General features: G+C 40.0%; 20 protein-coding genes and 5 pseudogenes across 25 annotated transcripts; 14 read left to right on the top strand and 11 right to left on the bottom strand.

The window, feature by feature from the left end:
• Nucleotides 1-3259: 3259 nt before the first annotated feature.
• Nucleotides 3260-11004, bottom strand: LOC141822988 (glucomannan 4-beta-mannosyltransferase 1-like). Its single transcript, XM_074710274.1, has 10 exons — nt 10832-11004; nt 10413-10744; nt 10207-10305; nt 7323-7575; nt 5902-6012; nt 5019-5155; nt 4343-4456; nt 4067-4266; nt 3711-3905; nt 3260-3628 (listed from the first exon to the last, which is right to left on the bottom strand). Exons 1-10 carry the CDS (start codon nt 10917-10919, stop codon nt 3466-3468), a joined length of 1692 nt encoding a protein of 563 aa, XP_074566375.1. The 5' UTR covers nt 10920-11004; the 3' UTR covers nt 3260-3465.
• Nucleotides 11005-11742: 738 nt separating this feature from the next.
• Nucleotides 11743-17373, bottom strand: LOC141825082 (uncharacterized). Its single transcript, XM_074712470.1, has 6 exons — nt 15813-17373; nt 15052-15485; nt 14748-14909; nt 14126-14201; nt 12321-12479; nt 11743-12027 (listed from the first exon to the last, which is right to left on the bottom strand). The coding sequence occupies exons 1-6, from the start codon at nt 17256-17258 to the stop codon at nt 11929-11931; spliced, it is 2376 nt and encodes a 791-aa protein (XP_074568571.1). The 5' UTR covers nt 17259-17373; the 3' UTR covers nt 11743-11928.
• A 2714-nt stretch (nt 17374-20087) lies between these two features.
• LOC141822979 (transcription factor MYB123-like) lies at nt 20088-20906 on the top strand. Its single transcript, XM_074710267.1, has 3 exons — nt 20088-20214; nt 20286-20415; nt 20525-20906. The coding sequence occupies exons 1-3, from the start codon at nt 20088-20090 to the stop codon at nt 20904-20906; spliced, it is 639 nt and encodes a 212-aa protein (XP_074566368.1).
• A 104-nt stretch (nt 20907-21010) lies between these two features.
• On the bottom strand, nt 21011-23123 carry LOC141825611 (serine/threonine-protein kinase STY17-like). The gene is made up of 5 exons (XM_074712992.1): nt 22920-23123; nt 22571-22837; nt 21650-22169; nt 21416-21558; nt 21011-21326 (listed from the first exon to the last, which is right to left on the bottom strand). The coding sequence occupies exons 1-5, from the start codon at nt 23121-23123 to the stop codon at nt 21144-21146; spliced, it is 1317 nt and encodes a 438-aa protein (XP_074569093.1). The 3' UTR covers nt 21011-21143.
• Nucleotides 23124-24989: 1866 nt separating this feature from the next.
• On the top strand, nt 24990-26543 carry LOC141824445 (AAA-ATPase At5g57480-like). Its single transcript, XM_074711739.1, has one exon. The coding sequence runs from the start codon at nt 24990-24992 to the stop codon at nt 26541-26543; it is 1554 nt and encodes a 517-aa protein (XP_074567840.1).
• A 1587-nt stretch (nt 26544-28130) lies between these two features.
• Nucleotides 28131-33221, top strand: LOC141824462 (protein PHOTOSYSTEM I ASSEMBLY 2, chloroplastic). Its single transcript, XM_074711756.1, has 5 exons — nt 28131-28350; nt 28782-28870; nt 29979-30150; nt 30844-30936; nt 32753-33221. The coding sequence occupies exons 1-5, from the start codon at nt 28233-28235 to the stop codon at nt 32881-32883; spliced, it is 603 nt and encodes a 200-aa protein (XP_074567857.1). The 5' UTR covers nt 28131-28232; the 3' UTR covers nt 32884-33221.
• A 27-nt stretch (nt 33222-33248) lies between these two features.
• Nucleotides 33249-36390, bottom strand: LOC141824460 (metal tolerance protein 4-like). Its single transcript, XM_074711755.1, has 7 exons — nt 36149-36390; nt 35458-35639; nt 35161-35359; nt 34190-34368; nt 33972-34122; nt 33719-33852; nt 33249-33615 (listed from the first exon to the last, which is right to left on the bottom strand). Exons 1-7 carry the CDS (start codon nt 36330-36332, stop codon nt 33436-33438), a joined length of 1209 nt encoding a protein of 402 aa, XP_074567856.1. The 5' UTR covers nt 36333-36390; the 3' UTR covers nt 33249-33435.
• A 1846-nt stretch (nt 36391-38236) lies between these two features.
• LOC141824629 (uncharacterized) lies at nt 38237-44316 on the bottom strand. 2 transcript variants are annotated; one of them, XM_074711950.1, is made up of 2 exons: nt 43194-44316; nt 38237-38657 (listed from the first exon to the last, which is right to left on the bottom strand). In XM_074711950.1, the coding sequence occupies exon 1, from the start codon at nt 44274-44276 to the stop codon at nt 43233-43235; it is 1044 nt and encodes a 347-aa protein (XP_074568051.1). In that variant the 5' UTR covers nt 44277-44316; the 3' UTR covers nt 38237-38657; nt 43194-43232. The 2 variants fall into 2 exon arrangements, with proteins under 2 accessions (XP_074568051.1, XP_074568050.1); XM_074711949.1 differs by having other exon boundaries at nt 38237-38704.
• A 1985-nt stretch (nt 44317-46301) lies between these two features.
• On the top strand, nt 46302-47654 carry LOC141825198 (vacuolar iron transporter 1-like). The gene is made up of 4 exons (XM_074712584.1): nt 46302-46637; nt 46750-46835; nt 46916-47030; nt 47125-47654. Exons 1-4 carry the CDS (start codon nt 46369-46371, stop codon nt 47423-47425), a joined length of 771 nt encoding a protein of 256 aa, XP_074568685.1. The 5' UTR covers nt 46302-46368; the 3' UTR covers nt 47426-47654.
• A 1143-nt stretch (nt 47655-48797) lies between these two features.
• Nucleotides 48798-52464, top strand: LOC141824489 (E3 ubiquitin protein ligase RIE1-like). 2 transcript variants are annotated; one of them, XM_074711790.1, is made up of 5 exons: nt 48798-49245; nt 50066-50185; nt 51431-51563; nt 51670-51828; nt 52172-52464. In XM_074711790.1, the coding sequence occupies exons 1-5, from the start codon at nt 48800-48802 to the stop codon at nt 52319-52321; spliced, it is 1008 nt and encodes a 335-aa protein (XP_074567891.1). In that variant the 5' UTR covers nt 48798-48799; the 3' UTR covers nt 52322-52464. The 2 variants fall into 2 exon arrangements, with proteins under 2 accessions (XP_074567891.1, XP_074567893.1); XM_074711792.1 differs by lacking the exon at nt 50066-50185.
• A 1355-nt stretch (nt 52465-53819) lies between these two features.
• Nucleotides 53820-55804, bottom strand: LOC141824382 (putative peroxygenase 4). Of its 2 annotated transcripts, none has more exons than XM_074711658.1 (6): nt 55695-55804; nt 55470-55574; nt 55320-55405; nt 54541-54635; nt 54300-54425; nt 53820-54206 (listed from the first exon to the last, which is right to left on the bottom strand). In XM_074711658.1, the coding sequence occupies exons 1-6, from the start codon at nt 55717-55719 to the stop codon at nt 54056-54058; spliced, it is 588 nt and encodes a 195-aa protein (XP_074567759.1). In that variant the 5' UTR covers nt 55720-55804; the 3' UTR covers nt 53820-54055. The 2 variants fall into 2 exon arrangements, with proteins under 2 accessions (XP_074567759.1, XP_074567757.1); XM_074711656.1 differs by having other exon boundaries at nt 55653-55804.
• A 3953-nt stretch (nt 55805-59757) lies between these two features.
• LOC141825370 (uncharacterized protein At3g17950-like) lies at nt 59758-60692 on the top strand. The gene is made up of 2 exons (XM_074712754.1): nt 59758-59838; nt 59923-60692. Exons 1-2 carry the CDS (start codon nt 59764-59766, stop codon nt 60403-60405), a joined length of 558 nt encoding a protein of 185 aa, XP_074568855.1. The 5' UTR covers nt 59758-59763; the 3' UTR covers nt 60406-60692.
• Nucleotides 60693-62280: 1588 nt separating this feature from the next.
• On the top strand, nt 62281-64012 carry LOC141823514 (GDSL esterase/lipase At5g37690-like). Its single transcript, XM_074710806.1, has 6 exons — nt 62281-62533; nt 62618-62745; nt 62840-62966; nt 63055-63167; nt 63297-63546; nt 63626-64012. The coding sequence occupies exons 1-6, from the start codon at nt 62293-62295 to the stop codon at nt 63853-63855; spliced, it is 1089 nt and encodes a 362-aa protein (XP_074566907.1). The 5' UTR covers nt 62281-62292; the 3' UTR covers nt 63856-64012.
• Nucleotides 64001-64781, bottom strand: LOC141823515 (HMG-Y-related protein A-like). The gene is made up of 2 exons (XM_074710807.1): nt 64675-64781; nt 64001-64601 (listed from the first exon to the last, which is right to left on the bottom strand). The coding sequence occupies exons 1-2, from the start codon at nt 64714-64716 to the stop codon at nt 64122-64124; spliced, it is 522 nt and encodes a 173-aa protein (XP_074566908.1). The 5' UTR covers nt 64717-64781; the 3' UTR covers nt 64001-64121.
• Nucleotides 64782-65260: 479 nt separating this feature from the next.
• Nucleotides 65261-65893, bottom strand: LOC141822980 (putative 2' cyclic ADP-D-ribose synthase BdTIR). The gene has a single exon (XM_074710268.1). The coding sequence runs from the start codon at nt 65891-65893 to the stop codon at nt 65261-65263; it is 633 nt and encodes a 210-aa protein (XP_074566369.1).
• Nucleotides 65894-68308: 2415 nt separating this feature from the next.
• LOC141823513 (putative protein phosphatase 2C 64) lies at nt 68309-71385 on the top strand. Its single transcript, XM_074710804.1, has 5 exons — nt 68309-68662; nt 68781-69125; nt 69221-69341; nt 69422-69645; nt 70776-71385. The coding sequence occupies exons 1-5, from the start codon at nt 68372-68374 to the stop codon at nt 71214-71216; spliced, it is 1422 nt and encodes a 473-aa protein (XP_074566905.1). The 5' UTR covers nt 68309-68371; the 3' UTR covers nt 71217-71385.
• A 2350-nt stretch (nt 71386-73735) lies between these two features.
• On the top strand, nt 73736-81375 carry LOC141823420 (protein STRUBBELIG-RECEPTOR FAMILY 3-like). 3 transcript variants are annotated; one of them, XM_074710699.1, is made up of 17 exons: nt 73736-73939; nt 74657-74788; nt 75051-75180; nt 75254-75325; nt 75475-75540; nt 75633-75704; nt 75789-75860; nt 75949-76020; nt 76102-76167; nt 77397-77462; nt 77667-78061; nt 78150-78499; nt 78937-79205; nt 79292-79430; nt 80084-80223; nt 80294-80450; nt 80891-81375. In XM_074710699.1, exons 2-17 carry the CDS (start codon nt 74677-74679, stop codon nt 80975-80977), a joined length of 2265 nt encoding a protein of 754 aa, XP_074566800.1. In that variant the 5' UTR covers nt 73736-73939; nt 74657-74676; the 3' UTR covers nt 80978-81375. The 3 variants fall into 3 exon arrangements, with proteins under 3 accessions (XP_074566800.1, XP_074566803.1, XP_074566801.1); XM_074710700.1 differs by lacking the exon at nt 73736-73939 and adding an exon at nt 74026-74045; XM_074710702.1 differs by lacking the exon at nt 75254-75325.
• A 330-nt stretch (nt 81376-81705) lies between these two features.
• On the top strand, nt 81706-82185 carry LOC141825758 (uncharacterized; annotated as a pseudogene).
• A 3302-nt stretch (nt 82186-85487) lies between these two features.
• Nucleotides 85488-86937, top strand: LOC141825629 (F-box protein At1g61340-like). The gene is made up of 4 exons (XM_074713014.1): nt 85488-85634; nt 85988-86279; nt 86361-86435; nt 86526-86937. Exons 2-4 carry the CDS (start codon nt 86007-86009, stop codon nt 86706-86708), a joined length of 531 nt encoding a protein of 176 aa, XP_074569115.1. The 5' UTR covers nt 85488-85634; nt 85988-86006; the 3' UTR covers nt 86709-86937.
• Nucleotides 86938-88689: 1752 nt separating this feature from the next.
• LOC141824061 (sugar transport protein MST6-like) lies at nt 88690-91016 on the top strand. The gene is made up of 4 exons (XM_074711293.1): nt 88690-88866; nt 88949-89271; nt 89670-90299; nt 90391-91016. Exons 1-4 carry the CDS (start codon nt 88734-88736, stop codon nt 90859-90861), a joined length of 1557 nt encoding a protein of 518 aa, XP_074567394.1. The 5' UTR covers nt 88690-88733; the 3' UTR covers nt 90862-91016.
• Nucleotides 91017-94117: 3101 nt separating this feature from the next.
• On the top strand, nt 94118-96958 carry LOC141824636 (receptor-like protein EIX2). The gene has a single exon (XM_074711959.1). The coding sequence runs from the start codon at nt 94227-94229 to the stop codon at nt 96888-96890; it is 2664 nt and encodes an 887-aa protein (XP_074568060.1). The 5' UTR covers nt 94118-94226; the 3' UTR covers nt 96891-96958.
• An 811-nt stretch (nt 96959-97769) lies between these two features.
• Nucleotides 97770-98674, top strand: LOC141825726 (uncharacterized; annotated as a pseudogene).
• A 1418-nt stretch (nt 98675-100092) lies between these two features.
• On the bottom strand, nt 100093-100994 carry LOC141822656 (uncharacterized; annotated as a pseudogene).
• An 862-nt stretch (nt 100995-101856) lies between these two features.
• On the bottom strand, nt 101857-104649 carry LOC141825099 (receptor-like protein EIX2; annotated as a pseudogene).
• Nucleotides 104650-107537: 2888 nt separating this feature from the next.
• Nucleotides 107538-109869, bottom strand: LOC141824201 (sugar transport protein MST6-like; annotated as a pseudogene).
• Between the last annotated feature and the right edge of the window lie 10065 nt (nt 109870-119934).

A 119934-nucleotide genomic window follows, 5' to 3' on the forward strand; every position in this document is an offset into this window, starting at 1 on the left:
GTTGAGAAAGGGGCAAATCCTTGGTGAAAAGAAAAGTGAGAGAGGAACCAGGGGAAGTAGTGCCAGCCTACGTAAAGAAGTGCTGAATCTGACAAGAAGAGAAAACAGGTTACATTTGAAGAATTTATATTTCAACCTTCAATGGATCTAGTTAAAATTGAACTTTGAAAAATAGCTGAATTGAGCGTAACAAGAAAAGCATAATAGAACAATTGAAGCTCAACTGATCTAGACTAAGATTTGGCTCATTTGCAAAGTGAAACAAAGCATAAAAACCATTCTTCTTCTTCAACAACTTGACAAGTCAAAATTGACATGGTCTAAGAAATCCACCTTTAAATAAAAAATCTAATTCGTCTGCAAAAGTCAAGGCCTCTGTTATATAAACAGAAATTCACAGATAAGACTAGGATATCATCAGCTTCATGTGTAGTTGGCCGAGACAATAACAAATTATATATGTGCTCTAAGTCTTGCCTATATCTGTCTATGGCTCTTTGTCTGTGTTTTAAAAACAGACAAGCTACAGTTGAATCCAACCACTAAACTATTTGTTTGAGCCCTAGAAAACCAACTTGAGTTGCTCAGGTACTTCCAAGCTGAGGTGATTGAACATGAACAAAATGTGCCATCAAAATTCACTCTTGATCAACGAAGAATGAAAAATATTTATTAAACTCAAGATAATCAATACAAGGGCTCCTACCCCTTTTAAGGACTAACTCTTTGTAAACCAACAACATAGCTTATCCCCAATAAATCTATATTTCTTTGGTAATTGTTTTCAGGCATTAGTGATTGCATCATGAAGTATGATATCATTAGGCAGGCTCTTCAAAAGGTGAAAAACTGGGATCTTCATATATGATTTATTTCTCTTCTTTTTTGGTCATCCCTTCCAATAAGTTAGAAAACACTTTTGTTGATCAAGAGGAAACTAATCTTTGTACCTTCCCTGTGACAAAGGTAACATGCAAAGACAATGATTTGAATATTTCTGAATAATTTAACAACTCTCTAATATGAAAATTGAACTATAGAAGATTTGAGTAAAGGATAGTCAGGCTCTTTAGAGGGTCAAGTAAAAAAAATTAATAAGGGATTCACTAGAAGACCTCAGTGAAAGAGAGGATTCTCTACAAGGTTCAAACACACTAGAAGACTCTTTCAAAGGTCGCCAGAGAAGACTCAAGAAAAAAAATCATCATGGGACTCTTTAGGTGTTACTATTATAGGGCCATCAGTTGTGGGGGATAGAGTTGACTCATTGAGACAAAAGCTTTGATGGTGTGCTAAGTGTTGTTTGATGAAGGTTGGTTTTTAATGTACTCCTTTCTCAACTAAGAGTTGAAGTTCAATTAACACTCTTTTGGTTTCAAGGGGGAACAAATTAACAAAAGTTACTCTACGATTACAACATCAAGGGACTGTGTCATTGGAGGATTCTTTTATGGCCATTAAAGACTTTTATATGGTCAAAACAACAAGGGAGTCTTTTTTCAGTCAAATCATTCAGGAGCCTTCTAGAATTTTGGTGCCATCTATGAGTGTCTTTAGATTCGTCATTAAAGGAATTTTCTATAGTCAGGCTAGAGGAATTTTCTAACATCGAGTCTTGTAGCACAATTATAGGTTCATGAATTTTAGATAAGGTGAGAAATTTTGGTGTTGTTACCTTTTGATAATATACTTCTCTTTGAGGCCGTGTAATTTTGGTCAACGAAGTTCTAGATGTAGAATACTAGTCATCCTGTAAACTTTTTTACACTCAAGATTATATTCAATCCTGTTGAGTGTTGGCTTTAAATAGACATCCTCTACTGAAACAAATAAAAAAACTTGCATTTTGTTTTAATTTTTGATTGTCTATTAGCGAATCAAAGGGTCAACCTAGGTTCTTTGCTAATGTCACAATGCATGTGTAAATTTTCAAATTGTGATCTACACATAAGTATGATTGTTTTAAGCTTATAAATTTATTATAGAGTTAGATTGACAAAGTAAATTTATTAAACTCAAGATAATAGATATTAGTCTCTTTTATATTAATGAGATATATTCTTTATAAACTAATGATCTAATTTATCCCTAATAAATTTATCATTAACTTGTCTAAAGAATAAAAAAATGTAAAATAACTAATACAATTAAATACAAATTATAAATATTCTAAAATCAATTTTTAAAAAAAAAAAACTCTAAAATATTCTCAAATCTCAGACTGCGCATTCCATAAAAAAGACTATTTTGCAGTAGGATCCACATCTTCTCCCTCAATAGTACCGATGGCACTCCCACCCAACAAATTCTTCTAGCCTGGTCCATTCACAGTCCACGGTATTCTTAAGATCAAGTCAAGATCTCAGCCCCCGCACCGAGCATTCGTTACTCAGGAAACTTAAAGCCATACATCAATTTCTTTATAGATAATCCTTTATTCTTTCGAATTTATGGACCAAAAATCTAGATAACGATCCACGACACTAGCGCCCCATGACTCTACGAAAACTTTGACCAAATGCCTAGAACAAAGATAGTATCGACAGTACTATTACAGATCCAGAAACCAAATTAAACAGATCCCAGACTTAAACAGATGAACCGCAGTTGCCTTGCGTCAAGTCCGGTCATGACAAGCCTAATCTTGAGGTTAAATGTCGATCTATTGGCAAACAAATATTCGCAAAATTATTAAATAATGGATTTTCAATGTAAATTTCATTATTATATATTCTCCTATTTTGTGTCCTTTTTTAATACAAAATTACTTTACATGCTATATGACGCATCCTGTTTACCTATCTATAGGCGTGGAATTTGATCTAGATGCACTTAACTGAATTGATAAGTGATAGATTGTCACAATATTAGACTGACCCGATCAATCAGATTCAGATCAAAATATTTGCATGAATTGTTGAAGACTAAGACCAACCAATTTTAAGCACATAAAAAGGACAAACATCTGCCCGCTAAGGAAAAGAAATCAACAGCAACTAACAAATAATAATGATAAAGAAGCTCAATTCAGATCGGGCAGATTTCATGGATGATTCAGCTGTAGGGAGAGAAAACATAATGAAGCACAGAATGCCTACCAAGACAAATTGTTAAAAATGCTTCGATACAGCAAAAGGAACATTAGCAAGTAATGTTCTGCCAACGCAATCAGTTATTTCAAGCAAACGGCTGAAGTTTGATGTGTCTAAACAATTTCTGCTGCTTAATCCCGACAACAGAAACTTATGACTCTCTGGAACCAGAGCAATTCAATTGTTGAACAAAATTGAAACAGTGAGGCTTCCAAAAACTTTGCCTCTCGTACAAAGTCATTATGTAGCGGTAGGCACTCTCCTGAGCTTCTACCATAAACAATGTTAATCATGACTAGATAAATGGTTTACAGTCTGCAATAATAGTTCCTCAGAAAGTTTTGTCAAGGAATACAAAACTGCATCAGCATGGCTACGGGTTTGTGATAAAGGTTCCAACATAGCCACAGCCAACAACTACGAATGCAACAGCTTGAACATAGATATAAACATAGTAGTAGTCTTGACCATAGGCAAGATTGTAGCAGGCACAAAGAAAGAGGAATGCAGCAAATCCAAGTTCTGGTAAGTTTAATCTGGGTGGGTGAAAAGTGAACAGGAAGACTGTAAATGATAGTGTCCGGGAAGTAAATGAATGATAAATTTCATATTGGTTACCTGTCCCTTAGACTGGTTGATGCCTGTTCTAGTAATGGGATTCTAGTTTTATCCTGGAGTGTATCTCCCAGCTTATCCGTGACTATCCATTCATCAAAAGTACCAGCCTCCAATAGACCAATTATAGTTGCTTTCATCCGGTGCATGGCCATGACATTCTCAAACAAGATCCAAAATGGCATAAGATGTAGAGAACTGCCACAGAAATAAGAGAATTGCAAAATATCTCCGAAAAATTGTAACAGGAACAAAAATAGACAAGGAGTGAATCTTAAGTAACGTTCAAGAGAATCTATATTTTGGATATTATTATTAGACTGAAGGCTAGGTTATAAGAAAATCAAAATGTGACCAACCTAGGATTTCTTGTGGCGTTCAAAATGGTAATTGTAGAAGGAATATACATGACTCCCCATGCTGGAATGGCGACTTCAGGAATCAAAACGGATGTTGGGATCACAACACAATATAGAAAGAATGTGACAAAGTGGGCTACAATCTTTCTTACAAAGAAAAAACTGTAGGTTAGATGGAATTTCTTCCATATTGATACTTCCTGTGTGACATGAAAGAAACAGTGCTTAGAGCAAAGAAAGAAGCTGCTGAAAGTCCTGTTTCAACACAAGGCAAACCTTGGCCTTTAATATCTCAATGCCCATTTTCCGGAATAAGTGTGCAGCTCCACAAGTCCAACGATGTTGCTGGCGCCGGTATGCCTTGAAAGTACTGGGCAATTCACTTTTAACCTAGATTGTACCGCCAATAAGTTTTAGCATAATAATCAGAATTTTATAAGGTGAAAGGACGCTTGAGAGTATTCACAACAAATTGTTTAGAATAGTATCGATAGGTATACAAAACAAAGTTTTTTACAGATCACAGTTGTCTGATCATAGATGAATTTGTGGAGCATTACGAACTAGTGCAAAGTACATTAAACCAAGTATCAATTATTCCATTGTAAAACAAAAACAAGCTGTATCCCAGATAGCTTTTTGGGTTGGCTACCTGGAGCTTATCCTGCTAAACTGCCAGACGAGATCTATAAGGAGGGTACTTCATTGCTGATAAAACTCAAATCATTTAACAGTCAACTATAATGAATGAGTACTTCAAAGTCACCGTTTATTTTTCATATTTCAAACTTTGACTTAATTCAAATTGTAAAAAATCAAAATTATCAGTCTTCTTGTATGCAGCATTTAAATAGCATGGAACCTACAACTTATTACACCATTGCATGATTGGGAAATTTTATCTCATTTGTATGCTGAACGATGCAAATTTTAAACGACTTAAAACATCTACCTTTACATCACCCACATATAACAGTTTCCAGCCTCCGAGAGTTGCTCGTACAGCCAAGTCCATATCCTCAACAGTGGTTCTATCTTTCCAGCCTCCAACTTCATAAATTGCGGATGTACGCCACACACCAGCAGTCCCTGTAAACACATTTAGTGAAAATGAGCAAAGTCACTGAAAAAACTGAAAATGAATCAAGGTGAGCTAATGGTGCTTTTCTTATAGAAAGGTCAACAGTAGCCACCTACTAAAAGTCTGGAACTATTTATTAAAAATCAACATGAACTGAAAATGAATCAAGTGAACTACTACTAGAAGTCTGGAACTATTGATTAAACATGAATGCAAACTGAAAATGAATCAAGCGAACTACAATTAAAAGTCTGGAACTATTTATTAAAAATCAAGGCGAGCTATAAATGCTTTTCTTTTACAAAGGTTAACAGTAATAACTGTCTGGAACTATTTAAAAGTCTTTTAGAAAGTCTGGATTCCTTTCTCTTCTTGATCCACACCTCCCAGTAAACAAAGCTTAAATGTCTGGAACTATTTATTAAAAATCAATCACTCCCCACGATTGCTAATAAATTGTAGATCAAACTTAGTTTTCAAATAGACAGAAAAACAGTCCTGAAATGGTTAACCTGCCATGTCACAAATCCAGATACCCGAATGTTTTTTTCCAAGTCCAAGAAACATGTGGACAATTGTATTAGGCCTCATGGACAGCAAAAAATAGTCAAGACTGTAGTAAACCTGATGTTATTGTAAGAGTAGATTGTCACTCGTAATGACATGGTCTTAAAAGAGTCCAATTGCAGGATAATATGCAATATAACCATGATGCTTCTTTTGTATATGCAATGAGGAACTGACTGGGAATTACCATTGAAGCCAAAAAATGCAAAGGTGGATGAACCTGCTTCTTGCTCCACTTTAAAGTGGTAATCCAATGTCATCTTTTGTATCCTTGTCATGAGGCAATCACTGAAATTCACTGCAAAATCGTCCATGAAATGCCACATCAGCATCTTCCTGTCATTAAGGAAGAGAACACATCAGAAAAAAAGACTTGTTTTCTAACAGCAATCTAGCTCTTGTATGTAAAGCACATAGACAATTTAGTTATATGCCCTATCTGTTCTTGGACTTAGGACTAAACATGGATGACAATTCCCTTCTACAAGTTGCTCCCTGCAAATAGACATCGGTGCAGAAAGAATGCAGGGTAGTCAATCATATAGCATTTAATCCTGACTAGGATCAGGCATTAAATAGTAGTAGGCTAAGTATGACTGATTGCAGTCATATAGCTAGGAAAATATTTTTTGCAAGTTTTAAGGCATTTTAAAATAATCCGTGCAAAAGCATATGGTAGAACTTAAGCCGAGTTCACCAAAACAATCAACTTTTTGTGCAATTTGCATACAGTAGACTTACAAAATAAGTAGATATAGACTTACAAACTAAGTAAATAACTTATAGCGTAGATACCATCTCTTGTGGAGTTATAGATAACTCCATAGACACTAGTGGAACGATGTTCTTTTATATTAGCTTAAACCAACTGTAAGTAGATCTGTTAAAGCATCTAGAGGTGCTCCAAAGAATTACAGCAGGGAGATAGCTGGGACAAAACTAATATAAAGGGATCTCTTTCAAAACCATTGGATTCGAATAAATTTGGAGTAATTAATCTAAATCATTGATCAATTAGTAATTGAGATCAAATCTATTCAGATCTAATGACTGTAAAAGAGGCCTTCACACAAAACATTGTGAAAGCTCCCTTCTTCGGTCTGGGACTTGCAAGTTCTACTACTAGTTATCATTGATTTTAATATGTATAGCTACATAGACTGCTAGAAAGTTTCTGTGATTTCATAAAAAAAGTTGCTGATACATGTTTCGATTTCCTGAACATTTCAGTGATGAATTATTGTGCTAAATGATTCAGTGTTGATTGTCAATTACATATGATTTGTAAGAAATGGAGATATGCTTATTAATGACTAGTAGACACTTAAAAAGTTAAATTCCAGCATCAGGTTCCTTGACTTGATAAGAATTCAGTAATAATATTTTCATATCAATCCAGACCAACATCCGATAATTCTGATTTATTATTAGTATTACATACAAAAGAAGCTAAATAGAAAACCTAGAAATGATTAATATAGAGAGGCATTTGACTATACCTTACCTTGATTATTAAGGCATTACAGCTGATTTATTGTATATGCAAAAACAAACCATAATTACTTGCAGTCGAAAACAAACTAAGCTGGAAATAAATCACAGACTTACCAAATTGCCATCGTGCTTGAACAAGTGCGATCCTTGGATTATGAACAAGAAAAGGAATGGTCTTTTTGAGAAAATTAGCTTCTGGTTGGAAATCAGAATCAAAAATGGCAACGAATTCACATTCTTTGGCATAGCTATGTTCCATTCCCAGTTTCAATGCACCAGCTTTGTACCCTTTCCTGTTATTCCTAACTTCATAATGTATATTAATGCCTTTGCTTGCCCAATGCCTGCATTCAATTTCCACCATGCCCTGAAATGAAAATCTATCTAGAATAAATGCAATAGCTTTAGTCAAAACAAATGGCAGCATGGCAAGATGAGTAGTCTGTCATTAATAATGTTAAGCCTTGATAAGGAAAAGAGACTAGTGGCAGACCTTTTAGCCATACCCAAGATCTCACTATTGCAATAAAATACAACATTTCATATGTTAGAATATCATAAAAATACTAGATGGGTGTAGCAGTACCAACCAATGCTAAAACATGTAACTGACATATATCAATATATTTAGTGGTCCATTTTGTTAGGCTGCATTTGGTACTATAGAATAGAATGGACAAAATCTGAGTGACAATAGAATTCCGAATAAGGGAATAGTTCATTTCAATTCATTTTTTGGTTATAATAACATTTGATATGATGGAAGTCCAAAGTGGCAGCCTTAGATGTGGAATGACGCGCAGCTATTAGGCAAGATTAAGGAGGATTAGACAAAACCTAAAGGATAGCTAGTTGGTGGCCTTGACCTCTACTTGATCTCAGAGCTTGACCTTGGCGTCTACTGGATCTCATACACCGACCTCACCTTGGTCTCGAGTCCCGACCTCAACCTCTACTTGGTCTCAAATCCTGACTTCAGTGTCTACTGGATCTCATACACTGATCTCACCCTGACCTTTACTTGGTCTCGGAGCCAGACTTCGGCATTTACTGGATCTCATATGCCGACCTCATCCCAATCTTGGGTCCCGACCTCAACCCTTACTTGATCTCGAAGCCCGACCTCAATGTCTATTGGATTTCATACGTCGACCTCATCTCAACCTCGAGTCCTAACCTCGAGCTTCACTTGGTCTCGGAGCTCAACCTCAACGTCTACTGGATCTCATATGCCGACCTCATCCCGATCTTAAGTCCCGACCTCGACTTCTACTTGGTCTTGGAGTCTGACCTTAGCGTTTACTGGATCTCATACGTCAACCTCATTCCGATCTCGAGTCCCTAACTCGACCTTTATTTGGTCTCGAATCCCAACCTCGGTATTTATTGGATCTCATGTACCGACTTCACCCTGATCTCGGATCCCAATCTCGACCTTATGGCCCCGACCTCGATCACTACTCGACCTCACCTCGGTCTCATGCGCCAACCTCATCTCGGTGTCAGATCTTTCATCGGTGGCCGGTAAAACCGATTCATCTTTAAGATCAGAAACCCTAAAATTGTTTCCCCCGAAGAACAAGGAAACTATCTCAAAAGACATGAACAATTAGAACGCGTATATCGAAACAGAAGCACGCATATCATAATATTTCTTAAACGAATGTTGATGTTTCGGAGAACAACTCTATAAAAGGTTGCCCATACCCATGGGCATAGGTATGCACACACAGAACTCTAATTTCTCCAAGTTCTTAATCTCCTTCCTCTCACAAAACTCTAACTTGAGCGTCGGAATGACTTGCCAAGATTCACACTCAGTGTCATTCTAACTCTCTCTTGAGTGCTTTTCAGACCTTTTCATCTTTTTCGGCAACTACCTCCCATGAGCGTGCACATCAGCTCGTTCGTTGACTAGTGGTTTGATCATCCACGGTATTTGGCCGGAACAACGTTAGTTAAATAATTTACTCTATTTAACTCTATCAAATTCTTTCAACCAATATGGCATGCCTAATACGTAGTCTGTTTACTCTGTCCAATTACTGATCCAATCATACTAGCCTACCTAGTACACTCAGTCTAACTAGTGCGTCCTGCCAGACCTCTCCATAGAGCAATCTGCTTGGCCCATTAAGACAGGCGAATTGGGGCACACTATCCAAGTAGCCCATCTTGTATCTGATCCACCTGGCCCAATTTGTTCGCTCAACCTGGCCAGCTCATCTACTTGTTGAACAGACTTGGACAACCTTACATGACCAAGTTAGTAGTCTCCAAAAGTGTATAATTTTACAGCAAGAAAAATTTGATACAGCAATTAGTTGAATTCATTAAAAGCCAAGATCCCAACGAAAATGCTATCTTCTCTGATTATACATAGGCCTAGGCAAGTATCCCAATAAAAATTCAGTATATACTAATATGTCCTAGGTAGATAGACAGGAAGATAATATTATTTCCAGCACACATTTCAAACAGCTGCAATATACTCAAATGAACCAAGTATGTAATTACATTATAGTCCTATGTCACGTTGCTCTCCTTGTGGCCACGCTATCGTCTCCACATAATTCACAATATATATGATATATTAAAACAACAGAGCAAAATCAAAGTGCCCAGTTTATTCTATAATAATTAATTCAATAAACAATATGTGATCAAAGAATGCACTGAGTAATGTGGTAATTTGCCCTAAAAGACGAGAGAATGTATGAGGAAACAACAAAAGATGACCTGTCGACAATTTAACAAACAAAGTATTTTGGACCTCTAAGAAAAAGACAAGTTGCATTTAGCGTACGACCTCTAAAGTCTAAATTTTATGCCGGCTTTGTGTCCCTAGAGAACAGTAGTACAGTAACGTCTACAGCAAACATATATTCCAAGGCAAAGTTTCAGAATCAACGCGTCATGTTCATCTGCTGCTTGCTTTTTAACCAAACTCAGATTTTATCGGTTGGCACTGATTAAATGCAACAGGAAATAGCGATACCTTGACCGTAGGATCCGTGGAATCATCCAAAATTTGGATTACGATCCGATCGGACGGCCAGGATAGAGTGCAAGCGGCCCCAATGGAAAGCTTGTATACCTGCAACCAATTTCATTGCACCCACCGACCAGTGGCATCGTTTTAGTTAAACAATAAAAGAATTATTTAAAATTAGAGTAAATCAGTACCAATTATCGTTTTATTACCTCTCTCTCGTTGTACATCGGAATCTGAACGAGCACCATCGGAAAAGCCAGATTACCGGACTCCGGATCAGCCCCGGCATTGATCGGCTCCCAGCGGTAGCGCGACTCTGGCCGGCGGCGTAGGATCTTGATCGCGAGGCTGACGACGGCCATGGAGACCACCTCGACCAGCAGCATCACCGACATCACCAAGCAAACGACGATCGCAACACGCAGCACCGGCGCGAGCGCCCACGACCGCACCTCCCGCCAGGCGTCTCCGATCGAGACCGATAGCGCATCGGTCCGGTGCCAAGGGAGGAACTCTATGGCGCGGTGGATCGCGACGCCGTCTGGGGAAGGAAGGAGGGCGCGATGGCCATCAGTTTGGGAGTAGGATTGCAGGAACGCAAGAAGATGGATAACTGTAGTTCACCTACCTGAATATAGTAAGATGGTGGATAAGAGATGGGAGATGAGGCCGACCGAAGTGGGAGGAGCGTCGGGGGTGGAGGCGAAGGGCTCCATTGCTCGCTTTCGCTCCGTGCTTCTCTCAAACCCTAGCTTAAGCTGTAGTCTGTAGAAGACACCACGGGAAAGGAAGAAGCAAACCGTTGCCTTCCTAAGGAAGGGATGGAACACAGAACTGAGAAGAAAGACAAGGCTCTTTGTTCTTTTTGTTCTTTTTCTACCTATCTCGGGAAAAATATAATAAATGGGAAAAAGATAAAGTAAAGTAGACGGTGGACGTTGCGGGAACTCTGTGCAACGGACAACTCAGAGAGATCCGAATAATTTAAAGGAACCCGAAAGTGGGAATCATTTAAATCCGAATCCGTTCTTCCATTTCTGCTGCGGTGGGTAATCGGATCAATGAGCTAAGCGAATCCGTCTAGTTTCAAGTGGTTATTATAATTTGTGGTGTTCTAGAAAAAAAAAATAGTGGCGTGACAATTCATGGGTTATGTCAATTCACAATTTTATTTTATCTGATATTTTTTAAAAAATGGATCTGAATTTGTCTCATGGTAGATTAAGTTAATCTGCAATTTAATAGCATAAGTTAGTTTGATTTAATCTTAAATTGACACATTTTAGCTCAAATGAAATTGAAGATGAAACTAAAAAGGGATCGAAGGACATAAATACGGCAAAGAACAAGTAATCACATGTAAATATGTGCAATAAAACCTAATTTAATATGTTTAACAATAAAATAAAGCCATGGCAAAGAACAAGTAATGACTGCATCTAAATTTAACACCAAGAGCAAATTAACCCTTTAAGAAATGCGTGCAAAGTTGACATCAAATTAGAGGCAGCCAGAAAATAAAGGGGGGAAAAAGATATATATGCACAGAAATTGAATGAATTACTAACGATATTAGGTAATCCACAGGAAGTAGATGTTTAGATTCAACAAAGTATTACTTGATTACAAGTTGACCATCGGTAACAAAAACAAAAGGTTTTCATAGAAGAGGAAAGATGTGCATCATCTTCACAATTGACAAAAGAGAAAAACTTTCATTTCTGATCAAAATAAAGACATATCGATGTCATCCAGCAGCTGCCCTTTAGGTCCAATCAGTTTAAGAGACGAGTTTGAGTGACCATTGAAGAACACTTCAGTGACCTGCAGAGAAATAGTTATTATTACACTAGTTATACTACACTGGTCTAGTACTCCAGCAAAACTTGAAAGCTTTCCTACAATGCAAGTCACCGAAACCCTTTTTTTTTAACACTGAAAATTTGAGAAAATGGGTCTTTCAGAATCAATATTTGGACCATTAATATGGGCAATGGAATTTGTTGAAAGAAGAAATGTATATTCTCTCCATGGAGCAATATAATAAGAGCTAGAGTTTTTATTAAAAGGGAAAAGAAAAAAAAAACTTGTTCAAAGTGAATGAAAACAACACCTACCTGGGTGCATCCAAATAGTTTCAGAAACCTCAATGATGAACAACTATCAACAATCAAACCAAGTGCTTCGTCTGTCATTTCTCGACAAAATGACAAATCTAGACTGTACAAGGTGGAGCAACACCGGTGAGAAATGGCTAGAGCAGTTTGTTCTGCAACCTGCATTAAGATTTGATGTAACCCACTAAAAAAAGTCATATAAAAATAGCGAGAGTGGAAATATCTGAAACATATTCAGTATTACCACATTGTGCTAGAATGAACAAACCTGTGTTACAGACACACAGACTAATAAATGGGCTCTACTTTTTGTGTAAAGAATAATCTAATGGTAGCATGAAAAAATTACAAATCTACTTGGAAAAGAAACAAAACTCCTACATAAACTAAAACAGCAGAAATGCGTCCAAATGTTGAAATGATTGAAGCCTGATTTGTTAGCAATGCAGTTTCAGAGGTCGAGCTCATTGGAGTAGCAAGGAATGCCACACCCTCTCTAGGGATGGGAACAATGCCCCTGAAGGTAGATGATTTCAACTAAAAGACTTACGCACGATTTAGATGCACTGACTTGCCGACCCCATTGGTTGATTTGTTGAACCAATCAGCTGATGATCTGGAACAACGACAGCGGATATGCTGGCAAACAAGCAACTACAAAAGCAAAGATCTTAACAGATCTAGTCCACCTGGTCATCTTAAATCCTAATTTCTAAAGGCACACATGAAGATCTTAGGTTGGAGTAATTATGTCTTGACTTAACACTCTTGCTGACCCACATAAATCTATTTCTTGTTGTGATCTTGCATTTTTCTCTTAGCTTTCTCCTTGCTTGCTGTATTCTCCGATTTCCATTAGTGCATACCAAATAGGGCTTGGTCAACTCAATTGTCAAGAAGTAGGTGGAAACTAATCTGGTAAATTAATCATAGGTCATAGCCAACTAAAACATAGCTAGAACCAATATAAGAATTCAATTCTAGGGAATGTCAAATTGTCAATTAATAATCCTGTTGATTTTTCATTCACAACTGGTAACTTCTGGCTGGCTTAGATGATTTCCTTGAGAATGACTTCATTTTTTTCAGTCAACATGCAAGTTTTACTGGGTTCTGAAATGTTGCGTGTAAAATGATATTGGATGTTTGAAAAATGATAACTCAAATTGTTGTTAACATCTCATTAAATCACGAATGATTCCTCCTCAAGAAAAATCCCTCAGATCACGTGTTAATGGTTTGTGAATCTGTTTTCCTAGAATGCCCCAATGTAATTCATATGGTGCGAAGTAATGACTAAACTGTTAGAATGCATATGATACAAAGCAATAAATGCACCACTATTTCCAAGTATAAGGCATCATTGGCTGTCCTAATATGCTATGTTGGTAATATATTAGTGCTTGTCTCAACTCTCAATAGCCAACAAAATTTGCTCTTGGCAACATAGCAACACAACATACATAAATTAAAAACTGATAACTATAATGGTTACTTCTACATATACAAAAGTCTAGAGAGTGTTTTACAGGATAATCTAACTAATCCACGAAGAACTATCCTATTGTATTTGAAGAACTCAATGTTAAAAACCATGAAAAGTCAACCTAGTCAATGATGCATTACAAAAACCCCTTGAACAAAGCAAGCATGAAGGTCAAATAACAATTAACTAAAGATGGTTCTAGCTTATGATTTTAGTCAACTTGCACAGTAACCATTTAATTGCAGCTATTCCACATATCAACCAATCAGAAAAGATACATTTGAAATAAACTATCCTATGTATAAAGTCAGGTTACTACCTTTGCAACATTATTTAGGGAAAGTTCAACCAATGAACCTCCAGATGCTTCCAAGAATGCTGCAATAGCCTCATCACTGTATGTGACAAAATAAGCTATTATGAAGATGAATGGAAGATAGACAACAGACTTATCAATAGTGTACTAACGAGGAAAAACGTGCCACAGAGACCTATTTATCATTTTGCTGATTAATTGCATTTGTATCAATAAGACTAATCAAACAATCTAGCTCTAGCCTTTTATAGATATCCTTTAATTGTTGAAGCCACAAAATTTTTTCCACAAAACTCGATTTCTTTATAAGAGGATTATATGTTGAATCACTAACAAGATACACTATACATGCAAGTTTTCAACTTAAATCACTATATATTTTATGCAATAGATTGAGACTTGGATTTGTTCCGTCATTCTCTCTTTCTATTCTTTTAGGTTTTTAGGTTCCTTCTAGTCCTTTGCGTGAAGGCACAGAGTCAACTCATAAAACCACCAACATAAACATGTCGATCTTATTTTGACCTATTTCTCCTGACAGGGGACATTTAGCTAGCATCCTTTAGAGAATCATGCAAATGACCGATTGAATCAAATAAAATTTGCAAGAGATAAAAAAGGAAACCTGAATGCATTACGCCGAAGCTTAAGTTTTTGAAGTGATCTACAACCATTGGCAAGATATCCTATAGAAGAATCATTCAATCTTTTCAAATTCTGAAGATCAATAGCAAATAGTCTAGAACAATGTGCACCAATAGTTCTAATGGAAGCAGTAGACAGTTTCCTGTATCAAGTGAAAACACAAGAATCATAAGTGTTATACAACACAATAAAGAGGTTAGGCAGTATAATCAGGTAGTGTTTCACAAGTAGACAGTAGTGAGAAATGACTAGATTTTAATCTGAAATTAAATGAAGATACTCACTCGCATCCAGCCAAGACTAATTCCCTCATGTGTGAACCACAAATAGGAATAAGCTGGTGTACAAACTTATCACAAACAGAATGAAGTCCACCTACTGACAGAACTTCTAAATGATTTACTTTCTTGAGTGCAGGTAGAATAGCCATAGCATCAACATTTTGGCAACCATCTAAATATAGTTCCTTCAAAACAGGGCCCAACTTGTAGGCTAAATTTATGATTCCCATTGAGGTAAGAAGGGGGCACTCTGACAAATTTATAGAACTTAAGGAAGGTGCTGAAGCAACAACTGCATTTAAGCCATCATCTGAAAGCCGATAAGCACCCTTGAGATTTAGTCTAGTTAATGAAGGCAAACCATTAGGGTAATGGGCCAAGGTAGAATGCAATACATAGTCAGGCAAACATCTTCCACACTTGTCTAGTTGCAACACCTGGACACCATAAATAAAAACACATCAAAAGGAAGAAAAAAAAAGGGATTAGAGATAGCAAATACCATTGTAGAAATATCCCCAAGGGGCCAACATGAAAAACGTGAGTAAACCAATTTCCCTCTCTTAACTATGTAGTAAACTTGACATAACATATGAAGGGATTCACAGGATAATATGCAAGGCCTTCCATGATCAACCAGATAAAACCATATAACTGCTAATGCAATAAGAAAGAAACCTATCATAATGATTATTCAAAAAAATAATCATTCGCAAATAACTATAATAACCAGAAATGAGTCACCAGGTAAACAAATCCAGTACCTTTAAGCATTTCACATCAAATTGAGAAAAAATATTCTCAAACTGGACTTCTGTTAGCCATGAACAGTCACTAAGGCATATCTCCATGGGAGTAGCATTCACAAGACGACTAAGAAGATGCGGATTCATTTTCCTAGAATGGCACAACTTTAATATTAACCGGTGTTTTAGCAAATCAGGAATGCCATCAAGTGACTCAATTTCTTCAGCATTTTCTAAGAGAATGTTAACACACAAGTCTCGCAGGGTTGGAGGTACCCTTGCCATGGGCTTGCGGTTTTTTGTGGGTACCCATGAAATCCTTGAATTGGCATTCTGACCTTTCTTAAAATAATTATTTGATTCTCGGGTTCTTAGCTTTTGATTTCTGTCTTCAATGATCTTCAGGGCAGTAGAAAATGGCCCTGGCCAATCCTCATTGTTAGCATCTGGAGGTAAGTCTTCAGGATCCTCTTGTCCTTCCTCTTGCTTATCATCTTCTTCCTGTTTCTTATCATCTTCTGGTTTAAAGATGGCAAATTTGGGAGCCAACTCTATAGCTCTTGATCTGACAACTTCTTTTCTATATTCATTTTGGTTTTTCGATTTTCTAGTACTTGTGTTGGCATGTCCCGAGTGTCTAGCAATATCCATTGCAACAGCTGCATCAGCATCCATGTCAACCTCAGACGCACCAACTGACAGTAAGTCTTCTTCCTGGACCAACTTTCCCTTCCCCCTATTTTCATGCTCTGCATTTTCCATTGTTTGATTCACTTTCCCAGCTTGCTGTTCCGCTGGAACAGCTTCTATCAATATTCCCTTCCCTTTTAATTGAGGGGAGAACCTTTCTTCCTCAATGTTCTTCTCCAAATTCTCTGCAGCCAAGTTGACATCAATTCCATTTGAAAAGCCTTCATGAACACGCTGAGGATCTGATGTCAACATCTCGGTTTGAGCTTCATTTGTATCTCCCGACATTTGATCAAATCCTACCCGAGTAAGTTTAGACCCAGACCTGAGGCACATGTAATTTCCCCCAACAGAACCATCAAAATATTTTCTCTTATTGTTAGGTAAAGAAGGAGACCCCTCAGGAACCTCCAACGCCTTAATCTCTTCCGCGTCTGCCTTGCAAACGGTCGCCGGAGCCTCTACTTCAACCGTCGTTTTTGAGACGCTAGAAAGGGAGTTCTTCCTGCCACCAAGATTGGTCACAGCAGGTGCGTCGGTCACGAGGGAAGCATTGGACATCGATGCGAGGCGGAGGCTCCGCCTTAGGGGAGGCGTCGCTCCAGAGTGATCCATCTCAGTGCTCGATTGATGGACCAAGGAGGACGTTGCAGGAGAGGGCATGGAAGAGTGGATTGTCTCATCGGCGGAAGTTTCTTGGAAAGACGGCGGAGTGGTTTCTAGGGTTTCGGAAGGAGAACCCAAAGAAGCGGCAAGAGACCTTAGGATCGGCATCGGCACAGGAGATGCGACTGCCCGAGTGCGGAGGGAAGAAAAGAGAACTAAAACGGTAGCAGGCGGAGAGGCCAAGCTACGGTGGACGGCGGCGGGATGGTTCCCGAGTCACGACCTCTCGAGGTTGGTTCCCGCGCAAACTATAAGGGAAAAAGAATACGACCAAGGCACGTTGTCTCGCCGACATGATAAAGGGAGAACAAAAGGGTTGACAATGGAGTGGTCTTCTAATTTGTCCGTCAATAATAAAAGTTTATATGAAAAAATAAAAACAATTATATATTTTAAAATAATTTTATAAAGTGTAAACTTAATTAAATTCTCTAAATAATAAAATTATAGGATGTAATAGATATTAATATTTAAAGATGATTAATATCAATATATTATACACTGTACACTCCGTGAGTATTAATATAAAATATTTTTTAAATTTTATTTCTTTCCGTCTAAATACTAAATATTAAATTTGAAATTCTAAATCTATATGACAGCTTCTTATTCTTATGTGTGTGCCAAATGCCAATATCACTAATATCTCTTTGTGGTTTAATCATCATAACTATATTCTGTGTAGGAATTAAATTCTGATTGTTTGGGAATGCAATCAAACCCATGCATCAAATCTTTTCACCGCACTTCAATTAGTATAATAATTTTAAAGTTGATTTATGATTTAATATAAAAGTATTTTGTATTTGATTGTATTTAAAGTAGGATAAAAATCAAAAGGAAAAAATAAATAAATAAGGATGTCTTTTGTTAAAAAAATCAAATGGATGCCCCTATTAAATTTTTTATCTTGCAAATATCTTTACTTTTAATGCCACTAGAGCAATTAGTCATAGTTATTATAACGTATAAAAATTATTCAATAATTACTATAATATATAAAAGTTACTCGATAACTATTATAACATGTAATACTTAATATAATACTCTTGTAGTATTGTAGTATAGTACCTTCTAAACATTGCACTAGTTACTAGGTAACTACTACAATTATTTTAAGTGATTTTAACTAATTTAAACTAAATTTGATAAAATTTAAATAATTATGACTAAATTGGTAAAGAGTATTTTAATATAACGGTATTCAGAATTTATAATTTAGGATTTAAGAGTTTAAGATATATAGAATTTAGTTATAACTGTTTTAAAATAATTTTGACTAATTTAAAGTGATTTTGATAAAATTTAAATAATTTTAACAAAGTTAGTAATGAATATTTTGATATAATATTGATTTGTGTTTAGTAATTTTGATTAAAGTGAAATAGTTAATTTTTTATATTGTAGTAACTACCAAATAACTTCTACGTATTGTCATAACTACCAATAGTTACTATCCAATTGTAGCTAAACATTAACTCTTAAAATCTTAAATTCTAAAATATTATTATATCAAAATACCCTTTATCAATCTTGTTCAAAATTATTTAATATTCATCAAAATCGCTTTAAAACAATTATAGCAATTACAAAATACCTTTTACAAATTGTAACAACTAGTGGAAGCGGCTACAATAGCATTAGAAATAAGAAATAATATTATAATAGTTATTGGTAGTTGTTATAATAATATTGAATAAGGAATGTTCTGGCAAGAAAATTTTTCATGAAATATCCTTTTGATTTTTTTTTAAAGAGTAGTTATTGCACCGATAGCTACTATAATAATATTAGATAGAAGTATTTTGAGAATAAAACATCTGATAGTATGTTTTATTTTTGTCCTTTAAAGTATAAGTTGGGTTGAACTAACATATTGATTCAGGTAGGCTGGTGGAGCCAAATGAGCTAAACAAGTCACGCGAACCAAAAATGTGCAATGAGTCGTGTATGCAGGCCTAGCAAATTGATTAGATCAATTGTGTCTATTAATAGATCAATCATGTTCAACAAACCAAGCAAACTAGTTGGGATAGCCATGCTCAGCAAACTAAGCACATGGATCTAGGAAAGGATTAGTTAAGTTTGTCGGACAAGCTATCAGGTTGGACAAGCTAATTAAATCACTTTAAAACTGATTAAATACGCTGAACATATTAAATAGTTCATATAGATAAAAAAAATAGAATAGATGAATCAAATAGTAAAACAATTTATGTTTATCGAAAAAAATAGATGAATCATTCTTTTTTATAACACTCATTCAAGCACAACCCTTCTATTATTCCATTTTCATTTGGCAGTACGGACAGGAATTTACCTCTGGTTCTCAAATCTGAATCTGCCGATCCTGTTGGCTGCGAATAATTCCTTTGAGCATTTCGGGCTTCATGACGACAGTTCCTACTCCCAACACACCACCTCAGACCTTGTTGTGGAAGTCCATGTTGGCTTTCCTTCTGGTTGTGGAAAAGTTCATGATTCTTACTTCACACAGCTCTGCATTTCTTCCAGAATCAATCAGTTCACTTAACTTCCTACTTTTGTTAAATATACAACCTAAATAAAGGATTGATTGCCGTTTCAAACCTCAACTCCCCCCCAAGAGAAAATTTCCAGCTTCGCCAGTTTTCCTACAAACTGGTTAAACTCTTTCCCTAAAACTGTTGCTTGATAAGTTTAATCCTTGTCATCAAGATTCACAAATGTAACTAAACCTGGAATTAGCAGTATAATTTGCACACGAACTGCATGTGTTTAAAGGTAGTAGAATGAGTCAGGATTGAGTTGATGGGCGTGGACGCAATCTACTCAGTTTACCTTTCATGCAAGTAAACCAAATGGACTCCATCTTTCATCCTTCTAGATACCTGTCCTACTTATATAACTAGAACAAGAGGAAGAGAAGCCTCGCAGGATGAATGAATTGCTGATAGAATGGATCGAAGGCATAGCATCCGAGTCTGGCACAGAGGAACCTGGACAAGAGAGGAAGACCAAATTCTGATATCCTGCATCGAAGCTCATGGAGCCAAAAAATGGTCAAGCATTGCAAGAAAAGCTGGTAAGGAAACAAACTATATTGCAGCAGAATTGTTCATTACAAGGGTAAACGATATTGACTTATCGGATTAGGCCTCAAACGCAGTGGAAAGAGTTGTCGCCTTCGTTGGCTTAACTACCTTCGGCCTGATATCAAGAGAGGCAACATAACTGAAGAAGAGGAAGATCTCATCATCAGGCTTCATAAGCTTCTAGGAAATAGGTACTTCTACAGTCCTACTTCTTCTCAGCTTGCCTCATGTGAGGAATATGAATATATAGATTGACAACATTTAAGCTCTTAGGATGAGTAACCTCTCATATTTATATAGGTGGTCTCTAATAGCTGGACGCTTACCAGGACGTACTGACAACGAGATTAAGAATTACTGGAATAAAATTGTCAAAAAGAAGATGCAGAAATCGACAGGCTTAGCTCATAGCCACAGCCACAATACACAAGCATGCACAGAAAATATAGCCATGTTGGATGAGATCAAGGAAGCAGACTCTTGCAACTTTGATCCAGATGCATTCATGGAGACTGAGATGGAAGAAAATTTCAACTGGAGTAACTCATTGACAGATGTTGACAACAATTTAGTTATAGAGGCGGCTACAGGGAATTGGATGGTGAGAGAGTTGAGCCTTCCATTTATCTGCTCCTTTGATGATCTTTTGGGCTCCGAGGATGCTTTGTTTTACTACAACTAGATAGATTATTTTAAAGAATACTTCTACTGTTGTTGTACACTTATATAATCTCCCAGATCTTAGCCAACTTCAAAATACTTCGCTCATGAGTCATAAGCGTATTCTCTTCATTATAAAATTTAGAAATTCATGAGGACAATACAACAATCTTAAATGAAACAAAAATTTCAGGTGTAAATGAAGAACAGTGATATGCATGCAAGTTTTAACTGAAATTTTAGGCCATATTACGTAACACTAGCAACTATACTTTAACTCATCTACTACCTTTCCAAGAGCCAAAGTGATAGCTGCGAAGTCAGGTCTACTTTCAGAATCTTGATGCCAAGAACAGGATATAAGTTCTCTGAGCTCCTTGCATTGCCTCTCATACTCTTTCATATTTGGCCTAAGCCTTCCTTCACTCACCTCCAGTGCAATCTGCCATGAGAAGCACACAAACTTAGCTCATCAAATTCTATTACGATTCTTGCATTTTTAATACCAGAGAAGGGATCATAAGAGTGTACCTTGCCGGGACCAAAATTGGTCTCAATATATGGATGTTCACCGGTTACAAGCTCATTTAGAATGATGGCAAAGCTATAAACATCACATTTCTCTGTGTATGGTTCACAACGGATCACCTCAGGCGCCATGTACACGTAAGTTCCTGGCCAGCGCAATCCAACCATAACGCACAAGATTACTGACTTCTCCTTTTTGTTATTCTTAATTAACATAGTGAATCATCGGATTCTTACCCATTTCTCCGGTGAGCGCTACCTCTCCCTCGTCCAGCACGCGAGCATGCCCGAAGTCTGCCACCCGCACACGCATCGCGTCGTCCAACAGGACGTTGCTCGGCTTCAGGTCCCGGTGGAGGATCCTGGGTTTTTGCAGGTGAAGGTACTGCATCGCCAAAGCGATCTCCAGCCCCTTCTGTACCCTTTCCTTCAGAGGCGGAAGCGGCATCGACCTCGTCTTCTCCCGCCCTTTGTGCCCGTGGAGCCACTCCGCGAGCGTCTTTCCACTCAGGAGCTCCGTGACCACCCACCCCTGTCTCGGAGTGCGGAAGCAACCGCCCATCAGGCGGAGAACGTGTGGGTGGCGCTGGCGCGAGAGGATGTCGAGCTCCTGGACGAACCAGGCCAGGCCTCCGCATCCCTCTCCGGACTGGAGTACGGAAGGGTGGATCCACTTGACGGCGACGGGCAGGCCTCGCCATGTCGCTCTGTAGATGTTGGCGGTGGTTCCGCTGCCGATTTGCTCGTGGACATCGATCTGAAAGGGTAGGGATCCGGTTAAATTTCATTTTGGCCCCTACATGGATTTTACGTCGCTACTGAAATTCATTCCGCCCCGGATTTTACAAAATATTTCACTTTACTCCCAGATTTAGGATATCACCTGATATTTTCAAATATCCAAACCAATACATGAATTTATATATGTGTTTTCTAAATTATTTAAATATTTTTTTAGTTATTAAACATAATCAAATATTTAAATTCTACTTAACAGGCCTAGTGGTATCCCTAGTGTCATTTACGTGATGAAGTTCTTTGGAGGGGAACAATGACATAGTTTACAAAACTAACAGAGGGTGAAATTTAATTTTTCTCTTCTCTTCCTTTCTCTCATTTCTAACAATTGCAGGGACGTAGAATTCAGAAACACTGTACCTCATCCGGCTCTATGTACCAACTGTTGAGCTTCGCTTGATCAACTATACCGGTCAAATTTGGATGATCAATTTCCTGCAAACTGGAATCCTGCTCCATTTTTGCAGAAACATAGATCTCTGTGTTGCTGGATAAGAGGTGCAAGAATCCATTCTCCTTGGCGATCTCCAGACAGTACCTCAGATACTCCTGCGTCCTCTCGAGACGGGCCTTATAGGTCGCCTTCAGCTCTCTTTGTCGACTAACTTCCTCTTGGAGTTCTGCAACCTTTTCAGAACATTCACCAAGCTCAACAATTATCATTTGCAGTATCAAATAATTACACAAAACGATGCAATTCTAGTGATACCTGCTTCTCGAGTCTTGATTTGCTAGAGTGCTGAGTCATTGGGAACAGAGAGAAGATTGCAGCGAGGCCCCTAGAACAGGGGCGAAGCTGCTTCTGCTGCTGCTCGTTTGGGGAATCTGGTGAACACTCGATCGGAGACAGTATGCGACTTGGTGACAGTAATTTTCGTTGCCACAGCTGCTGTTCAGTTTGCTGCAAGCTCATGTTTTGTTCGACTCCAAGATGAATTTGGAAGACGAAGAAAACATGAAACTCGTGTGTTACTTATGGTGCTCTGATCTCAGCATCGATTGGAAGGAGACGAACAAGTTTAACGATGTATCCAAGGAGATGTTGTCGTGTTCCAGATTTTCAGATTAGGCATTGACGCATTGTGAATGGACGGCAGCTGTTATCTTTATACGAGTACTACTATGTGTATTTTACAAGAACATAAAGGCACATTGTATTTATCGATCAAGCAAAAGCTCGCTGGACACCCGTTTGAGCTCGTGCATTGGCATCTAGCTTTGAAAAGTGTTCTTTTAAGTGAAGCTTTAGGTGGTTTTAGTAAAGATATAGACAACCCGACGTGTCTTGCACAGATTCTTAAAATACTCAGCTTTCTCTCTCACTTTGTGCAATCTTCTCTGCTATTTGCATGCATTTGCTAAGTCTCTAACCTGTCTAAAACTCAACTTTTACAAGCTTTCCTAACTATAATAATCTGAGCTGATAATTTTTCCAACTTTAACTTCATGTGGACAAACTGATACTAACATCATCATGAACGCAGAACGCATCGTCTTTTAATAGGTTATGGTTGATTCTTGAGCCACTACACATCATTTATTATATTTTTCTTAAGCTTTAGCATCTACTCAATGCCATCAAATACCTTTAGCAGCATACTAATATGCAGAAATGTGAAGAGATCGTGGCTGTGAAACGGATAAAAAAAAAAGTCGTAGGAATCAAAATTAAAGGAGTTCTGCAGTATCACAATGAAAGAAGCGCAGGAACTTTAATCAGATGCCATCTCCAAGGTAAAACAGATGAACTCGATGCAGTTATGTTTGCAAGTCGCTTGGATGTTCGTTGCTTTTGGTGGATATTAGTTATCACTTTCATCGCTGAATTGATTGATGTTGGATATCCGATCCATGTCATGAAACACTTCAGTTAGCATCCATATCTGCATGTAATCAATCCTTGTAATCAATATTGAGAACAATTGTACATGATATAAGGACACTCCTTGGTGCTTAGTTATCATATAATAGACTTATAATTAGGATCTTATAACTTGATAACGACTGACTGTATATGTGTGAAAACTTCAAGAAAAGAAAGAAATTATACTAAGAGAGCTTTAGTACGAATTCAAAATTCAAGTCCTACTCTTAACTAGCTTTCTAAAGGAGAACGAACTAGGCAAAATCTTCTTTTAACAATCTCTCTTTATCGGCAACTTCGCAGGTCACACGAGAAATCTGGATTCTCAACGATGGAATATTGACATTCCTCTATTTCTTTTCTCTATGGAGCTTATCACTTTCTTGGATTCCTATTCCCATGAACTGACTACTGACCTGTGAACAATTTCCTTTATCCCGCTTTTCCAATCCATCCAAAATATTGTATTTTTCAACGACAAAGCTTAAAGGCATGCTAAGACGACGCTTGCAGAATCAATGTTAACTTCGACAAATATTTTGGTTATACAAATCATCAGCGAAGGATTCCTAACTCAAGAGTCAAACACGAACAAATATAGAAGTAATTCATAGTTCATAGCCACCCTCTCCATCCTCGAGGTGCCAAGTAAAGCAAAAAAAGCAGAGCTCTTGCCTGCTCTGTCCCCTGCCAATGCATCTTTCGCTTTAAATCTTCTTTTGCTTTTCCCCTTCGTTTCGTCTTCTTTTTCCCGGTGACTATACATCGACTTAATTCTCCACATTCCTCTTTCCTTGCCCTTCGTGGTTTATATAGGTCATACTCGTGCTGCTCTCTCTCAGTGCTTTGCTCTTGTTCTTGACCTGCCGCAGGAAGAAGCAGAAGAGCAGAAGCAGTGGCACGTAGTGAAAGATCATGGAGCTTCTATCGCAGATGTGGTCGCTCTTAGGGCTGCTCACCATCCTCCAAAACATCCTTCCTTCTCAGCTTCTGGCCCTTCTCCACTCGACGTGGCAGTCACTTCAAGACTCCCTCACCCCTTACTCCTACTTCGACGTGCCTGAGTTCCTCGGCTCCTCCGCCGTCGAACCGAACGACCTCTACCGCCACGTCCACCTCTACCTCCATCAGTCGCTTATTAGCTCTGCAGCTGCCTCTTCCGCCCCGCCTCGCCTCACCCTCTCGCTCCCCTGCGGCTCTCTCGCCGCCCCTTCGCTGTCGATATCCCCCAACCATTCCCTCGAAGATTCCTTCGCTGGCCAACGCCTCCTCTGGACCCACCACGCCGACACGCTCCAGGACTCGCTCGAGGAGCGTCGGACCTACTCTCTCCGCCTCCCCAAGCGCGCTTCCGCCGCCCTCCTCGGCCCTTACCTTGCCCACCTCTCCGGCGCGGCCGACCACCTCGAGCGCTCCTCGCGCCCCCGTCGCCTCTTCACCAACTCGCCTCGCGGAGTGACACCCTCCTGGTTCTCCGTGCCATTCCGCCACCCAGCCACATTCGCCACGCTGGCGCTCGAGCCCGCGCTGAAGGTGAGCATCCTCGCGGACCTGGATGCCTTCGCGGCTGGCCGAGAGTTCTACTGCCGTACGGGCCGCGCGTGGAAGCGCGGGTACCTGCTCCATGGCCCGCCGGGTTCCGGAAAGTCCTCGCTCATTGCTGCAATGGCCAACCACCTGCACTACGACGTCTACGATCTGGAGTTGACCCGAGTTGCCAACAACTCGGACCTACGTTCGTTGCTCATCCAGACGAACAACCGCTCCGTAATTGTAATCGAGGACATAGACTGCTCTCTCGATCTCACCGGCGATCGGCGTGGTACGGCGAAGTCCACAGCAGCGAGGATGAGGACGGTGAGGCGTCGACGGCAGCCTTCGCTCGACAACGAGGGAACCGACTCCGAGGACGACGACGTCGGAGGCAGAGGCAACGACGGGCGTGTGACGCTGTCGGGGCTGCTGAACTTTATCGACGGGCTGTGGTCATGCTGCGGCGAGGAGAGGGTGATAGTGTTCACGACGAACTACGTGGACGCGTTCGACCCGGCGCTGCTGCGGCCGGGCCGGATGGACGTGCACGTGAGGCTGGGGGCCTGCGGGGCGCACGCAATGCGGGAACTGGTGGAGAGATACGTGGGGATGAGGGACCACGAGACGGTGACCGTGGCGGAGGGTCTCATTCGGGCGGGAGCGGAGATGACGCCTGCGGAGGTGGCGGAGGTGCTGTTGAGGCACAGGGAAGAGCCAGAGGAGGCGGTGAGGAGCTTGGTAGCTGAGCTGAGGGCGAGAGTCGCGGGTGGAGCAGGCAGCGAAGAGGAAGAGGAGGAGTCCGGGGCGTGGAGTTGGGAGGAGTCGCCGGAAAAGGCGGGGGGAAAGAGGAGGAGGGCCGGTTGGGAGAAAAAGGTGAGGTTTTTGAGGCGGCTGAGGAGCTTGACCAAGTCTGATTCAGAAAGCAGGGGTGTTTAGTACTACAGGGGCTACGCGATTTATTCTTATTTCCCCTTTTATTTTCGTTTTTTGGGTTTTTTATTTTCGTCGTTGCTTGATTTATAGTTTCGAAGGCGTTTCTTTAAGAACAGGGAACTTCTGTACTGTGTTGTAAGATTTGTAATCTTCAGACTACGGTTGGCGTATATAATCCTTATGGTATTAATTTCCTCTTTTGTAAGGAGGCTGAAAACTGGCCTAATTAGTATTTATTTTTATTTATTTATTTTCAAATTTAACACTATATTTGGATAAATTGAAGAATATATGATATATAATTTATTTTGATTAAATACTATAGATGATTAAGTTATCAATCAACAAATGATCACAAATCATTGACGAGGTGGATGAAAGAGTTTGAAAAATACTTCAACATTGGGTTAGAATGACATCGGAGAGAGATTCCGACAAATCACTCCGATGCTCAAGTTATGATTTACTCCCGTATCAAAGCTTAAAGCAGGAAGAAAGAGAAATCAAAAAAAGCTCAATGGAGTCGAAGTCGTCCTCTTGCATTTACCATCTCTAGGGTTTATATAACGGTCAAAAAAGCATTTCCATATCAAATACTATATTCTTCTCCATCATCCTCGTATGAGCGGGTGAAAGTATCAAATCCAATAGCCATTAGAAGCGGTTATGCTATCCTCTGTATTTGCGCGCCCCTCATGTGTTCTTAGTAGTCCCCATAGAGTGTAGATTTGATGATGTCAACGACTAAGAGCAAGACAGCGAGAATGTTGAGATTGAAACAGAGAGGATGCCTACAACTGAGGCTGAAACAGTGAAGAAGTTAGTGGTTTGCGGTTGAAACACTGATAATGTCAAGAGTCAAGATGGAGGCATGATGTTTATGATTGAGACTGAGATAGTAAAGATGTTGACGACTGAGGCTGAAACAGTCATTATGCTAGGAGTCGAGACTAAGGCATGATGTCAACGATTAACATCGAAACAGTGAGGAAGTCGCACGACTGACACTGAAACAATAATGATGTGGAAGTCAAGGCATGATATTGATGATTTATACTGAGACAATGAGATTGTCAACAATTAAGGCTGAAACAATGATGATGTCAAGAGTTGAAGTTGAGTTGAAGCTGAGGTATGATGTCAATGACTGAGATCGAGACAGTGAAGATGTCAACGACTGATGCTAACACATAGAGGATGCCGACGACTAAAATTGAGACAATGTGGATATTCACGATTGAGGTGTAGACTTAGTAACTATCTTGCCTCCGGAAAAATTCTATTCCTAGGGGATGAGTGCGTTAAGTAGGTTGACGATTGAGGCCTAAATTTAGTAACTATCTTATTTCCGGATAAATTCTATTCCTAGATGAGTGCGCTAAGTTTGGTCAAATCTGAATCTCATATGGATTGGGTTCGATTCTCTTTGGGTCATATTTGATCTATCTTGATTGACAGATCAACTGACCACATGGGCTGCGGGGGGAACAGGATTCCGCCCCCATCACAACTAATAAGGTAATTTGGTCCGACAAGCTCAAATGGACAAAATTTATGCGGATACTCGCATAGACTCTGCTGTGGGCCTTTCCTCGAAGATAACCCGGTCCCGTTTCGGCGAGTGGCCTTGCTGCTCCGCGATAAACTGGTCGAGAAGGCGAAGGCAAGAGGAGAGGAAGGAGGAGAACGGAGATGACGACTGGTTGTAGCGTCTTCCTCTTCTCCACTATCTCCCCCTCTTTAATGACGAGTAGGAACCGAAGCAGAAGAAGAGGCGGAAGCGCAAGCAGAGACTCCGCTAGTTTTGGCGGTGAGTTCTAACTGAATTGACAGAGGAGACGGTTCCTATTCCGCGTATTCTCTGTGTATCGATATTTTTTTTTATGCAGTAAAATGGTATCTTTGCTAGAATATTGAGTCGCGAGACCTAATGTGTCGGCCTTAGACATTTTGTTTCCTCTTATGAAGATTTCTGCGCTCTTCTATTATCGTTTTTTGTTTGTATTCAGAAGTATGAAGTGATTATGAACTTTCTAATCTGTTGTCAAGGAGCGTTTAGTGGTTTTATCTCTTAGTTAAAACTTCGGTGGTTCCTGAATGGCTGAAACTGTGATTGTTTAATGTAATAAACGAATTGGGTTTTGAAACGAGACTGCTTTATTTATTGCTTTATAATTCTTAGTAGATATATCTTATTCGCCTTATGCTTTTGGATTCCCAAGCTAATTAATTCAGTGACAGCTAAAATTTATGTCAGCTCCAATCTGGAGGAGCAGGAAGAACCAAAGCATCATGACAGTGAACCTTCATCAAGCCCTATTGACCTAAAGGTTACATCTTCTTGTAGATCTTTGAATGTCTTTTTTTTAGCTTGAAGGTTACAAACATTGTGCTTTTGTTTGGTTTACTTACACAATGGCACTGACAACCCACACATTTTCTATTTCTGTACTAACAATAGACCCTGGATTCTAATATACATTGCTGTCTTCTCGTCTTGTGTAAGTTTGGAAGAAAGAAAAGAAACATTAGATTCTATGTTGAATTAAACTTTGTCAACTTGCGTAATAAGGTGAATGGTTTGCCGCATAAGTTGAGATCTGTGCATCTCAGAAAGGATCTCTGGCAATGCTAAATAGGAAATAGTTCTCAGTCAATGTAGATATGGTGCAGGTTTAGATCGCAACTAATTCTCTTCCCATTGGAAGCACCTCATTAACCAGAAGCAGAACTTGCTAGCTTCCAGAAGGTCACAAGCCAATAGATGGTATCTGCTTGTTGCACAGGCAGTCTTTTCCCTGCTGATTGTCACTCCTACCTAATATCTGCACTTGGTCAGGCAACATATAGATGACTGATTGCCTAATGTGTCAATCTAGACTACAATGGTTAAGACGAAAGCAGACATGGCGTTGCACATCTCAAATACCATGACAAAGTTATAGTCTAATTAAACAAACATCAGAGTTGGTCTTCATATTTGAATGGCATGCCATGGAAGGATTGATCTTTTATCATTTGAATGATAATCATTGTTCCAGCCATATTAAAATTATTATGTTCTGTTTAGTTGAGGGGAGGGGAGTCTCAGAGAAAGTTTATGTGAGTAGAGAAAAGAAAAGAAAAACTATGCTAGTTAGTCCCCACTCATTATTTTGACCCATCTTATTTACTTGGATGGAATCAAAGGGAACGATGTAAACATTGGATCTCATTTTCCTTCTCAAATTTGTTTCCTTCTCGTTTCCGTCCAAGTAAACACAACATATATGATTAGATGTGAAAAGTATGCATAAATGGTAGGTTGCATTATGCCTTGTGATTTAGTTGATTTCTCTGAAAGATCTTATAATTTAAGAATAAAGATCTTATAATTTAAGAATATCTTTGTTTGTTTACATTGTAATGTCCTTGTTAAAGTTCTACTTTCTCATGCAGGAGACTGGTTCACTTCATTCAAGACGAAAATGTGTTGCATGTTTATGTGCAACTCTAGCAGCAGTAAATGTTGCTGGTTCATTGCATGCATCTGATGGATTTGCATTAGAATCAACGGATAGTAAATTAAAATCTGTGTGTCGAAATTGTAGCGGAAGTGGTGTTGTATTATGTAAGATATCTTTCTTCTTATGTTATATTAAGTGGTTCAAATGGTGTTGAGCTAGCTTTATGATTGATTTTAAAGTCTTGCGAACAAGTTACAAGAGATACTAAATATAGAATTCTCTATGTTGATGATGTTCTAATAATGAAATTGTTGCAAAAGATAGAAGAAACTCAGCAATTAGGTATTCTTACCCTGTCAAATTAGAAACATCAGCATGCAGATTTTCATCTGGTCCTATGAAAGGATGACTATGAAATAAATGGTTTATTTCTTCCATCATTATTCCCATGAAACTAAGTTGGATTTTAGGTCAGAGCTACCCGGCCGAAGATTGTGCAGCTAGAGTTATGCTATGAACTACAGATGTCTTCTGATTTACCATGAAAGTTATAGTGAACCATCAGTCATGCAAAACTGTATATTTTTCCTGTACAAAAACTGGAAAAGAAAGATATATATATATAACAAAAACCTTCCATGGATTATATCTGACAGAATGTGGTACTGAAAATGGTAGACTAATTTTTAGGTTTCTCATAAAGAGAAAATGACATGATATATATGAATTAATCACAATTGGCATTATCAAATTCAAAATCATATGGTAAATGATACCGATGGTCATTTTATTGGCAGAAATATTTTGAAATTACTGTTCTAGATCATTCTGATGCTATCTTTTTTACTTTGACTTAGGTGACATGTGTGGTGGCACGGGAAAATGGAAAGCACTCAATAGAAAGCGGGCAAAAGATGTGTACGAGTTTACAGAGTGCCCTAATTGTTATGGTAGGGATTTTTCTATTTTGTCAAAGAGACTTGGTACAGAGTTGCGAGTGCATTACCCCATGCATGAACAGTCACATGATGATATTTAAGTGTACATGATCACATAATGACATTTAGGTGTGCAGAATCATATATTGACATTAAGTGTGTTTTAGTTCTTCCAGAATGCCCCTATACACTGCCTGCCAAGTTCATTATAAAATTCAATGATCCATCTCTCCTCACTCATTAAGAATCATAAAAAAACTGTTTCACGAATGAAAAACGTTGATCACAGCAATTTGATTAGAAGCTGCTTGTATTTCTAAAACTGGTGTTTTTATGCCTGTGATTATTGTTTGTATATGATAGAAATCTTTACCATTCTAGATATTGAGAAAGTATAGCCTTTTCCATGATAGTTTAACATAAGTAATCCATGCTAATCTAACATTTATTGCTTGCTAAATTGCTTGGCCTTTCCAAGGAAACAAGATAAGCTGAACCGTAACCCATCCAACACAATCCAGAAACATCATTTGCATGTGCTGCTACTATATTCAATTGGAACTTCAAATTAACCTGTAAGCATTACAATTTTATGTTGCCAGATTAGTATTCCAGCTACAGATAGTTTTGGCTTTAGAAAGCGCTACACAATTTATAGGCTTGAAGAAACATGTATTAGGTTAATAGGGTTATTGGTATAGTGAGTCTAATTCCATATTGTATTTTAGGTTTAGAATTTTATCACGAGTCTTATATATACATCTCCCTTACAGTGCAATAAAATATTTTTCTTTCCAAACAAACTTAGCATGGTTTCGTTAGAGACGGACCCTTTGTTGCTAGGTCCAACAAAGTGAAATGTGCCATCTATCTTTCCTCTTATCTATAGTCCTTTTCTTTTCCTTTAGTCTATCGTGTGCTATTGTATACACCACTTTAGGAAGAAACTCTTTTGAGATAAAGAAAAGTTTGGAGTTTCTTAAGATTACTCTTCATTCTCATTTCACATGATCCTTCCGTCTTTATTCCCTCTTTCTTGATGTGCTACTTCCAAGACATTATTGACTGTGTGCTGACATGAGATTGAATAGATCCTTGGCTGCATGCTTCATTCAATAAGTAGTATGTGTCTCAATGCATTATTGTCTTGTCTAATTTTTGTCTAGGTTATAATAGCTTCACTAGTTTATCCAAGAAACTGAATATAGATACTATTTATGCTCCAACTTGAGGGGTGAGTGTGAGGTACTAGGTTAATAAGTAAACACATAACATGATTAGTGTACAAGTGATGGGTTGTTTGTTTTCGAAGATATAAATCAGAACAATTACACAAAAATTGTCATGTTGTCAGGTTCACATTAGTCGAGTTGAAGTGTTGTATGCTTGTTTATTTTCTTGATTTGTTGACTGCTTAATCCTTTTGCTGCATGCCTGATGGTGTTCAATATGGCTGAGATTTTACTGGGGTTTTTTTTATCTTGTCATGTTTGCACTCTGTCAGCAATTTTTTTCCTCCCGAATAACTCTCTTTCATGTTTTCTTGTGTGCTTTGGTTTCTCCTTGAATTGCTTATTTAGATTTGACCATGCTAGTGTTCAGAATTTTCAAATTCTATCCAGAGTAATTCTGCGCACATATTGTCAGCAATTTCCCCCCTCCTTTTGTTGTTTTGCACTACTAAGTTTCAGCATTCCACAAGACCTGAAAATCTGTTGTTCACTGAGAAATGTTGTTTTCCATTTTCTTGAACCTTCATTTAGTTTGCAAACGGACATTGGCATGACCTTTTGGATAAATTGGCTGTTGTTGTTGTATGATGGTGTAGGTCGTGGAAAACTGGTGTGCCCTATTTGTCTCGGCACAGGTTTACCCAACAACAAGGGGCTTCTTCGAAGACCTGAAGCGCGAAAATTGTTGGAAAAGATGTACAATGGCAGGCTGTTGCCGACCTCCTAAGTAGTCTCGCGAGTATGTTTAAATTTGCAGCTACTCACCTTCTACAGTCAGACAAAATGCTGATAACTTGATGCTCGCTATGGTCTACATGTAAGTACACTCAGAGAAGTCATTATGTCGAACTTTGATGGAGCTTAGGAGCATATGTGACGAAAGTTGCCTACTTCAACCATCATGGTAAAGAGAGTAAAAGAGCACACAGGACACGTTGAGAGAGGGGATGCAGATTCCTTTCGTATTGTTGCTTCTATCTGTTATGGTGCTTATGTTAATTTAGAAAATTTTCCATTAATTGTATATACCATACTTCGATAACATGTTGCAAGAAGCTTTTCTTATACTGGTGAGGATATTTGAGATCTTGATTTCCTTTGCCTCTCAGATGAATTATTATAATCGATGACATCAAATCCCGAACGCAATGCATAACGTTCACAAGGAAAAAAAACTGAGAAAAACAGAGCTCACGCTCATGTCCATCCATTCGCATGCTTCTTTATCTAGACTAAAAGGTACAATAATAGTGTAATCGCTCACCATCAGTGAGGGCGTCTAATGCTCGCCTTCCGGAAGACTTGTGCGAACGCTGTGTTCAGGCTTATGAGTGCTTTCGAAATCAGCATGCACGAAGGCTCGCTCAACCTCTGGGACTTTCTCAATCTTCTCCTGCAATGATTCTGCTACAGCGTGCACCTCGCTTAGAGGCAGTTCTCCAGGTAGCTCAATGTCAACCTTCATCAATGCCACCGAGAAGAAATTAATGACTATTAAGAATGCTTTGTATTGATTGCTACAACTCCTCATAAAGAGCTAGAGTAAAAATAGAGAGACCAACCTCCACAAAGTAGAGAGAACCAAAGGTATACGCACGAACTGTATCGACATGCTTAATACGACGATCATGCCTCGTCACGAGATATGTCAATTTCTGTAACATTTCAGGCGAAGCCGACTGACCAACTAATGAAGCTGTAATGAAGGTTAAAGTCAAATCAGCATTTGCAAAAATATAGGTTTATTATATGTTTCTCAATACATAGATCACAGATTCTCATTGTACTAATGAAAATAAGGGTTAGTGATAGAACCTGCATTCTCCCACACAGTGGCTGACCAGTTAATCACTGTATAAACAGCCAGTATAATGGCACCAACTGGATCGATCCACCAGTACAATTTATCACCAAGAACAGCAGCAACAAGACCCACGACATTGGTCACAACATCAAAGTAATGGTCCTGAACATCATGGGCATAGAAGAAGTTAATACTTGACAATTAATCGATAGGTACTGTTAGAACTCACCTTAGCATAGGCTCTGACAATCTCATTGCGAGAGCTCCTGCAGTAAAACCAAAGGACGAGTTTAACTGCAGTGGCACTCAACATGATCGAGTACAACCAGATAAGTTGCCCTGAGGACATTTTCTCTGGAGGGTGATCGGCTATCAGCTGTTCAAGTGCCTGAATTAATACTTGAAAGCCTGAAAGAAAAAGAAGGCCACAATCAATACAAGTGTTTGTTTTTATCATGAATGGATTATTGCATAATCATACAAAAATCTTCAATTATTTATCGAGGAAACCACTGTCAGTCGCTGTTAACTCGTTGAAGTGACAAGTCCACAAAAATACAGATGGTTTCTGTTCGAATTCATCTCTTGAGTATTCGGAGAATGGAGACTAAGGACTGGACAGATGAATTGTCTTCTAACTATTTTAGCAAAAGAACCTATATAAGTGAAACAAGGCTAAAACTATTTGATTCACATTTTTGCTATTTTACCCCCAAAGTTGGAACTAGTTTGCAACATGATGATAGCTAGAATGTGGAAAAGAAAATATCCACATTACTGTTGCAATCTTAGAACAGGGAACCATTCCACCAATGGCAATGAAGGACAAACCAAAGCAATGGCGATCCACAAACAAGCAAAGGCTAACACCACACTGCTTCCTTATGGTTTCTTCTCTATTACGCACGCAGCTGTAAGTGTATCTATATATGTAATTCATACCATTAGTACTACAAGAAAACTAATTTGCATACAGTATGCACAACAGTTATCAAACTCCAGATAATTGTCTGATTTTGATCTGTAAGAATTTAGGTTTACTCCAAGACTTGATATTCAAAAATTGACAGTAACAAGTGAACTCAGGAACAAAACCTATGAATGTAAAAAGAATAGCAAAGTGGCTCTAATATAAAGAAGTTTAAAGTTCATAATTTATAATCAAAGATACATAAGATAGAGATGAGGGATGAGGCATACCTAAAGTAGCCATGATAGCAGCAAATACAATGATACCCACAGGCTGTACTCTCAACTTGCCAATGGGATACTTATAGATGTTAACATTCTTCATAGACAAATGGGTGAACCAAAGAATGCCACCTGCCATGAAATCCAGCAACGAGTCAAGTGTAGATGCAGCAATTGCCATGGATCCAGTTCTTACTGTAGCATATATCTGTCATGAATTTAGGGATCAGTACAGGAGTTTTTTTACATGTCCACAGAATTTATTCAGGTTCTGGTGATTGGGAGATGCCTCAGCAACTAGACTACCTTGAACACCAAGAGAATAATATTTGCAAAATTGGATATCTTCATCGCAAACTCATTCTTTGCCTCGTGTTCCCTCTCCAAGTCATCTTGGCAGTCAACAGTTCCAAACGCAGAAGCCAAAGAGTCAACTTCTTCAAAAGATCTCAAAGTGGCGAATTGCCTTTCGTAGTACTCTCTCTCCCCTAAACAAAAGAGGATAAAGGAAATGCTTTAGTATAAGGAAGAAGCTGATAACCTTCCTGAAATTCCTAAGCATACAAAGAGGGGAAAAAAGAAGAACAACTTCCTAAAATTCCTAATGCTGACAAAGAGAAAGAACGATTATACAATTCCTAAAAATAAGTTCAGTAGATGCTCCTTGAACGTGTTCAGCAGATATTCTAAGCTTTATTAGTAGGAAGCAGATCTTAAATTCAAAGGGAACAGCAGCAAATCATGCTAAGGCATACAAATTACAACCATTATAAATCATCCATGACACCAACTGACGGATCATCAAGACATTTGAGAAAAAATAGATTATACACAAAAGAAATAAGAACAAAGCTACATGCCAAGATGGACAATGAACTTCAAAAGGAACAGGGCAGGTCACTGCATCAGATTAATTTGCCATCGAACAGAAATGCAAACGATGAAAATAATAGCAGTCATAGTTGGGGATACGAGCTAGGGCGGATGTTCGACGAACCTCGGCGAAGGCCTTTGACGCGGGAAAGATCGACATCGGCGAGACTCTCGTGATCGATCTGGTCGCGGAGCTTCGCCGGTAGCCGAGCCACAAACTCTGTACGCAGCGAATTCACAGAGTATCTCCTCTGCGGGGGATGCGCCACCACCAGCGGCTCCCTCACTTCCCCAACCTCCCCTTCCATCTCTCTCTCTCTGTCGCCAGAAGAAAACAGAGACTTCACTTGAAGGTTACCCTTCAGAATTAAAATATCAGCAGGAGCCCGAGCCAACTTGATCCTCCATTATACAACAATATTCGAGACTTAGCATCGGAAAATATTTTTTTAAAGAAAAAAAAAGAAAGTTGACTTTTGTGTGCCTTCTGCCGTTGACCAAGGCGTAATCCTCCGATTAATTTGAGCAAACTATCAAGAAAGCTCCTTCAAAATTTTAAAAATAATCAAAAGTGCACTATATTTTCAAATGCATCGGATCGGCGGTTATTTAATTTGGAGGTAAATGAGTCATTTAAGAAATTTTCATTAATATTTGAATATTTAAATTTAATCTTACCTATAGTTAAATAAAAATTACTTTTTTCTACTACCTCCGCATCTATCCAACCGTGTAAATTAATCAAATCGCTCACGAGCTATTCGAATTTCGATTCAAAAAAAATTTATTCGATTAAGTTAACGAACTGAATTCAAATTTGAAAATATTATTAAGTCGAATTCGAACATAACAATATTTATTAATTTAAAAATATGAGAATGTGTTTATTAAATGTCTACAACCTGTTATATATATTTTAGAGATTTTGTTAACATGCTCATTATTTAATTTCATTACGAATCAAATCTCGAGTTTAAAAATTAAAATTAGAATCGAACCTAAACCAAGCTAAACTTAGGAAAAAATCAATCGAACCGAACTCAAACCTCTTATTATTCAACTATATATCCAATTACTTTTATATCATTGACAACATCACTTTTATCGTCCACTAACGGATCCTTGAATCATATATACTTCGATAACGAATCCTTGAATAAAAGGTGAGTTGGATTTTGAACGTGGAAATGGTGGATTTTAATGGACTAAGTAAAAACTTATATAGATAATAAAAAATGAGTTAGGTTAGAGCCGGTCTCTGCTTGGATATTGATGAATGATGCATAATATACATTAAGATAATATCTTCCTGATTAATTATAATTTTTTAATTTATTTATCATAAATGATTGTGTGATTAATCACATGGAATCGCTAGAAGTAAGAATTTTATTTTTTATTGCAATGATGCATAATATACAATGGATAGCTTAAATTTTATATATTTAAAATGATCAAGTAAAAAAAAGTAATTCAGATATCATAAATGAGGTGAACTGCAATTCATGTTTTTTAAAAAAACACTCTTTTAATTTTTATTTTATTTTTTCTTCATTCTCCCTTTCACGTCCAACAGCTCTCCTCTCGTCATCATAAATTGTTGTCATCTCTTGAAAAGCAATTGCCACATGCCCACCTTCACACGGCAGGTTTGGCTACCTTTGCACAACTAATAATGGCGACAAGGGTTTTGATGCTAATATTGTGTTGCGCTGAATTGATTACAATGTAGTAAAATTATAAAAGAACAAAGGGGCAGAAAGTCAACTGCAGTTGATTTACCTCCTCACAAATGCATTACGTCGTGCATTTAGAGGTAAAAGTTAAAATTGCATTTAGAGGTAAATAAAACTTTTGAAGATGAAACGTTATCGGCAATAATATGCCAAATCTCTTATTATATTACAAATATATATTCTCTCCGTTTCTTTTTTTAAATTTTTTCAGTGAACATAAAATCTATTTACCAGAATATGTTTGGTATAAAGTTTCGGAAGAAAATGTGCAAACGTAATATAAATAAGTAGACCTTGTTGATGATAAAAATTGATCATCCTTAATACTTTTTTTTTCTGAAGACAATAAGAGGATGACAAACAATCACAATACACCAAAAATACATTTTAAAGCTAAAAAACACTTGAATTTGAAACTGCATTACAACCACCCAAATACTAGCAACCATTTTATTTTCATATATCTCAGAAACGAATTCAATAAAGAACAATAAAAAAGATTTATTAGGCATATTGCTATATTGACTGTATACAGAACATTCATATATTATTATTGGAGAATTTCATGTATCCATGTGGCTGCTACACCATGAAGGCAAACACGAGATCGCTAATATACATCCAAGTACATATTATCATATATTCAGGGTCAGATCAGAAAATTGATAGCAGTAGAATTTATATAGAGAGAAAGGAGGATGGTTCAAAGAAATAACACAAACAGTTATGATGATAAATTCAAGATAGTTGTTCGCAGTTCTCAAAAGTGGTGAGCTTGAAGTCGCCGTCCTTTCTCTGCTTTGGTTCTTTATCCTCCCTAGACACCTGATAAGGCATCGTTTAATTTATAAAAAGTCGAATCTGACAAGCTCCAGCTCCAACTCCAGCTCCAGTTCACTGATTGACTCGAACCAATACTTCAATCAGTCAAATTGAAGAGTGATCTGGACATCAACCGGGATAAGCCAATTGGTCAAACAGGCCTAGGTTAATAAATCTCATCTATATTTATCACTTTCATTTAATATAAAATTTTACTTAAAATCTACTTATACAAATTCAAAAGCATACATAAACCAATATAAAAAGGAAACTAGTTTACTAGGAAATGAGGAATAAACATTGATGTAAACACTAGAATAACCAACTTGTAATTATTTTTTAAAAGTAGAGTTTTAGGTATTTTATTATTAAGTTATCAATACCCATTTTCTGCCTGATTTTGTGAAAACATGTTAGTTCTTGTGATTTTGTGAAAAGTTGATTGATTAATTGGTTCTTACGATTTTGTCAAAGCTAGTCCATCCGGACCAATTTTTGACCAGTTTACACAACCCTAGACAGAGAAGCATCCGGTTTTGATCTTTCTGGTCCAGCTGGCAATCCCATATGACTTTTAGAACTATGGTCGAGACCTATAATTTACTTGAGCTCCTTTTCATCAATTTTGACTATCAATAATGTTAGGCATGTCTGGAAGAGATTACACAAGATATTACAGTGTGAATGTCCATATAAAAATAAGTTTTTAATGAAAGAATGAATAAGACGTCCAAAATAATACAAGGCGTCAAACAGATTTTCAGAAAAATGAGCAAATTTGTTGGCTAGTAGCAAATGAGCAAAACTAAACCTGATAAAAGGAAATGAAGTCATCTTTTGCATCATCAACTACTGTAGTAATTTTAGAATTCTCTTCAAATAGTGAACAGGTTTTGCAGATATTCAGGGACCAGAAATGGCAGTCATCACTGCGACTCTAGTTTGTTGGAGTATTTGAAAAGGTTTAGCTACTCAGGCATAAGAAGACAAAAAATGAAAAGATCCACCAAAGACAACCAGAATAACTAGGATAGGGATAACAATTAAGGATCTATGCCAGAAACACATCAAAAAGTTTGAAATTCAGAATCCAGAATCCAATAGAAATTAAGAAGAGTCAACTCGAACTCATTGTGCTACTGCAGAAACAAAATCCGAAAGACCTGATAATTGATAATTAAGAACAGCTACTCATTTGAGTTCATTTCTTGCTCCAGCATCATCTTTCCCCACAGAAACTCAAAGGGCAATACCCAGGAGAGAAGGCATGAACAAAATTTCCAATGTTGCAATCGTAATGAGAAATTTCTTAAAAGATGCTTTCCCCTGAAGCAGATGCTTTCTTTTTCTTTGTTTCTAAAGTTTACAAATTCAAAATAAGAAGTGTTCAAATTAACTGATTCAGTTATGATCTTGGCACCACATTTCCAGCTGCCATCAACAGGACTTGAATAGAAGAATGCAGGATCAGACTGATGGCTAACAATCTATACCCATGAAACCTGGACAAAATCATGAACAAGTTGAGCTTACCCTGAACATATACATGGATTTAAGGCTTGTGTGTTATTCAAACATTTCTTCCAATGACACAACAATATCTCCAATGGCTTTATTTGACAGAAGGGAAAGATATCACAATGCACTCCTATTGAGATACAAAATTGTGTGCACAGACATTGACCCAAATTCAGGGAGAGGATAACCAAGATAAGAGCCCAACAGAGAGTACAAAAGTAGCATCAATTCGATGTCACCTCAAAAACCACCTGTCCAACAGAGACCATAGTTTTGACTAGTGAGGATTCACAAGGTCGGAGACGGTCAATTAGTATTGCATTTGCTGATCGATTCAAACATCAAAGTAATCCTTAAGCAACAATAAGCCAACAAGAATCCACCACCAATCCAATTATATAGAACCTCCAATGGCTCATCACCACCAATAACGACCAAAAAATCTAACCCTCAAGCACTGCCAAAGCTATCTTCAAATCAAATTTTCAGTTAGAACTATTGTTATTAAGAGGTACAGCTAGGCATTGTAGCACTAGGCACCACATCTGAAGAGCCTCTAATAGTCAAACGTCAGTGATTATGCCTGGGGACAAGAAAGGTGCTAAGACATACACCTTCCTAAAAGTCTATGGTGCAGAAAAAAGCAAGCCCAATGAACTAAAAGACCCTCGGCGCATGGAGTTTCCTCCATGATCCACTGCAAGAGAAAGGGGAAATTGAAGACCAAAAATACCTGAGGATTCTCAAGTTGGCATTATGAAGGCATATAAACATTTTACATGACTTAGATTTCTGATGGTGTAGAATTTCATGTGATGCTATTCATACTTCTAGAGCTGATATTATATGGTTTTTTGTGGACATTGTTACAGTATCAGAACATTCGATAATGTGCAGCTTTTTCAGATTGGTTTACTTGCTGAAAGATGATTTTTAGTATTATATTTGCGTGTCTTTGTGTGGTATATACCATATACATAAATATAATTAGAAGAAACTTTGTCACATCGTCCTAGAACTCCAATTTCAAAATGTTTGCCTCTCTACATGTCCTTGCTTCTTCTCCTCTGTATATCTAACGTGATTGAAATCTAATTTTAAAATTGATCAGACCATTGCACCTAGATCCTTCTCCTTTAGGATTCCAATACAACCTTAGATTTTTTTTTTTTTTTCTTTGACTAACTAGCTTTCCTGTTCATAATATTTGGATAGATCGTGTTTATATTAAGATAATTTAGTATGATAGTTGAGCAGTAACCATTTAGAACCTATTTCCCAAGCATGGACGTGAGTCTAAACTCTTCTTGGGTAAAATTTTAGTTTCACTCATTTTTTATTTATGACATCCATTCTTGATGATTAGATCACATCAACAAAACAAAGTGTTGGGATGCATTATTGCATGATATAAGATTGAAATAAGTGAATGATTTTGATGATTCAATGAGGAAGGGTGATTCACTATGAGAATAAAGATATATCTTGCAGGTAACAACTAGACAATTTATACAATTGATAAAATGTGATCCCCATATGATGAATGAGAGACATGCCCACTTAGTAGTATGATATGATCCTTCTCAATCGCCTTGTTTGGATTATGACATGTTGCATTTTCTGTATGCTTGATACTATATGGTTTATATGTCCCTAACTCTACAGATGCCACTTGTTAATTAATTCATCAAACAAATCATATACTTTGGTAATACATAATGGTACTACTTTTATCATAAATATGTATCTTTATTTAAATATTACTCCTGGCTAGGCATTGGAGCTCACCTGACAATTTCATATCATACCCAAGTGGTGTAGCTTGTGCTTATCCAGCTTGACCGGCCATTTGGGTAAAGGTGATTGTTGGAAAGACTGAATGACAAGGCAGATACATAAATAACATGTGAACTCATGCAGAACATTTTATTCTGCAGATGGTGCAACCTTGTCAAAATTGAATTCAAATTCTACCATAAGACCATAAAGCAATTAAAACAATCTCCAAAGATCAATTATGGCAATCAGAGTACCTTTTCTAAGCTGGCAACTCAACTCTATACCTTCATCAAAAACATCATAGCTTTAACACTAAGGACCTAGTTACTATGAGGAAAGGAAATATCTAAGGAAAGAAAGAGGATGAGGAAAAAAGAGGCATAGGAAAAGGATTGGGAAACTAGTTTTGGTTTTCTTGGAGGGAAGGGAAAAAGTAGAGTTGTTCATTCAAGTTTTTTTTCCTTGGAGGGTAAGAAAGAGAGAGTGAAAGTCAAATTTTAATTGTTTATTTGTTAAAAAACAGTAAAAACAAATTTAAAAAAAAACAATACACATAGGTTGCAGGTACCAGATATTGTCATCAATACAAAATCACATAAAGAGTTGATCGAGCAACTACCCAACCGTTGACAGTAGTTCAATAATTAGAGCCATGAAACTGAATCACTCGCTAAGCAGTCTAGTATTTAGATTTCCATACGTACGACCTTCACTGTTTGCAAAATTGTCAAATTAACGCATGGATTCATTACCAGTTGGCAAAAAAAACATGACATTAATGAATCCTAGAAGATGTAAAAGTACAACAGCTGGCAATATAATACAACACTAAGCTGCGCATCTAAAGAATCCTAGAAGATGTAAGTTATGTAAAACAATAGCATTGAATGTAGTTAATGAATCCTGAAACACCAGCATTTTTCCTCCCGACTTTAACATCTAGATATTAGCATGAAAGAAAGGATATTTCCAATTTGTTGATTTTATTATGTTGAGAGTACATATCAGCATCACAAACCATTTTCTTGCACACAATATGTTACTCTCTGCTAGCTGTCTTATAAAAGAGTATGAAAAAATAATGATCAGTATTACATATTTGATCGAGGAAAGTCGTAACTCGTAGCAGCATAATTATCATAGCATTTATTTAGTCCTCCCAACATTGATGATCATCTCGAACAAAGATAACAGCATTAATGAAAAAAATTGTAACTCGTAGTAACCATGTTACTTTAGTTAACATCAGTAATTGCAATTCGTTTATTAAGTGAACTATAATCGTGGTAATTTGTATGTAGAGAATCAACATACCTCGAGTCTTTGCACAACAAGAACCATCAGGAATTCGTACTAAAAGCTATCCCTAATCTCGGGGTTCGTGGTATTGTCGCCGCCATCCGCGCTACTTCCCATGGTTGATCCCTGCCGTTCCACTGAGCACTCCGGTGAGAGCGCCTCCCTGCTGTCCGTCAGAGTTTCATCCAAATGCTCCATCTGAAAGAGCGCCGCGTCTATGGTCTCTGATGTAAGGGTCCTAACTGGGAACGATAGACGATGCTGACTCCTCACTTGCCATAGCGCAGCCGTCAGCACCATGTCCTCCTCATCGGCCGTGCTGAGCGCTAGTGACAACGAGTCATCAACTCCCTCACCAACCGCCGAGACACTTGAGGGGAGTACCGGCCCCATGGCGGCGACTGAATATTCATCAGGGGCAGGGAGCGGCGAGCGGCAGACGGGGCAAGAGTTGTGGAGGGATAGCCAAGGGACGATGCAATCGGAGTGGTAGAGGTGGGAGCAGGGGAGGCGACGGGCGGCAGATCGAAGGGCAAACTCATCCTTGCAAACGGCGCAAGAGGGGAGGGAAGCGGCGTCAGCCTCTGAGATGCAGACGGTGGGGAGGGCGTCGATGGATGCAGCGGAGGCAGGAGAGGAGCAGGTGGGGGCGGAGGGCGGGAGGAGAGGGAGAGGGTCATCCCCGCCTCCATCGGCCAGTTGGGCGATGAGGCGGCGGAAGCGCGCGGCACGGGAACGGAGAGGACGGCGAAGGTCATCAGGGTCCGAGGCGGATCCGGTTTCTTCGTCGTCGGAATCGGTGAGGACAAAGTGGAGGGATTGGGGAGGGGGAGCAGGTGCGGAGGAGGAGGAGGAGGAAGGGGAAGAGGAGGAGAGGAGGTGGGTGGGGGCGATTTCCATTTCTTCGAGGGAATCAGAACGGGAGCAATCGGGGCAGATCAGAGGAGAGTGGGAAGGGAGGAGGGTGACGCTCATGTCGCACTGGTGGCACCAGTAAATGATGGGCGGCGGAGTGGTGGCAGTGAAGGCGGAGGAGCAGAGAGGTGCGGCGCCGCCGACGGCGGTCGGATTAGGTGGAGATGCAGCAGCGGAAGACATGTCGGCAGCACCTCTTCCCCTCCGTCTCAATGTTTCTTCATTTCTCTCCCACCTCCTCTTTGTTCTTCTGGTCGTCAACGGTCAATCTTGATGGTGAACCGTAAAAAGGTAGGTCGGTCAGTCGGAGAGAGAAAGATCGGGTGACCCGGCCGGTCCGGTTCAGCCCTTTTTTGAGTGCCGTGACCGGTCTAACTTGGGCTGTTCCTATTGGGCCCGTCTAACTTGGGCTGGGCTCGACGAGATATTGACAACTTTAAACTTCTAATTTCAAAAGCCTTGACAATGTCCATATTGTTTTCATTTCATCTCTAAACAGTATATTCGTCCAAAACATAATTCAAGAGAGATATTAATTCAATATTTTTTGAGTTTAATAAGACCTTTACCACTTATGTCGCTTCTGCAACAGTCGCTATTATCCTTCACCTAATATTGTCTCGTGAAGAAAAGCCTCAAACATATGGAAAATGACAAATTCAGCGTGCTTACCCTATAACTCGGGTTGCCTAGCAAGTTTCATCCACCTTTTCTTTTCAATCATTCCAAGTTTGTGCGATCTCTTGCATCATTTCTTTGTTTTTTCTCTCATGGTTTGTTCCTCACATCCACTCATTAGGTAAGATGCTGTTTTATTATTTGGCGGACATATTTTTTTTCAAACTAAGATCGTGGCGGACACACTCCACCATGTCCCATCTCATTTCCATTTAATATTTATTTTTTGACCTCATCGATCATATTCACTTCTTCCTGTATTATTATTTTAATGCAATTATTTACAAACTCGTCAGGACAATGTTTTTCTCCTTTCTAAAGATCAATCTACAAAGTTAAGATGAAAAGCAGATCTATTCAAAGAGCACTAGGAGCGCGAGAGATATATACAAATAAATGGAGGCGATAATTAAGAACTGACCACATAAGTACAATGTAGCAGTTAGAATTGAAGTAGGTTAGTTACCTTCTCCAATAATTCCTATTATCAACGATGACACTGAATCCCTAAACAACAATTAATTAGAGGCTCGCAAGGAGTGCTGAGTCACACACAATGTTTAATATTCAGTGATGAAGACACAGCCATGACTTTAGGGAGGGAGGAAATAATTAGATGCAGCAAGAGGTGACAGAAAGATGGGTGGCTTGTGGCAGGCGCCTGGCGATGCCCTTTGTTTGGGCATGCATTTAATAACTTGCGTGGGGAAACTGCATTTGGTTCCGTGATCGACACGCGCCTGACAGCGACGACTCTCTCGCGCGTGCAAGCTTGCGAGCGAGAGGGATATATAATACAGCTTCTCCCCCTTCGCCAACTGTTTGAAGTTATTTTATGTTTTTTTACTTTGCTTTGCTTTTAGATATTCGAGAGACTAATTTGATCGACTGTTTTCAGAGACCTTTCGACGTCAAATTTCTCAACGCCCAAGTTAAACGATTCCGATCCATTCTGAAAAATACAATCCATTTCCTGGATCACCGTACGTGATCAACTTTTGTCTGCGTGGATTTTGGCTCCTTTTGTTTGTTTGCCTGTTCGGTCGCGGTGGATGCTCCATGTGCTGCATGCATTGAGGGTGATGGACCGGGGTGCATCTGCGTGTGTCAGCTGTCTCGTGGCGAACACGCGCCTAGTGTTTGTTTTACAGTGGCCGTTTCCCGACACGAGGAGCTCAAGTTGTCTCATGGCATATCCATTCCAAGATTTTTCAGAAGTTTTGAAATAAAAAAATTTGAAACAATTATGGGTGTGAGGATATTTATAATGTTAGAGTTCTAAATAAGTTTTTTTTATGATTCTAATATATCACATCAATTATATAAAAGTTTTTGGATTTTGTGTTATCAAGTAAAGCTCTATCAATGGGAAATGGAAGATGCTCTTTGACCATTTTCTATCTTAGAAAAGGATGATTGGATTTCGATAGTGGCATTTTTGTGATATAAGTGCTATTCTCGTCCCTTTTGATAACTCCCACCTATAAGTACTCTCCTTCCGCTGACTTGGTAATTAGCTTGTCGCCCTCGTTCAACTTGGCATCATTAAGTAGTTTGATTAAGATTAATTAAACTAATCCGCCGTGATAAATACCTAATGGCGCCGGAAGATGGATGGGTGGTGAACCTGTCGAAATCACCGGCTGCGGGCGGCGTTTCCTCCGAGAAGCTTCTGGTGCACCACCAGGAGAAGCACTTCACCGCCAGCAACGTCGTGCGCGACGTCATCATTGGTGTCTCCGACGGTCTCACCGTCCCCTTTGCTCTCGCCGCCGGACTCTCCGGCGCCAACGCTCCCTCCTACATCATCCTCACTGCTGGACTCGCCGAGGTCGCCGCTGGCGCAATCTCCATGGGCCTAGGCGGGTCGGTAACTTCGCCAGTTGCGGCGATTTCTATACATATCGGTGACACAACAAAACGAATATGATTGAAAGACAAGATTTATTGGGCGTCTGATGCTTTACCTGCGTGGCAGGTATCTGGCGGCGAAGAGCGAGGCGGACCACTACTTGCGGGAACTCAAGCGGGAGCAGGAGGAGATCATCGCCGTCCCAGACACCGGTAGGTTCATCTCTAAGTTGAATGAATATTTGGCGCCGTTAGATGCTTGTCTGACGGTCATACATCGTTTTCGCGCGCAGAGGCGGCGGAGATCGCTGAGATCCTTTCGCAGTATGGCCTGGAGCCTCACGAGTACGGCCCGGTGGTGAACTCCCTGCGGAAGAACCCAGAAGCCTGGCTCGAGTTCATGATGAAGTAAAATACCATTACTCAGCTCGATATTGACTCATAATTTGTTAATGTCCAATCGATTACATGGTAATTTAATTTGGTCGTAATCAAATTTCAGATTCGAGCTGGGATTGGAGAAGCCAGATCCGAAGAGGGCGTTACAGAGCGCGCTCACGATCGCCCTGTCCTACATGGTGGGCGGCGTGGTGCCCCTGCTGCCCTACGTCTTCATCCCCACCGCAATGAAGGCCTTGCTCACGTCCATCGGCGTGACGCTGGCGGCGCTGCTCTTTTTCGGCTACGTGAAGGGGCACTTCACCGGCGACCGCCCGCTGATGAGCTCCTTCCAGACCGCATTAATAGGCGCCGCCGCCTCCGCCGCTGCCTATGCCATGGCCAAGGCCGTCCAAGCCACCTAATGCAATTAATAGTGCTAAGTGATAATTAAGTGGTTAATCAAGTGCCGCGCGCAAAATTTGCTAGCTATATATATTTTGTTTCACCAAAATAATTGATATATTTCGCGTGTAGAATTGTTCCTACTAAGTTTTGCTCTATCGCTGTAAAATACTAATTAAGTTTGAGAAGTGATCGTTAGATATATATGCAATATGTGACTAGATTTGGAGCTACTTTGCTTTTGGATAATTAGTTTGTTTATATATAGACGATTAGGAGCAGAAACACTTTGCAGAAACGAATATGCATGTCGAACTGGAATTGCACTAGCAAACATAAACTATACTTGTATTAGCTTCAGTGACGACGATAATCTCAAAAGAAGTATTTGCTTAGATGACTGTATCATGTGAACTAGATGGTTGTTTTGTAGACAACGTGGCAAGCAATCACTTTGGATATCAGATTACCAATTATGACTATTCCTTCGCACATAGAAGAGTACACAAACTATCCGACAGAAATAGAAACCTGGATTTTTTGAAGAATTATTAAGAGTTGGCATCTATGTTCAGCAAATTCTGCTTGTTGTCAGTATAAATATGTTTTAGTAATATGAACTGCTAATTAATGTTGAAGTCATGGTGATCCCAAAATTTACAAAAACACACAAATTAGTATGCTCAGAGCAACTTCCTAGCAAATATTTATGGGGTTTAGCTAGAGTGCTAGCTATATAATGCCTCTGTCAAAGCATCTTGAAGATACAGAGGATGGTGAGCAAGAAAGGCAAAAGGTTTGTTACATCCAAAACTGGTGAAGGGACAGCATACAATGAGAGCTTGGGAATTGTGCCATGGTATCATCAGCATGCAGTTACCAGAAATTTCCGATCCAATGTCATGAAAGAATGATTTTCTGTGAGGCATCCCAATTCCTTTACTTGTAATCCTGAGTGGCGAAGGCATTACAGTTTACAAAGGAGAGGAGTCCGTGTAAGATAGTGGTACACGCACTGTACGTATTCACCATTTGACACTTTGACTCGAAATTGACCTTCCGAGTTCCTCGCTCAAGAGCAGCCATGGATAAGTGTTTTCAGGCTCGCCGTCGAGAAAGCAAAAGACGACTCCTGCTTCTTTGACTTTTTCTCTTTGACAACGGCATTAGAAAGTTATATATAATACCCAGAATTGCCGTGTACGCCACTTCGAACCCGTTAGTGTTGTACCCGACCCGTTTCCATTTACTACCAACTAATTAATATTTTAGAAGCTATATCCACAAATAAATAAATAAATAAATAAATAAATAAATAAAAGTATGGTTTTTATTCAACGATTTATACACGTCAGTCCAACAGTCGCAGAGTCATTCTGCTGGTAGGTGAAACCATGGAGCCCCGGCGAGCGTCGACCGCCTCCGCCCTCCTCCTGCGGCCGGTCCACCCGACCACCTTCGCGGCTTCCCCGGCTGTCCGCCAGGCGGCGGCTCACCATCTCGAGGAGCGGCACACCGACTGGGTCTACTCAAGGCCCGTGTTGGTGCTCGACGTCGCTTTGAATATGACCTTCGCCGCCGCCGCCTCCGTCGTGCTCTGCGCCACGACATGCGAGCGGCCCGACGTCCCTCTCCGGGTGTGGATCTCCGGGTACGCGCTCCAGTGCATGGCGCATGTGGGGTTGATCTGGCGGGAGTATCGCCGGCGCCGGCGGAGCGGCGGAGAGCAAGGTTTAGAGGAAGGGGGAAGTGGCGGCGAGCGGGTGGTGTGGGATTCCGACTCCGTGGACAGCGAGGAGGATTCGGCTCGTGTCAGCGCTGGGAACAGAGGACATAGCAGGTACTAGGAGTTCAGATTTGTTCTTTTCCGTAATTGAAGATGTCTTGTCGTGGAAATGGTTTGGATTAGTAGGAAAGAGTTAAATTTTGCTTCAAATTGCAGAATTATAAACGCTGGGAGATAGTTTCTTAGAGCTTACGGATCTGAGAAATGGGTAAAGTTCAGTAGAGAAGTTGACTATATATTCCCCTGGTCGCTTTTTGTACTAGATTCAGTTTGATTTCTGCACATGGGACGATATTGCAAAGAAAACTATCTAGTTTCCGTGCAGTTTTAATCCATGTTGATAACTAAGAACAAAATAAATCGCTGCCCAGGCGTACAGTTTGTTTATTGATTCGTATAATATTGAACCAGTTCTTTTTGTTTTTACAAATTCATGGAGGCATCTATTACTCGTAAGCTACTAGACTGATTGAACTATATTACCAATTAGAAAGAATACAGTTAACAAGTAGAAGAGGCTATCATCAATGCCAGGTGTATGAATTGTTGATTTGCAATCTTCCCTTTTCAAGAAGAGACTCTTCTAAATCAGCAACTTGATAGAGAATCATATAAATTAATAAGCTTATTGATAGAGCATATAAAATTAAAATTAAAACCAAAGATAAGACGGACAAGTGCCACCTATCTTTTATATTTTACTGATCTGAGGGCATTATGATAAGTTTAGCAAAATATTTATTTAACATATTTGGGGTATTGGGTTCTATAAAGTTTATCTGTTTGGGAGATTGATTAAATTTTCTTGTTCAAGCGTAAAGGTTTGGAAAGTCTTAGTTGACCATCTATTCAGCATTTCCTAATTTGTCTGCAGTATTTTCAAAGGATGTAAATCCATCAATAGCATGGCTTCCTTTATTTGGTGGATTGTTGGTTTTTGTTGGGTGTTTTCTGATGGTGAAGCTCTTTTACAGAATGCTCCTACTCTTTACTGGTATGACTTTGAAAGATTATTTGCTTTGTTTCTTGTTTGGGTATTCTTTCTAAGTCTCGATAACATGTATGCTCTTCTAAATGTTAAACTATGACATAATTTGGACAACTAACTTTTTGTACCTGAAAATACACAAGCATTTTCCTGTTTTCGAGATATAAAGAAGAATGTAGTTATTTCTTTTAATTTCAAATGATTTGTAAGTAGCCTGATCACCACGCTGATTAGTAACAATGGATTCTATATCAGATCAACTGTTTTGTTGGATTCTTCATGATCCCTCATGGTAGGTGTATACTGTACATTTTTATTTATAAAGTGATCAAGAAGCTAAAAAATTCGTATATTAATTGTATTTTTTACCCATATTTTGAAATGATTAACATTTCACATAACTTTGTGATTATAATGCCCTAAAACTTTTTATCAATAATATCTAAAAAACTGAAAACTTGACTGAACACAACCCAAAATTTTGGCTTCAGGGATTTTTTGATAAATCAGGACTGGGTTTGCTCAGATTGGATCAGTTTTTTCTTAAAACCCAACATGAATTGCCCCATGCCCACATCTGTCTTGAGGTCACACATCCATGAGGCAAGAAATTGCTTTGTTGTATGGTGTCCAAGTTAGTTTTTGCTGTGCGTTAAATAGTGTTTTTCAGGTCACTAAGGCTTTCGAAGTCGTCTTTTGCTATCACTTCAAGTAATTGTGTTTGTTTTCTACTCTACTTGAGTTGGAACGATCAACAGTAGTGAAATCACCAACTGCTTCAATTCTTGTACTTCAATGGTTATCTTTTATGTTTATCTGTTTTGTTTTCTATGAAAAAAGATTGTGGCCTTTCTTTCTTGCTATAGTTTTCTCCTCTTCTGGCTTAGCCTTTGAATTTCATGCTATCTTCTAGCTTATCACCTATTCATAACACCTTCATTCCATAGAAGTGTCAAGTAATTGTTTGTCTTTCCCATATATTGCATGGGAGTCTCTTCTGAACCCAACTAGGTATCCAGACATAATACTGAATTTTACCACAACTATGCTTTGAGAATCTGATTCTATGAATAAGCAATGAAAAAAAAAACATTGAGTCTGCCTTCTTCATGTATTTGTGCAGGTTTGACTGTGGAAACTCGTTCTATATCCAGACAATGCTGAATTTTATCACAAATATGCTTTGAGAGTCTGATTCTTTGAACTAGCAATGAAAAAAATTTGAGTCTGCTTCTTCATGTATTTGTGTAGGTTGACTGTGGTTTTTCTCACATTTGATGCACTCTTTGCCATCTTCTGCATTGCTTTCACATGCATCATCGGAATTGCACTCTGCTGCTGCTTGCCTTGTGTTATTGCAATACTTTGTTCTGTAATAGGTCAGGTGAGAACTCAGATTATTCTTGCCAATAAATTAGTTTTACTACTTAGCACTAGTTTGTTATGAATTTGGCTAATCCTTATCTCAATGCTTGCTTTTGTGCGTAAAGGAAGGTGCTTCAGATGCAGACATTAGTATGCTTTCTAGATACAGATACTCTGAGCTTGATGGTGATGGAGAAAAGTTTTTAAAGGAAGGACTGATGGTTCCAGATTTAAATAACAGGGGAATTACCTCCAACGAACGTGTTCTTCCAAAGGAAGATGCAGTAAGTTCCCTCATATTCAGATTTGATGGTTCATTGTTTCATGCAAATCATTAGTTAGAATCATGCATCTATTTGAAAGTTCTTAGAATCCACTATGGTAGTAATACTTCTTGCATACAAGTTGAATACGACCTGGCTAGCTCCTTAGGTATAACTTGAACTATCTTCACATTTTTGCATAGTTTTTTTTTATTTCAGTGTGATACATTTGAAAATTATCCAATGCCTTGTCCTTTCAATCATGTTTTCCAATTATGTAGTTTCAAGGACCTGAGCTGAACTGAAATTGTTGTTACAAGGATCTCGAAGCTCGATTGTTTTACTTGTGTGTCTATTTTCGTAGGGCTGTTGTATCTGTCTAACTTCTTATGAAGATGGAAATTCTATCCTTTCTCTTCCCTGCAATCATCATTTCCACTCTTCATGCATCGTGAAATGGCTTTGGATAAATGCAACTTGCCCTCTTTGCAAGTGCCACATCCTCAATGATTGACATGTTGATGAAGAGAACCAGATATCAGCTCCATTGTTTCAGTTCCTGGTATATATAGTCTTCTTCTGGAATGCAGTCACTGTGAATAGATTCTTATCGGAATATTCTTGTCAAATCTGTGATGTATTATATGATTTTGTAGATTGAGAACAAAATGTTCTTGTCCAATAAACATTTTGTTCCTTTTGAACGAGTGGGTTGAGTTCTTGATTGATTTGATTTTTTTTTGGTGGGACAATGCAATTTCAAATTTTGAAAATAAGTTCGAAAAATTGATATTTAAAATCTATATATACCTAAACATATCCTGAATCTTAAGTTTTCTTCCAAAATATAAAAATAACAAACTATTTAAAATAAATATCTACTTTAGATTAATATCTAAAGTTCCTTGAATTATTCTTATTTGATCTTATTATTTTTGCCGTAACGTCTTATTTGCGTTAGGTGCAATGAAATGACGTGCAAACAACCAGTTATTGTCGCCAAAGCTAAATCGACGTGGAACCATTTACTAACAAGAACTTTTTAGGCCCCAATTATTTAGGCAAAAAATAAAAAAAATACTTTTAGACAAAATTGATAAAGCATCCTTTATCGCATTTTATTTTGGAATGTAAGCAATTTTTTTGAACAAAATTGCAACTTGGACATCGATCTTAAGTGTTTAAATAGTTTTCAAGTGACCTTGTGAAAAAAGCATATGAGTTAACAACCCTATCCGAAATACAAAATAATTTTTGTAGTTTCTTTTCTTTTTCTATAACCACGTGAAATAATATTTTTAGAGCCTTGGTGCAAACAAATTATCTTTGAATAATTTGAAATCATTTAGGATTAGAAATAAAAACATATTATTTAATTTTTTATAATATTTAAAATTTGAGTTCTAATTTATCCAATAGTTTTGACTAAAATTACTGATATCTTTCTTATTCAAATTGATTTAATTTTACGAACAAATATTCCTCTATATCCCTAATAGACTCTCTCAATTTATATAATATCTTTCTTTTTTAATATAGACCAATTTTAATTTCTATAATTTTAATCAAAATTATTACATTAACTCAAACTACACTCTTTTATATTTCATAGGCCCTTTAGAGTCTTCAATAATTTACTTTTCGAGTATGAACAAATAATATCAGTTCATGTTAGCAATTATTGGCAAAAGTGTAAAAGGTAATAATAATTTGAATGAAAATTAACAGGGTCTGAATATATTGGTTTTGAGAATTCCACAAGTTTTATAAGATAAAAACGCCCTTTCTGTATGAACAAAAAAAAACAAACTTGAATTTTGAAGAACTATGATCTAAATTGAAGGTAAAAACAAATTCCCCTGAGCACAAAAAGACAAAGCAAACTTTGCTAGGAGAATAAGAGGTTGTATCAATATTTCAGCAGGCATTTGATGATTTAGGTGGAGCATAGTCGGAAGAGGATGATGGCTTCAATTTTTTGGCAAAATTGATGGAAAACAGAGAGAGCCCCTTTGAATTTTTGCCCAACACTAGTTTTTATAGGATTCTGCAGAAGGAAGAACTAAAACCATACCAAATGTGCCAGCACAAAGAATATGCACATTGTACATTCATGCATTACTTCACCAAGAACTATGATTCACCACTTTCTACTAGACAATTTAGCATAACCAGTCCATGAAGTAGATTTATTCGTATCAAACTGTATAATCCATGGGATCAAGACCACATGGCTATCAAACCATCATCATGCTTTCTTCACGGAAGATTGCCTTTCCTTTTCCAACTTGAGAAAAAGGCTTCCATCGTAAACAGCTCTTATGGTATCCTTGTGCAGGAATCCTTCTTTGTCTTTGCAGAGATTATAAAGCACTCTCCATTCCGTCCAGGATGCAAGCCTTTACAAATTCCCATCGCAATAATGAATTTTCAGTCAATTAGCTAACATCTTTATTTCATTCCATTGTGCCAAATTAAGCTAAAAAACCTACCCGCCTTTGCGATCATTGGGCTCCTGATTTGCCTTAAGCATCTCCTTCAACTCTTTCGATGATAGTGCTTCAGGATTTGTCATAGCATGCTTCTGAAATATCTCTTCAAACTTTGAGGCCACGAATCTAAATAATACTCATGCAAATCCAACAGAAATACAAAGGAAAGATTTGTCAATAAGGAGGAGATATAGGTTGTCATCAGTCTTCAAGTTCTAAGTGGGAATATGGTAAATGGTACCTCCCCTCACTGTCATAGACTCCTGTGTCACTTCCATGTTTGCCTTCTTGAATGTTCTTCACATATATTGGAAAATAAGGAAATGGAGATTTACCCTACATGCAAGTATTCAAACAAGATGATAAATTAGAAAGGTTTGCAATATATACAAGTAAAGCAATCTGATGGTCCTCATTTAAATGAACTTCTATTTGAATAATTAAAAATGATGATCTTGTTTAAATACCCGATGACTATTGAAAGACAGCTACTACCATTGAATTTATTGCATTTGCAAGTAATCGTCAGGTAAACCAGCAACTTTAAACGAGGCAATCATATTCTATGGGATTTGGGCATTAAAGCTCATAACCTTGTTGTGCTATCAAGAACTCAATTAGCTAATGTAGTCAGAGCCTGGTGAATAAAAGTTTTATTAATCAATCTACTTGTGCCGAAGCTATGAACTATACAGTCTCTTTTCCCAAGCAAACACTAAGGGCATCTGAACTGACAAAGAATATATAAAATCTTTATCTTGTAAATATTTATTGAAAAAAAGATGGTATTCAATAAACAAGACAAGCAAGAATGAGAGATTCAGGGTGCACTTTTTTGTGTATTTAACTTTTTAGAATGATGAGGAAAAGTTCTATTCTTCATTGTTATGTGGGAAAAAATCGGCCCCCAAGTTTTTGCATTATATTTCTAAGCATTCGCCAAAGACTAAGCTTCAATCTTTTCCATATCGGGACAACAAACTGGCAATAAGGACAAGATCTTCTCAATGTTGAACTCACAGGGTTGGTTTTGGGGCTGAGGAAGCCGTTGATGAAAACAGCACTCACGGCGGACAAAACGACGCCGCACCCGATCGCCCGAAACCCTATCAAACAGCCGCCATCAATCCATGACAAAAGCATAGAGAGAGAGAGAGAGAGAGATGGAACCTTGGTAGGTTTCGGACGGGTAGATGATGCCGTCGTTATTCCTATCAAAGAAAGCGACGTGCCTCTGCAACGGCGTCAGGTTCGCCTCTTCCTCACCTTCGCTGCCTAAGGATCAACAAAAAGGCGGTTACCATTCGAGTTGGGGGAGATTATATCACGACGCCATGGTTTGAGAAAACTTACCTCCGGGTGGAGAAGACGACGCCATGGTTTGAGAAAACTTACCTCCGGGCGGAGAAGACGACGCCATGGATTGAGAAATCTCGCCTCCAGCGGAGGAGAAGACGACGCCTTAACTGATGAGAGCAAGACGGAAGGCAACTTGGAGAAATGAGATCGATGGCTTGAAAGGAAGCGGCAGGTGCGGTTAAATACCTTCACATAATTTTTTTAAAATAAAAATTAATTAAAATAATTTTTTAATTCACTTTGATAATTTGCAATATTTTACAATATCAAATTTTAACTTAATTCACTTTGATAATTTGCTTAATTGTTGCTCTTTAACACATCAAATAAAATCACATGAGAAATCCGCATGAAAAACATGCGTAAATTATTATTATTATTATTTGCCCTCCTTTTCTGCAATAATGAAATTGACTTGGAACGACTCATGAGCCTTGACTCAGTCATTCAGTTGGAGCTTTAGTGAGTGTGGTATGACATGTGGGGTGGGTGATGAATTATTAATGATATTAGGAGCCACTTGTAGTTGTTCAGTAGAGCTATCTCAAGAATAGGCTTACGTAACTTTGAGTTCAATTTCTTCACTTCATGTATTTTACTTAAAATTGATCGATCGATCGATTGAATCTTCTACTTTTAGGTGAACAATGTTGCCACACGGCATTCGTGTGAATGGTAGGAAGATGTTTCTCATAAGCTCGACTTTCTTATATTGAAGATGTTTTAAATAAGTATGCCAATTGCCCTTTAGACGCATCTTCTTTATTATTTAGGTGATTTAGGTGATGGGAACGGCCAAATGCTTATCGCCCACAACTTAGAGGTTACTTTAATATTGACGCAACAAATCAATATAAAGTGAGTTTCTATTTCCTTTCGACAATTGTTTCAATTCCCAACTTTAATGAAATGGACAAAACCCACCCCTAAAATCTTTCTTATTAAGAAGTTTCAACTATATCCTCCTTACTTGAAAAAAAAATTGTAAAAGTAGTTTTCATTTTACTTTGCCCAAAATATAATTCATGTAGAATCATATTTCACTAATTAAGATTTAGAAAGGTAAAATATATATATTTCTAGCTTTTTAGCCAAAATCCAATTCCAAATATAATTGATGGTCTGAATCCAATCAGAAATTAAGCCCAATTTCGGCTCAAAATTATAATTTTTATCCAATTTAAATTTTAAAACATTCTAACTTAGAATAATACATATGTGTGTATTTTAGTAAAGAGCATTATAACAAAGGAATCTTTTAGTAAAATATATTTGCAAGCTTCGTATATTGATTATATAAAAGGTATTCATTTAATTGCCCAAAATTTTTGAAATTGATTGTTGTCCATATTTTTTTTAAAAAAGACAGAGCTACGTTATTATTTGGTAACACTTCAATTATGATTTAGCAATATATTAAAGTAGTAAATAAATTTTAATAGTATTTATTATATAAATTTAATAATAACTATAATATAATTTTATAATATAATTTAATAATATTTAAAATAAAATAATATTTTAAAATTCATATATATATTAATCTATTAAATAAAATAGAAGCAATCTGCGATCAGGGCTTCTTTCACGCCATCCAATCCCTTCCTTTTACAAAATTAACCAACGACATTTATTACACCTGGGATGGCAAGAATAATTTAGATCGTCTTAATTTATTTATTATATTCATCCTTATCTCTATCCTCATTAAATATTTAATAAAAATAAAATAAATATTTATAAACTATGATGAAAAAGTCGAGAAGAAGAAGGAGCAATTAAATTTATTTTCTTATTTTTAATTGATCTTTAATAAACTATACAAATAATATATATATTTTATTATTGAATTTGATTTATATATATATATATATATATATATATATATATATATATATATATATATATAATCGAATTTTCATCGGATTGGAAGTAAATTGTCTCTGATTACATCTTCCCTTTTTGCTTTCAGCCCGACACAAATTCTGACTCTGTACAAAACAATCAACTATATTTGTAATATTTTCTCTTGATGTGCTAATCCACTGCAATTAATTCCCAGCCTCCCTTTGAAAGATTTTTAATTTGATTAAAGGAAAGGAATTATAAAATTTATAGCATCGTGTAAGAAATAGATAGGGGAATTAAAAAGGAATATTAAATCATGATATTTCAAATTCATTTAGATAATAAAGAAGACAGAATGTTTGATTTACACAAATTAATAAGGGCAGTCCGGTGCACGAAGCTCCGCCATGCGGGGTTCGGGGAAAGGATCATTGTACGCAGCCTTACCTTGCCTTTGGCAAGAGGCTATTTCCAGGATTTGAACCCGTGACCTCTAGGTCACATGTTTGATTTACACAAATTAATAGAGAATAAAAATAACCATACTTTAAAAAATAATAAATGGGCTGCTAATTAATATATATGTTTAAGAAGCACTATCATTAGGGTAAGCTAATCAGTGAAGGTTTACAGTAAGACTTTGTGATTTCCTTCGAAAGAACAATCCACACATGCATGGTCTGTGTTCTATCCACAGTTAATGATTCGATAGCAAGACCTAATTATTATTTGCAAAATCATTATGAAGTAAAATTAAAATAGTAATGATGCGCATAGCTATGAATAGTCTATGACGACTTAAACCGTTAATTAGTTAATCAAATTACTTAAATAGGAGAAGAAATGGAATTGAAATCAACTAAATTGTAGAAATAAAAGTACTCTTCAGCAGGTATGAATCCAGCATAATTCATTGATTTGACATTGTCTGCGAACGAGAAGGATTTAATTGCTCCTCTGGAAAACCTTTTATCAAACTGTTTATTTTTTTTTTCCTAATGAGAAAAACAAAGTGACACCCCAATTTGCATGCCTTGCACGCCAGTGCATGCCTCCAAAACGCTGCTGTATGTATGAGAGCATGAAGACAGGCACATCTGTTTGGGATCATGTGCATGCTCACCACGCTTTAATGTGCTGCCTCACTTTTCTCCTCTCCAAACAAACAGCTAACACTACTGCTTCGCTGACACCCATCATTGCAACAAACAATACTGTTCCCATCCCTTCTCCTCTCATGGCCCTCTTCCCTTCCCTGGAACAAGCACGCACAGTCTTGCATGGCGGAGGGAGGAATTACGGCAGGTACTGCATGTCCTGATGTCAACTACTATTGTTAGATAAAAGGCTTGATGGCAGTGTCAGTCTCCTCCTCCTCTGTTGCTCTGCTCTGCCATCTCGCCACTCGCAAGTGCTTCGACTTCGTCCTGTTCACGAGCGTCCACAAGTAACCGGCGAGGCCCAGCTGCATGCAGCTTCATCATGCTGTGGCACTTCGTGTTTCCAGCACACTCATTGCCTCTGGCTCTCAGACTGTTCGGAGAGAAGACATTTGACTGCTTGGCATCGCTAAACAAGCATTAAACTTCATGATAATAATTAATCACCAACGCAATGCGTCTGTTATTTTTTATTCGATAATTAACAGTTAAAATAATTAAGGTACTTGGAATGCTAAGCAACTAGATTAACAAAGCTCGCCTCTGGTCCTCCAAACACAGTAAGTGACAACTAGATCAAAGGCGTCATAGCTTGGCTTATCGTTGGATTCCACTATGATCAAAAGTATCCAAACAAACAAAGGCAAAATCGAGTACACATCGATGTCATTTATTGGACCATATTCCTCATCTTGTGTATTTGTGCAAGAGAATATATCCTAATTATGTTTTGTTTTTTTCTCTTGTTGCGTTTTAAAAATATTATTTTAGGACTCATTTATTTGTTTACGTTAAGTTGAATTTATTGCTTTTGAAACTTTATCATGCATCTGCAAGGGCAATTTTGGACGTCTCAAATTCAATATACATATATAAAATTAATTTTTAATGATACAAATAGTAATAGAAAATATTTTATTCCTTTTTATTTAGAGACAGCTCTCCATTGTAACAGGATGAAACTATAAGAAGAAAACAAACAAATAAGGGCAATTATGTCATTTAGCACTCACTCCTCTCTTCTTCCTTCGGTGTTCCAGCTCAATAATAAATCCAAGGTTCTCTTCCATCTCCGTCGTCTCTTGGAGCAGGACGCTATGGATAGGGACACCGACTTCATCCCTTCCTCTCCTTCCTTCTCCTCCCTTTCCTCCTCCGATCTCGACACCGAGGTAAGATTAAGCTGCCGCAGTTTCGCCCGTTCCCTTCGTTCGTTTACCCCAAATAACCCCTTAATGGGTTTGCTATTTACGCAGTCGACCGGTTCCTTCTTCGCCGACCGGAGCACCACCCTCGGTACCCTAATGGGGGTCTCCTTCCCCTCCTCCGCCTCCTCCTCCCGCTCCGCTCGTCTCCCGTCTCGCCGCGAGCACGCCAACGGAGGCGCCGCCGCGAGGCGTCCGAAGCCGATGGCGGCGGATCGGAGACGCCGGCACGGGCGTAGGGGCAGCTGGTGGCGGCTGTGCCGCGACGAGGTGTCTCGTACGACCTCGCTGGGGGAGTTCCTGCAGGTGGAGCGGCGGATGTCGGGCGGCGACGTGGCGGACGGGCACTACGTCTTCGGCGGCCCCGCAGCCTCCGCCGCAGCCGAGCACGTGGCGGTGGGCGGTGGGCCACTGTTCGCCAACGGGAGGGTTCTGCCGCCGGCGCCGGCGCCTGCGCGGCAGAGGCGGACGGAGTCGATGGGGCGGCTGCCCTCGCTGCTCATTCCCGGAATCTGTAGCGGCGGCGAGGGGTAACGTTGTGATTTCGTACCAGGCCCTCCGAGTGGCACAAGAAAAAGAATTAAAAAATAATAATTTTGATTTCAATTTTATTTCCTTTCAATTTTTTATTACTCTTATTATTCTTGACTTTTGCTTTTTTTTTTCCCTTCTTTCCATTTAACTTTTTTTTTTCATGGTGTGACTCAAGAAGCAAGAAAAAAAGCTGTCAGTGGATTGGATCAAAATTTAGCACTAATTTGGAATTGTTGTATAAAAAATAGACAAATATTTGGTATTTTATTTATAATGTTTGTTTGTTAGTACTCACTGTCTCACTGCTTCAATCTGGACAAAGCCAGAGCATTCCTTTTTGTTAAAATAATAATCTGCTTTATTGAATTTTGGAATCACTCTAGTAAAGCTAAAGCATTTAAAATAACTAGGCTTTATCGCTTTGAGTAATTTGTACTATTTCGTCATTGCAATGCAGCAATGGTGGTCACTTTCATTCCATGTTTGAAAAGGAACGGTAGTAAATGTATTAATTAGTAAATGCCTTTATAAACAGACAATTACAAACAAATTGATATTGCATTTTAAAAACAATAATCTGATGCATTTTAGCTCAATAATGTGGAGGGTGGACTCCCACTTTATTTTAGAGCATTGATTTCATATTCGTTTGTTCAACTCATTTATTGTTACTCTGGTCCAACACTTGAATACTGATCAATAGTATTCCTTTAGAGGATTGGTCCTCATCAAGAAGACTGCTTGTGTACATCATTTTGACTTAATTATCAGATGCATCCTGAAGGATACGATACCATAGAAGACTGTTGGAGTTCATGAATTTGTCTGAGCAAGTTGTACTGTGTTCTACTATGCCTCACTTAGATGTTTCTTTCTGTAAATTTGAGAACAATTATCATTATAGTATGCTGATGTTTCTTTCTTTCTGAAACTTCCTTCTAGAGAGCTGGGATAGTTCTATGATATTAATTCATTCAATGTCCTTTGACCAAGGTTATTTGCAAACCAGCCAAGGAAATTGAATGGCATTCCTAGAACAGTAAGAGAAATCTTCAAACAGGCATCAGAAGTCAATAAGAAACTCTAGATTAGGTTTCTGATAATAAACGTTAATTATTGTCAGTTTGGCATTCTTTAGCTGTTTCATTCCTTTACTTAGCATGTGCAGTAAAAACACAGCAAAGTGTGGTAGAAGTACTACAAACACAAAGATGATAAATTTGTTACTAGCTTCTCATCAGTTTTGCAACACTAATTTTTCCTGTAGGAGAGTTCTTGTTCCAGCATGAACAGAGGGTAGGGTTTGGATCTTTTTTAAAGGGAGTTGTCAAGTGTTTTGGCCCATTAATAAAAGTACTTGGGCTATTAAATTCTTAAGGGACACACATTGATAATTATGACCTAGAAAAATGTATACAGTAAGAAAACTTTCATAAGTCTAATAACTATGATTTACGTCAAAGACAAATTTTATGATTGTGTTTCTGCTGTCAAAGCGATTTCTCTGTATGCAAGTTTACTCCTGCAATTTATGAAGACTATAGGACCTAATTAAGTTCCATAAGAAACAGCAATCATCCAATTTTCAATTGACATAACTTGTGAGTCATTTCCAATAACATAAATATTTCATCTTGGCACCAAAAACTTTTGCAAGAGAAGGCTGCATGGCCTGATATTTTCTATTCATATCATAGAAACCGTGCCACTTTTCCTCAAGTTCTCACCAATCCGTGCAACTACACACAATCTCTTGACCCACCAAGGCCACAAAAGCCAAACTTAGAGACATCTCCATGACTTCATTGCACCACCCAAGCTATAAATTTGCCATCCCGAACACCACCATCTCTCACCACAACGTTCCACTCTCAATTGAACTCAAACATGGAAGCTCTTTTGCCTACTCTCGTTATATCTCTTCTACTCTCTGCTTCCATTATCACCGCCACTGAAACTAGAAAACCTGTTCTCTATGTGTTCGGGGACTCGCTGTCCGATGTGGGCAACAACAACTATCTCATTTTATCCCTTGCGAAGTCGGACTACCCCTGGTATGGAATTGATTACTATGGCGGCATTCCAACTGGAAGATTCACCAATGGAAGAACCATAGGAGACATCATTGGTATGTATGTTTAAATCATTCCTGACTACATTTATTTACATGAAAATAGTCAGATTTGAACTTTCTGTTAATTTCGGGATGCAGCTGCCAAGCTGGGGATTCCATCTCCACCACCATATCTTTCTCTGTCCGAGTACGATGATGCTATGCTCAAAGGTGTCAACTATGCTTCTGGAGGAGCTGGAATTCTCAACGAGACCGGAATCTATTTTGTAAGCTATTTGTGTTTCATTCAATTCAGTATACGCAGATACACAAGTTTTTAAGCTATTGCCAACATACATTTACTAAAACGGGGATTCACAGATTGAAAAGCTCTCCTTTGATGATCAAATTGGCTGCTATGAGAAGACAAAGGAAGCAATCACTCTCAAACTTGGAAGACAGGCTTCTGAGGAACTAAGCAATGAGGCCATCTTTTTAGTTGGACTTGGTAAACTACACGACCAAAGTTTTGATGAATGCCATTTTGTCAAGATAGCTAATGGTTTTATTTATCTTTTTTTCCATTTATTTTACAGGAAGCAATGACTATATCAACAACTTTCTTAAGCCATTTCTTGTTGATGGAAATATTTACACGCTCCAGGAGTTCGAGGATCTCTTGATAAATACCTTGGCAGGCCAGTTGACGGTATGATATCTGGCTCAATTTCAAGACATAGAATGATCAGCTCTTTAAATCTTTAATGGTAGTTAATCGATCCAAGTTTTAGCAATGAATGATGAACTACAACATGGTGTCTGTGTTTGATGTTTCAAGAGGTTGTATTTTGCTGGGGCAAGGAAGGTGATCTTCCATGGACTGTCACCCATGGGCTGCATTCCCTCTCAGAGAGCGATAGCCGGCAATGGCCAATGCCTAGATTATGTCAACGACTACGTGATGCGGTTCAACAAGCGAGTCAAGTATCTGCTCTCTGTTCTCAACTCCAGGCTTCCTGGTGCGCAAATGACCTTCGCAGATTGCTACGACTCAGTCATGGATCTCATCAACAGACCAGAAATCTACGGTACGCAATCAAACTACTCTGCAAACATCGAGGATTCCAACTACGTCCGTTCGATAACAAAAATTGTATTTGGCTGCAGGATTCAAAGTCTCTCACACGTCATGTTGCAACGTGGATACGACAGTAGGTGGCCTGTGCCTGCCAAACTCAAACCTCTGCAGCAATCGAGCAGAATACGTGTTCTGGGACGCCTATCACCCCACGGATGCTGCGAACGTAGTGCTCGCCAATATACTGTTCTCCGACCCAGAGATTGCTAAAGTTCATCCTGCTCTTGGACGAAATGCTTCTCCCCCTTCCCCTCGATGATTGTTATGTTTCATCAAGCTACAACTTTCAGGGTTTTGGTTCTAGTTCAGGTTGCGGCTTCTACTTAGGCTCGAAGATGCGTTGTTATTTCAGTGTTACACACACGATATATACTGTATTCTGCAACTCTCTGGAATTGCAAGTGCCATTCATACAATTTTTAGTAAACCTTTTGCGGTCTCAATTTCTTAATTAACATTATTAAATAATTAAAATACAAAATAATAAGTCTGCTACTAGTTGTTGTGTTCCCGCTCCTGATCCACTCAGACCGCTTCTGCTACTGCCGTTGGCTTCGCCTTGGGCGGCCGCCCGCGGCCCCGCTTGACCCCAACCACAGCGCCGCTCGTCCCCGACTCCGTCGCCCGGTCGACCTTCGGCGGACGTCCACGAGGGCGGGGGAACCCGGAGGCCGCTTTGGCGACGGCAGCGGCAAGCGGATCCTTCGTCTTCGGCGGCCGGCCACGCGGCCGAGGCGACGGTAGCTCTGCGCCGGAAGGAAGCTCTGACTTGGGCTTGGGCGGGCGGCCGCGCCCTCGCTTCGCGGGCGCGTTCGCGCCGGGCTTCTTGTAGTAGCCGTCGACATGCAGGAGCTCCCCGTTCTCTGTCATGCGGTCGAGGTGCGTCGAGAGGAGCGACGGGTGATCCGGCGGCAGGTCGTTGTTCTTGGACTCGATGTAGTTCGAGATGGCCGACTTGTCGGCGCCGCCTGCCTCGCCCAGCGCCGCGATCGCTTCCATGATCATCTGCGGCAAACCAAGCGGTGAATTAAGATTTCGGATCGATAAGCCAAAATTGCACTGCTTATAATCTGTTTACCTCTGGGTATGGCTTACTATCTTCTTCAGCGGCAGCGGCCATGGCGAAGATTGGATTGGGAGAACCTGCAACGGATCGAGAAGGGCAATAAAAAGCGAGCGAGACAGGATTCGGAAAGAACAAAAAGGTGGGAAAGAACATTAAAAAAATAAATAAAGGGGAAATGGTGAATTCTCGTGAAGACGCTAGTAGAAGGGGACGGCTGTGATGCGCGGATGCCACGTCGATCGAAGCGTCGGCGGCAGTTTAGGCGGTCGTGTGGTGCGGATCGATGAGGTGGCAGTGCGTGACGTTATATCAGATTTTTTTGTCGGTTCAGCGTTGTGCATTACGAAATAATTAATAAAAATGACGTCACCATCTTCGTGAGAAATAAAAACATTTATTTATTAAAATTTCAAATCATAATTGAGAACCCTCCGTTAATTTCTTCAGGCATTCCTGCCGAACTAGCTCTTAAATAGAGAGCTAATATAATTATTTACCCACAAAAATAAATTGTTAAAAATTATTAAAAAGAATATTTATTTGTGGATTTCTCCTTCCCCAATTAGCTTGAACCAGTGTATATATATTGTGCATGCCATCAGGTCTCCTTCTCCAGGCACTTGAGAACGATTTTGGCCGTCCTCGACAACAACTCCGACCAATTCCCGTTCTTTGTGTCGAAGTTCAAGCCGACGGTGAGCTTAGCTTCCTGGATCGCCCGGTTGTACCGCCGGAGATCCTCCGGCGAATGCACAGTGATGTCGCCGCGCACCACGAGCTCCGACGGCTTGACGTCGCAGAAGACGGGGATGAGCTTCTTGTTGGCCTCCACCATCATCGCCAGCTCGTGGAGGCAGAAGACGGAGTCGCAATAGCGCCGGGAGAAGATGGCCACCCCGACCCTGCACTGCCGGATCCCGGCGTCGATGGACTCGTACAGCTTTTCTCCTGGCACCATCGAGCGGTTGTCGAGGAATGGCCGGACGTTCATCTGCACCAGTCTGTCGTAGAGCAACCCCGCCACGGAGCTCCTAGTGTCCGCACCCCGGTGGCTCAGGAACACATCGACGCCGGCGGCGCATTGCTTGGAGGACGACCGCCGGCGAGGAGTGGCATGATCGGCCGAAGAGAATTCCGGAGACTTGAATGCACCTGCTGTTTTCCTCGCGAGGATCCTAGAAGCTCCGGCGCGGTAGGGGACGACGACGCGGTGCACAGAAGAGACGGCCATTGAAATCAAAACAGATGAATTAATGGAATTATATATTTTTTTAGTGGATCAACGAGAAAATGTTAGCTGTGTAATCTATGTATATATAAGTATTTGTAAGGATGGATATGGATGACATTCGACAACAAGAAAAATTAGTCGAGGTTTGATTTTGATTTCCCGTGGGGGATGTGGTAGCTTGAACAGGGACCTATTCAACTCATCATCAGAATTTTAAACCATCGTGGACCATAAAACTTTGACTTTTCATTAGTCGAACAATAGATCGACGACCTACGCGTGGCCCAAGCCGGCCCATTTAGATATCGTGCAGAATGGGCACGACAAGGTTCTTCACGTATCTTTGCTCGCCGGGCCCGGATCGGGCCCATCTGGCCTAACAATAATAATAATAAATAAATAAAATATATTAATAATCGGTAAAATATCAGAAAAAATTAAAATGGACTGATAAAATTGAAAAAAACATTTTTAATATTTACATATTGCATGTTTAAAATATTACATTTGCACAAGAATATCATATTTTAAGTTTAAATCATGATCGTTTCATTTAGAATATTGCAACATCCTATATATTTACTTATAGAGTTTTAAATAATTGCTTATGAAAAAAAAAATATGTCTTTGACGACGAAGATCACGTTGAATAAGAAAAAACTGATATTAGATTCTAGAATCCAATTATTTAAATATGGAAGGTGCATTCTAGTTATAATTATATTTTCTCCGTTTATGAATGCATGCATATATGAATGATGCATGTCAACGTAGGCTTGAGATTTGACCTACAACTCTTCGTTCATTATTTTGTGCACGTGAAAACTAATTAACCGACTCGACCTCGATCCACCAACTTCCAAATTTAACTTTTCAAGGAAAACGTTTTGACATTTAGAAGTTATGACTCAGTCAACTATACCATATTTGGAGTGTAGACTAAGCAAACATTGTTCTAAGCCCAGGGAACGGGCAAGAGAGGTCTTGCGTCCGTACTTGGGAACATACGAGTGCAGTTGGTCACAGTACATATAATGGTTCGAGACTAGTGTTTGAAAAAGTCTAAGGAGAAAAGTATCAGATACGTGGAAATTAAAGTAATGATTTTATTGGATTTGAATCTTTTTTAGATCCTTGTAAACATTCTACACTTGTACTGATAGAGATCATCCATGGGCTCCAGAGATGGAGCCACGTATAGCCCATCCTGAACTACTATAGCCCACCCCAATTTTATTAAGTTTTATTAAATTAGTAGTTAATGGCAAAATATTGTGTATAAATTAACATGTTTGATCTGATTGAATTTAATTAGTTAAAATAGTATAAGGTTTGGATCTTTTGGATGTAATTTTGAAGTTATAAAGTAAATGTGCTGAATTAAAATCTAGATAGGTACAGAGATAAGAAGCATGTTTGTCTAAATCCAAGTTGATTTGGATTTGAATTGATTAAATTATAGTTAAATCAAATTTAATTGGATTAAACTAGATTTAAGATAAATTTAAAAAATCTTATGTTTCATTGGAGTAGTCCTTCTGTCGATTTGTGGTTGCAACGTTCTCATGGACTGCAATCATTGCTTCAAGTTGCAATGGCAAAGAGATACATTAGAATTGTTTTATTATGTTTGTTTCTAATATTTATAATTTGTATAGGTTCAAATAATCTATAATTTTAAAAAATAACTTATCTTGCTTTCAATTTTTAGCTTAACATTTAACTTACAGATTCTTAGTTTACTGATGAATAGTTAGGAGAGTAAAATAAAACATGGAATCGTAGAATCATTGCCGTCATGGAGTTCTTCAACATGCAAAAAAGATATCAGACTGTATTAATTTTTTAAGACCAAAGTTAGTTAGTATTGAACGACTGATACATGGACATATTCTATTTAAAATGATAAAGAATGACACAAAATATGTTCAGGCGGGTTTATAAATTATTATGGCATGCAGTATTTACGTGGAAAAAATAGATTTGATATATTATTTTAATAATAATGGAACTTGTTTCAGGTGCATGTGCGAGCTTGCAATTTGATTACTTATTTTACACACAACTTTTTATAAAAAAAAATTAAAATAAAATAAAATATAATATAACAAAAAATACAAAAAAGAGCAAATTTATCAGCGTTTGATTAGTTTATAGAAAGTTGATGATATTTTAAGTATAAATAATCGGATCATATCTATGAGATCCATACCAATTTAAGCAATTAAGTAAATCGAATACGTATCTAATCAAAAGTCAATTAAGTAAGTAGTCTCGATCTCAAAAAAGAAAAGAAACCCAGTGGGCCCTACTTTCCCGTGGTCTTCCCTTTCCCACTCCTTTCCTTGCTCTCTCTCTCCCCTGTATTCATTAACATCTGGAGGAGAGAGGGTCCGGCTTTCCGCTCGCCTTCCTGCCTCCAATCCGATCTCTTCCTCGTTCCCGGCCTCGCGCGGTGGATGCGGCATTGCGATCCGGATGGGAAACATTCCCACCGCCATTGCCTCCGCTGCCGCGGCCACTGCCGCCACCGCCCCACCCGGAGCTCTCACTTGTTCCGGTAGCAGTAGCAGGAGCGGGAGGCGTCAGGCGAGGAGGAATGACGAAGAGCGAAGAGAAGCTAATCAGAGAGGCGCGTCGATTCGGGAGGATCGGCTGCATGCCCTTCCGGGACGGATCTTCTCAAACGACGGTAGAAGCTGCACCGCTTCCATCTACACGCAACAAGGCCGCAAGGGGATAAACCAGGACGCCATGATTCTGTGGGAAGTAAGACACAAAAGTTTTGAATTTTTTTTTTCTTATGCCCCTCGCTAATCGATCTCTTTGATGGTCGTTCGGTCGTTTGAGGGCTCGGTTTCCTTGTTCGTGTGTGTTTTCGATGCAGGACTTCGGCGGCAACGGGGGCGTGTTATGCGGTGTGTTCGACGGCCACGGCCCTTACGGCCACCTCGTTGCCCGAAAGGTGAGGGATGCTCTCCCCCTCAAGCTCCTCTCCTTTCTCCCCCGCGGTGGCAACCGCCGCAAAGGTGTGAGCCTGCCGTGTTGCGGCCTAGGGGGGAGAAACGACCTGCCGGTGCAAGATCCTTCCTTCTGCTTGGAGGAGCCGTTGCTCTCGGCCTGGAAGGAGGCCTTCGTGCGGTCGTACAAGGCCATGGACAAGGAGCTCAGTTCTCACTCCTCCCTCGATTGTTTTTGCAGCGGCAGCACTGCCGTAATCTTGCTCAAGCTGGTTTGCCTCTTCCTATGCTTGTCGCGCGTGATGAATTTTTTTGCCATTGTTTCTTATAGCACCTCACTGGGAATTGTGTCTTCGCACAAGTACAGTATTCGAACCTTTTCATTGCAAATATTGGGGATTCCCGAGCTGTCTTGGGTTGCAAAGATGACATCTCTGGCTCGTTGCGGGCTGTGCAGCTGACGGTTGATCTCAAACCCGACCTTCCAAGTACGTGTTAGATAGATCCTTCAAGTCCTTCGTTTATTGATGAATTAATGCCCTGTATAAAGTAACTGCGGTTCCTGCAGGGGAAGCTGAGCGAATCAAGAAATGTCAAGGAAGAGTTTTTGCTCTGCAGGATGAACCGGAGGTGCCGAGGGTGTGGCTGCCTTTCGATAACGCTCCTGGTCTAGCAATGGCTAGGGCTTTTGGAGACTTCTGTTTGAAGGATTATGGAGTGATCTCAGTTCCAGAGTTATTCCATTGGCCACTCACCCAGAAGGATCAATTTGTTGTTCTTGCTTCTGATGGCGTAAGTTGATCTAATTCTTCCTATTACTGGGGTTCCTTTATCTTTAGAATTCACAATTTGTTGCATTTTTGTTGAAACTGAAATAACAGTGCAGTGCAGACACTCGATATATACTTCACCTGTTGTTTTCTAAGGGGCTTCAATCATTTATATTCCAGCTATCGATAATTAAACTTTCAAGGTTTACATTCCTGCTTAAGTTTGTTTCATCATACTAATGGAGAAGGCTCATAGTTTACCAGGGCAGAACAATAATGGTGAAATTCTTAGGGAAATGTGACTGACCAGTACCTTCTTTCACTCTAATCATCATTAAGGAAAGAGATTATTGTAGTAGTCTAGCTCCTCGGAAGTTCTGGAACTTGAACTTTCATATATTATCATTTTAGTTGGTTAATTATCAATTTCAGATATCAAGGTTTATCAGAAGAGCTAAGTTTTGCTGCACATATCCCCACCTTATCTGAGGCATATACGTCTGAGCATAACAAAATTCCAGATGGTATCTCCACCTTCATTTAAGTCATGGTTGTAAGCAGTGTGGCATCTACCTTTCATCCATTCATCTCCTTCTGCTACACTTCACTGCTATGAACAAATTATGATATTGTTATTGAAAACCTCATTCTGATTTAGTTAGAGGAATGGATTTAAGGTCAATTAAAATCAACCACAGTTCAACCTTGAAGACCTAATGGCCAACGAAACATGGCCTTTTATCTCTGGAGCTTGGTGCTCCCGACCGCATTGATTTGCACAGAGCGTCTACTATGCAATCTTTATCATACTTTTGGGTGATTAAGGCTGTTGCAAATGTTATTGATCGACACACGTAGATGTTGTAATGAGAGTCTCTACGAATGATTATCCCAATTGAAAAAGAGAATAGTGGTCACAAGGTTGTACATCCCATTCGTGAGTTCAGCTGTCAGCTATGACAGCTAAAGCCATGACACCTACAGCATGTGGCAGTGTATCTTTTGCCTGTTTGCTTAACTTTTAGTTGACCTACTCTTTATTGTAGAAGAGAAACAACTGTGTGCATGGTAGAACCTCTTTGCTCGATTGTACTTTATTGCTCAGCATATGCATCCGTCACGTTATGGCTAAACTTTCACACGTTGCTGCAGGTCTGGGATGTCCTCGGCAATGAAGATGTCATTGAAATTGTCTCATCTTCTCCCTCTCGATCATTGGCTGCAAAGGTCCTTGTTGAAGCTGCTGCTCGAGAATGGAAGCTCAAGTATCCGACTTCAAAAATGGATGACTGCGCAGTGGTTTGCCTCTACTTGGACGATGAGAAGGATGCACTTGTGTCTGAATCTTTGGATAATAGCTCGACATCGTTCATTTATCCTGGCAATGAAGATTCCAAAGTTGAAACCAATGAAGCACAAGATTCTGAACCCACATTAGACCGGAATTTCACAGTCAGAAACACCAGGATAGCAGCTGCTCTGGAAGAACAAGGTTCAGAATGCTTTAAAGAGGATGGGAACTGGTCAGGCCTGGAAGGGGTCACTCGAGTTAACTCCATTGTTCAACTTCCAAGATTTACGAATGATAAATGAATGAACAGTGAGACTTGATTGATGAAGCATTTAGGAAGTATAATTCTTTCTTCATTCATCAAGGCGACTTGTAAATGCTTCAACCAATCAACTTTTCAGGGCTTTGCCTGAATCTTTCACCTACCCTTTGTAATGATATCATAATGCGTGTGTTATATCACAATGCATTTGCTGTTTTTCTTCGCAATAGCAAGAGATTAGCCGATGTTTTTCTAAACTATATTTTGGTATTTTCTAAAAGAAAGGTTGCTACGCCACGAAGTTTGGATTTGATTTTTAGCCCAAAGACCTTTTGACTTGTTATCATGCACATCGATGAACATGTCAACTTACGTGGCATCACCTCCTGGGCTCTTCGTTGGTCAACTTTCAAAGCCGGCCTATTCAAAGGTCAAAAGGTGCGGCGAGGCGTTGGAGGACCACTTCTCCCCTTCGCGTATGAACAATGGACGCGCAGCTCCATGTACATATAAAGGATCAACCGCCATTTCCTTCTTGAAGACAACAACAACTACTAGCAGCAACAACAACTACAGCAGCAACACATGGAGCTCATTCACTCCGGCGAGGAAAGCCACACACCTCCCGGCGCGGGCGGCGCACTGGTGGCGCAGTCGCCGAGGGTAAGAGGACGAGGGGGTGCTCCGTCGTCCAGGTCTCCTCGACGGTCGCGAACAACTTCCACAGGGCGGAGACCGCCCGCCTATTCTCTTGCATCCGACGGAAACCAGTCGGCCAACCGGGAGGTGATCCGGCGGGCACTCCACCCTCCTCCGACGCGCCCGCCAACTCCTTTGCCAGGGCTGAGGACGTGGTTCTTCCGTCCCACGCCAAGTCCGCTCTCGAAGATGTCCTTGGAGTAGGCATGCTCGTTTCTTTAGATCGATCGCAGCCTCCTTTCTATTTATCGCTTACATTCATTCTTTGATTAATTAAATCTTCTCCGATCTCTCTGAGAATTTTGAGCGGAGTTAACTCCAATCTGATTCCCAGTTTGCTGAGCAGCAGCTCAAATCTGTTGATAGCAATTGTGAAAATGTTATTCATCAGTGGAATAGTTCACCAGATAGAGAATTGCATTCTTTTTAGTTTGACGGAGTCAATTTTCTTCACTTTTAATTACACATTCTCACTTCTGCAGTGTGATGTTTGCATATAGTTAGCCTATAATTCCTGATGATGATAATAATAATAATAAAATGTTAGATCACTATCATTTCGTAATGAAACTGAGTAACAGGGCGACAATGTACAGAAACCGATCCCTTCCCCTGCCACCGCACGCGGTCAACGCAATCAACTGCCAGTATAGAGGCTATTTCGCTATGGCGGCGACGCGTGATAAGAGTCAACCTTGCCGCCATTTTTGAGGCGGCGTTCCAGCCGACGAGGCTGACTACCACACCGCCGGCGGCATCCACTCCACCAGTTCCTTGTTTCACCTCCCCTCGCGGCCTCAAACTATTCACCAGCTTGTGGTGCAGTGTTGCGTGATCATGGCTACGGCAACGACATCAACTAGTCCTTCCAATCCACCTCTATCTTCGCCTTGCACGGCTTCGCTTGCTTCTTCCTCGAGCTCCCCGCCCACGGCCGCGCCGAAGGCCTCCGCGCCTTCGTCTCCGACCTGGTAGCCGCCGCCCGCGACCGCTTCGCCTTATTTCGCTCCGTCCGGGGCACCCCTGAGCTGCAGGGCGAGCCCGACGAGAACGCCGTCGTGGTTCACAACGACATCCTCGCCTGGTCGAATCAGAGGTCCGGCGGCGCTGCTTGACTAGCGTAAGTTACCGCTGTCTGCAGAGGAGAAGATATCGCTGCTATCAATTTTCATTTCTTTCATTTACCCTGAATGCAAAAGGCTAAATTTGTACTCGACATTCGCAGCCAATTTTTTTCTGATGGAATTTGACAATTTAGCGTATGCAGCACTTCATTTGCTTTTGCTTAGAACAGAAACAGAAGAATTTCAGCAGATGCCAAATCATTAAAGGTATAGGGTTGAAGCCAGTTGCTATGGCATCACGCTCAGTTTTCATGGACTTCAAAACAAGAAAGCTAATTGAGTGAAGTACTACTGATCACAGCAAAAATAAATGAAGAATTGTATATCCATGATTCTCCATTCACTCGCGTTCTGAGTAAATATTGATTAGTCTTGTATCGTGGCTCAAATTGTGCAGAAGCCATGGTCCGACAAAATATTGATTTAGTTGATTTTTTTTTGCAAAAGATCAAATTTTTTAGTGTTTATTTCGATGGATGTTCCGTGAAAGCAACGCGACTTTCTGAGAGCAGACCAATTTGGAGTCCACGAAGATCTTAGATGGAATAGAAAAGCAATCATATTAACGACTTAATCACTCGTAATTTGGCATCCATCGAAACGTGTGTGCGTGTGTGTGAGAGAGAATTGATTTGAATTTTATATTGGTGGATAAATGAAATGGAATTAGATTCGGTGAATTTATTACTTCTTCGTCAATTTTAAAATGAGAGCGTAGTGGTGCGGGAGTGGGATGGGATCGCGAGGAAAAGCAGCATCCCGTGCCGTCATGTGTTCGCCGTCCCCTTCTACTGCCTCCTTGCTTTCTCTCTTTCTTGCTTTTGGCTTTTACTCCTTACTTTTCTTTATGTTTATCGTCGAAATCTGACGACTTGGTGGACACTTAGCCGCTAAGGCTTGTTGGAGACGGCAGTCAGCCCTCGACCAGGTCCTCGCTGAGGTTGGAGCCGCCCGCTCTCTTTGCTTTTGTGTTACCTTTTATTTATTTATTTATTTTTGCTTGTATGACTTGCTTTTGTTGGTTATCGCGGAGCTGCATTCTGGAGGTGATGGTCGAGTTGGATTTTTTTGCTAGGCTTTTCGAATCGATCATTTTGTTTTGGTTTCCAATATGGTGATTTTATGAGAGAAAGCTGGGGCTTTTTGTTTGGTCTGCGGCAGTATTGTGGTTCTTGCTGTGGATTTTAGGTCTGGCGGCTTGTTAGAGCAGCAGAAAGAGTTGATGATTGTTTTTCTTTGCATTGTTTCTTTCGCTTTGGAAGTAAGGTTTCAGTTTCCATTTGTTCGTCAAAGTTTTTCTTTTCTCTTTAGCAGTTTTAATATATTCTGGATTTTTTATTATCATATTCTTCCTCTTTTAGTAACGAGTAGCATGGAGATCACTTAGGAGAGGAAGAGTTAGGCTCCTTCTAATTTTTTTGTTTGTTACTACAAGTGGAAAAAGGTATTGTATGTGCGAATTGTTAACAATGCAAGAACATTCCTCTAGATGACGAATGGTGTGGCTTTGTTGTTTTAAAATTTTCCTCTTAAGTCGCTCTATTTAAGTTTGAAGCAGAAAGTTAAGCATCTTGAATGCTGTAAAGAAGCTTCAACCTTTTTACCCCCTATCAACCTGTTATAATTCTAATGTTTGTTGCTTTGTTTATCTCATCAGAATTGGAAGTTTGATGTTTCATGGTGATATTTGCCCAAGTGAATGACATGAATTCAAAGGTCATCTTGTGGGTTTGTCTGGTCGTGATTTTTGTTTCGTCACATTGCCACTCATTCACTGATGAACGGGACGGTATGCTAAGTTTTGTTTTCCTTCTCAAAATTGTCCTTGTTTTTTCTAACTGACTATAGGCTCTATTTGTCCCTGTTCTTTGTCGTGTGCAATTGTGCTTGATGCATCACATACATAGTTGAATTATATGTATTAGAACGGTTGTTTATACTTGTGGTAGGTAGAAGCACCTAAATTTTATGCATGTAGATTGCAAATGCAATGCACCATCTATGTTGAATTTCTTGATATGCAGTTACTATTGCTACATTTTTTTTCTTAGTTGCTGCTATAAATGACTTCTACGTTGCACTGGGTTCACCTCCTCTTCCTGGATGGGTTCCAAATGGAGGAGACCCCTGCACAGAGAATTGGCAAGGCGTTCAATGTGTTAACTCAAACATAACTGCAATGTACGGTAATTTTCTCCTAAGTTATCCAATTGAAGAATCTTACATTCTTATCTTAATGACCTTATTTTGATAGAATTATCAATGCTGCAAATCTTGGAGGACAACTGGGTGATGGTCTAGGCAATTTTTCTTCAATAATTACAATGTTAGTCATAGTTGGTTGAATTTCATTTTTCTGTTAGCATGAGAAACTACAGTCTCAGTCTCCAATTCATTCAGTTCATTTCTCAAAGCTTAAGCCATCATCTAGAATCTGTATATTGATCTTTGCTTGCTTGCTACTTTTGGTTGTAGAGATCTGAGTAACAACAACATTGGTGGAGGCATACCAAGAAATCTTCCTCTTACCCTGCGCACATTGTATGTTTTAACTGATACTATGTGTCTAGCATTTCTTGTTTCCATAGATTGCTCGTATTCTGTGATGATCTGCATGATTTGCCCTGGGACAGTTTTCTTTCAGCTAATCAATTCACAGGCAGCATTCCAGATTCCTTATCAAAGTTAACCCTTCTGACAGACATGTAATGTGCTGTTTCGTTTTACACAATTGATCTTGTGTTTCATTTGTTAGTCTCAATTTCATTGGTGGCCTTTGTGCTGTTCAGGTCGATTAATAACAATAAATTGAGTGGTGATCTGCCAGATGCCTTTAGCTCTCTCACTGGTCTAATAAACTTGTGGGTTGGGGTTTTGTATTTCACTTATCTATTCATGTTTTCTGTTTATCCTTTGTTATTAATGAGTAACATGTCAATTTTCAAGCAGGCATCTTTCCTTTAATAATTTCAGTGGCCCATTACCGGCCTCAATGGGAAACTTATCATCTTTGACTACACTGTGAGTCTCATTTGAATGCATAAGATTATTTCTCTTAACTCTTTTGAGAGTGATATAAATTTGATGATTACTTTTTTGTAGTCACATGCAGAATAATCAGCTCTCCGGCTTACTAAATGTGTTGGAAGATCTTCCTCTCAAGGATTTGTAATTCCACTTGAATCTCTGATATATATATTTTTTAAAAAAATTTCTTTCTTCTTGTTTGGTCAATTTATACTCCTAGGGTTATGCCAAGAATTAGTTAGATGAGTCTAAGTTTAGTCATGTGAGATATTTAGTGTCATCATCTTCTTGCTGTGGCTGTTCCAACTATTAGTTATTGGGTGTTATGTCTAAGTATTCTATATGTCTTCTAATAGTTCTCCTTTAATGAATTTACAATATTTTGCCTCTCAACTTCATACTAGATGCAGTCCTCCCCTAGGGTTAGTTCCTTTTTACTTTACTCTCCATAGGAGGTGGGCGAATTTCATGTGTTAGCACAGGTCCGCTCCTTGACAATACTTTCTTCCACTACCTCCTGCTTTCTTTCTGTTCGTATCACCTTCCTCCTCTACACCTTATCCTTTTATTTTTATTTATTTCTTGGTTATGTATTCCTCCTTATAAGCTCACCTCTCCAATTGATGTCACCTTCTCCATGGCCTCTATACACACCTCATACTACAGCCCCTAGAATCATCCCGCCTTGTTTCAAGCTGATGGAGAAAATCTTATGAGGATCTTCAATGTCTCCAATATTAGTTCTAGTTGCAACTTCAAATTCTTGCCTTGGCCTTTCATTCAACTCTCTGCCTTCTCAATTTCAATCATGCTCTCATTCCTTTATATGAAATTGAAAAAGAACATCTACATATACTATGAAGAGATTGGCATTTTCATGGGCTATGGCTAGGAAATCAACCTTGTGAGACAACACTCATTGCTTTCAACCAAGAAAAGCAACCGCTTGATTGTAGACGTCAAAACATGACCAACAAGACTCTCCGCAATATCAGTACATTTTACCTCTACTAAGTCAGGGTTGGCAATTTTCAAATAGAAAAGGAGAGGAATTATTTTAAATAAGCAGAAATGATGATTTTGCGAATCAAAAAACTAGTTTTATAATTTAGAAGAAGACGATTTTTTTATGATTTTTTAAAAAAGAAAGAAGTCCAATATAAGTGAGAGTTAGTGATGAAAAAAATACATAACTAATCAAGGTTATTTTAGTTGAAAATCAAAAGGGGATCCTAGGAAAAGGAATATTTTTCCTTTTTTCACAGTGCAGAAGCTCTTAACAGTAACTCCTAACCGCTTACTATTTATGATGCAGTATCCTCTCTTGTTCTGCTTTCTTACTGACTGTGTTTCTCAATTTGGCATGACAGGAACATAGAAAATAATCTATTTTCGGGACCAATCCCCGAGAAGCTATTAGATATTCCAAATTTCAAGTAAGGATCATTATATTATTTGATATCATATGGTAAATGCAGTATCTGTTTAGAGCATTAAGCAATTAAAATTCTAATGTACCAGATTACAAGTAAATTTTGTTTTTGGTTTCTGAACTGCCTAAGGATTTGAACACTAGATATTTTTGCAACTGTGCATGTGTATTTTTACAATGAATCATCTAAGTAGTATGGCTATTCCAGAAAAGATGGGAACCCCTTCAACACTTCTATTGCACCATCAGTGGCTCCACATCAGTCTGCTCCGCCCCATTCTGCATCACCACCTCATCATTCAGGATCCCAAATTCCTGATACCAAGCATACAAACTCTTCGAATGAAGCATCCAGTCAAGAAAATTCTGGCAGTGGGAACAATGGAAAAATGTCAACTTTGAAAGTTGTTGTATATGTTGTTGTTTCTGTCATCATAGCTATTGTCATTATCCTGCTCATCATATTTTGTATATCAAAACATCAAGAGCGGAAGTCAAACCATGATCAATTGGTGAAGAGCCAAGCAGGAATCACAGGAAGAAGGTTCAATGAGCCTATAAGTGAAGAGCATTCTGCAAAGACAAACAATACAGTTGGCCAATGTAAGAGTTTTGTGCTACTGTTACTGTGGAGATTCTGGTTTTATGGATTTAAATTTGAAATCTTGCTCTGGGATGCTTTTTTTTTCAGTTGCTAAAGTGGATCACAATGATGAAGAGAAGGAGAATAAGCACAAAATTGATATGAGAGAGACCAATCTAATTATTACCCCGCCCCCACCTCCTCCCCTGCTGCTGCTGCCGCCACCGCCACCACCACCACCACCACCACCACAATTGCCTCGTGTTGAAAAATTTGTTGTGAAGCCAATTGCTCCCGGTAGACATGTTAGCACTTCTCAAATAAACATTCCCCCAACATCTGCTACATCCTTTTCTGTTGCTGAGCTTCAACAATACACAAATTATTTTAATGAACAAAATCTGGTCAGAGATGGTATGTTGGGCAAGGTTTACCTTGCGGAGCTTTCTGACGGAAAGGTACGAAAGACTGTATAACAAAACCTTGACCATTTTGGGCTATAAGGGTTGCCAAGTTTACAAATTAGCTGACACGAAAATTCTGCACACTGATGCTCTACACACTTATGTACTCTTGGTATAAATGAAAAAGCTTTAAACAATATATCTAAATCTTCTCGAGTCTATTGCTTAGAATATAGAAGAGACTAAAGCTTCTCAGTTTAACCAAATCATTTCTGAAATATTGTTTATTTTGAGTGTTCACAGTTTTCAGATGATTATATTGTGTCATATGTGTGTCTTTGAACTTTTTGACTTACAGTATTTTGGATGCACGCTGTTGACCGTTCCTTGATTGCATGCTTTGCCAATTTTTTAAAACTCCATCATATGATAGTTCTATATTAGGAGACATTTTTTGGTATCCTGATTACTAATATGATTCTTGGTTACAGCTATTAGAGGTACTGAAGCTTGACAACGTGAACTCAAGAATCCCAGTTGATGACTTTTTAGAGCTGGTTCTAACCATCTCTGAACTAAGGCATCCTAACATTGCTGAGCTAGTTGGGTATTGTGCAGAGTTTGATCAGCGTCTACTTGTCTACAAGCACTTCAGCAAGAAGACCTTAGATTATGTAATTCATGTTGGAGATGATCTCAATGGTAAACTATCATGGGGGGCTCGACTTGGGGTAGCCCTTGGAGTAGCAAGGGCATTAGAGTAAGTGGAAAGTTTTGTCAATCCTTGAATATGCTACACAAGAATCCTAAATTCACGGACTGAGAATCACACATGTTGTGTTTCAGGTACCTTCACTATGGTTGCCAACCACCACTTGTGCATCAAAATTTTGAACCGGCCAATATTCTCATTAATGATATGCTTGCTGTACGTGTTACAGAATGTGGTTTGTCTTCACTAATGTCATCCAACTCAGTGATTCAGGTAATTTCAGATAATTCTAGTTTATATTCTTATTAGCCATGGAGGAAAATTGTTTTATGGCAAGCATTTAGCTTTTAGATATATGCTAAAAGGAAACTACATTACTAACTTTTTTTTTTTGCCTATTTTGTGCTTCCCTAGAACATATTTAAAAACACAGCATTTAGATTGTCAGCCTTGTGAAGAAGGATGCATATGCCAACCCATAGCTCATTTATAAGGTTAGATATATATGCCAAGAAGGACTAGTCCACATTTGCCAATTGAGCAGTCATAACTCACATGTAATGTTAGATTTGTCTGTCAAGGTGGATTAACCTGAGTTTGCCAATTGAGCAGTCTTCTATCACTTAGTTTCGATATTTAGCTAAGGTGACTCTAGGCTGGACAAGAGTAAGTGTTGCAGAGCAAATTTTGATCCTGTCTGAATAAGGACAACTTTGAAAGGTTTTCCTGAATAATCAACCTGGAAATTATATGAGCTTCACATGTACTGAATATATTAACTCATTATAATTCATCGACAACTAAAGCCTAATCCTTTTTTATAGATTTGCAATTTATACACTTTATAGAGGCATTGTTACTGTGAAATGAAAGTAAAACTTAGATGCATCAAATAGTGTATAAGTGTTGGTGTTGTCTTCTTCCAGTTGTCAGGTCGAATGTGTACATTGTACAGTTATGAAGCCCCTGAGGTCACTGACGGTGGAGAATATACTGACAGGAGTGATGTGTACAGTTTTGGAGTTATCATGCTAGAGCTTCTCACTGGTCACAAGCCATATGATAGGTAAAATGCCCTGTGATGACTTCCGATCAATCCATTTCAGACAATCATGTAATATTCCTGTTTCTCACAGTACACGTCCTCGTGCTGAACAACATCTTGTAAGATGGGCTAGTTCTCAGCTATATGATATCAATGATTTAAAAAGGATGGTGGATCCTTCTTTAGCTGGAAGGTATTCTGAGAAATCGCTGTCCTGCTTTGCTGACATTATAAGCAGCTGCATTCAGGTACTTTTCAAACATCTTGTGCCATTGACCCACTTCCCTCAACAAATGTTGTCTGGTTGTTGGTTGTAAGTGGCTTTTCATACTCCTAGCCATGAGAATTTAACTCTTGGAGTTTTGATGTTTTAAACCTTGATTTTTGATTGATTGCTGAAATATACTTACATCCAATCTAATTTAGAATGCTTATCTTCTTGCACATGCCATGGTTTGTCTCGCTTTAGCGCCTCTAATATCATACATTAATCTGGAATACAAATAGATATGTTGAATCCCAAGCATATAATTGATTGAAAATGGACTAAGTTCATGTAAATTTAAGCCACGACGCAAGTACTCTTACCACATGTATACAAGTTTGGAATCCAAACATTGTTGATAGTAGTGTATGCAACAACAATACTTGTATGCATACTGTTTTAACCCGATATTCTGTTCCTCAGCAAGTACCAGAGTTCCGACCGGCAATCTCTGAGGTTGTTCAGGATCTCATTCGCATGATTAAGGATTTGAAGGCTGCAAGAAATTGAGTTCCTGTCTATTGTAAAAAGTGGAAAATCTATCATAAAAGCATGAGAAGGTGGCTGCTTGATTGCTCTGTTGATTGTACATACATTATTGCAGTTTTGCCGACATGGCGGTGAGACTGGTGCCCGCCCTTGGAAAGATTGGGGTTCTGGAGGGACCTTGATTGTAGATCCCCTCGTATTATTCTGAGTAGAATAAGCATATTAGCTGTGTGATGTAAAGTATTTCTTTTCATTGATATGGAATGGAAGCTGTAAGAGCAAACTGTTGACTAGCAGGGCAAATTTGTCTGCTTAAACCCAATGTATCCCATTGGTTTATGGGTCTGAATTGAATCTGTAATTCTATTGGAAAAAAATGTTGTTTCCAGTTTTCTTCCAACAATGTCGGATAAAATTCTAGCTTGATTTTTTAAGAGAAAGAATTGTCCGGTGGATTTGGAATCAGGTGTTTTGAAAAGGTTGTTAATCAAGTTGCTTCATCCTCATCCTTATCTGAAACCCTCAACTGTAAAGGTATCGATCTCCTAACCAAATCCCACGGGACAAACAAAAACAAGCAACAACGTCAACGTCCATTTCATCACCGACTCTACCACGAGATAACCAAGCAACACCAACTAGTTCAGTTAATTCACTCGGACGTGAATAGAGAAATCACACAGCAACAAATTGCATGATAGGCAAAGATCGAGTTGGACGGCTATCAACAATAGTTGGCCGGTGTAAATGCGAGGCAAGTTCCGTAGCCTGTGGCTCAGGGTCGGACCCCGCTCTTAATGAGATGGAGCCGCCCACGCTGGTGTCATGATGCCTCACGCCCGGCGGTCCCCAACTCCCAACGTCTCCTCCTCCTCCTACCTACCCTGCTCCGTCTCTTTACAATGAGTCCCTCAATTTCTCCCGAGCATTTCATCGAACAGGAAGCGGGTGAACTCGAAGCCTGAAACCGATGGTGGTGTGGTGCTTTCTGGTAGACCGGCGCCGGAGGGTGAGGAGCACCAAGCCGGCGGCGGGGATCTGCTCGCGGTGCGGGGCGTGCGCGCGGGTGGCGGACATGGAGACGGCCACGCGCTTCTGCTACGTGCCGGTGCACCGCAGGAGCTGGCGGGCCATCATCTGCACCTTCTGCGGCGCCCTCCTCAGATCGTACTACAACTAATTATCCAGAGTTTGCTTCATTGCCTTTTGATTTATGTACAATGCTAATTAACCTGCAAATAGACTGATAGTACGTTCGACAATATTTTCATCTACCGGAATTACACTCTTCTCCGGCGCCGTCGCATTAATTTAAATTTGATTCATTTGAGAAAAAAAAACGTAATACCAGAGGAGACTGGGCAGTTTCTGTTGCTCGGTCTCTGTCCGTGCGTGGTGCGAGCGTTATCCGTTAATTGTTTCCGCAGATGCTTGAATAGGCGTCACATTCTGTCGTTGGCGTGAGCTGTGAAGCGCTGGCGTGCAGCCGTCACACGCGAGGATTCCAACGCGGACACCAAAATCTTGCCCTTTGATGCAACGTCGAAAGTCAACGCAATCCAGTGTGCCGTCGAACTAAGATCTCTACATAAATGATCTCCTGCCACAAATATCTTTTGCTCAACCTCTCTATCTTGTTGAAGATAGTTCTTTATTTCTGAGATACGATTGATTGAATTGATTATGATGAATTAGATAAAAATTAAATCTTGATGAAATCGAACGGATCATTGGAATCATGAAATATAAATAATTCTTTTCTATTATAAGAATAAGCTTTGTATTTACTTTTAGACTATAACTCCGATGCTGACACATGTTTTATCTAATCAGAGAACGCTTTCTAAGAAGTTTTGGAACGATTTTACATTTTCTCCAAATTTTAAAAAACAGACTTCGTAAATAATTTTGTTCATCCATTCTAACATTTTCAGTCCATGCATTCACGTATCATGATGTCTAATTGTACGAGATGAAGAATCAGTTTTATTTATTTTCGATATGTGTTTTACTGCAGATCTTTTTCTCTTCTCTGGCTTTTTATCAAAAATTTATGAACTCGGACTCTATTAATAATTTTATTCATCCAAACTAACGTCTACGGCCATTCATATATTCATCATGGTTTCAATCGTACAGAATGAACAATCAATTTTTTTATAAAAAAAAAATCAAAACTTATTTATGGCACATCTGTCCTTGGAATAACATTTATTAGTTATTTATACCGTATTTTGGAGATTAAATTCTGAAATTTCCAAATCTTTAGGCTGGACCAATCACCCTCTTAATTAAGATATGTAGACTTACAATCTACTTTCAGTCATTCTTTTGTTTTGTTTTTTTAAATATAAAGCTATGATAATTACCTGTTATCATTGTTGGAAAATTGATTTTCATAGCCAATAAATTGAATAGGAACAAAATGGTTATTTCACAAGTAGACTGTCATAAATTAATTTTTTAAGTGAATAAAAAATTAATGTCCAATAAAGAATTAGTACGGTATGATCGAATAAAATTTAATTCGTATACGAGTTAGATTTATAAACATGAATACATAAATGCTAACTTGAATATGGATGAATGTTAATTCATATATATATATTGAATTGAAGGGGTGTGAAATCAAAAATAATTTTTAAAATTTAATTGCAAAAGAATTACTGAATGATTCAAGATTAATTAATTAATTGAGAAAATTAATTGATTAATAAAAAATTAATCGTTTCATACAGCAATATTAATTAATTAAATGATTAATTAATATATGCGATAGCAAATTTTATTAATTAAATAATTAATCAATTAATTCGCAAATTTAATTATTGATTAATTAATTTAAAAGACAGTCTTTTCATCTCTAGAAGAATTTTCTTTTTTTGGAGTGACTTTTCATTCCTCAAGACATGAAAAAAAATTCACTCCTTGAACTCTTTTCTTTGGAAAGTTATTAGGATTTAAAATTTAAAATATTCTTATTTCAAGACACTTGATAGGCGATTATTGATAAATAATAAAAATAATATCGTTTTAAAAAAAAATATTTTATCTCTATCTCAACCTTAATACTCTTATCTGTAAAGATAAACTTACATAAAAAAGTGTATTAATATCTGAAAAGATAACTTTACGACTGATAAAATTAAAATGATAACGATAATATCAAAAAGGATATATTTAGTACCCGAAGGCATACCTTAATAATCAAAAGGATATGTTGAGAATATAAATGGAACAAGATTCATGTCGTTATATTGAGCTCCACCGATTTGAATCCTAGACTCATTGTCAAACTAACTAACTCAATCCAACTGTTAGATCGCCAACAATGTTTGATTTTCATGGAGGGTGTTGGGAGACTAGATGGGCTAATTACTATGTTATCATGAAAAATTTGAACGTAAAAATATGAACTTGCATGGGGCACCAAAATGTTTAGACCAATTGAACCTGAACAAAAATTGGAACTTCAATTCACACCAAGATTTGATCTCAACTCGATCAGATAAGAACAAAGGACCAAAATATGCACTCAACCATGCTCCCCCTAACCTGAAGAGGCAACAAGAAGTGACTCTAAACCCTAGCTCGGCCCACTCACAAGGAAATCATTAAGCTAAACTTCTCCTCGAGTACAAGACCTTTGACAATTATCAATGTGAAAAAACCCTTGGACAATGGCACATGAAAACCCTGAGGCACATGACACATTAGGCCATCTTGCATTTAACATGGCCCCTCTATGGAGACTTTTTCTAATTCTAAGGACTCACGGTTTAAAGGGTTGTTGCACAAAGCCAATTACCCAACTGATGGTGGTAAAAAAATGATGAACTTCATTTATATGAACATTGTCTCATGATGATCTAACCTAACAGATTAACATGGCAGTAGCAAATTCTTAATATAAACACGGGCATTAGGAATTTGTGTCATGTTATGAAATTTCATATTACATGGAGGTAAGACACAGGTCTATAGTGTGTCATGTTAGAATTTTATACTGTATTTTCATCCGTCTATCATTTCTTTTTGTCTAATGAACCGTGTCATTGATTTACGAACCATGTTGGTCCAGACTTCAGACCTATACATGAATTTCGTTGGGCTGACAACGGACCAAATCTCGAGCCATATTGGGCCCGTCGTGGGCCAAACCGTGTCGTCGGTGATGGAACGCGTTGGGTCTCAATACCGTAGCGTGTTTCACAAGCTACAGACGTGGTCGCCGCCGTCGGCTACCGACATGCTAACCAGGTCAGCGTATCTAATTTTAACCTCTCTGTCCGCCAACAACGCGCCGCCACAATAGACCCGTCGTCCCAACGGCTAGTTCTCCCACCGTCGCGATCTCGCCACGTGCGCCTCGGATACCCATTGGTGGGTCCGGTCGTGGGCGGTCGGAAGGCGGGAAAGCCCAAATATTTTAAAAGATCCACGTTCGATCCGATTTTTCATGTATTATTTTGTCAGATATTTTTGCTCATCTTTTGCTGCGACTCCGGACAGTTTCCGAGGCAAAAAAAAAATCTTTTTAAATACGAAAAATCCGAAACCTTCCTCATCTAGATTGAGGAGAGGAGAGTTTACGATTTTCCTAGGGCTCGTGGAGAACAAGGATTCCGTCGCTCTTTGTCTTTGAAGTATTATATTTCTTCTTCTTGGTTGCCATCAGGTAAGTTCAATTTATTCCTGTATTTAAAAAAAAAATTGATAGCTCTTTGTGGACTCGTTCTATTGGTTCCTATTGGTATTGATTTTTTTTTTCTTTTATTCTCTAAATTTTGAGATATAATTTTCCCTTTTCATCTCCAACCGAGGCTACCGTTGTATTTAGTTTCTAAAATCTTTCTTTAAGTTATTGTCTTTTGAGTTTTTTGTCCTGTGAAGATGAACGCGGAGATTTTTTACGATTTAATATTTGAGCCTTTTCAGTTTCCAGGACTCCGTGATAAGATTTTTGTGTAGGATTTATTCTTTTCCTTCAATTTACCTGAAAAATTCTAGTTTCCGTCTTCGGGTTTGTAGAGTGGAAATTGAGGCGAAAATGGCAGCGAGAGATGTTCAGGAAGCACAATCGGTTCTATTATCATCCTCGCCGAGCCCTGTTTGTTCCAACTATTTGGGTTCGGCAGAAGAATCTATTCCTGCTGGGGTAAAATTTGTTCGTAGCACAAGCACTTTGGGGAGAAAGAGAGTTGTTTTATCCAAGTCTGCAGATTTTTCCTCTCAATGCGGTTCATCGTCCCCTAAGAAGCTGTGCAGAAGATCGACAATGGAGAGATCGAATCACTTGGAGGCACTGCCTACAGATGTTCTGGTACTCATTCAGTTTCTTGTTTCCTTGGAAACGAATCATCTTACTCGAATTCTAATATTTGACATTATAATCTTCTTCTAGGTAAGAATATTATGTAAGGTCGATCATAGTGACCTAAGCCAACTCCTCTTGCTATCCAAGACTCTGAGTCAAGCTGTGAGTGTCATTCCTTTATGCATCCTAAGCCTTTTACAATCTTCCTAATTCCACAGTTTGCTAACTTAATTTTTGGTAACTTCATTTCAGACATCAATGGCTAAAGAGATGCATTTTGCTTTTGCCACTCCAATTTCAAAGTGTGTCTTCAAGGACGATGCCGATAGCCACGAAGAAGAGATTCAAAATGCGCCGATACGACATAGGGTTACTAGATCAAGGCTCAGTGCTTTAAGCCTTGCGAGTATCACTGCAGTTCTCTTCCCCTCGTGAGGATGAATGATCAAATTGTGTGCAAACAATCTGTAGGTCTACACACGTTCCCTCACACAGATTAGTAATTTCATGATTTGGTTTGTAAAGGCCATATAGGTACACAGGTAAAGTGTTATATTACTCCAAGCCAACTTCAACTCCTTCATTGAAGAGGAATGGCTTTATGTTACTTATGAACCCATTTATATGAGTAATAAAGAAGAGGATTACCCCTTCTTGTCATGTAATAATGCTCCTTAAAGTTAGCATATATATATATATATATATATATATATATAACATGATTCTTGCAGTTATTTTTCAGATACTTTTTTCTGCGTAGAATGTGATGAAATTCATTGTGAGCATGCATGCCAGAGTTTGCATACATTACAGAAAATAATATCTGAATTGGTAATGCCGGTGACTGCCTAATTCAAAGGATGCTCTTAAATTGTTGGGTTTACGAGGCATTGTTGCGATAAATTAGGTTCTAAAATAGACTGACCAATGCTTGCTAATAAGCAATATAATGAGATAAAACTTTGCATGCACTTGGTGGATTCTCCGTGCATAGCATTCACAAACCTGAAATTGATGCAACTCCCGCCATGCATGATAAAGCTAGCAGGAACATGATGATGGATGCCAGTGTAGATTTTGTGCCACAAGGCTCTTGAAAAAGCTAGGAGATCATTAACCAACCATTTCCACTGGGGAGAGTGATCGTTCATTCTATAGAATTGCTCCATTTATGAGTTCTGGCAGAGGAGGAAGGAAATGAACGAATGAATATCGATACGAAGACGAAGACAAACGGAACAAGGATATCAGACCAGCTATAGGTATTGACCACGCATCAATGCCGTCTCCATATGATGCTTCTAAACATTTCAGAAATATAGTTTGTAAAATTAGTCTTCAATTATGGCGCAAGGAATTTGTTTTAAGGTCTTCTGAGCGAACAGTCTAGTAAACTAAACCATTGATCGTCCATGTATAACGCAAACAAGAAAACTACAATCTAAATCAACTATTATTGTTCTTCTTACCACTACTACTGCAATAAAGGCTGAGCGTGTTTGAAGTTTATGCTCGAAAACGATAGAGCTAGGCCAGGGCCGAATGCCTGCATTGGAGTAGAGTAGGGTCCAGCGAAAGATGGTCAGTGGGCCTCACCGGAGTGCTTCATGACTGTTAAAATAAATATTGAGATGCAAAAAAAAAAAATAGAATAATTATTTTTTGCAATTAATTTTCAAAAAGGAAAAAATTGTTTTTTTAGATTTGTTAATATTAAAATATCAAAAGCACTTCGTGTGCGTACTATAATTCAGGTAAATTGATTATTTGTTGAAAATGAGATGGGCGGTTTTCTTGGTTGACTTGGAGACCAATCAAGTCAACGTTATGTCTTGTCCTTAGCCATGTGGGCCTGGGTCTAGACTTTTGCTGTAGCGATTCCATTTCAGAAGAAACAATATTCAATTCACTCCAACAATTCAATTTTCCATTTTTCCTCGTAATTAATGGCAGGGCTCCAATGGTTATGGTACCATTAAATACCTCTGAATTGAATAAATAAATACGTACGTCACATAAGTGAAGGAGTGATATAAGAAAATCTGCAACGAAACTTAAAATAACATTTACAAATATACGTGCTTTATTTAAAAATACGTATGCTTTGTTGTAATTTTGATAATTATCAACTCTTCAGTCCGATGCAATTTTCCACAAACGATATCTTAAATCGTATCCAACGAGTCGAATCAGTGAGCGTGACACAATTAAATGCGAAAGAGGATAAGACTGAGAAACAACACAGCTGATGGCCATAAAAATCACTCATTATACCGGTTTCTAATGTCTAAATCAACGGCTGCTATTTGCCGTTCCATATCGGTACGCGGATTGGCTCGATAGCCAACGACGCTTCCCACCTTCTCAATTTAAACCCGCTTCCTCCTACCGTCTCGCATCCACCTTGAGCCTCTTCTTCTATTCCTCTGCTATTGGAGTCTTGTGTGATTAGCGGAAGCGATGGCGGGCGGCGCGATAGTCCACTCTGGCGGTGGCAAGGAGTACCCGGGCAACCTTACCGTTTACGTCTTCTTCACTTGTGTCGTCGCCGCCACCGGCGGTCTCATCTTCGGCTACGACCTCGGCATCTCCGGTGAGCATATATTTGATGTTTATTAATGGTCTCTATGTCTGCTTGAATAGTTTGGATATGATGGTGTTGGGGGGTTGGGTAGGTGGAGTAACTCAGATGAACTCGTTCCTGGAGAAGTTCTTCCCCGACGTGTTCCAGAAAAAGATACGGGACACCAGCAACAACAAGTACTGCACGTTCGACAGCCAGCTGCTGACGACCTTCACGTCGTCGCTGTACCTGGCGGCGCTCATCGCCTCCTTCTTCGCTTCGACGGTGACGAGGGTGTTCGGGCGCAGGTGGTCTATGCTCGGCGGAGGGGTCACTTTCCTCGTCGGCGCCGCGCTCAATGGAGCCGCCCAGAATGTGCTCATGCTCATCCTTGGACGCATCCTCCTCGGAATCGGCGTCGGCTTTGCCAATCAGGTCGGTCTCCATCGTCTTGGGCGAACAAGAAACCTTTACACTTTTGCTCACTTTTCCAACACTTTTGGACACTGTGAAACTGAAAGAACTGGAAACAAGCAAAAAAGGCGTGAAACCAAGTGAATCCAAGAGCAACTTTTTGCGTCATCCCTTTTCCCACCGATCAGCGATATTTTTCCCTTTTTTAAAAAATTATTTTGTGGCTCGATTTCTGTTGGTTTGTTTTATTAGCTTTCGCGCAACTGTTTGATTGATATACAACATTAGCGTACAATTGTGGTTAGTAAAGAGTTGGCATCAATCAACATTGGGAATCTTTTATTTTCTTGGCAGGACAAGACTAGTCATTCATTCCAGTTTTTGTTGTGATATATCCTCTCTTTTTGTTTATTTTGCAGTCTGTTCCAGTTTATCTCTCGGAAATGGCTCCAGCGCGCCTTCGTGGCATGCTCAATATCGGATTCCAACTGATGATCACGTTGGGAATCCTCTGCGCCAACCTCATCAACTACGGCACCGGCAAGATCAAGGGCCGCTGGGGGTGGCGCGTCAGCCTCGCACTCGCCGCCGTCCCCGCCGCCATCGTCACCATCGGCGCACTCTTCTTGCCCGACACGCCCAACTCCCTCATCGAGCGCGGTCACTCCGAGCAGGCCAAGAAGATGCTCCGGCGCATTCGCGGCACCGACGACATCCTCGACGAGTACAACGACCTTGTCGTGGCCAGCGAGGAGTCAAAGCTCGTGAAGCACCCGTGGGTTAACATCACCCAGAGAAAGTACCGTCCGCAGCTCACAATGGCCATCCTCATCCCCTTCTTCCAGCAGGTGACCGGCATCAATGTGATCATGTTCTACGCCCCTGAGCTCTTCAAGGCAATGGGTTTCGACGATGACGCTACTCTCGTGTCGGCCGTCATCATAGGAGCCGTAAACATGGTCGCCACCTTCGTATCCATTTTCACGGTCGACAAGCTCGGCCGAAGAAAGCTTTTCATGGAGGGTGGGCTTCAAATGTTCATAAGTCAGGTACATTAATAGATCACATCACCCATTGCATTTCTGTATCCTTAAATATTCTGTATAACTCAGAGAGATCGATACTTAATTTTGATTGCAGTGTGTGATCGGAACTTTAATGGCAATCACACTGGGAACCAGTGGAGAGAGGCACATTCCAAAGATCTACGCCGGTTTTCTGGTCCTCTTTGTTTGTATCTACGTGATGGGGTTTGCTTGGTCTTGGGGTCCGCTTGGATGGCTGGTTCCTAGCGAGATATTTCCTCTTGAGATCAGGTCGGCGGGGCAGAGCATCAACGTTTCCGTCAACATGTTCTTCACCTTTGTCATTGCTCAAGCCTTCCTCACCATGCTCTGCCACTTCAAGTTCGGTATCTTCTACTTCTTCTCCGGGTGGGTGGTCATCATGACCGCCTTCATCGCCGTCTTCCTCCCGGAGACCAAAAACGTGCCGATTGAAGAGATGGTGCTTGTCTGGAAAGGCCACTGGTTTTGGAGCAGATTCATTTCTGATGCTGACATTCACGTAGGCACTAATGTCGAGATGGGCAAACCCAATTCCGAATTTTAGCAAAGTGTTCCGCTGAGAGCTACTACTTCTATCGTTATATAGCTATAGTTTGGGGGCTTACTGAAGGGGCTGTAACTGTAAGGCTTGGCTGGTTGTATCTGTTCTGATCATGATCTAATGTAAATATATATGCTCGTGTTTCATTCGAGACTATATATTAATCGTGTCTGGGATTGTCGCTCATCACGTTGATGCTAAAAAATGCATGGGAGAATTGTGCCTACATAAAAGTGAAGATTTGTTGATTGCCTTTTAGTCGATACATCGCCTATCTTCTTCACTCTTATCCTCCACAATTCTCTGAATACTTTTCTCAAAAGTTCTATCCAGTTTTGTCATAATAATGGCTCTTAATTTCCTATTTGAAAAGAAAGCTTATTCTGCAAGTACGTGCATGACTAATAATAATAGGGTTATTCCCATGCTCGTGCTACAAATTAAATTAATTTTTTGAAATATATCGTTTCACACTTTAATTTTAAAGTCTATATCATTTGCAGATAATTCTCAAAAACAACTTTACATAATAATAAATTATTATTTATTAAAAAAACAAAGCAAGTGCATGCATTCTATTTTTTTTTATTTATAACTAAGCAAAAATATCTATTTTAATTAAATAAAATGGTTGTTATTCAAATTATGAGTTTCGCATGTCCTTAATTAATTCTGAAAGTTAGTTGACGATGTTTTCACATTCCATAGCCGAAAGCTAGCGACTCCATCAGCTCCTGCATCCAATTGTTGATGATCATGAAAAGTTGGAAAACAAAGGCAAGATACAGGTTGAGAAGATTTAGTCACAAGTCGCATTTAAGGATCTTAATTAATTTGTGGGTTTGGTTTGGATAAGATTGTGGATAGAATCTAGTCGACTGGACGTGAGCTGTAAAGTTTAATCCTTGGTTTGAGAAGTGGCTTAAATTCCAGCACCCTGAGACTTAATGGCCTTCTCTAATTATTGCATGTGAAATCTAGTTAATAACATCACGTTAAAGAAAGTTGTTAAATCTTTCTTCTACTTTCTAGACCGTGCATTCATATATTTTGTGGACTTGGCTTCAAATATGGTTGGGGAAAGGTTAGATTCTATCCAAGAATTTGGATTGTGGATAAGATTTTAATTCCATGAAGAAAAGGGAACGAGTTGATGAAATAATTAAAATAAATTGATTAATTTTTTATTATTAATTATATACGGGGTTTGAATGAGCAAGTTAATGGGCCACAAAGCTTAAAGAAATACAATTGCCGTTCTAAAGCCCGAGCAATCGAACGAACTGTTTAATGTATTTCTTAAAAATGGACAGTTAAATATATATATTAACCAAGATTTTATGTCTCCAGACTATTTATTTACTTTATCTTATTAATATGTGATCATCACTATGTCTGAGTAATGACATTTTCGCATATTTACACATCACATATCATTGAACCATATTATATCAAAATTAAATACGATTCTATACTTTAAAAAATGTATCCATTGATTTCTTTCTCAATTTTAGATGTATTGTTTTATGACCCTTCTGTAATCAATTCATCAAGTCAACTGCTTTACCATTATACCATACCCTTACTATACATTCTTACCCAATGTATTTTGAATCAATTTCCCATGTTGTTGCCACCATGCAGTCGCCCTCCCACGCAAACTGATCGTAACTAAGGGCACACGTTTGCTTTCGGACACCTCTTTAAAATTTAAAATTTCCTCTACAGAGGCTAGTCAATCCGGAAACTTCTTAGGTTGTAGGTTGCCGTGAATCTTAGGAAGTTGAGTTCTCATACCTGCCTCCCAACACATGCAATCCTCCTCTAGTAATGTTTTGTGTCGCCTGCGAGAAACCTCTTCTTCATAAGTGTCCTCCTCTTCTTCTTTTGAGTTGATTTGATGATCATTATTGCGTTGGACGAGAGTTCCTCTGTTAGTTGATTCACAATCAATTCCATTTGTTCATCAATTATCTCTCGAACTCATTGCTACATATCACATTCATAAATGTTATGAACCTTGTCAACACGTAACTATCTCTTCGGTGACATGATGACACAAGATTAATTCAGTTCTGATACCAACTTACGTAGTAGAAATTATTGAATCCGTTGATTTACGCATGAATACCGAAAGCAACATTCTAAAAAAATCAATATCAAGGATTAGGGAAAGCAAACTCATCATTCTCACAGAAGTAGATGACAAAAATATTATTAATCAACAAAACGGTCTCAAAACAACCAAACATGCTGATCTTAAAATAAAATCCTAACTTATGAAAGATAAAACACCCTTGAATCCTAAAAATAAAAAATCACTAATAATAATAATATTCAGAGTGTTCGAAAAGGTATTAAACGATGTCTGATGGATTTGAAATCAGATTATTATGAGTTCCACCTTATAATAAATATAGATATTCAAAAGAGCTTTGATTTGTCTAAATCATGTCTCGTTGTAATATCCGAGTTAAAAATTATGAAAATTATAATTTTTTCTTCTTTTAATTCCAAAACCATTAACATTTAAAACCATATCATATTAAGTTAGAAAATTCTTCCACCTCCCTTGTGTTAGCCATATTGCACTTGCCTTATATGCATTGCTTTGCTCCTCTAATACACGAGTTTATAGATGTTGAATGGTGAAAATTTGACTTTGATACTAACTATTAGAAAGTTTGTTTTCACACCACACTCATTTGTATAAAATACTTAAAATAATTTATCATCAAAAAGTTATTAAGAAAGGAACTTGTTAAAAACTTACACAATATAAGTCAAAAAAAGTTGATTTATATTTTTGAGAGAATAGAACTCATAAAAAATATTTTTTTAATAATTATTAGAAATGAAGAAAATCAAAGTATATTCATCTTGCTTGAGGTTATTTAATTTAATAACGTATATATTATATAAAAAATTTTATAAAATATTTAAATATTTTTATAATGCGGCACTAGCGAAAGACAATCTGACAGCTGTATTTTCCATGGTACTGCTTCATTCTTCCATTCCCACGTCCTCTCTCTTTCCGACGACGCGCTAATATAATTAATCAAGCGAAGGAAGCAACACGGCAGGGGCCCACACGACTTGACCAAAACGTTACAAGGGTCTTCGTCCTCAAATTTCCAGTCCTCTCACATCAACTATTTGTCCAATTTCTGAGTTTATATATATATATATATAAATAAAACAGCATCCGTCAAGTATCCTTCCCTGGGAACGTTACCGTCGCCGCCATGAATCCTTCGCTGCTATTGCGGCCTCTCCTCTCGTGGTGCCTTCTGGCCATCCTTTTCACGGCGACGAGCGGGTGCCTTTCCGACGAGCGGGCGGCGCTCCTCGCATTCAGAGCCGGAATGAACTACAGCTTTACTCTCCGTGCACGGCTCTCTTCTTGGGGTCGTCGAGCTCACGGCGATTGCTGCAGTTGGCCAGGAGTCATCTGCCACCCCACCTCCGGCCATGTGATCAAGCTGAAACTGAGGAATTCCAGTCCGCCACCGGATTATCCTCCTGCGTACGACGACAGCGCCTCTCCGCAGCAGGTTCGCGAGATCAACTCGTCGTTGCTTGCTTTAACTGAGCTGAAGTACTTGGACCTCAGCTCCCATGATTTCCACGGAGTCCTCTTCCCGCAATTCATAGGCGCTTTTAAGGAACTGAGATACCTCAACCTTTCTTCCTCACACTTCACCGGAGGAATTCCACCTCAGATAGGGAACCTCTCACGCCTCCGCTATCTTGATCTCCAATTGGCTTTGGACTCGCATGTTGACACTCTCGATTGGCTCACTCAATTCTCTTCTCTCCAACACCTGGACCTCAGCGGCTTGGACTTGGCCCTCACCAACGTGACGACTACTCTTTCGGGTAGCCTTAAGGTGCTGCGAATGTCAGATTGTGGGATTAATAGCTTCCCGATTTCTTCTAGCGTTGCTTATAACTTCACCTCTCTTATCATATTTGATCTGTCTGGTAATCCCTGCCTCATCTCTGTTTTGCCAGAGTGGCTCTGGAATCTTAGTAGCCTCGCACACCTTGATCTTAGTTTATGTGCCTTTCGTGGTCGTATTCCTGATGCAATTGGGGATCTGTCCTCTCTCACTGTCCTGGATTTATCATTCAACCGTAACCTCGATGGTTCTATTCCTGGTTCTATGGCACAACTACGGAGATTGGAGGAGTTGAGTCTGGGAGGTAATCAACTGACAGGTAACTTTCCCAGTTGGATTCAGCAATTGACGAGTCTCACTACTCTTGATCTGCATGAGAATTTGCTGCATGGTTTCATACCTGGAAGTTTAGGGATGCTTTGCAATCTCACTGAATTATATCTTAGCGGCAATTCCTTCCAAGGTGCCCTATCGCTGGTCCACTTAGATAATCTAACAAAGTTGGAAGTGCTAGATTTGTCTTTCAACTCCCTTAATATATCAGTCCACGAGGATTGGAATCCTCCGTTTCAACTAAAAATTGCTGGATTCGGAAGTTGTGGTTTGGGACCTTCTTTTCCACCATGGCTACAACATCAAACTCGTATTATTTTTTTAGATTTGTCTGACAATGAGATTGCAGGAGTTCTTCCTGATTGGGTGTGGAATATTTCTCACTTTACTATTGATTATTTGGAGCTCTCCGACAACAATATACAAGGCAAGCTGCCCAAATTTCCAGAGCATACAAATTTGAATATGTTGAGATTGGCTCACAATCTATTAGAAGGTCCATTGCCGGACAAATTACCAGTCGAACTCTCAAGTTTGGTGCTCGACGGCAATTACTTCTCAGGCCGATTGCCAGTATGGCCATATGTTGGCTCGGTCTCACTTTACAACAATAACTTTAGTGGAGCCATATCTTCGTCAGTCTGTCAATGGACGATGCTCTCCTTTCTTGATCTTTCGAGCAACGAGTTTTCAGGTGAAATTCCTCATTGTTTGGGGGAGTCCCTCGATGGCCTAGAGAACCTAAACTTGGACAGCAACCTTCTGTCCGGAGAAATTCCGACCACGATAGGTTTTCTGACATCCCTACGGATACTGCGATTGAGTAATAATGGTCTTTCAGGCGGCATTCCTCCATCATTGCAGAACTGTTCCAAGTTAGTGCTGCTTGATCTCTCCAACAATAAGTTCTCGGGGAGCATACCGACATGGTTGGGAGAAGAATTATCATCACTAGCATTTCTCGTACTCGGTTCCAACCATTTCTCAGGTTACATCCCTCAGCAACTAGCACATTCCGGAAAACTTCAAATGTTGGATCTCACACACAACAAGTTATCAGGAACCATACCTCCCAACATTGGGAACTTCAGTGCCATGGCATCAACGTCCCAAGTTCGGAATGAAGAACTCGAGTACATCGAAGTAGACCTGGAAACGAAGGGCCAAAATCTCGGCTATTTGTTCTTTTCTGACCTTATCAGAAGTATTGATCTTTCATGCAACAGCTTAGTCGGAGAGATCCCTGAAGGAGTTGGATATCTTGCAGGGGTAAGGAATTTGAACTTGTCCATGAATCATCTGAACGGGAGCATTCCCCAAGAAATTGGAAGCATGGAGTCGCTAGAATCCCTTGATCTATCCAACAATGAACTGTCAGGCAACATACCAGAGACCCTTCCATCATTGCACTTCTTGAGCCATTTAAATCTGTCATACAACAATCTATCAGGAAGGATACCATTTCTTCAGCAACTCCAATCTCTCGACGATCCATCCATTTATGCAGGAAATCCTGGATTGTGTGGGCCGCCAATTTCGAAGCTTTGTTCCAATACTATGGTAAACCAGAGTGGTGAGCCACATGAGACGAAGGCACACCAAGAAGGATCTGAGTGGTTGTGGATCTGGATCAGCATCATGCTCGGACTTGTAATGGGATTTTGGACCTTCTGTGGCATCCTCTTCTTCAATAAGAAATGGAGGTACGGATATTTTCATATGGTCGATAGTTTGTATGATAGAGTCTTACTGCGATTCGAGTTATTACTTGCACATTTGCGCCGTCGAGATTAACTTTCTATGATTCTATAATATATTGTGTGTCAAAGTAATAATTTTCCTGCAATGTTCTATATATGTTGAAGAAATAGTGTGTAATAGTAATAATTAACGTGCAATCTACTGTGCTGTCGCACTGTGTTTGTTTAATTAAATAGTACTTTAAAATAATAGATAATAAAAATTCATTTATTAGATCTATTTCTTACCTAAATTAAAAGATCAATAATATTTCTAATCGAACTCCATAAACAAATAAGTTTAACAAAAATTTTAGTAATTAAGATTGAATAAATATAAGAAAATAAATAAACTTAAACAAAATTAAGTTTAGTTTGGTTCTTATTTTTTTTGGTAATTCTTTGATTTGGTTCATTCATTGTTTGCATTTCAGATCACTAACTCTTATAAAAATAATTAACGTGCTCAGTGGAATTTTGTTCGATTTTTTGTCAAAATAAAAATATTCTATTAGGAAACGGCCTAATTTTAAATAAAATTTAAAAAAGAACCTCTGTTTCATGCTCCTTAAAGACTTGGCAGTTTGACCGCCTTCCATCCTCGCCCGTCGCCACCGCCACGTTCCTCTCCCGCCCACTTACTACCTTCCCCTAATTTATTATGTTTTTCTATTGTCATCAGCTGTCTCCTTCCATTTCCAACTGTACAAATCATTCTGTTTCAGCATCATCGAACCGTTGACTACGAGAACATTTACCATCGCGTCGGTTGAGGACACTGCTTCCTGTCTCACGAGCGACATATGATAATTAATTAACGAGCCCAATTTTTTAAAAAATCCCTGTGCATATCTCTCTCCTTTTCTGTTTCCTCGCCTTTGTAAGACGATTAATTCATTGACATCGTTGGGCTGCACCACGCCACCACCCAACCATGGTGTTGCGTCTCTTCCCGTGCTGCAGCCGGAGGAAACGCGGCATGTCCTCGTCGGCTGAAGCCAACGATGACGACGCCGAGGAGCCGCAGGGGATGGGCCCCGTGCTGCTGGAGCTGTTCGCGTCGCAGGGCTGTGGGACCTCGCCTGAAGCCGAGGCGGTCGTGTCGCGGCTCGGCCGTGAGGATCTCCGAGAGGCCGGCGAGGATCTGCCCCCGTGGCGGTGCTGGTTTTCCACGTCGACTACTGGGACTACCGCGGCTGGCGCGACCCGTTTGGCTCCAGCACTTGGACCGTCCGCCAGAAGGCCTACGTCGACTCGCTCCGCCTCGACACGCTCTACACGCCGCTCGTGGTCGTACAGGGCCGCGCTGAGTGCATCGGCAACGACCTCGACGCCGTCGCCGCCGCCCTTCGCGCCTCCCCAAGATTCCCCTCCCCCACTATGCAGGTGGCGTAGTACTTAGATTCTCCTGCTTAATTCTCCTCTGTTTTATAATATATCGTCAAATGATTTGATACTGATTGGGCGATGGCGGCATAGGCGAGCTTCGCAAAGCCGGAGGCGGACCAACTGGAGGTGTCGTTCAAGGGCGCGCTGCGGACGAAGGTGGAGGGGAGCGGCGTGGACGTGATGGTGGCGCTCTACGAGAGCGGGCTGGTGACCGACTGCGACGGTGGCGAGAACAAAGGGCGAATGCTGAACAATGACTACGTGGTCAGGCGGCTGGAGAAGCTGGTGTCGGTCAAGGACGTCGCGGCGAAGAAGATTGTCTCCGGCACGGTGGAGTTCGCGCTTTGGGAGGGCTTCAACGCCGCCAAGTGCGGCGTGCTTCTCTTCATTCAGAGTGAGTCGCTCCAGACATTGGGCGTTCAGCAAATCCAAATCCCCGACACAATCTAATTATAAATCATCCTCAAAACAAAATCGTGCTCGACGTTGCAAACGAAAGCTTTTTATGTGTTCGATATGGAAACTGGCTGCGTCTCGACGTGTCTCTTCTTTGTGGAAAAGAGAAGCGGTAGAGTTAAGTCAACAAGTCAAATAAATGGAAGGTCAAAATTAGATGCAAGTGAAGGTCCAAACGATCTCTCAATTTTCGAGGCTCAGCTTATCAGGGACTCAAGACCCTTCAACTTCCTCAATTAAGTCATCTGATTCCAGGGAAGGATTAAGATCACTCATCTAGGGTTCATACTTCCTCAACTTCTAGAGGGTTCATCCCACTCATGAGGGTTAAGGCCTCTCGATTCCAAAAAAGCTCAGGCCCCTTGATTCCCAAAGGGCTCAGGCCCCTTGATTCCCCTCAGCTCGATCACTCGATTTCAAAGGGTTCAAACCATTCAATCCATTCGGCATGGTTGCCCTTAAGACAAACGACGATGACAAATATTCTCAAGATAATTATATTGGCATCCTATGGATGGCGGAACGATTATGTAATTGTTAAATTTGATCTCCTAAATACTCTAAATGGCTCCCCCAACTCCTCAAAGAAATTGGATCAACCACTGCTAGGGGTTGGGCCAATAATACCCATGCTATTGCAGTTGGAACTTGGGTTGTCCGATTACCCCAACGGACCAAGCCTCATGCTAATCACCCAACTGACTAGTGAGTTAGACACCTCACTAGTCAGTTGGATGATTAGCATGAGGCTTGGTCCGTTGGATAATTGGACGACCCAAGTTCCAACTGCAATAGCATGATATTATTGGCCTAACCCCAGCAGTGGTTGACCCGATTTCTCTAAGGAGTTGGGGGAGTCATTTAGAGTATTTAGGAGATCAAATCTGACAATTACATAATCGTTCCGCCATCCATAGGATGCCAATATAATTATCTTGAGAATATTGTATCATCGTCGCTTGTCTTACGGGCAACCAAACCGAACAGATTGAGTGGTTTGAACCCTTTGATCGGTGATTGGAGCTAAGGGGGGAAAAAGAGCCCCTTTTGGGATCAAGGGGACAATGAGAAGGTGCTTAACACTCATGAGTGGGATGAACCCTCTAGAAGTTGAGAATATAAACCCTAGATGAGTGATCTTAATCCTTTGGAATCGGATGATGGAATTGAGGAGGAAGTTGAAGGGTCTTGAGTCCCTGATAAGCTGAGCCCTCGAAAACTGAGAGATCGTTTGGACCTTCACTTGCATCTAATTTTGACCTTCCATTTATTTGACTTGTTGACTTAACTCTACCGCTTCTCTTTTCCACAAAGAAGAGACACGTCGAGACGCAGCCAGTTTCCATATCGAACACATAAAAAGCTTTCGTTTGCAACGCCGAGCACGATTTTGTTTTGAGGATGATTTATAATTAGATTGTGTCGGGGATTTGGATTTGCTGAACGCCCAATGTCTGGAGCGACTCACTCTGAATGAAGAGAAGCACGCCGCACTTGGCGGCGTTGAAGCCCTCCCAAAGCGCGAACTCCACCGTGCCGGAGACAATCTTCTTCGCCGCGACGTCCTTGACCGACACCAGCTTCTCCAGCCGCCTGACCACGTAGTCATTGTTCAGCATTCGCCCTTTGTTCTCGCCACCGTCGCAGTCGGTCACGAACCCGCTCTCGTAGAGCGCCACCATCACGTCCACGCCGTCCTCCACCTTCGTCCGCAGCGCGCCCTTGAACGACACCTCCAGTTGGTCCGCCTCCGGCTTTGCGAAGCTCGCCTATGCCGCCATCGCCCAATCAGTATCAAATCATTTGACGATATATTATAAAACAGAGGAGAATTAAGCAGGGGAATCAAAGTACTACGCCACCTGCATAGTGGGGGAGGGGAATCTTGGGAGGCGCGGAGGGCGGCGGCGACGGCGTCGAGGTCGTTGCCGATGCACTCGGCGCGGCCCTGTACGACCACGAGCGGCGTGTAGAGCGTGTCGAGGCGGAGCGAGTCGACGTAGGCCTTCTGGCGGACGGTCCAAGTGCTGGAGCCAAACGGGTCGCGCCAGCCGCGGTAGTCCCAGTACTCGACGTGGAAAGCCAGCACCGCCACGGGGGGCAGATCCTCGCCGGCCTCTCGGAGATCCTCACGGCCGAGCCGCGACACGACCGCCTCGGCTTCGGGCGAGGTCCCACAGCCCTGCGACGCGAACAGCTCCAGCAGCACGGGGCCCATCCCCTGAGGCTCCTCGGCGTCGTCATCGTTGGCTTCAGCCGACGAGGACATGCCGCGTTTCCTCCGGCTGCAGCACGGGAAGAGACGCAACACCATGGTTGGGTGGTGGCGTGGTGCAGCCCAACGATGTCAATGAATTAATCGTCTTACAAAGGCGAGGAAACAGAAAAGGAGAGAGATATCCACAGGGATTTTTTAAAAAATTGGGCTCGTTAATTAATTATCATATGTCGCTCGTGAGACAGGAAGCAGTGTCCTCAACCGACGCGATGGTAAATGTTCTCGTAGTCAACGGTTCGATGATGCTGAAACAGAATGATTTGTACAGTTGGAAATGGAAGGAGACAGCTGATGACAATAGAAAAACATAATAAATTAGGGGAAGGTAGTAAGTGGGCGGGAGAGGAACGTGGCGGTGGCGACGGGCGAGGATGGAAGGCGGTCAAACTGCCAAGTCTTTAAGGAGCATGAAACAGAGGTTCTTTTTTAAATTTTATTTAAAATTAGGCCGTTTCCTAATAGAATATTTTTATTTTGACAAAAAATCGAACAAAATTCCACTGAGCACGTTAATTATTTTTATAAGAGTTAGTGATCTGAAATGCAAACAATGAATGAACCAAATCAAAGAATTACCAAAAAAATAAGAACCAAACTAAACTTAATTTTGTTTAAGTTTATTTATTTTCTTATATTTATTCAATCTTAATTACTAAAATTTTTGTTAAACTTATTTGTTTATGGAGTTCGATTAGAAATATTATTGATCTTTTAATTTAGGTGGAAGAAATAGATCTAATAAATGAATTTTTATTATCTATTATTTTAAAGTACTATTTAATTAAACAAACACAGTGCGACAGCACAGTAGATTGCACGTTAATTATTACTATTACACACTATTTCTTCAACATATATAGAACATTGCAGGAAAATTATTACTTTGACACACAATATATTGTAGAATCATAGAAAGTTAATCTCGACGGCGCAAATGAGCAAGTAATAACTCGAATCGCAGTAAGACTCTGTCATACAAACTATCGACCATATGAAAATATCCGTACCTCCATTTCTTATTGAAGAAGAGGATGCCACAGAAGGTCCAAAACCCCATTACAAGTCCGAGAATGATGCTGATCCAGATCCACAACCACTCAGATCCTTCTTGTGTGCCTTCGTCTCATGTGGCTCACCACTCTGGTTTACCATAGTATTGGAACAAAGCTTCGAAATTGGCGGCCCACATAATCCAGGATTTCCTGCATAAATGGATGGATCGTCAAGAGATTGGAGTTGCTGAAGAAATGGTATCCTTCCTGATAGATTGTTGTATGACAGATTTAAATGGCTCAAGAAGTGCAATGATGGAAGGGTCTCTGGTATGTTGCCTGACAGTTCATTGTTGGATAGATCAAGGGATTCTAGCGACTCCATGCTTCCAATTTCTTGGGGAATGCTCCGTTCAGATGATTCATGGACAAGTTCAAATTCCTTACCCCTGCAAGATATCCAACTCCTTCAGGGATCTCTCCGACTAAGCTGTTGCATGAAAGATCAATACTTCTGATAAGGTCAGAAAAGAACAAATAGCCGAGATTTTGGCCCTTCGTTTCCAGGTCTACTTCGATGTACTCGAGTTCTTCATTCCGAACTTGGGACGTTGATGCCATGGCACTGAAGTTCCCAATGTTGGGAGGTATGGTTCCTGATAACTTGTTGTGCGTGAGATCCAACATTTGAAGTTTTCCGGAATGTGCTAGTTGCTGAGGGATGTAACCTGAGAAATGGTTGGAACCGAGTACGAGAAATGCTAGTGATGATAATATTCTTCTCCCAACCATGTCGGTATGCTCCCCGAGAACTTATTGTTGGAGAGATCAAGCAGCACTAACTTGGAACAGTTCTGCAATGATGGAGGAATGCCGCCTGAAAGACCATTATTACTCAATCGCAGTATCCGTAGGGATGTCAGAAAACCTATCGTGGTCGGAATTCCTCCGGACAGAAGGTTGCTGTCCAAGTTTAGGTTCTCTAGGCCATCGAGGGACTCCCCCAAACAATGAGGAATTTCACCTGAAAACTCGTTGCTCGAAAGATCAAGAAAGGAGAGCATCGTCCATTGACAGACTGACGAAGATATGGCTCCACTAAAGTTATTGTTGTAAAGTGAGACCGAGCGAACATATGGCCATACTGGCAATCGACCTGAGAAGTAATTGCCGTCGAGCACCAAACTTGAGAGTTCGACTGGTAATTTGTCCGGCAATGGACCTTCTAATAGATTGTGAGCCAATCTTAACATATTCAAATTTGTATGCTCTGGAAATTTGGGCAGCTTGCCTTGTATATTGTTGTCGGAGAGCTCCAAATAATCAATAGTAAAGTGAGAAATATTCCACACCCAATCAGGAAGAACTCCTGCAATCTCATTGTCAGACAAATCTAAAAAAATAATACGAGTTTGATGTTGTAGCCATGGTGGAAAAGAAGGTCCCAAACCACAACTTCCGAATCCAGCAATTTTTAGTTGAAACGGAGGATTCCAATCCTCGTGGACTGATATATTAAGGGAGTTGAAAGACAAATCTAGCACTTCCAACTTTGTTAGATTATCTAAGTGGACCAGCGATAGGGCACCTTGGAAGGAATTGCCGCTAAGATATAATTCAGTGAGATTGCAAAGCATCCCTAAACTTCCAGGTATGAAACCGTGCAGCCAATTCTCATGCAGATCAAGAGTAGTGAGACTCGTCAATTGCTGAATCCAACTGGGAAAGTTACCTGTCAGTTGATTACCTCCCAGACTCAACTCCTCCAATCTCCGTAGTTGTGCCATAGAACCAGGAATAGAACCATCGAGGTTACGGTTGAATGATAAATCCAGGACAGTGAGAGAGGACAGATCCCCAATTGCATCAGGAATACGACCACGAAAGGCACATAAACTAAGATCAAGGTGTGCGAGGCTACTAAGATTCCAGAGCCACTCTGGCAAAACAGAGATGAGGCAGGGATTACCAGACAGATCAAATATGATAAGAGAGGGTGAAGTTATAAGCAACGCTAGAAGAAATCGGGAAGCTATTAATCCCACAATCTGACATTCGCAGCACCTTAAGGCTACCCGAAAGAGTAGTCGTCACGTTGGTGAGGGCCAAGTCCAAGCCGCTGAGGTCCAGGTGTTGGAGAGAAGAGAATTGAGTGAGCCAATCGAGAGTGTCAACATGCGAGTCCAAAGCCAATTGGAGATCAAGGATAGCGGAGGCGTGAGAGGTTCCCTATCCGAGGAGGAATTCCTCCGGTGAAGTGTGAGGAAGAAAGGTTGAGGTATCTCAGTTCCTTAAAAGCGCCTATGAATTGCGGGAAGAGGACTCCGTGGAAATCATGGGAGCTGAGGTCCAAGTACTTCAGCTCAGTTAAAGCAAGCAACGACGAGTTGATCTCGCGAACCTGCTGCGGAGAGGCGCTGTCGTCGTACGCAGGAGGATAATCCGGTGGCGGACTGGAATTCCTCAGTTTCAGCTTGATCACATGGCCGGTGGTGGGGTGGCAGATGACTCCTGGCCAACTGCAGCAATCGCCGTGAGCTCGACGACCCCAAGAAGAGAGCCGTGCACGGAGAGTAAAGCTGTAGTTCATTCCGGCTCTGAATGCGAGGAGCGCCGCCCGCTCGTCGGAAAGGCACCCGCTCGTCGCCGTGAAAAGGATGGCCAGAAGGCACCACGAGAGGAGAGGCCGCAATAGCAGCGAAGGATTCATGGCGGCGACGGTAACGTTCCCAGGGAAGGATACTTGACGGATGCTGTTTTATTTATATATATATATATATAAACTCAGAAATTGGACAAATAGTTGATGTGAGAGGACTGGAAATTTGAGGACGAAGACCCTTGTAACGTTTTGGTCAAGTCGTGTGGGCCCCTGCCGTGTTGCTTCCTTCGCTTGATTAATTATATTAGCGCGTCGTCGGAAAGAGAGAGGACGTGGGAATGGAAGAATGAAGCAGTACCATGGAAAATACAGCTGTCAGATTGTCTTTCGCTAGTCCCGCATTATAAAAATATTTAAATATTTTATAAAATTTTTTATATAATATATACGTTATTAAATTAAATAACCTCAAGCAAGATGAATATACTTTGATTTTCTTCATTTCTAATAATTATTAAAAATAATATTTTTTATGAGTTCTATTCTCTCAAAAAATAAATCAACTTTTTTTTTACTTATATTGTGTAAGTTTTTAACAAGTTCCTTTCTTAATAACTTTTTGATGATAAATTATTTTAAGTATTATACAAATGAGTGTGGTGTGAAAATAAACTTTCTAATAGTTAGTATCAAAGTCAAATTTTCACCATTCAACATCTGCAAACTCATGTATTAGAGGAGCAAAGCAATGCACATAAGGCAAGTGCAATATGGCTAACACAAGGGAGGTGGAAGAATTTTCTAACTTAATATGATCTATGGTTTTAAATGTTAATGGTTTTGGAATTAAAACTATGCAAAATTACTAAAATATTGATACAAAAGCAACCGAGCAAACTTTCAAAGATCATAATTTTTAACTCGAATATTACAACGAGACATCGTTTATGCAAATCAAAGCTCTTTCGAATATCTATATTTATTATAAGGTGGAACTCATAACAATTCAATTTCAAATCCATCAGACATCGTTTAATACCTTTTCGAAGAGTATGAATATTATTATTATTATTAGTGATTTTTTATTTTTAAGATTCAAGGGTGTTTTATCTTTCATAAGTTAGGATTTTATTTTAGGATAGATTTAAAGCATGTTTGGTTGTTTTGAGACCGTTTTGTTGATTAATAATATTTTCGTCATCTACTTCTTTGAGAATGATGAGTTTGCTTTCCCTAATCCTTGATATTAGAGGTTTTAGAATGTTGCTTTCGGTATTCATGCGTAAATCAACGGATTCAATAATTTCTACTACGTAAGTTGGTATCAGAACTAAATTGATCTTGTGTCATCATGTCGCCGAAGAGATAGCCACGTGTTGACAAGGTTCATAACATTTATGAATGTGATATGTAGCAATGAGTTCGAGAGATAATTGATGAACAAATTGAACTGATTGTGAATCAACTAACAAAGAATATGACAAAGATGATGAAAAATGTGAAAAGGAAATCTCGTCCAATGCAATAATGATCATCAAATCAACTCAAAAGAAGAAGAGGAGGACACTTATGAAGAAGAAGTTCCTCGTAGGCGACACAAAACAATACTAGAGGAGGATTGCAGGTGTTGGGAGACAGGTATAAGAACTAAACTTCCTAAGATTCACGGCAACCTACAACTTAAGAAGTTTCCGGATTGACTAGCCTCTGTAGAGGAAATTTTAAATTTTAAAGAGGTGTCAGAAGGCAAACGTGTGCCCTTGGTTACGATCAAATTGCGTGGGAGGGCGACTACATGGTGGCAACAACATGGGAAATTACCTAGTAAGACAAAGGTAATTTTTGTGGTCCACTAGATTTGTTGACATTGTCTAGTAAGGGTATGGTATAATGGTAAAGCAGTTGACTTGATGAATTGATTACAGAAGGGTCATAAAACAGTACATCTAAAATTGAGAAAGAAATCAATGGATACATTTTTTAAAGTATAGAATCGTATTTAATTTTGATATAATATGGTTCAATGATATGTAATGTTGTAAATATGCGAAAATGTCATTACTCAGACATAGTGATGATCACATATTAATAAGATAAAGTAAATAAATAGTCTGGAAACATAAAATCTTGGTTAATATATATATTTAACTGTCCATTTTTAAGAAATACATTAAACAGTTCGTTCGATTGCTCGGGCTTTAGAACGGCAATTGTATTTCGTTTAAGCTTTGTGGCCCATTAACTTGCTCATTCAAACCCCGTATATAATTAATAATAAAAAATTAATCAATTTATTTTAATTATTTCATCTACTCGTTCCCTTTTCTTCATGGAATTAAAATCTTATCCACAATCCAAATTCTTGGATAGAATCTCACCTTTCCCCAACCATATTTGAAGCCAAGTCCACAAAATATATGAATGCACGGTCTAGAAAGTAGAAGAAAGATTTAACAACTTTCTTTAACGTGATGTTATTTACTAGATTTCACATGCAATAATTAGAGAAGGCCATTAAGTCTCAGGGTGCTGGAATTTAAGCCACTTCTCAAACCAAGGATTAAACTTTACAGCTCACGTCCAGTCGACTAGATTCTATCCACAATCTTATCCAAACCAAACACACAAATTAATTAAGATCCTTAAATGCGACTTGTGACTAAATCTTCTCAACCTGTATCTTGCCTTTGTTTTCCAACTTTTCATGACCATCAACAATTGGATGCAGGAGCTGATGGAGTCGCTAGCTTTCGGCTATGGAATGTGAAAACATCGTCAACTAACTTTCAGAATTAATTAAGGACATGCGAAACTCATCATTTGAATAACAACCATTTTATTTAATTAAAATAGATATTTTTGCTTAGTTATAAATAAAAAAATAGAATGCATGCACTTGCTTTGTTTTTTTAATAAATAATAATCTATTATTATGTAAAGTTGTTTTTGAGAATTATCTGCAAAGACAAAACTGGATAAATATATATTTACATTAGATCATGATCCGAATAGATACAACCGCCAAAGCCTTACAGTTACAGCCCCTTTAGTAAGCACCCATCGGTGAATTCTATTTAATCCCTCCCCAAACAAGGAAACTATAGCTATAACGATAGAAGTCAGTAGCTCTCAGCGGAACACTTGTTAAAATCCGGAACTGGGTTTGCCCATCTCGACATTAGTGCCGAAGTGAATGTCAGCATCAGAAATGAATCTGCTCCAAAACCAGTGGCCTTTCCAGACAAGCACCATCTCTTCAATCGGCACGTTTTTGGTCTCCGGGAGGAAGACGGCGATGAAGGCGGTCATGATGACCACCCACCCGGAGAAGAAGTAGAAGATACCGAACTTGAAGTGGCAGAGCATGGTGAGGAAGGCTTGAGCAATGACAAAGGTGAAGAACATGTTGACGGAAACGTTGATGCTCTGCCCCGCCGACCTGATCTCAAGAGGAAATATCTCGCTAGGAACCAGCCATCCAAGTGGACCCCAAGACCAAGCAAACCGCCATCACGTAGATACAAACAAAGGAGCCAGAAAACCGGCGTAGATCTTTGGAATGTGCCTCTCTCCACTGGTTCCCAGTGTGATTGCCATTAAAGTTCCGATCACACACTGCAATCAAAATTAAGTATCGATCTCTCTGAGTTATACAGAATATTTAAGGATACAGAAATGCAATGGGTGATGAATGTATTAATGTACCTGACTTATGAACATTTGAAGCCCACCCTCCATGAAAAGCTTTCTTCGGCCGAGCTTGTCGACCGTGAAAATGGATACGAAGGTGGCGACCATGTTTACGGCTCCTATGATGACGGCCGACACGAGAGTAGCGTCATCGTCGAAACCCATTGCCTTGAAGAGCTCAGGGGCGTAGAACATGATCACATTGATGCCGGTCACCTGCTGGAAGAAGGGGATGAGGATGGCCATTGTGAGCTGCGGACGGTACTTTCTCTGGGTGATGTTAACCCACGGGTGCTTCACGAGCTTTGACTCCTCGCTGGCCACGACAAGGTCGTTGTACTCGTCGAGGATGTCGTCGGTGCCGCGAATGCGCCGGAGCATCTTCTTGGCCTGCTCGGAGTGACCGCGCTCGATGAGGGAGTTGGGCGTGTCGGGCAAGAAGAGTGCGCCGATGGTGACGATGGCGGCGGGGACGGCGGCGAGTGCGAGGCTGACGCGCCACCCCCAGCGGCCCTTGATCTTGCCGGTGCCGTAGTTGATGAGGTTGGCGCAGAGGATTCCCAACGTGATCATCAGTTGGAATCCGATATTGAGCATGCCACGAAGGCGCGCTGGAGCCATTTCCGAGAGATAAACTGGAACAGACTGCAAAATAAACAAAAAGAGAGGATATATCACAACAAAAACTGGAATGAATGACTAGTCTTGTCCTGCCAAGAAAATAAAAGATTCCCAATGTTGATTGATGCCAACTCTTTACTAACCACAATTGTACGCTAATGTTGTATATCAATCAAACAGTTGCGCGAAAGCTAATAAAACAAACCAACAGAAATCGAGCCACAAAATAATTTTAAAAAAGGGAAAAATATCGCTGATCGGTGGGAAAAGGGATGACGGAAAAAGTTGCTCTTGGATTCACTTGGTTTCACGCCTTTTTGCTTGTTTCCAGTTCTTTCAGTTTCACAGTGTCCAAAAGTGTTGGAAAAGTGAGCAAAAGTGTAAAGGTTTCTTGTTCGCCCGAGACGATGGAGACCGACCTGATTGGCAAAGCCGACGCCGATTCCGAGGAGGATGCGTCCAAGGATGAGCATGAGCACATTCTGGGCGGCTCCATTGAGCGCGGCGCCGACGAGGAAAGTGACCCCTCCGCCGAGCATAGACCACCTGCGCCCGAACACCCTCGTCACCGTCGAAGCGAAGAAGGAGGCGATGAGCGCCGCCAGGTACAGCGACGACGTGAAGGTCGTCAGCAGCTGGCTGTCGAACGTGCAGTACTTGTTGTTGCTGGTGTCCCGTATCTTTTTCTGGAACACGTCGGGGAAGAACTTCTCCAGGAACGAGTTCATCTGAGTTACTCCACCTACCCAACCCCCCAACACCATCATATCCAAACTATTCAAGCAGACATAGAGACCATTAACAAACATCAAATATATGCTCACCGGAGATGCCGAGGTCGTAGCCGAAGATGAGACCGCCGGTGGCGGCGACGACGCAAGTGAAGAAGACGTAAACGGTAAGGTTGCCCGGGTACTCCTTGCCACCGCCAGAGTGGACTATCGCGCCGCCCGCCATCGCTTCCGCTAATCACACAAGACTCCAATAGCAGAGGAATAGAAGAAGAAGCTCAAGGTGGATGCGAGACGGTAGGAGGAAGCGGGTTTAAATTGAGAAGGTGGGAAGCGTCGTTGGCTATCGAGCCAATCCGCGTACCGATATGGAACGGCAAATAGCAGCCGTTGATTTAGACATTGAAACTAGAAGCTAAGTAATTTTAATATTATTAATTATTATTTTTAGATTTTGTCCGTTAATTTAGAATTGGTCAATTGACCTGGTTTATGTAAACCTCTATATATTGCATCGTTTAGGGATGCAACACAATCAATAAAGTTTATTCTTTTGCATCCATCTTTTGTTCTAATATGGTATCAGAGCGGGATACCCTAATTCCCTAATTTTTTTTTTTCTCCCTGCGCCGCCTCTCTCTCCCCTGCTCTCTTCTCTCTTGCTCTGCACCGCAATCGCCGTCCCCCCTTCTGCCGTGCGACCTCAGCAAGCATCCTCCGCGCGGCCAGCGCCTGAGCGCGCCGCCAACACTGGACCGCCATCGCCACCACCTGCAGATAGCCGCACCACCTGCAGATCGCCGACGCAGTGCAGCAGATCGCCGCACCACCTGCAGATCGCCGCAGCAACGTCGCCTGCAGATCGCCGCGGGTCCAGACGTTCTGCGCCGTGACACCATTGCCGATCGCCACCTGCTGCCCGCGAGCGTCGCTCGCTGGATTGATCGCGATTTGGCCTGTCTGCGGAGAAAACAGAGCCCTCCCTTGCCCTGTTCGGCTTCCCTTGGGAGGACGTCGCTTCTATTGCAGAGGAAAGCTTTCCACCACTTCACCTCCGCGTACTCTGCTCAACGTGTGGAAGCCCACTGTTTCTTTTTCCTTTCTGCCGTTGGAGAAGAGAAGAAGAAGGAGAAGGAGTGGGCTGCTCCACGTGTGGAAAAAATTGGGCTCTTTCATTGCTTGTGCTTGGGCGCTGTACCCAAGAATTTGGAACCCAATCCTCGTTTGTTAAAGCCCCTTCACCCCTTGTTCCTTGAGCAAAAGGGGATAAATCCGAAGGTGCAAATTCAGTGCCATCATTTTCTTTATTATCTACGCAATTTTGCAATCAGATAATTCTTCGCCATCATCGACCGCCGATATAAATTTTTCAATGCAATCTTCTGCTTTGCCTCTAAATGCCATGGCGTATTTACCCATCAAACTTACCAATGATAATTATATGCTTTGGAAGATGCAGTTTCTTTCTCTATTACGAGTTCATGACTTACTTGGCATCGTTGATGGTTCTTCTCCCAAGCCACAAGAAGCCGATGCAAATTATGCCATTTGGAGCAAGAAGGATCAAATTATTATGACATGGTTAATTTCGACAATTGATATATCTATACTTCCTATGATTGTAGGACTTGTTACCTCTCAGCAAATATGGGAGGTTCTTGCTCGAACTTTTGCCTCAGATTCTCAAGCACGTGTTCTTCAACTGCGCATGCAATTACAATCAACTCATCGAGGAGAAAAGTCTATCAATGAATACATGCAATCTATAAAGACAATTGCCAATAATTTAGCTGCGATTGGTCATCCTGTTTCAGATTCAGATTTGGTGGTTCAGGTTCTTACAGGATTGGGGCCTCAATATGACAGCTTTATTCCCAGCATAACTACTCGCATTGATCAAGTGTCTCTTAATACCCTACATGGATTACTATCTTCACATGAGATACTTCTTCAATTGCAATCTCACAGGGTTTCGGATTCTTTTGCTCTTTCGGCACAATCGGCTTATAAATCTGACAACACTCATCATCATCAAGAAAGTCCAGGACGACGAAATAGAGGTCGAGGCCGAGGTCAAGATCAAGGACGAGGTCAAGGACGAGGTCGAGGTCGAGGCCGTTGTCAAATCTGTCTCAAGAATGGTCACCTTGCTCATCAATGTTATAAGAGATTTGATTCAAATTTTAGTGGTGGTTTTGCATCCTCAACTCGAGCGTCATCATCAACTCCATCTTATCCTGGGGCATTCTCTCTTACAAGTAATTCTTATACACCTACAGCGGATTCCTCAGGATCAGGGTGGCATCCAGATTCTGGCGCGACTCATCACGTCACATCAAATTATGACATTCTTACAGAGGCCACCTCCTATCATGGTCCTGACACGGTACAAATAGGCAACGGTTCAGGTTTGCAAATTGCTCACCTTGGAAACACATTTTTTCACTCATCTGGTCGTCTCTTTTACATGCGCAATACTCTTCATGTTCCATCTATTACTAAAAATCTACTATCAGTTCGTCAATTCGCTCTAGATAATAATGTGTTCTTTGAATTTCATCCTCATTTTTGTCTTGTGAAGGATCCCATCACCCAAACCATCCTGCTCAGAGGAGAAATTAAAGATGGTCTTTATCACTTGCAACCTACCTCCACCAAAGCGCTTATTGGAGAACGCACAAATAAAGCCTCTTGGCATGCACGTCTGGGACATCCATCTTTACGTCTGGTTCAGAACATCATCAGTCAGTTTGATCTACCAACCAATTTATCCTCTTCATCTCATTCTTGTGATGCTTGTCTGAAAGCAAAGAGTCATAAATTACCTTTTGGTTCTTCTTGTCATGTGTCTAAATTTCCTTTAGAATTAATTCACTCTGATGTTTGGGGTCCTGCTCCTGTTTTGTCAAACCAAGGTTTTATCTATTATGTGATTTTTATTGATGATTTTAGTAGATTTACTTGGGTTTTTCTCATGAAACGAAAATCTGACCTGCTTGATATCTTTTGTCAGTTTCAAAAACATGTGGAGCGTTTCTTTAATCGTAAGATCCTTTCTCTCCATTCTGATTGGGGTGGAGAATATCAAGCCCTTCATCGTCATCTAAATTCTTCTGGCATTCTTCATCGAGTTTCATGTCCTCACACTCCCGAACAAAATGGCTCTGCTGAACGGAAACATCGTCATATAATAGAAACTGCATTAGCTCTTCTCAATCATGCATCAGTTCCACTTAAATTTTGGGATGATGCAGTTCAAACTGCAGTCTATCTTATTAATCGTCTACCTACTCCGTTGCTTCAGCATAAAAGTCCCATGGAAAAACTCTACAATCAAACTCCTAACTACACCTTCTTACGTATCTTTGGTTGCGCATGTTATCCATGGCTCCGACCCTATTCTAAACATAAACTGAATCCACGTTCTCAACAATGTGTTTTTCTTGGTTATAGTAATTTGCACCATGGCTACCGTTGTCTGCATATTCCGACAGGGCGTATATATATATCTCGACATGTTATTTTTGATGAGTCTCTATTTCCTTTTACAGCCTCAACTGCACCTCCATCTTCAGGGAATAATGGAACTTTCTTAATACCACCACCTAATATTTCTTCTGAGTTCTCACAGACTGCTGCTCCGACCAGTCCTGCTACAAATACAGGTGGTGATGGCATTCTAGGGCCTGCTCCAGCTTCTGTTGAAAATTCATCTGGGTCATCTGAATCGCCTCATGTGTCTTCTCCAGTACGAGCTGGACGGACTAATAATTTCAGGGGTGACAAGGCCTTAGAACCTATTCCATGTCCAATTTTGGAGGCATCTCCCCCTACAGGAAACATGGTTCCTCATTCAGAATCATCAAATAACACAACCCCTTCATCAAACTCACCTTCAACATCAACAAGTGGTGATACTCCTTGTCGCATGCGTTCCTTGAGTGACATATATGCACGATGCTCAATGGCTACTCGGCATCCACTTCCTCAAGCTCTAGTGGTTTCCTCGAAAACCATTGAACCAACTTGTTTTACACAAGCAAACAAAGATCCGAATTGGCGTAATGCAATGGCAACGGAATTTGATGCACTTCTTCGCAATGGAACATGGAGCTTAGTTCCACGCACTCCCTCTATGAATATTGTGGGCTCTAAATGGATCTTCCGTCTTAAACATCGCGCTGATGGTTCTCTTGAAAGATATAAGGCTCGGCTTGTTGCAAAGGGTTTTAGTCAACAACAAGGTATTGACTTCAATGACACTTTTAGCCCAGTAGTCAAAATTACATCTGTCAGATTATTATTATCAATTGCCATTAGTTCTAATTGGTCTATCCGACAATTGGATGTTTCTAATGCATTTCTTCATGGTAATCTTGAGGAGACGGTGTTTATGGAACAACCACCTGGGTTTATTCATCCACAATTTCCGTCTCATGTATGTCACCTCAAGAAATCCATATATGGTCTTCGACAAGCTCCTCGTGCATGGTTTCATCGATTATCCAAATGGTTGCAGAGTCAAGGATTTTCTGGTTCAAAAACTGACTCCTCTCTTTTCTATAGACACAATGATGAATCCATGATATTCTTTCTTATTTATGTGGATGACATCTTATTAACTGGCAATGATCAGAAGGGCATCAACAATCTATTAAGTCTTCTTAACCAAGAATTTCCTATTCGAGATTTAGGAAATGCTCATTATTTTCTTGGCATTGAACTTATTCCGCATGAAGAAGGTTATGTTCTCTCTCAGACCAAATATATCACTGGGCTTCTTCAAAAGGCTAAAATGGATGGAGCACGACCGGTCTCTACGCCGATGGCTACAAATACCGTTGTCACATCATCTTCAACCTCAGCGATGTCTGATCCCCAGATCTATCGAAGTATCGTTGGTGCTTTACAGTATGTGACTATTACACGTCCTGATATCACGTTTGCAGTCAATCGTGCTTGTCAGTTCATGCATGCTCCCACCGAACAAAATTGGGAAAGTGTGAAAAGAATACTTCGTTATCTTAAAGGCACTATTCTACATGGTTTTCTTTTATATCGCAACTCATCACGAGATTTACATGCCTATAGTGATGCGGATTGGGCAAGTTCTCCCGAAGATAGACGCTCTACCAGTGGCTATGCAATATTTCTTGGCCGGAATCTTATCTCTTGGAATTCGAAGAAGCAACCCACTGTATCCCGTTCAAGCACTGAAGCTGAATATAAAGCTATAGCTAATGCAACTTCAGAACTTATTTGGATTCAATCACTTCTTTCAGAACTTCATCTTGCCTCGAAAACTACACCGAAAATTTGGTGTGATAATATTGGAGCAACATATCTTACAGCAAATCCGGTTTTTCATGCTCGTACGAAACACGTTGAGATTGATTTTCACTTTGTTCGAGAGCGTGTGGCTAGCCAACAATTATCTGTTTCATACATCTCAGCAGAAGATCAAATTGCCGATATTTTTACCAAGCCATTATCCGGACAACGTTTCGGCAAGCTAAGATGCAAACTCAACGTCAAAGATCTCCCGTTAAGTTTGTCGGGGGGTAATAGAAGCTAAGTAATTTTAATATTATTAATTATTATTTTTAGATTTTGTCCGTTAATTTAGAATTGGTCAATTGACCTGGTTTATGTAAACCTCTATATATTGCATCGTTTAGGGATGCAACATGATCAATAAAGTTTATTCTTTTGCATCCATCTTTTGTTCTAATACGCTTTTCAGGGACTCAAGACCCTTCAACTTCCTCCTCAATTCCATCATCCGATTCCAAAGGATTAAGATCACTCATCTAGGGTTCATACTTCCTCAACTTCTAGAGGGTTCATCCCCTCGACTCATGAGCGTTAAGACCTCTCGATTTCCAAAAAAGCTCCGTCCCCTTGATTCCCAAAGGGCTCAGGCCTTTCGACTCCCCTCAGCTCGATCACTCGATTTCAAAGGGTTCAAACCACTCAATCTGTTCGGTTTGGTTGCCCTTAAGACAAGCGACGATGATACAATATTCTCAAGATAATTATATTGGCATCCTATGGATGGCGGAACGATTATGTAATTGTCAGATTTGATCTCCTAAATACTCTAAATGACTCCCCCAACTCCTTAGAGAAATCGGGTCAACCACTGCTAGGGGTTAGGCCAATAATACTCATGCTATTGTAGTTGGAACTTGGGTCGTCCAATTATCCAACGGACCAAGCCTCATGCTAATCATCCAACTGACTAGTGAGTTAGACACCTCACTCTTCTAGTTCGATCGCTGACTACTTCATACACTTATTGATAGAAGCTCTCAACATGATCTCGGTTGCACGATAAAAGAAAAATTTTCAATTATCTCTCATATAAAATCAAGATAAGATAAGTCTTACAAAATGTATCGTGGAGCTCGGGGCCTACTGGACTCAGGCCTATGCAAAACAGTAAGCCCTCCTCAAGCAAGCTTTTTACATTGAACTGCAGGCCCGATAGAGCTTCGAAGGTAATAAGATATGTGAGTTCTAATTTATATTGACCTAAACTCGACTGCTTCAGTAGCTCCGAGTGCCACTCGATAGGACAAGAATATAACCTACAAGTTTGAAGGAAAAAGTAATGGGCTTTCTACCCTTTGTGCGAGCTCGAGATTTTTGTCTAAAAAGTTACAAGAGGGTCAAACAATAAAGTAGAAGAAAGGAAAAATGATGAGAAGTAAAAACAAAAGATGATAATGCAACGGAAGCAGAACGAAAGACATAAGAGACTTACAAACAAAAGGCATTTTTGCAAAATTATAGAGATCGTCGGATGATGTTGAAAGGCGAAAGACTTTGTCAATGCAACGACCATTCCTTTGTCGCTAGCCCTAATATACCCAGTGTAAAAAAAAAATTAGCCGTTGGATCAGAAATATGAAATGGCAGGACGTCACCCTAAGCCGTTCGATCTTGCAACCAAGCCGATAGAATTTCAATAATTGTCTCTGTAGGATCGAAAACACGCTAGAGGGAGGGGTGAATAGCGTGTTTGCACGCTTTTTGATTTTCGATAAAACTCGAGTGCGGAAGCGGAAGTTAAAAGCGATTTGCAAGAAACAGAGGTTAAGTGCAGAAAGTAAAAGACTCGTTTGTTTTTACTTGGTTCACAGCGCTACGCTGCTACTCCAAGGCCCACGGTCTTCGACCGTTTACTTTGGGCAATCCACTAATGCACTTGCCCCTTTACGGCAGCAAGTGTGTCGAAAAAATCTCGGTACAAAATCGTTTACAAAAGATTGCTTAAATTAAAGTACACGCTTTGTTACCGAAGTTTTGATACTCGCGTTCGCTCCCCGGAAGTTGAACTTGTCGCCTCGGTGTGTTGGGAAGATGTCTTGAAGAAGGCACAACACCGACGTCGAGTTTGGAGAGCTTTGGAGTCACGGGAATGAGCGAAAGTGGCGTTGGAAGTTGTTGTCTCGAGGGCTGCTCGCGGCCTTCTTTTATACTAGGCCTGAGTCGACTCAGATCGCCATCTGGGTCGACTCCAGCTGACGTGGCAGATAAAACTTAATCCGCTTCGTCGTTTATCTCTCCTGGGTCGACTCTGTTCCGGTTCTGGGTCGACTCCAGTCGCGGTGGCTGCAGCGGCGATAAATCTTTGACCTGGGTCGACTCAGAAGCCCATCTGGGTCGACTCTAGTTGCGTTGGCGAAGACTTTGACGCGTTGACTTCCGGAATTCGGCTGAGTCGGCTGGAGTCGACTCCAGAGCTCATCTGGGTCGACTCCAGACCCGAAAAACTGAGTTTTTCGTCCGGAGTTAGCTTTCGTCAAGGTTTTCTTCCTGCACAAAAGTTAGCTCAACATATAACATGAAAAGTATTGAGTCGGTTCATCGAACCAACTCCGAGTCTTAACTTCGGACCTCCAGTGAAATCCTGGGTTAGACCGACGCCTACTGTTCCTCGTAGGAACGCGTCCTCACCCACTCCCCTCGGGAGAATTTACCTGATGCCAACCAAGTCCTCCTGACCCGTTGGACTTTTGCTCGGCTCTGTCGTTGCCCCCCAGGACTTGAACGCAACTGATCCTCCTGATCAGTCCATTCTTCTCTGCAACTTGGTCCTCCTGACCAAGTCCATTTCATCTGCAACTTTGGTCCTCCTGACCAAGTCCAGACTTGTGCCTGGTGCACTTTGACTCTGCCAAGTCTTCATGCCTAGCCGCACTATGACTTAATATGTTTTCTGCATTCTCATTTCAACTCAGTTAGTCAAACCACATACTTAACTTGATCCTAGTTCCATAATCAAAACTCAGGTTTGATCTGCTGGTGCTTCCTGCACTAACAGTCTCAGACCATGCGTCCTGCACAACCTTAACACATGTCAATCTCAGATGAGGGAACATTAATGATTAGATATGATGCGATGATCTCAAACATGATCACGCATATCGCCTGCATTAATGATGCATATTATCAAGGTATCCTAAGGAAGGCAAAAAGTTGGTGTTGTGCCATCCCTAGGCTTGGATCGACTGTCAAGCTACAATCATCTCAGTTCAGTCAATCGAACTTGAATCTCCTTCAACTAAACTCGAGGGGTAGGCTTGTGATATGATGGAAAGAAGAACCTAGAGGTAATAGCGTCAAGTCAATAATCAAGCACAATTGAAAGATTAAAGTCAAGTATAGGTGAAGATTCAAACGACCCCTTGATTCTTGAGGGCTCAATTCCCTTGACTCCCAGAGTGTTCAGACCCCTCGACTTCCAGAGAGCTCAAGCCCCTCAACTCCCTCCTCAATTCGATCATTCAACTCCAGAGGACTAAGGTCACATAGCTCCAGAGGACTTAGACCCCTCAACTCCTTTCTCAATTCGGTCACTCGATTCTAAAGACCTAAGATCACCCAACTTCAAAGGGCTTTGACTCCCTTGACTTCCGAATACTCAGGCCCTTGGTTTCCTGAGGGCTCAGGCCCCTTGATTCCCAAAGGGCTCAGGCCCCTTGAATCCCCTTCAACTTGGTCACTCAACTCCCAATGACTCAGGTCACTCAACCCCTTCGGTTTGGTTGCCCTTAAGACGAACATCGACCATAAATATTCCTAAGATACTTAATATTCTATGGATGTCGGAATAGTTATGCAATTATCAGAGTTAGTCTCCTAGATATCATCCACCGGACACATGGCATATGATGAATGGAGAAACCAATAACGACTATTAGATTTGATCTCTCCACTGACCCATACCATACCAGGACAATGAAGGAGAATAACACGTCCAACGTAGAGATTCTACGTAAACAGTGGTGAAGGTAATTGATGGAAAAAAATTTTCTCTCCCATGTAACTACACAAAGCTTTTTCTACTTAATTTTATATCTTCTATCTTTAATTTTACATGGAATTCTAATACATCGGAGTGGCTACGTCGAATCTTGCTTTGACGTCCATTGTAATCTCTGATCGAGATAATCTGAATGTCTCTTTCATCAGCCAAAACTCTGGACATCTTGCTCCCTTCACTAGATTAGAAAATCAATCAATCTTGAAGATATATAGTTCATCGATGATTTACTTGACCACGATCTGCGGCTCCTAAAGAATGAAATTAGTCGGAACAAAAGGAAAAAAGAGACGAAATTTTCTTCAGTAAATAATATTAATAAATCTGACGCAGTGGTAATGTTTGCTATAATGGGTTGTTCATCGAGCGGAAAATTGGTGTTCTATTTCACCGTTCCAATAAACGCCTTGATCTTGATCTGAACAATAAATATTTTATGGAAGGGATCTTTAAGCGAGCTTTACGTGAAGAACACAACCGACTGTTTTCTGTGCAAAAGTTATCGTAATAATAAATGCACAGGATGAATGACCTCACCGACTTTGACCATGGAAGCCGAATTTAGTATTTCATATATATATATTAATTTTTTTATTTTAAGTTTTTTAATATAAATAATTAGGCTACGCATCAGAACGTGGAACCCAGCCACAAGTTCTGGCTCATCGAACTGTTGCCACGGGCTACCCCGCATCAAACGGACACTTGCCGCATTGCTGTTGCTGCACGAACTCTTCTTCTTCTTCCACCACGTAGCATTGCTGGTCACGTGCAACCGTAGCTCAACTAACCGACGCAGATCGATTCGCCTGACCACACGTTGTACGCCACAGCCACCTCCCAAATCACGCGCCTCACGTGACGCACTCGCCTAGCTTTCTGGGCCTGCGCCACCTTTTAGCTGCCTTGGCTTTTACGGCATATATTAATTATTGCGTCTTCCACAAACGATCCTTCCAAGTGTCCTGCTATTGCAATCTGGAGCTCAGTCGTTCATTGCTCCGACGTA

Source organism: Curcuma longa, chromosome 3, assembly GCF_044706935.1.
Source record: "Curcuma longa cultivar G26 ecotype Majalengka, Jawa Barat chromosome 3, ITB_CL_G26_1.1, whole genome shotgun sequence".
NCBI classification, from domain to species: Eukaryota; Viridiplantae; Streptophyta; class Magnoliopsida; order Zingiberales; family Zingiberaceae; genus Curcuma; species Curcuma longa.

What these genes read in the sequence shown, in the direction of transcription:
- LOC141822988 (XM_074710274.1), bottom strand. Translation starts at nt 10,919, where the DNA reads ATGGAGCCCTTCGCCTCCACCCCCGACGCTCCTCCCACTTCGGTCGGC. An exon ending in CGATGTACAACGAGAGAGAG is followed by an intron (nt 10,306 to 10,412) that starts GTAATAAAACGA and finishes AATTGGTTGCAG; the next exon opens with GTATACAAGCTTTCCATTGG. An exon ending in TGCATTTTTTGGCTTCAATG is followed by an intron (nt 5,156 to 5,901) that starts GTAATTCCCAGT and finishes ATGTGTTTACAG; the next exon opens with GGACTGCTGGTGTGTGGCGT.
- LOC141823514 (XM_074710806.1), top strand. Translation starts at nt 62,293, where the DNA reads ATGGAAGCTCTTTTGCCTACTCTCGTTATATCTCTTCTACTCTCTGCT. An exon ending in ACGAGACCGGAATCTATTTT is followed by an intron (nt 62,746 to 62,839) that starts GTAAGCTATTTG and finishes GGGGATTCACAG; the next exon opens with ATTGAAAAGCTCTCCTTTGA. An exon ending in CCTTGGCAGGCCAGTTGACG is followed by an intron (nt 63,168 to 63,296) that starts GTATGATATCTG and finishes TGATGTTTCAAG; the next exon opens with AGGTTGTATTTTGCTGGGGC.
- LOC141824489 (XM_074711790.1), top strand. Translation starts at nt 48,800, where the DNA reads ATGGAGCCCCGGCGAGCGTCGACCGCCTCCGCCCTCCTCCTGCGGCCG. An exon ending in GGGAACAGAGGACATAGCAG is followed by an intron (nt 49,246 to 50,065) that starts GTACTAGGAGTT and finishes ATTTGTCTGCAG; the next exon opens with TATTTTCAAAGGATGTAAAT. An exon ending in TTCTTCCAAAGGAAGATGCA is followed by an intron (nt 51,829 to 52,171) that starts GTAAGTTCCCTC and finishes CTATTTTCGTAG; the next exon opens with GGCTGTTGTATCTGTCTAAC.
- LOC141824462 (XM_074711756.1), top strand. Translation starts at nt 28,233, where the DNA reads ATGACGACTGGTTGTAGCGTCTTCCTCTTCTCCACTATCTCCCCCTCT. An exon ending in AGACTCCGCTAGTTTTGGCG is followed by an intron (nt 28,351 to 28,781) that starts GTGAGTTCTAAC and finishes ATTCAGTGACAG; the next exon opens with CTAAAATTTATGTCAGCTCC. An exon ending in CAAGCCCTATTGACCTAAAG is followed by an intron (nt 28,871 to 29,978) that starts GTTACATCTTCT and finishes TTTCTCATGCAG; the next exon opens with GAGACTGGTTCACTTCATTC.
- LOC141825370 (XM_074712754.1), top strand. Translation starts at nt 59,764, where the DNA reads ATGGATAGGGACACCGACTTCATCCCTTCCTCTCCTTCCTTCTCCTCC. An exon ending in CCTCCGATCTCGACACCGAG is followed by an intron (nt 59,839 to 59,922) that starts GTAAGATTAAGC and finishes CTATTTACGCAG; the next exon opens with TCGACCGGTTCCTTCTTCGC.
- LOC141823515 (XM_074710807.1), bottom strand. Translation starts at nt 64,716, where the DNA reads ATGGCCGCTGCCGCTGAAGAAGATAGTAAGCCATACCCAGAG. An exon ending in ATAGTAAGCCATACCCAGAG is followed by an intron (nt 64,602 to 64,674) that starts GTAAACAGATTA and finishes GGTTTGCCGCAG; the next exon opens with ATGATCATGGAAGCGATCGC.
- LOC141825629 (XM_074713014.1), top strand. Translation starts at nt 86,007, where the DNA reads ATGGCAGCGAGAGATGTTCAGGAAGCACAATCGGTTCTATTATCATCC. An exon ending in CACTGCCTACAGATGTTCTG is followed by an intron (nt 86,280 to 86,360) that starts GTACTCATTCAG and finishes ATCTTCTTCTAG; the next exon opens with GTAAGAATATTATGTAAGGT. An exon ending in CCAAGACTCTGAGTCAAGCT is followed by an intron (nt 86,436 to 86,525) that starts GTGAGTGTCATT and finishes ACTTCATTTCAG; the next exon opens with ACATCAATGGCTAAAGAGAT.
- LOC141823420 (XM_074710699.1), top strand. Translation starts at nt 74,677, where the DNA reads ATGGTGATATTTGCCCAAGTGAATGACATGAATTCAAAGGTCATCTTG. An exon ending in AACTCAAACATAACTGCAAT is followed by an intron (nt 75,181 to 75,253) that starts GTACGGTAATTT and finishes TTATTTTGATAG; the next exon opens with AATTATCAATGCTGCAAATC. An exon ending in GATCTTCCTCTCAAGGATTT is followed by an intron (nt 76,168 to 77,396) that starts GTAATTCCACTT and finishes TTGGCATGACAG; the next exon opens with GAACATAGAAAATAATCTAT.
- LOC141824460 (XM_074711755.1), bottom strand. Translation starts at nt 36,332, where the DNA reads ATGGAAGGGGAGGTTGGGGAAGTGAGGGAGCCGCTGGTGGTGGCGCAT. An exon ending in CGTCAAAGGCCTTCGCCGAG is followed by an intron (nt 35,640 to 36,148) that starts GTTCGTCGAACA and finishes TCTTTTGTTTAG; the next exon opens with GGGAGAGAGAGTACTACGAA. An exon ending in TGCTATCATGGCTACTTTAG is followed by an intron (nt 34,369 to 35,160) that starts GTATGCCTCATC and finishes TTTTTCTTTCAG; the next exon opens with GCTTTCAAGTATTAATTCAG.
- LOC141825611 (XM_074712992.1), bottom strand. Translation starts at nt 23,123, where the DNA reads ATGAGCTTGCAGCAAACTGAACAGCAGCTGTGGCAACGAAAATTACTG. An exon ending in AATCAAGACTCGAGAAGCAG is followed by an intron (nt 22,838 to 22,919) that starts GTATCACTAGAA and finishes TGTTCTGAAAAG; the next exon opens with GTTGCAGAACTCCAAGAGGA. An exon ending in AGCGCTCACCGGAGAAATGG is followed by an intron (nt 21,559 to 21,649) that starts GTAAGAATCCGA and finishes TGCGCTGGCCAG; the next exon opens with GAACTTACGTGTACATGGCG.
- LOC141824636 (XM_074711959.1), top strand. Translation starts at nt 94,227, where the DNA reads ATGAACTACAGCTTTACTCTCCGTGCACGGCTCTCTTCTTGGGGTCGT.
- LOC141824629 (XM_074711950.1), bottom strand. Translation starts at nt 44,276, where the DNA reads ATGTCTTCCGCTGCTGCATCTCCACCTAATCCGACCGCCGTCGGCGGC.
- LOC141824382 (XM_074711656.1), bottom strand. Translation starts at nt 55,719, where the DNA reads ATGGCGTCGTCTTCTCCGCCCGGAGGTAAGTTTTCTCAAACCATGGCG. An exon ending in GTCGTCTTCTCCACCCGGAG is followed by an intron (nt 55,575 to 55,652) that starts GTAAGTTTTCTC and finishes GTTGATCCTTAG; the next exon opens with GCAGCGAAGGTGAGGAAGAG. An exon ending in TCAGCCCCAAAACCAACCCT is followed by an intron (nt 54,636 to 55,319) that starts GTGAGTTCAACA and finishes ACTTGCATGTAG; the next exon opens with GGTAAATCTCCATTTCCTTA.
- LOC141823513 (XM_074710804.1), top strand. Translation starts at nt 68,372, where the DNA reads ATGGGAAACATTCCCACCGCCATTGCCTCCGCTGCCGCGGCCACTGCC. An exon ending in ACGCCATGATTCTGTGGGAA is followed by an intron (nt 68,663 to 68,780) that starts GTAAGACACAAA and finishes TTTTCGATGCAG; the next exon opens with GACTTCGGCGGCAACGGGGG. An exon ending in CCGTAATCTTGCTCAAGCTG is followed by an intron (nt 69,126 to 69,220) that starts GTTTGCCTCTTC and finishes GCACAAGTACAG; the next exon opens with TATTCGAACCTTTTCATTGC.
- LOC141825198 (XM_074712584.1), top strand. Translation starts at nt 46,369, where the DNA reads ATGGCGCCGGAAGATGGATGGGTGGTGAACCTGTCGAAATCACCGGCT. An exon ending in ATCTCCATGGGCCTAGGCGG is followed by an intron (nt 46,638 to 46,749) that starts GTCGGTAACTTC and finishes CCTGCGTGGCAG; the next exon opens with GTATCTGGCGGCGAAGAGCG. An exon ending in CATCGCCGTCCCAGACACCG is followed by an intron (nt 46,836 to 46,915) that starts GTAGGTTCATCT and finishes TTTCGCGCGCAG; the next exon opens with AGGCGGCGGAGATCGCTGAG.
- LOC141822980 (XM_074710268.1), bottom strand. Translation starts at nt 65,893, where the DNA reads ATGGCCGTCTCTTCTGTGCACCGCGTCGTCGTCCCCTACCGCGCCGGA.
- LOC141824445 (XM_074711739.1), top strand. Translation starts at nt 24,990, where the DNA reads ATGGAGCTTCTATCGCAGATGTGGTCGCTCTTAGGGCTGCTCACCATC.
- LOC141824061 (XM_074711293.1), top strand. Translation starts at nt 88,734, where the DNA reads ATGGCGGGCGGCGCGATAGTCCACTCTGGCGGTGGCAAGGAGTACCCG. An exon ending in GCGTCGGCTTTGCCAATCAG is followed by an intron (nt 89,272 to 89,669) that starts GTCGGTCTCCAT and finishes TTTATTTTGCAG; the next exon opens with TCTGTTCCAGTTTATCTCTC. An exon ending in TTCAAATGTTCATAAGTCAG is followed by an intron (nt 90,300 to 90,390) that starts GTACATTAATAG and finishes TTTTGATTGCAG; the next exon opens with TGTGTGATCGGAACTTTAAT.
- LOC141825082 (XM_074712470.1), bottom strand. Translation starts at nt 17,258, where the DNA reads ATGCCGATCCTAAGGTCTCTTGCCGCTTCTTTGGGTTCTCCTTCCGAA. An exon ending in CCCTAAATAATGTTGCAAAG is followed by an intron (nt 12,480 to 14,125) that starts GTAGTAACCTGA and finishes ATCTTAATGCAG; the next exon opens with GTTGCAGAACAAACTGCTCT. An exon ending in AACTATTTGGATGCACCCAG is followed by an intron (nt 12,028 to 12,320) that starts GTAGGTGTTGTT and finishes ATTTCTCTGCAG; the next exon opens with GTCACTGAAGTGTTCTTCAA.
- LOC141822979 (XM_074710267.1), top strand. Translation starts at nt 20,088, where the DNA reads ATGGATCGAAGGCATAGCATCCGAGTCTGGCACAGAGGAACCTGGACA. An exon ending in AAGCATTGCAAGAAAAGCTG is followed by an intron (nt 20,215 to 20,285) that starts GTAAGGAAACAA and finishes TTATCGGATTAG; the next exon opens with GCCTCAAACGCAGTGGAAAG. An exon ending in CATAAGCTTCTAGGAAATAG is followed by an intron (nt 20,416 to 20,524) that starts GTACTTCTACAG and finishes ATATTTATATAG; the next exon opens with GTGGTCTCTAATAGCTGGAC.